The 144,179-nt window shown below is 37.2% G+C and overlaps 1 long non-coding RNA gene and 1 pseudogene across 1 annotated transcript; one reads left to right on the forward strand and one right to left on the reverse strand.

Moving 5' to 3' along the window:
- Window positions 1–7,955: 7,955 nt before the first annotated feature.
- LOC149159884 (uncharacterized) lies at window positions 7,956–100,842 on the reverse strand. Its single transcript, XR_016261166.1, has 2 exons — window positions 100,567–100,842; window positions 7,956–8,070 (listed from the first exon to the last, which is right to left on the reverse strand). It is a non-coding gene; the product is annotated as an uncharacterized LOC149159884 (long non-coding RNA).
- On the forward strand, window positions 54,591–76,029 carry LOC149159885 (putative beta-D-xylosidase 7; annotated as a pseudogene).
- Window positions 100,843–144,179: the final 43,337 nt, after the last annotated feature.

Raw genomic sequence — 144,179 nt, forward strand, 5'->3', positions numbered from 1 at the left:
CGAAGGAAAAAAGGCGGGAGTAAGCGGAGATGGTTCAGAGGATAGCAGAGATGGTTGCTGATGGACGGTGGCAAGGGAGAGAGCTCGACTCTCTCCTACAAGGATGTGGTTTCCAACAAAGGCAAAACAATGGAAGGTAACAACAAAGGTGTGGCTTGGGAAAAAAACAGAGATAATGCTAAGGGGACAGAGGGGACTAAGACCAAGGCAAATAGCAACATAAAGGATAAGGAGGAAGAAGACAAAAATCTTGGTTCACGAGAACACAGGCAAAGGGGACCTTGAAAGCCTAAAGCGACAATCACTCCCAGAGTAATATTAAATGACCATGCTCTGCAAGCGCACAGAGAACACATGGGGAACTACGCCATTATTTGTAAATTCATGGGAATATGGCCCAGTGAAAAAGCTTTGCAAACGTGGATCAAGTATCACTAGAAGCCCAAAGGAAGCATTGACCTACATCTTCGGTCAAAGGGATTCTTCACAGTGGTTTTCTCAAACATTGAAGACAAAGACAGAATATTCGAAGGAGGACCCTACTTCTATGCAGCAGTTGGTCTCTATATGAGGCCTTGGAGGATGAACTTTGTCCCAGAGTGGGAGACCTTCACCTCGGTTCCAATATGGGTAAGACTATATTCTCTACCTCTTGATTATTGGAAAACGGAATCGCTAGAAGCAATTGGTAATAAACTAGGACGTTTTGTCAAAGTTTCTAAAGCCACAAAAAGAAGGAAATATACTTCCTTTGCAAGAATATGTGTGGAAATGGATCTATCAGAAGCTCTTTCGGATGAAATTATTCTAGAAGTTTATGATGAGGAATGGGTGCAGATCGTGGACTATGAGCATATCCCATTCAGATGTTGTAGGTTCCATGAACATGGACATCTTTTCAGAGATTTCCCTCTTGGTAAAGCAAACAACAAAGAATACCTCAATACCTTGAAGGATATAGAAAGCTTTTAGAAAGTGGCAGGTAGAAGTAAGGGGGGAAAGGGGGAATGAAGCAACAATAGAACGAAATGTAGAAGTTCAGTCAGAATAGGTTTCAAATGCTGGATGAGAATAGGATAAAACAAAGGATGATCAATCCCAGGAGAAAGATCCCAATGAAAAAGAGACAGAAGAAAAAAGAAAACAATCTCAAGATATGGTTCTTCAAAATGAGACTGTTATGAGTGAGACATAAATGGAGATAGACCAGGAAATGACCCAAAGAGAACTAGATCTGGAAGATCATGAATTACAGGAAATTTTAGACAAGGAAAACTTGGATTTGGAAGGATTCTTGAGGCAAGGATCCAAGGAAGGAATAGAATCAATACCTCTAGAAGAATGCTCTAGAATACATCGGTTATTTTTATGGAAAACCCAGGAAAGAGGATTGGATAAAGGTAAAAGTATTCACAAGAAAGAACACATAGGGGTGAAAACTATGAAATCAACTCTAGTGTTAGCAACTAGAAATCCAGGAAAGAAGAGGGGCAGGAAAAAGAAAAATGAACTCTTGATGGAGTGTGGAAAGATAATGATAGATTCGGGTAAGATGAAAGACCTAACCAGTTACTCTTTCACCAATATTTAATTATGAAGATCATTTCCTGGAATATTAGAGGTCTAGGCAGTAAAAGAAAACAAAGAATGTTAAGTCACAGAATGAAGCTAGCAACACCAGATATCATCTTTATTCGGGAAACAAAATGTTCCATTCAAAAGTTAAAGAAAATCTATAGCAAATGGATGAAAAGTTTTGAGTTTCTTGAAGTGAAAGCGTAAAACATAGCGGGAGGCATCGTCACTCTATGGAACCCCCAAAGAGTTAGTATTTTGGATGTGGAGGCATCAAGAAATTAGCTATCTGTAATTATTCAACCAGTGGGAGTTGTGGACACTTTCCTTGCCACAAATGTCTATGGGCCACAAAGAATAGATGAAAAACTAAAACCATTAAACTCCTTGGCACATCTCAAGAGTAGACATGAAGGATTACCTCAGGTCTTCAGAGGAGATTTTAATATTATTAAATCACTTTAGAAAAAAAAGGAGGCACCAGATTGCATGAATCTGGTTGACTCGGCAATGCAGAATGGCCTTTATACTTGGAGCAACAAAAGAGGAGGAGAGGCTCATGCACCTCCAAGTTAGATAGATTTTTTATCTCAGAGGAGCTTATGCTAGCAAATAGAGAGATAACAGCTAAGGTTCTTCCCTTTGGAGGTTCTGATCACTGGCCGATACAAATAGAACTCGAGGGGTTTGATTCTCCCAAGAACAGGCCCTTCAGGTTTGAGAATATCTGGCTCTCCCACCAATATTTCATTAACAACATTGAAAATTGGTGGACAGAAGACCTGCAGATCCACGACACAAATATGTTCATCCTACACAAAATACTTCAACACATTAAATTCAGACTCAAAGAATGCAATAAGAAGGTTTTTGGCAACATTTTTGTGGAGAAAGAGGCATTGGAAGATAAACTACAGGAACTCAATCAAGCATTGATTACAGTGGGTTTTGATAAAGACACAAGTCAACAAACTGATAAACACCATCAAGAATGGGAGAATTTATGCAAAGAAGAGGAAATATTTTGGAGACAAAAGTATCTTATTCAATGGCTCAAAGAAGGGGATCGTAATACAAAATTTTTTCATAGATGCACCATAGCCAATAGGGCTCACAACAAAATCTCTCCGATTTTGAATGACAAAGGGCAGCTCCAGAAATCTCACAAGAATATCAAAGAAGTGTTGATTCAACATTTCAGAAGTATCACTAAGGAAAATAATCCAAACAGGGAGCAATGCATCAGAGAAATTGCAAAGAACATTCCTAAGCTGGTCACTAGAGAGGATAATTTCAACCTGAAAAAACTAGTCACTGAAGAGGAAATTAGTGAGGTTATCCAAGACATGCAGAATGGCAAAGCTCCAAGTCCAGATGGTTTCAATGCGGATTTTTTAAGGCCTACTGGAACATTTTCAAGCAAGACATCCTTAATGTTGTGGATGATTCCAAAAGAAACGGGACACTTCTGAAAGCCCTCAACACCTCCTTCATCTCTCTAATCCCCAAGCATGATTCAGCCCTGACTACTGATAATTTGAGACCCATTGCCTTATGTAATGTGGTTAACAAGATTATATCCAAGGTATTGGCTAGCAGACTTAAACCTCTTCTTCCTTCTTTAATCTCAGGTGAACAATTTGGTTATGTGGAAGGCAGACAAATTCTTAATAATATCATTCTAGCACATGAGACAGTCCACACGCTAACCAGTAAAAAGTAGGTCGGTATGATCATGCAATTAGATATTTCCAAATCTTATGACAAAGTCAACTGGAGCTATATCAAGAGGATGCTTGTTGCTTTTGGGTTTGATCATAACTAGATCAGATGGGTTATGGCTCTCGTAACTTCTTACAGCTTTTCTATTCTGGTGAATGGATCTCCCTCAGCGATATTCACTCCTTCTACAGGTCTAAGGCAGGGCGACCCACTCTCTCCCTTTCTTTTTATCCTCATGATGGAAGGATTAGGAAGAGCCATTACGCAGGCTAAAAACTTGGGTAAAATTAAAGGACTTCAATTAACCGAGAATGGCCAAACAATGACTCATCAACAATTTGTGGATGACACAATGTTGCATGGAATTCCTACTGTCAAAGAAGCTTCAGAGTACAAACAAATTCTGAATAATTTTTCCTTGGCCACAGGTATCGAAGTAAATCTCTCCAAAACAATTTTTTTTCCCGTAAATACTAACATTGCAATTCAGAGAAATATCTCAAGAATTCTGGGCTTCCAAAGGGATTCCCTTCAAAGTATTTAGGAATTCTCCTTACAGAAAAACCCCTGCACAAGAGCATTTGGGAACTGGTACTGAATAAAATGCAAGACAAAGTTTAAAAATGGACCATCAGATCTTTGAACCCGGCTGGCAGGCTAATTCTGACAAAGGTTGTCCTACAGTCAATCCCAATGTTCTTTTTATCAGCTCTCCCAGCCCCAAAAGGGGTCTTACAGCAATTCTGGAATATCCAGAGAGACTTCCTCTAGGGCAAGGAAGAGACAAGGAAGAAATGGGCACTTGTTTTGTGGGACGAAATTTGCAAACTAAAGAGTCATGGGGGACTAGGTTTAGATGATTAGGAAATCTTAAGTAATGTACTAGGAGCTAAACTCTGGTGGAGATGGGTCAAAGAACCAGAAGCTCAATGGGCTAAAACCTGGAAAGAAAAATATGCAAGCTCTTGGCAAACTAATGATCTTATTAGAATCTCTAAAACATAAAGGGCTCTTACATCTGGAATAAAGCGTCAGAAAATAGATGCCTAGTAGAGGACCACAGTTTCTGGGAAATCAAAGCAGGGGATCTTGCTCTCTTTTGGTAGGACAAATGGCAACAAGAACCAATGCTGCTAAAAGATGACTATAAAGATCTCAAGTAGGAAACAGATTCCCAGGGACTTACTAGAGTCAAAGATTTCTGGAATCCTCCTTACAACCTGGAAAAATGGAGAAATTGGAGAAGCATATACTGTAGTTATGACAGTCCCCTAAAAATAAAATCTGAGGAAATTATGAGCACACTAAAACAAAGGAAAATCTTGGTAATAGAGGGGTAAGATCAGTTAAGATGGAGCCTCAATAAAGAAGGCTCCTTTAATCTTAAAGAAGCTAAGAAGATTCTCCTGAACGTGGATTCCAGCGCTGCAACAAATTCTTGGAAACAACTCTTGAGCCAACAAGGGTGGATTAAGATCAAGTTGTTCATGTGGTTAGTGCACCATAAGAAAATCTTAACTTGGGACAACATTAGGAAAAAAGGGATTATTGGGCCCTCTAGATGTCAGCTATGTGAAGCTCAAGAGGAAACAATGGAGCATATTCTTAACAGTTGCACCTTTACCACCTGGGTGTGGGACTCTTTTGCAGACATTTTTCAACAGACAGATCGAGACAAAGAAAGCATCACAAATACCCTGATCAAGTGGAGAAGGAACTTTTCAGAAAATGAGATTCTTAATCTGGCATGGGCCTTTACACCTAGCTTCATCATCTGGAATGTTTGGAAAGAAAGGAACAAAATAATTTTCAAGGATGAAAAATCCAGTCCTCTTCGCCTGTTGGATTTGATCTTGAAACAAATTAGAGAGATAGTTGGTAGAACTGGTCGCAATTGTCGCAAAAACTCGCCCACTATAAATGAGATGAGAACTCTCAGGCAACTGGGATTGCAAGAGACCATTATCAATGGACTCAGAAGAAAAGAAGGAATTTTGGGAAAGGAAAAGGATTTCTGGAAGCCTCCGCCAAAAGGCTACCTGAAATGCAATATAGATGGGGCTTCGAAAGGCAACCCTGGAATGGCTGGTTATGGTGGAGTGTTAAGAGATGAAGATGGAATCATAAGCTTCATTTTCCACTGCCACTTAGGTAAAGCCACAAATAACATGGTTGAATTAATGGCCTTGGAACAATGCCTGGAACTACTGAATCTAAATAATATCTCAAATGTCATCATAGAGGCAGACTCAGAAATATTTGTAAAAGTTGTGAGAAGAATCAGTTGTGGAGCAGCGCCGGAGAAGGTCTCAAAACATTGGAGACTAATACAAGTGTATCAAAGAATACAAGAACATCTCCTAAGTCTAAGAACTATTAGTTTCAGACATGTTAGATGAGAAGCCAACAGACTAGCAAATACTATTGCCAATCAAGGAGTGTTTAATACAGAAAACAGGTTTGAGATGAAATTGAAGGAAATGTCTCTAGGAAGAGTAAATTCTCTTTGTGAGGAACAAACGGCTGAGGATAGAGAACTTTTCAAACATTGGACCCGAAGAAAAGTACATGTATGATGATGTCTAATCAAGTTTGATCTTAGTTCTCAGGGAGACTATCGGTAGACGGACAGGTTCGAAGTTGTCTTGTTTCTCCCTGGTGGAAAGGGTCCAGGCCCCTTCCTCTTCAGATTGCTTAACAGGTTCTATCCACAGTCAATGGAGGTCTTTGTGGCTTGTTCTATTTCCCGGCGATGATGATTCCCCTTCTTTCCTCTTCCCGGTCGGAAAACTAGGATAAAGCGGTTTATGGGTGATCGCGCTGATTTGGGATGGTAAGTGGTTTAGTTTTTTGGGAGCAATACTAGTAGACTTCCGCCACATGGCCAGAGTGAGGTGATGATACCACCCTCAATCGCGAGTTAAGTTTCGCACATGTTAGGTGGTGCGATATTTCAGGGTGCCATCCGATTTCATGGGGTTGTATTAACCGTCAAATCTGTTGGTGCTTTTTGGTGGGGCCATGAGTCTTGACGGGCTTATCGCATGAGTGACGTGGATGTTTGTTTGTCATAGATCAAGCTTTTGTTTTGTATGGTTCATCCTAAAGTTTGGAATGAGAAATTTTGTTGTCTGTTGTAGCAGGGTGATGCTTTACGTTGGCATCATGCCCTTGGTTTCCCTGTCGCCTCTTGGAGTTCAGGGTTTTTGTATATTCTGTAAATTTATTCTCGAGGTAATGAAATAGAAGGATCTACTCTTGCTTAAGCAAAAAAAAAATTGAAATAATTCAAAATTATAAATTAGTTCATTATACATAAAAATAAATAAATTTATAATCATAATTAACAATTTTAAAACAAATTACAAATATTACAACTATAATGAATTATAATATTAACATACTTGTAGGTTGTCTTTCATTTCATTCCCATCCATACTCTAGCCTCATTTATCACTTGATGAGGTTCTGAATTCTTTTTTCGTGGATCTATTCATGATGATGAACCACGGAAGTTGGTTCGAGACCTCAATTTTAACAAAGATGAATGCTATGACTCTAGAAAATAACACCTCACAAGAAGAAAATGTTCTCTTTTAATATAATTTAACCTTTAGAATAATTGTACGTGAATCAATGACTGATATAGCAATTTTATTTTGCCCAACAAAAATACATTGTTAACCAAATTTACAGTTCGATTACACAATGAAGATAAGGAAAAATTAAATGACTCATTTTATGTAAGGCTGCATGGATGATTGGTCATTTTTACATGAACGGAGAGATTTAAAATAAACGTTGTATTAAGAAAAATAAGAGCAATTAGTGAGACTTTCTATTTGTTGCTTTTTCCATAAATGACAATTGAAATAATAGATACTTAAATATAATGAATTTCATGCTCTTATTAACGTTCAGTAAATTTTTGCATTTACATACGATAATGCCAATACATCTAATAATATGAACAATCAGAAATGTAAGAAATACACAAACAATCCTTTTACGGAAGACCTTTTGCTAAAAAAATATATATATATTCTTTACGTAAGCAATATTGTTATTGCCCAAAGTAATATAAGCATGACCTCTCGCTAAAAAAATATTCAAAAAAAATTATGAAGCCTATTTTTCTCACTAATACTCAAACACACTTCTTTTAACACACTATTATTCTAACATACTTCTTTCATACAGTAAAATGTAAAACACATGGGTTTTATTAGAAAAAATTAATTTAATGTAATACTGAAGTACTGAAATAGAAAGTATATATTTATAGAAAACGTTATCCAATCAAGTAATTCACATATATCGCAAATTCAAGAATTTCATATTGGCAAAGCATTATTACATGCTTTTGTTTATTTCACGTCTGTTATCATGTGCACCAGATAAGCAACTTGGTAGACGTGTGTTAAGACACTAGTCCCTATTATATATAATTAGTATTAGTAAATTTATTACGAACATAGGAATTATCTACCAACGATTTTTTAATTCCAACGTTGATTTCTTAACCATAGAAATGGCGATAACTCTGCTATTTGGGTAATCAGTATCACGCGACATAGCACATGGAGTCCACTCCGGAGACCAAAAAGAATAGATTTTCGGCCACACGATTTTCAAAATCTGACTACTTGCATGAAATATTAAAGATTACAATGTCTATCCACTGCGAACATTTGCTGTCTCGATGTCCACATGATACATTGGATTGGCAGAAGCGATTGGACCCATGAAGCGCATTGCAATAAATGGGTTTGTCTGCTATCCAGTAGAGGGAGTCAGTCGTTTAAACAATATATCTTCATAATTATCCAACAAAATATTATTTACCAATTTTGAGCCCTCACAATACAATATACATCTATCCATAGCTGTTCATTTGTTTTTCCTTCACAAAATCCATTGGTTTCTCAGGGTTATCTCTGCTTTTTCTCTCATATTCATTGTACATTCAAAGACACAATGCACGTGGTTTAGATGGAAACTTCGATTTCGAAATAATAAGAGAGAAGGATAACATGGTGGGACTACTGCAAATCATTCCAAACACTAAAACTCCTTACTACTACTTTCTTATTACACAAACAACAATTAAACTTAAACTTCAATGTTAAGTAACTAACGGTGAATTTGATTTTGTGCCATTATGGTTACGTTCTTAAGCTTCAACGTCAAGTAATTAACAGTGATCTTGATTTTGGGTCATTATTGTTAGGTTGATATGCATGTGTATTTTGGATAGTAAGTATTTAAGATATACTGAAGATTTTACAATATTCATAATAGTTGTTTTTTTCAATGGAAAACTAACAATATTGTTTTTTGTCATCAAAAGATCACATGCATATATTATAAGATATACAAATGTTTTGCTAACTTTGGTTAAAAACAAAGTTTCATCATCAGGTTCATAAGTTTTGAAATTGAGTTTCAAAAGATGCTCAGTTAACTTCTCCTACCAGGCTCGTGGTCCTTACTTGAGACCATAAAATGATTTTACAAGCTTGCATAGTTTAATTTCTAGACCCTTGACAACAAATACTTTTGTTTGGGACATAAAAACATTTTCTTTCAGATATATCCATTCAGAAAAGAAGTTTTTAAATCCATTTGATGGACTTTCCAACAGTTTTGAGCTATGAAGGCAAAGAGTGTTGGGATGGTATCCCATTTTGCTATGTGGGCATAAGTATCCTCATAGTTGACACCTTCTTTCTGTGCAAAACCTTTTTCCACAAGTTCGCTTTGTGCTTTTGGGTGAACCGTCTGCTTTATGCTTGTTTTTGAAGACCCACTTGTAGCCTATTACTTTGGTTCCCAATGGAGGATCAACAAGCTTCCACGTGTCATTATTTCTCAAAGAATCATATTATTTATACATCACTTCTTTCCATTCATCATGGGAAGTGAATTCTTTGAATCGAGTTGGCTCAAAATTTGTAGACAAATTCAGTTCACAGTAATAAAAAAATCCATATCAACTAGTGAATAATGATTGTCTACATCACCTCCATTATGTATAGTTGAGCTTCTTGTTCTTGCTTTTCCAACCTCATTAGGATGAAAAATTTCAAGTGTCTTTGTCATCCATTTTGGAGGACCTTTTTGAGAGGGCCCAAGTTTCTTAGTTGGCTGAGATTGGGCTAAATCAATATTTAGTCTCCCAATTTTGTCAATCACATCAGTCAAAGTGGCATCAATGGTTGGAGCTTCATGCGAGGGAGAGACTGCCTTAGAAGGCGATTCAATAGATTGATCCAGTATAGTAACACCCCATTCAATATGTGGAATCTCATTATCAAACTATTGGAAAGACTTTTCATGTCTAAATCTATCCAAGTGATCAAGCTACTACTCAACAACATTGTTAGTCTTGGAAGATTCAAGAAACATCACATATATAGATATTACAAAAATGATATTCACCTCATCATAGAGATGGTATTCTTTGGAGGTATTCGAGTACCCCAAGAAGATACACTTGCGACTCCTTGCACCAAGTTAGTTTCTCGTTTCCTTAGGTATCAAGGCATACCAACTGGAATGAAAAAACCTGGGATGCCTCACCGAAGGAATGTGGTCATACCACATTTCATACAGAGTATTTTTTTTATAGCATTAGATGGAGAGCTATTCTTTATATACACAACACATAGAACTGCATCATCCCAAAACATCAGTTTAAATTCTTGAAAATCATCATGGAACATACCATGTTTAAGTTTGTCTTGTTCATTCTTTCAACTACTCTATTTTGTTGGGGATTATAAGGCATGGTTATTTGATGTTTGATCCAATGTTGGCGAAGATAGTTTTCAAATTCATTTGATGTATATTCTTTTCCATTATTGGTACAAATATATACAATATGATATTGTGCATCATTTTCAATTCAATGTTTCAAAAGCTTCAGATTTGTTCTTTAATAAATAGACCCAAGACATTCTTGTGTAGTCATCAATAAATGTCATCATATATTTATTACCATTTGCAGAAGGAACAAGCATTGGGCCGCACAAATCAAAATGAATGAGTTAAATATTTCTATGTGCTTTGGAATGTGAATCATAAAAAATTTGTTTGTTGTGCCCTCCTAAGATACAAGCATCAGATTACTTAAGTTTCCTAATTTAAAAACCCTTACTTTCACTAGATATTATAGGTATCCATTTTTTAATTGGCATTTTTATACTCCTTTATATTTTTACATTAAATTTGAGCTCCATTTTTCATACATGTTAATATAAAAACCCTTTACCCCCAAATATATGTGCAATATATTATGTGATTTTTTCCTCAATAGATATCCTCCAATATGAATGCATATGGTATGGTATTTTCCCCCTAGTGAAGCCCCTGTTTGGAAATGTACCTTCATCATAAAGATACCTATATGAAAATTTATGTGCACGAGTAGAGGTTCCTTGCAGCTTCAGAAGTATTTCTTCTTCCATAACCATCATGACAAGTGAGTGATCTGATGCTATTCTGACCTTGGCACTGCAACAAAAAATGTCATTGGTGAGGATCATGCCTGTGACAGACCTGTAAGGTCCGTCACCAATGTTGCATATGGTGACGGTCCTTCAAAAAGCATTGTTGTAAGTGCATATAATGATGGTCCTTTAAGGCTTGTCACCAAAGCCATTTTCAATGACACTTTTGGTGAGAGTTGTTAAAGGCCTATCACTAATTCTCTCTTTGGTGACACTTCTAGTGATGATCTTTTATTGAGCACCACCAATGCTCCTTTTGGTTACTTTTGGTGATGGACAAAAAATGTTGGTCGTCATTGATCATTCTAATGAGTTTTTTATGATGCTATGTGCATGTTACTATATTTTTTTGTCAAAAGATAACGATTTAATACCGTTGTTGTGGAGTCTTTTTCATTATGTGTCTAATTCCATAGTGGTTATAGTTATTCAATTTGTTAAGAATTAATTAATTTGTATCATTTCCCTCAGGTAACGAGAATATAGTTTTCCTGCAAGTCAATACATGATTCATATTTATTAGGTCTATTATCTAATAAATTCCCTTTAGATAAAGTTCCACTAGTGTGTGTAGGAACTATATTATTTAATACATAATCGATCTCTATCAATTCTATTAATGAGAGAGACGTAATACTCCTCAACACTCTTGGCACACTGTAGCATGCTTTGGCACACACTAACATTCCTTGGAACCTTGCGTCACTTGGAACATCTTTATACATAGAACATCTTTCCATGACTAGGACACCCAAGAACATGTTGGTAGGTGCTAGCATAGAATAGAACTCTCCTAACAGGTGTTGGCATGCCTTGTAGTCCCTAGCATTCCCTGGAACACTTTGGCATGCATCATCATATATTATCACTTGGCACACCTTGGCACTTGGCATGTATTGGAACCTATTATTAGTGTTCCTAGCATTCCACTTTTGAAAAAGATAAATTCATGGCTTATTAACCCTCTTGAGTGTTCATTTCCATGCCTTTTAGCTTGGTTCTTCCACTTGTTTCCTTGCAACTCCTTGACACATATTGGCATACGCTGACACCTTACACATACTAGCATGCCTTAGCATCTGGCATGCCTTGGCACTATTTGGCACATGTTAACACACACTAGAACTCCTTAGAACACTCTTGCGCTTCTTGGCATGCCCTAGTATTCCCTATCATGCCTTACCAATGCTTAACATAACTTGTCACTCCCTCCTTGGCATGTTAGCTAACATTAGATGACACTCCATGGCACACACTCATATTCATTCACTTCCATGCATTTTTACCTCATGCTCCCTTGTGTTTCCCTAGTACTCTATAACACTCCTAACATGCATTAGCACTCTTTGGAATACCTTAACACTCTTTGACATGATTTTCCACTTCATAATATGTGTATCAGTCCCTAACACACATTGTCACTTGGCATGTGTTGGTGCTTGGCAAGTCTTAGCATGTCTAGGATTCATTGAGATGCCTTGGTATCCTTTGGCATGGTTTAATATTAAATTATTTGAGATCAATTATTGGAAAGTAGATGAGAAGTAACAAAGGAATATTTGGCACTTGGCACCTATTGGTACCTAGTTTTGGTGTGCCTAGCATGTCCATCTTGGAAAAGGTAAATTTATGACTTGTTAACTCTCTTATGTGTTCATTTCCTTTTAGTTTTACGTTTTTCTCCTTTTTGTTTCCTTGATGGTCGCTGGCACGTATTGTCACACCTATTCACATCTTGGCATGCCTTAGCACTTGACACATATTAACATATTTGACATGCCTTCGAACTATTTGGCACATGTTACCATTCCCTAGTATGCCTTGGCGCTCATGCCCTCACAACTAGCCCTACAATTTTTTAGGACTTGGGAACATAATCAATTCCTTAGCTATTGCAATTAATGTGATGTTGACCTACTTGAGCCACAATAACTTGACCAATTGTACCTACTACAAGTATATTGTGCCTTGTTCACCTAAGAACTACCTATAACTCATCTTAGGCCACTCATGTCCAAGCTCAACTTGTCCCACTTAAGAAATTACCAAGACAAGGATCACATCTAGCCATGTCCATAAAACAACTAAGAAACATAGCTTACACAAGCAATATTTCACATGTATGTCTAGTTCATGTAAATAGTAGAGAATTAACCAAGTGTTTTCAAGAACTACAAGATTCACAAGAAACACAAGATATAAGTTAGCACAAGTCGAGTGCCCCAAAACATATACACACCAATGTACAATATGCAATTGTCTAAAATAGTTTGAAACATGAGAATTTTGCCAAAGTGTGCCACATGTCATATAAAAATAACAAATAAAGGAAAAATAGTGTTGTACCCAACACAAAGTATCCCTTTATCTAAAAATTCTCTATCAAGCCCCTTATCGCGATGCTAGGCTTGCCTTCTACAATCCTATTATGAACTTCTTCTAACACACTTCATCCTTCGAACACTTGAGTTCACTGACACTCCCTGACACACACTCTTATCTGTTCATTTCCATGAATTTTGACCTAGTTCTCCCTTGTGATGCCTCAACACTTCCTAACACTCCTCATCATGCATTGAAATTGTCTAGCATGTGTTAGCATGCCTTTTCATTCCTTGGCATGCCTTGAACCTCCATGGCTATCAGGCCCTCACAACTACCCTTACTTGATTTGCAACTTCGGAACCTAACCAAGTCATCTCTTGACTATAAGAGCTTGACTAAGTTACAGTTACCACAACTAGACTATGTTGTTGAATGGTGTAGCTTAGGAGGTACTCCACAAGCCTAGTGAGATTGGTCTTTCATTTTGGTCAGGAAAGGATTTGTGGTCAAAGAACCCAAGTGAAGGGGTTTTGGACCCAAGATGGGGTTTAAAATATAAAAGAGAATTAAAAAGGAAAATTAATATTTCCTAAGGGATAAGTGGATAAAACGCATAAGTTCTAGAGGGTTCCTAAGAGGCTTATCTAGGAAAATATATTTAAGGAGGCGTTAGTATGAAGGAAATAATATCATGTGAGAAGGACCTCATTTTATCAAGGAGGCGAGAACAAATGTAGTCCTAAAGTAGGTCGAGTTAGAGGGATGAGTAAGGGTTGCTAAAGGGAGGCCATGATCATCCACCAAGAGCAAGATCATCATGTTAGGGTTCACAAGAATGTCACATACCTTAATGGTTTCAGGCGAGGAAGTAGGAAGGCATATTGTTGGTTGTTGTTTGGCAGATCAAGCTCAAGAGGAGTGGCTCATGAGTGTTTTGGCATGTGATTTCAATGATGATTTCGTATGAAGGTGAAATAGAAGAGGGGGTTGAGACCCTGATTGGTGGTGGCTAGTAGGGCACAAGTTCTATGATATATACCAACACAAATGGAGGAGGGCCTACACTATAATTTAGGGCTAGAACGGAAGTAGACACAGGTGTAATCTTGAGTAAGGTAATCATATTTTAAGGGTCATAGAGATCAAAAATTCATGTCAAGATTCAGTAAAACAAATTCCCAGAATCTATGGATCCATATGAGCTAGGTTGAGTCTCTTATGGAGGTAAGAGTTGTTGTTTTTTCTATGGTGGATAGGGTTTGTTCTACAACAATTAGAACACAAGTATAATGCCCTAGTTAGGGTGGTTTCCTAGCATGTTTAGTCCATAAGGTATGCCCTTAAGACTCTGACAAATCTGCGTATATGAAGAGGGCTTGTGAACCTTAGAGCAAGGTTTATCTTTGCAATATAGAACACATATCTGGAAGATGGTTTGCGGAAATATGTGTGGAGATAACAGACCCAAAGTAGGGTGGAACCTTAGTAGAAGATTTAACAAAATAAATGTGCTATATGAGGAATGGAATAACATGAAGAGGAGTTCATTTTAGTGCACTTTCCGTAGAGTTTTGGACAGATATCTGAAGAAACCTATAAATAGTTAGTCATTGGACTATAAGTGGATGATTTGTGACCCTAGTTGATTCATCTACATATTTTTAGAAGGATTATAAGAGGAGAAGTTTATATTTTTCATAGATTGGACAAAAAATAAATTTATACACTAATAGTGATTTTTAGAGGACTCAAATCAGTATTAGGTGGCATATTTGAAGAGCCCTAGATGAGGGTAGTCTTGTGGGCCCTAGATTAGAAACATAATTGGCTGTGGTTGGAAAAATTGATGGAAGTCCAAGTACAGTTGAAGGTTTTCTAGGTGAATGTCAAAGAAGAGCACTAAGTCCTGTACATTTCAAGGACAATAATACTAGAGGAAGGTTAGGTGTATTGGGCCTAAGGACATGTAGACTTTGAAGGACTAAAGTAGCAGTCAATTGGGCTAGAAAACTAGCCCTAGTTTAGTGTATTGTAGAGGATTGAGTTAGTGAGAAGAATGGAAACCTCCATAACCCTAGACTTGTCATCTTGGAGAAATCATATGGAAAAAGTGGGTAGACCAAAGACTTTTTCACAAATGGAGTTGTGAATAGATGAGAAAAGACCCTAAGTGTTGCATACCTAGAAAAAGGAGGTAGCTAGAGGGTAAATTTTGTTGAACCGAGTTCAATAACCTAAAGGATTTGAGTTCATTGATAGAGGTAGACCAAGGAATTATAGAATGGGAGGCAATAGGACCTGCCAAATGTGTTCAAGACATGTGAACTGAAAGGGTTATGTGTGAACACCATTAGCAAGTAGGTAAAGTGTTGTCTTTTTTAAGGTAGATTGGTTGTCAAAGGACTAACACCAAGTCATAGTTGTATTCCTTGTATCAGTGTGATTGTAAAGGGACATGATCCCTGGTATGGGATCTCTAGTTTATTCTATTACAGTTTGTACTATAATAAAGAAGGATTTGAAGAAGTTAAAATTTATCATGTGCACTAGTTGATTCCCTATGTGTGTAGATTTTTTCTACAAAGTAGATGTGTTGTGGAACTTGAGTGTTTTCACATCAAAGGTTTTATGACCAAACCCAAATTCTTGTGTGTCATGGAAATTCGACATATGCCTTTTTCACTTAATAACTACTTGTAACTCATCTTAGGCTACTCATATCCAATCTCAACTCATCCCACTTAACAAGTTACCAAAGGAAGGCTCATCACATCCAACTGTGGTCATAAAACAACTAAGCAAGACAGTTTACATATTGACATGCCATAACACCTAACATGTCTTAGAATTCCTTGGCACTATGTGGCATGTGTTAACATCCCCTACATTCCTTGGCATTCTTTGACACTCCCTAGCACATTATAGCACTTCTTGACATGCCTTGCTAGTTTAGCGTACCTTGGTACTACCTAGCATATAACCTTGTCACTTCCTCCTTAACATAGCTAGAACTCTTTGAAACTCCCTATCACACACTCTTATTTGTACATTTCTATGCATTTTGACCAAGTAATTCCTTATGTTTCCCTCACACTCCCTTATAACACTCTCTACAATGCATTGGCACACCGTGGCACCTGGCACAACTTGGCCTTCCGCCCTAAAACTCTAGCATTCATTGGCACTCTCTAGCATACCTTATCACTCTCTCCTTTGCACACCTAGAGCTCATTGACACTCCCAATGAAAAAATCTTATTCATTCATTTCCATGCATTTTCACCTAGTTCTCCCTTGTGTTTCCATAGCACTCCTTAGCACTCCTTGTTACATGTTGGTACACCCTAGCACCTATGACATCTTGGCATGTCAACCTAGCCTCTAGCATGCTTTAACACTTCCTAGCATACCTTATCACTCCCTCCTTAGCACACATGGAACTCACTGACACTTCTAATAAAAAACTCTTATTTGTTCATTTCCATGTACTTTGACGTAGTGATCCCTTGTGTTTCCCTGGCACTGCCAACTAACGCTTCCTTGCACACATTGGCACATCTTGGTTGCATGTGGCACTAACACTCTAACATTCCTTAACATTGCCAAGAATTCCTTGTCACTCCTCCTTAGAACACTTGGAACTCATTGAAACTCCCTGTCACACACTCTTATTCATTCATTTCCATGCATTATGACCTAGTGCTCCCTTACATTTCCTTAGCACTCACTGACACTCCTTAGAATACAATGTCACACCCTGGAACTTGGTAGATCTTAGCATGTTTTCCTAGAACTCTTTCATGCCTTGGAACTGCCTAACATACCTTGTCACTCCTTCCTTAACACACCTATAACTTGTTAACACTCCCTATCACACACTCTTATTCATTCATTTCCATGCAATTGAAACTAGTCGTCCATTGTGTTTCCTTGGAAATCCCTAGCATGCATTGGCACCACATCCTATAACCTAGAACATTTTGGCATGCCTAACATGCCCTCAAACTTTCTAGCATGTGTTATAACTTCCTATGATTCCATGCACACCTTGGAATTCCCTAGTTTTCATGCCCTCATAGATAGCCTTACTTTTTTTGCGACTCAGGAACCCAACCAAGTCATTGAAAAAATAGTGTTATGCCTAGCCCAAAGTCTCCCTTTGTCTAAAACTATATTTTCCATCCCCTTATCGCAATTGTATGCTTTCCTCCTACAAGTCCTATTCTTAAATTCTCTTAACACACTTTTTCCATGGGGCACCTGGAATTCCCTGACACTCCCAAACACTCCTCGAAGTGCATTCACATTATTGGCATGTGTTAGCATGACTTTTCATTCCTTGACATGCCCTAACACTCCTTAGATTTCATGCCCTCATAACTACCCTTATTTTTTTTAAACTTGAGAACCCAACCAAGTCCTGCCTCGACTACAAATACTTGACCAAGTTACATTTACTATAGCTAAACTAAGCCTTGTTCACCTAGGAATGGACTATAACTCATCTTAGGCTTATCATGTCCAATTTTAACGCATCCCACTTAACAATTTACCAGTTCATGTCTCACATCCAACCGTGCCCATAAAACAACTAAGCAACATAGTTTACATCTTGACATGCCATAACACCTGGCATATCTAACAATACATTGGAAATACATGGCACGTATTAGCATCCCCTGCATTCGTTGCCATTCTTTGGCACTCCCTAGCACACCCTAGCACTCCCTGACATGCCCTGGGACTCTAGCATGCCTTGGCACTTCCTAGCATATAACCTAGACACGCCCTCCTTAATACAATTGGAACTCGTTGACACTCCCTATCACACACTCTTATCCATTCATTTCCATGCAATTTGAACTAGTTCTCCCTTATGTTCCTGTAGCACTCCCGAACACTCTGATAAATATCGACACACCTTGGGGATTGGCACATATTAGCATGTCACCTTGAAAATCTATCATTCCTTGGCACTACCTAGCATACCTTGTAACTCCCTTCTTAGCACACCTAGAACTCATTGGAAATCCCTATAACAAAATCTTATTCACTGTTTTCCATGCATTTAAGACTATTTCTCCCTTGTTTTTCCTTGGAACTACATAACTCTCACTAGCATCCATTGGAACAACCTATCACCTGACACATCTTGACATGTTTTCCTGGCCTCTACCATGCTTTAGCACTGCCTAGCATACCTTGGATCACTCCCTCCTTAGAACACTTAGAACTCGCTGACACTTCCTATCACAAACTCTTAATCATTCATTTTCATGCATTATTGTCACCTATTCTCCCTTGTGTTTCCCTAGAACTCCCTAACACTTCCTAACACATGTTGGCACACACTAGCACCTAGAACATCTTTGCTGCATGCTACTCTAGTATGCTAGCATGACTTATCGCTGCTTAGAATACAATGTTACTCCACCCTTACCATACCTGGAACTCATTGTCACTCCCTGTCACACACTCTTATTCATTCATTTCCATGGATTTTGACGGCCTAGTGCTCCCTTCTGTTTCCCTGACACCTAGCCCTTCTGGGTAGGCCTTAGCACTTGGAATCCATAACATGCCTTGTAACTATCTAGCATGTGTTAATATTTCCTAGCATTACATGGCACACCATGGCACTTGTGGTGAAGTAAAATTATAAATGCGGACACAAACAATTCCTCTAGAACGATAGGGGATCTAGCCACTAACAAGACATTCTATGGAAGATTTCCTTAGGTTAGAAACAATTAAGAGGGCCTACCTCTTAGTACGCTTATCCTGTTTGATGATGACCTTGCTTGCTTGCTCCAACTATCTCCCATTTCCTTCTTCTAGCAACTGAAACTAGTAAACATCAACAAACAACAACTATGGTAATAAAAAAATTGTAATTCAACCTACTTAACAAGTCAAGAAGAATTAAGCCATAAACATGTGATATTACACATTATGTAGGAAACCAATTGATAGCTGCAAGAGATTACAACCGTGGTCTTGACGTTGTTTTTCTCCTCCAACAAAATCAGGTTCCCACACACTTCAGTTAGCATTCCATGATGGTCTTAACAATGATTGTTTTAAGGCTCTTCCCTTTAGGATTTACACTAAACCAAATTCACACTTCTCCCTCACACACAACTAGAGAGCCACAACTAAGAATAACTTGTTGTTCACTCCAAACTTAATTAGCACTAACACACCAACATTAACACTAGCTTGTGCCTGGGAAAAATGGAGGTTTATATAGAATGAATGGATGGGAGATGGTTCCTGTTCTCATGGGAGAATGTATTATCTCTTGAGGTAGTTCCATCCTTATAGGGGAAAGGAGCCCAAACTAACATCCTCGACTCCATCTGGCTCAACCATTTACCAGACTTCCATTACCACACTTCTAGAGCTGGAAGATTCGACTCCTTATTTAAAAAACCTTCCCAAAGAGGATCGACATGACTGAACCAAATCTCAGCCGCTCTGGTCAGTGCTAGGGATAGTATTAATCCATACATATTAGTGCAAGGAGGACAAGGGTCATTAGCACCGGTCTTGTAAACTGGGAAAAACATAAGATTTTTGGGAAATGGTGCAAAAGGGAATTGTTTTACTCATGAAGAGGGACAAAATGGGAGTTTCTTCATGAAGCGAAAGCATGCAGGGTTCACTATAGGGGTTCTCCAGGATCAAGGAATGGGGAGTACAATGATAGTGACAAAATGTTGTGTAACAAATGCCCCCTAAATCGTGGAGGCCAAACTAGAGTGAGGGATGAAATGATTTATGAATCAGTGCGGGGAACCAGAGTCTGTCATCAGAAAACCTGCAAGCAAGTACAAATACATATACATAAGTAAAAACTCTGTCAAATGATACATGAATTTTCATATGGATGCAGCCTTTCATAGAATGATCATGTAAATGGATCCAGGCATGGGCACAACCATCCGATAAAGAGGATCATAATGAAACCAAGGTATGGTCGCAGCCATCCAATAATGAGAAGGATCACATATGATAACTCACGGTATGGTCACAACCATCCATTTGAGAGAGACATGTATACCATCATGATCATGTCACACCGCCTTGCTACCTGGACTTTTGTAATCTGAGCCCAGGGTCTTGCGCTCCAACACAACCGGATCAAAGTACAAATTCTAGCATGTCAATAGATGTGTTGACGTCGAACATGCTAGAAAATCGGTTGATTACCATCCAATGATGTAAACTATTAATAAGCATAAGAGAAACCACTAATAATGACAATGGTCCTCAAGGTACTATCAACACAATTCATGGAATGTGAATAAATGAACTAAAGTATAACACCTGTGAAATCACCCGATCAAAAGCCAATGCTGTGAACTTGTTATCAAGTATGAATAACTTGCCATTAGGGCATGCAAGCTCTAAGGTATTGGAAGGGAGTCTCTCGGTCAACTTCCCCGATAATGAGCTAAAGTTGACAAGAAGCAACCGTGTTGAAGGAGGGACATAATGTATCCCACATCATTGACATGAGATAAAGGGATGCAAAATGATTTTGGATGATACAGAGAATCAAGGATAAGTGTAACTTTAGAAGGACAACTCTTGAACATATCGGTGACACGACTAGAAGTTTGGCAGCTTTTTGATCCATAGGATCAATGGTCATGATGACGTGGCAGAGATCAAATGGAAGGAAAAAATTGAATGGCCCAACCCAGGAAGGTCAACGATAAAAGGTGTCATGTTAAAGAGTGAGTTTTTGACATGACTGATTAGATTTCCAAATTTTCCCCCACCATTCTTGGTAGGTACCCCAATTATTTTTAAATTGCAAGCTTGAAGGGGATAGCATACGCTTTCACTATAAGTTCATCCTTCGGAGGAATATGACCTAATAAGTTTAATGAGCCCTAAGAAGGAGAAGCTCATGTTCATCATGGTGATGAATCCAATGTTTTTTAATATTTTAACGAGTTTGTCAAAGGTGTAACTCAGTATCATTTTCATGTTTAGAGAATTTGAAAAAGGCATGGAAAGGAAAACTCCACATTGTCCCTTTTCGTAAATTTGTGTCTCTCGAGCCCGAAAAGGTAGAAAATGATACTTGAGAGAACCGCTTGACCGTTTCAATCAAGGAGTACCTTTTTTGTAAATAGTGCATCCCAGCTCACGAAAGGGGTAAATGTATAATGGGAGCACGACATTTCGCATTTGTTAACAAGTTCGAAATGACAAGGGCTCGACAATCTTTTCGTGTTTAAAGGGTCAGAAAAGAGCTTGAAAGTAGAACCTGTTATAGACATTTTTGTGCCTTACAACATTGGGCATGAAATGTCAATAATCCAAGGGATCCAAAGTCCCTAGATAAGTTGTTCCTACCCCTAAAGGAACAAGGTCAACCAATGACAGCTTCTCCCAGAAGTTCTCCACCAAAAACCACTCAGAAATGGTCAAATCAGGATCAATTCAGGAGCTCCACTAGCTGTCTGCGCTGAAATGCAAAGTCTGCACTGGCTACCTGCACTACAACGCAGGTAGGAGCACTACCAGGGTGCGCTGAGCAGGAATTTACAAATGGCAAGTTCATTCAACGAGGTGGAAAGACCCTGGAAGCTTCCAGAATCTTCCTCAATGACACTTGCCTCAATGAATTCGACTAGTGATGAGTAAGTGGTTCTCAACCTCCAAGTGGAAACAAGAACTGACAGTGAGAAGCCATAAGTCAAAACATGAGCTGACTCATCCTCTCTGCTCACATTTATATATGGATCTCTCACCCAGAGGTTCAGGAGGCTGGAATTTTGTATTTGCAGAGAATTGCCGTTGGTTTGAGATTGAGATTAGTACATTGGGTGATTTATGCTTTGTTGGAGGAGAGGAAGGGATTCTTTTGCTGGGAGGTAGATGCTGGATCGGGACTCACTTGGTTGTATCTCCTCTTGAACCTTATTTATCATATCAATAAAGCTACTTGAATTTCTCCTATATGCTTGCATTTCAATGATGTTTTGTTGTATTTGCATATTTAGTTTATATCTGATCCTAAACTAGTTATGAATGTGAATCTATATCTTTCGTGTAGTCTTCTGCTCTTGTGATCTTGCAGGAACCATGTGAAGCTGGACCAGTGAAAGAGCAGGCAGCGGGAAGCAAACGAGAGAGAGAGAGAGATTGGATCGACAAACTAGCGGAAGACATCGGTTAGTTACATCCTTCTTTCTCTATTTGCATCTCATAAAGAAGAATACTCAGATAGCTTTCCTTGTTTGTTGCTAAGGCACTATCACCTCTTAGAGTGGGATAGGGACATTCCGAATTGGATACTTTTCCCAACAACAAATTGGCGACTCCACTGGGGAGAGTATCTTGTTGGTTTACTTGTGTTTCTATTGCTATTCATTCCATAAACTCAAGAGTGCCGAACCGAACTGCATTTGCTATTTACAAATGCAAAGTAGAGATCAGCTACTCGAGCCCTCTCACTGGGCCTGTTTATGATCTAAGAAGCTGATCCACAAGTGCTATAACAACCCTTTGTGATAGATCTTAGTCCTCCTATAAATCATCCTCCTAATTGTACCTAATTGATAGCTTTTATTCGGCCAAAAACTGTAGAAAAAACTGCAAACTGTAACCCAGAACCCAGAAACAACTCTCGTTTCTGCTTCAGCGCAGACTCTGTGAAGAGGTTCTGCATTTCAACGCAGGTCCCGTGAAGGCTACCTGCGCTGAATGTCAAAACCTCTGTGTTAGGAGTGCGCTGATCAGTCATTGCCCTGTGCAGCTGTGGTTCCCTGCTTCCTTTTGCTCAGTTTTATCTCTGTTTTTGCAGCCTGTTATCAGTCAGTGTGCCTATCTGAAACCCCTTTTCTTTGCCTCAATTCCGCCTCAGTTGTATAAAGAAACTGTATTTGTTCTTTGTGTATTTGTTACATCATTTGCAGTTTCCCATTACAAAAGTAAACTAGTCATACTGTCGCCCTTAGATCTAGACCTGTCGTAAGTGTCATTTTGATCTTAGGAGTGAGTTTGTTTGCTGTTCACAGTTGATTTAGCTTTTACTTTTGTCTTTTGGTTTGAATTTATGCATTTCTAGTGTCGAAACAAGTAAATCATAAAGTGTCGTAATCGTCTTTTTGATTTTGAAAAAGGAACTTGTTTATGTTTTCACTTGAAATCGAATTCAAATTTGTACAACAGCTTTCTTTTTAGGCATCAATATTAAGAAAGCGAAAAGAAATACATGCATTTGTGCATTTGCATTTTGATAGTTTGCATGTTGATTTAGGAAAAGTGCATTACAGTGTGCTATATGCTCTTTGAGAAAAGATGGTGTCTTTCTTTTCCCCTTGTAGCTAGGATTTTCATTGTTGAAAAGATATAAAAGCTTGCTTATCATCTTTAGACTGCATTTAGGAATTGTATCATACATCTCGTGGTGATCCAAAAAGGCAAACTTCTAAGAAAGATCAACCTAAAATAAATTGAATGAACTTAACAACGCTTTGTAACTTAACGCACAACATAGAGGTCTAGGCTAGAGACGTGTTCCGGCGTCGTAAAGCCTGGTGACTGTCGATCTCGCTGATGGTGGGTGATTCCTCCTGAGAGACGATAGCGCCAGTACGGATTGTGCTCCCACGTACCGTCGAGTATATATTGGGAGACCCCTATAGGGATAAAACCTTTATCCGTAGGAAGCCGTGTTGGCCGCCCTACTGATCGCAATGCACTGAACACAGCATTCAGGAAGATTGACCGCCCGTACCTTAAAAAGTATTCTGCGGTTTTGCGAAAAGTTTGGCACACCCTCTACCTAGAACTCCAGAGCAGTTCCTTTTGGCCTTTTTCAAACTCTATAACGGAAAAAGTCCATCCGAGCATTTGTCACTTCGGGCTCGTTAAAACATCGAAGGAGACTAGAGTCATCTTTAGCTTTTTCTCGACTCTTTAAAACTGAAAAAGCAAGTTGTGTCTAAAGCGTCTAAAATTCATTTAATTCGGAAACACATTTTCCCCCTTTTGTATTTTGGTTGATCGAGTAATCTGCAATCGTGGAAGAAAGTCAATTGAAACCCCGTCGTTCGCGGAGGCTTACGAGTCAACCGTCTTTGTCTCCGGAATCGAAAACAGTACGGACAAAGCGAACTCGTTTAACCGGTTCGAAATCTCCTATCAAAGTTAGAACACATGTTCCAACAACGTCTGAGATTCCGGTTACTCCAAACATTTATGGAAACCTTGCCTCTACAGAAGAAGTTCAACAGCCACAGAGGGACAGTGATACTGATCCTAGTCTGAGAGCAAACACTTGTGTTACTAAGCCAGTTCCATCTGTAACCGGTTCAGAGAGTCTTGTTCCTCAAACATCTGTCGCTGTTGATTCAACCCCTTCTTCGGCACCAGAAATATTTTACAGACCTAACGGTCTTCCCCTTCCACCTGGTTTGATTGCAATAGAGGAAATTGTAGAAGATCCGCAAGCAAGTACTCCAACACATTTTGGAGTCGGGGTCACTCTATTTCCTTCGACATCAGAAGTTAGTCTACCACCAGTGGAAGTTCCTGTAGAATCGCTAGGCAATTTATTGGATAGACTCAAAATGTCTGAACAACCGTCAACATCTAGGACTGTGTCGAATGACACAGCGACAGCAGAACTCCCTGCCGTCACTCCGACAATGTTTGCCGGCGTACCATCTGTCCCGACTAGCTCACAACCGCTAGAAGGAGTCCATCCAGGGACTATTTCGACAGTGTGGTCCGTTCCTGTTTGTTCCTCCGGAATAATATCCGGCAACTCTTATGTTGAGACTCGACAAATTGATCCATTTGGAGGTCAATTTGGGCCATCCAGTCCCCAAGGGCAATCAATCCCCTTGAGTTCCGGATTACCACCGTATGGGGGGCAGTATGCCCTTTCATTACCCCCTCCGGGAGGATATCCATACGGGAGTTCTCAACAGTATTCAGGTTATACTGGAGTTACGACAAGTGGTTGGGTACCTATGCTACCCCAACAACCAAGAGTTGTGTATTCTATGCAACAATGTGTACCTATGTCGAACATCCCGACAACACCAGCTATTGTAACAGTGTCACAAGTTCAAACGATGCCTATTGTATGTCAACCTCAGATTTCTCAGGTTGTAATGCAACAGCCCTTTGACCCTGTGACTCAACCACAATCGCCAACTGGTGGGGCGACACAGGTCCAAACGGGTACAATTACCCCACATCTTGGTCTGACGGTTAGTATAGCACAACAGAACATGGCTTCACAACCGTGGCTGGTGCAATACCAACAACCACAATTCCAACAAGTGTACCAAGGTTCTGAGCAGCAGATCTTTGCGAACAGTGGACAACCGTACATTCAAAACGGTCAAAATCAACCACTTTACAATGGTCAAGTCCACCAACCGTATCAGTCATACCAGCATCAATTACATTATGCTGGTATGCAAAGGCCAACTGCTCAGGCAATTCCATCGTACCCCGGGTATGCTTCGCCTAACCTGAATCAACAGTTACCATTCGTGGCAACTTTAGAGTTACCCAATTTACACCGGTTAACAAACGATCCAATTTCTTACGCCCCTTGGTGGCCAACGATTCCTCACAAACTTCCATCGGACATTCCTAAATTTAATGGAAATCCAGGTGAAGACCCATCGAATCACGTGATGACATTTCATCTGTGGTGTTCATCAAACACCCTAAACGATGATTCGATAAGGCTTCACCTTTTTCAGAGGACGTTAACGGGTCCAGCGGCAAAATGGTATATTGAATTACCTAGAGCTTCGTTCGACAATTTCAGCACCTTAGCCACGACTTTCTTAACCCATTTTCAATTACCAATAAGGTATGAAATGGGAATGGAAATCTTAACCAACTTCAAACAGACAACGGCCACTCACATATCTGATCATATACATGAGTGGCGACGTCGTCGTAGGATGGTAAAAACGTACGTTCCCGATCAGCTATTAGCCGAATGGTTTATCAAGTCGTTACTTCCTGCCATAACGGAAGATGTGGCGAAGGGGGGGGGGGGTCGTAACGGAAGAGCAAGTTATCGCTCATGCTCAATATCTAGACTTGGTCTATACTCAGTCTAGCACGCTCTACGACAAAATACCTGACGCCCCTAGACCGAAATTCTCAATTCCTCCTCCTCCTAAATCAAATAATGACTCTCATGCCGGCGATGGCATGATTGGCACGACAAACGCGAAATCGACAAAGGCTTTGTCCAAGAAAGCCTGTAAGATTTCAGATCAAAATGCAAAAGATGAAATTCTTGCTTCGGAAGTAAATGTCGTATCAGCAGATAAGGGCAAAGAAAACAAACAACCAGGAAGCAAGAAGAAACAAAACAAAGGGAAGAAGAAGAAACAAGGAGAGTCATCTCCTGAAAAAACTTCTTCAAACCCTCCTGGAGATAGGAAACCCCCTTTTGGGTGTCAGATATGTGATGAGAATCACTGGACAAGAGAATGTCCATACAAAGTTGAGCTTAAGAAATTCTTTAAGAGTTCGCAAACCTCAGCTGTGTTAACTGATCCGTTTCCAAATCCAGGCGCAAATCTGGTTGATAGTGGAAATGCTTCCCCGTCGCAAGTGCTAATGTTGTCGATTTCCAAGCAACAAAATGATGCTTTGATTTCGACAAGGAACAAAGATTACGGGAATCCGCAGCTGTCGAACGACAAAGGTAAAGATCAACCAAGTAGTTCGACAACAACTTCGATAGAAGTTGTACCACCCATCATTCCTGAATTAACAATAAAACCGCCTAAGGGAGTAGTACACAAGTCGACATTTAATCCTCGCGCCAGAGCAGCGCAGCATTATAACATAGTGGAAGATTTGGCACAATCGCCATCCGCTATGTCGACTCTTGAAGTACTACAAAATTGTCCATCCCAAAGGCAGGCTTTGTTATCAGCCATTGGTGGGGTTGATCCTAAGGATTCCAATCTTGTATCCTTCGACCACAAAGGATACGATCCTCAGTTACCAGCTCAACTAGCTTTCCTTATTCAAGTGAAAGTCCTCAACAAAACTGTTCACTGAACAATTATTGATGAAGGGGCATCTACATGTATCATGTCGATGAGTTGCTGGAAAACTTTAGGATCTCCAACCTTGTCGCGATCTTCGACGACATTAAAAGCATTCGACGGAAGGACATATACCCCATATGGTATCCTAAATAACTTGAAGGTTGAACTAGGGGGAAAAACAATAGAAATAGATGTTGAAGTCATCGATGGGAATCTTGATTACAACATCCTACTAGGAAGACCGTGGATATATGCCATGGCAGCTGTTGTGTCGACCTATTTCAGAAAGATCGCATTCCCTTTTCAAGGAGGGATTACGATCGTCGACCAACAAAACTTCCTCCCCAATGGTTCACAAGTTACAGGAAGCATTCCCATGATCCATGGAAGCCCCCATTCGCTTCAAAATATCGGAGTAGGCCTACTTAAAGATCCTATATTAATGGGAACTTTCGCTCTTCCACCTCCAATTGATTTGGCAGAAGTAGCGTCGATAGGTACCTGCAATATGATATCTTCCACGAAGATCTCAGAAGACGATATCGACATGGATCATGCAGTGGTTTTGCCCCCAAGCCCAATAGAAGTATTGTAGCAATCAATGTTTCTAGCATGGGAGGCAAACCAAAATCAACGCTCATCAAGCGTTTGGGTAGATAGGTCTAGAGAATATGGTACCCCTTTAGATCCTTGGTCGAGAGTGCATGGAACCGACGAAGGAATTCTACAATCAATGTTGATTGAGGGGGCACCATGGAATGATTGCCACCATCGTTCCCTTCTTCGAGATTATGAAGAAGATACTCAAGATGACCTTTATCACCCTTCAGTCTTTGAATTCCTATCAAATACTGTAAATACGCTGGATTCCGAGCGAAACTTATCCAATATTGAAGAGACTATAGCCATAAATATCTCGACTAAAACAAATGTTGTAGAGAATATTTATGTCGAAAAGGTTGTTCTCCTTCAGAACTGGAAATATATAACGCTCTTTTTCGCGAGTTCAGAGATGTCTTTGCTTGGTCATATGATGAAATGCCAGGCATTGACTTGAGTATCGTTGAACACGAAATTAAGATGTATCCAGATGTCAAACCGGTAAGACAGCGGCTCAGGCAGGTGCACCCCAAGAAAGCTGCTGCCATTAAGGCAGAAGTTGAAAAACTTCTCCATGCTAGTTTCATCTACCTGGTTCCTCTAACCGATTGGGTATCGAATATTGTCCCTGTTATGAAGAAACAAGGGACAATTAGAGTGTGTGTCGATTATAGGGATGTAAACCAAGCTTGTCCAAAAGACAACTACCCTACACCCTTCATCGACCAGATAATTGATGAATGCGCCGGATGTGAAATCTTTTCATTCATGGATGGATTTTCCGGGTATAATCAAATAAATATCCTCCCACAGGACCAGTCAAAGACTGCATTCATTTGTTCGTGGGGCACATTCGTATATCGAAAATTACCCTTTGGTTTAAAGAACGTAGGGGCGACGTTTCAAAGGGCAATGAATTATGCCTTCCATGACATCAAGAACATCGTTCAACCATACCTCGACGACCTTCCGGCTCATTCGCGAAAGCAGACTGATCATCCGCAGCATTTAAGAGCGATATTTCTACGTTGCCGACACTACAAGATACGACTCAATCCGCACAAATGTGTATTTTGCGACAGTTCTGGTCATTTACTCGGCTTTGTAGTCTCCAAGGATGGGATTCATCTCAACCCTTGCAAGGTCCAGGCAATCATCAATTTGCCTCCACCTTCAAGTTTGCTTCAGATACAGAAACTCTAAGGGAAAGCAAACTTTCTGAGGAGGTTCATTCCAAATTACGCAAAACTTGCTAAAGGTTATACTCGTCTTTTGAAAAAGGAGGTACCCTTCGTTTGGGATCAGGTTGCGCAAGCTTCCTTTGATGCTTTAAAGGATTCCTTAATAAAAGCATCATTAATGTACGCCCCCGATTATCAAAGAGATTTTAACCTGTATCTGGCTGCAGCAGATACGACCATCGCAATGGTTTTAGTTCAAGAAGTCGACGGAATTGAACATCCTATATATTATTTAAGTAGAAACTTAAATGATACAGAAAGCAAATATTCTTATGTTGAAAAACTAGCGCTTGCAGCTGTTCAAGCGATGCAAAGGTTTCGACATTATGTCCTCTTTAGGAAAACTACCATTCTGTCAGATTGCAACCCCATGGCTTATATATTGTCGCGACAGCTGCTGGGGGGCAAATATTCAAAATGGATAGTGATCCTACAAGAGTTTGATCTAGAATTTGTAAAATCCAAATCAAAGAAAGCTCTAGTTTTCGCAGAATTATTGCGCGATCTCCCATCGTCGTCCAACGATGAAACATCCGAAGAATCAATCGTGGATGAGAATTTGTTTCTGATATCTACAAGCAATGAGTGGTATGGAGATATAATAATTTATCTCCAAACCCAAAAGTTTAGGCCTAACACCTCACACTCTGAACAAAAACGTATACGATACCAAGCAAAAGACTACATGATCGTCGGTGATACGCTTTACCGTCGTGGTATCGATACAGTTCTGAGGAGGTGCCTCACCCATGAGGAGGCCGAAAAAGCCCTGAATGAGTGTCATTCAGGCGCGTGTGGGGGGCATCAATCTGGATATGCAACAGCACAAAAAATCTTACGAGCAGGATACTTCTGGCCAACCATGTTCAAATATTGCATAACCGCAGTCAGAAGTTGCCATGCTTGTCAAATTTTTGATAGCAAAACCAGAAGACCACCCGCACCTTTACAGCCAATAGTTGCTGTTGGGCCTTTCGCCAAATGGGGCATCGATTTCATTACATGTAACCCCACCTCGACCGGGGGGCATGGGTATATTATAGTCGCCGTTGACTATTTTACCAAATGGGCCGAGGCGATGCCTACATTAGATAACACTGGTGAAACAGCTGCCCTTTTCTTTTTCAATCATGTAGTCGCCAGATTCGGCGTACCACAGGCTATAGTTACGGATCATGGATCGCATTTTCGCAATCACATGATGGTTGAATTAGCTGCCAAGCTAGGGCTATCCCACGACAGCTCTACCCCGTATTATCCGCAAGCCAACGGACAAGTTGAAGCAATCAACAAGGTCCTGAAGCGTATGTTGCAAAGGATGATCGGAGTTCACAAAAGAAGGTGGCACCTAATCCTGTACTCAGCCTTGTGGGCTTACCGAACATCGGTAAGGAATGCGACCGGGTTCACACCCTTCCAACTGGTGTATGGCCTGGAAGCAGTCTTACCAATCCAGTGTGAAATCTCGTCTCTTAAACTCGCAATCGATCTCCTCCCCGGAACTTCTGAAGAAGAGGCCCGTTTCTTGGAATTAATCCAATTGGATGAAACCCGTCGTGATGCCGCTTTGGCTAACGAAGCCCATAAGAAACGAGTCAAGGCGCAGTTCGACAAAAATGTCAAACCCCGTGTCTTCTCAGAAGGTGACTTGGTCTTGCTTTACGACCAAGAATCTGATAAATTGGGAGCAGGTAAATTTAATTCTTTATGGATGGGCCCCTATATTGTTAAACGAGTGTTAGCAAAGGGAGCCTACGAGTTAATGGATTACGACGGAATTCCACTGGCGCAACCCCGTAATGGGTTGTACCTCAAGGGTTACTATGCTTAAATAGTAACCAGTATGCTTTTGTTGTATTTTGTTTTCGTTAAAGTGGTTGTTTTGGTCGAGTAATCCACCCTTTTTACATTTATTGCAGATGTTGAACCCTTTGGAGACATGTGTGGGATACGCCGACGGAGCAAGTCGTAGTTCGCGGAACATGTCCTCCGTGGCCTCGGCCATTTTTGATCCAAGTGGCGAGTTAGTAAGTTTCAGAGGTGTATGTATTGGTCAATCAACGAATAACATCGCTGAATATAGCGCGTTGATAGAACTGCTCTCTGATGCCATCACCCATGGTATACGCCGACTAATTGTCAGGCTAGACTCACAACTCGTAATACTACAACTCAATGGTATATATTCCGTCCGCAACCCAGCTATTTATCGCATGTTCCTAAGGGTTAAGATTTTGGAAAGACAATTTGATTTAATTCAATACCAACATATTTCCAGAAACTTGAACACATTAACCGACTCATTAGCAAACTATGTGTTAGATAGACATTTGCGACATTTATAAAAAGAAACACATCATCAATGTTGTACATATGGATCATATAACTCAACCAGAATAGAACCCCGAAAATCAAAATATATATATATAAGCTGTTTATGGTTTACATATAATGTTCTGTAACCAAGACAAAATCGGTTGGATGACCCAAAAACTCAAAAATGCTAGGGGGCACCCTAGTCTAGTGATGCTCATGATAGCACGTCACGGCCTGTGCAATCATGCGTAAGAGACGAGTCCATCGTCTAGGCACACCAGTAGTATGCCGCTGCAACTGTAAAGGTAACTCGTCGATCCTCACATCAGGAATGCCGAGAGTAAGGCTCTCAACCTGCTCCTGCACGGCTGTGAGGGTCTCGGCCACATCAAGGTCACGAAGAATAACCCTCCCGGCAGTCTCCCCTGCTGGAGCAGCGGCTGACGCTCTCGGGCGAACTGCTGGACGAACAGGACCAACATCTGCATGCACACATGAGTTTGATTAAAGTCTTGATAGAATAAAGCACAAGGACATTATGAATAAAAACAGTAAACAGTGATATGGTCGAAGATTTTACCAATAGCACCCCACTGCTCGCCGTCCGGCAGTACCAAATCCAGATCACCCCGGAAGTCCATGCCAACATATGGATACTCGGAATAGACCATCTCCTGACGCTCGAACCACCTGAAGAAGGTATCAGAGAAAGAAATCTGAGATTGACCGGCATGCCTAGACATGTGATCAACCCATCTCTGCATGCGTGGTTCAGTAGGAGAAGGCAAGTCGAGTGCAATGTACTGTGGCTGCATCAGTGGTATCTTCTCCAAAGCAAAGGCGGTCAAAATAGAACCAAACCCAAAGTTCTTCAACTTCCCGTCCTTTACCTTGGTCAACTGACTTTTCATCTGAAGAAGCACTGCATCACACCAGTTGAATATTTTCGGTTGGAGGCACTCCAAGGCGTGCTGCACATAGGATCTGTTGGCCACATGAAGAGATGCACTATCGGCCATCCTACCAATAGTATACAGAATGGACCTGAGGGACCTGTCAGCAACCTCACAGATAATGATCTTGCCGTCTTTACTTGGCTGAGATCCTTCCCTGCAATACTGACGGACATAATCTCTCACGGAGTCGCTCCCTCGGGCTGAACCTGACAAAGAAATGGGAGCACCCCACCTTGACAACCCAGTCAAGAAGTAAATGTCTACTGTGGTCAAAGGGATAGACTTGCCCCTAATCTGGAATACTTGGTTGATAGGATCCCAAGCGTCGAGCATATACTGCAGTAGGGAGATCTGTTGTCTCATACTAGAGATACGAAAGAACTTCAGCAGGCCACAGTTCCGCAGCGCGTTCACCGTGACAGGATCATGTAGGGCAATCATGTCCTCTTCTTCATGTTCTCGTTCTCACCATGTAAGGGTCATTTTGCTCCAATAATCTCTGAAAAACAAACATGAGATGAGTTAGATCCTGGATTTGATGAGAAACTGGCAAAATTTTCATCAAAAACTGTGCAACAAAACTCTTTTTCTGCGCCCAGCGCACCTAGCCAGTGTTCCACCTGCGTTGAAGGTCAAACTGCCTTCATACAGCTTGACATTCAGCGCAGGTTTCGAGTGAACCAGGTGCGCTGATGGCAGAGCGACCCAATCAAACCCTAGTGGCTCAGAAAGATAAGAAAACAAGCACAGAATGCAGAAAGGGAACCATGAAATGAAAGAGCTCAAGTTTAGCTCCTACCTGGTCCAGACGGCGCCGAGAATCGTCCACAGAATCTCCCGGAATCAGCTGATGAAAATCAAGGGGGAAGAGACACCTCCAAAGCTCCAACAAACCAAGTTCAAATGAAATGGTAAAATGAGAGGTAAAAACACTTTTTAATTGCTTTTTACATAGTTCAAAGCGAAATATTAGGGTTTTAGTCTCATTTTCAAGCAAATGTTATCCATTTCTAACTAGTTTGATGCAGCAATTGAGGATACAGTACTATTTTTGAAAAGGGCAAAGCTAGTTATGGTAAAAAATCAAAAGTAGACCATGTTATCGAGCAGTTTTAGCACATAGTTCATGCTTGTTAAAAAATAAACATAAGATTGAGCAGTTTTAGCACATAGTTCATGCTCATTAAAAAATAAACATAAGATCGAACAAGTGTTTCGATTTGCGTTTAAGCTCATTAAAAAATGAACTACCCGGTAAATAACCACTGCGAAAGTAAATTATCAGCCGTTAAAGCCTTGGTCGTGTTTGCACCATCACCTCCACTTTTCCATTGGCCGATCATTCACCTCCATTTGATTGTTTACCCATTTTGAGGAACAGCTGCGAAGAGTGATCTCACTTAGCCATCCTTGTGACACTGCCGTGATTGGAAAATTCCAACCGTTACCTGGAATCAACTGCTACCCGTTTTATCACTCGTTCCTCAAAAGACGAGTCTTCTTTAAGCTCTTTTCATCTGACTCGTAAAATATGAAAAGATTGCCGAGTTTTGGCCTTCCAGCTCGTTAAAGCGACCGGAAGTGTTATCCCTCCTCTAGATTTTAATCTTTTTGGACCTGAGGGATTATTGCACAAAAAGATCGAGCGCTTGGGTTGTTCGGCTCGTTAAAACTATCGAAAACCCATCCCTTCTGTATTGTTTTATCTTTGGAGTTATCTTTGGAGTTATCTTTACGTACCTTTTTAGACTCTCTAAAAATGAAAAGGGACCGAGTTATCTTTGTCGTTAAACTCGTTAGAAAAAAAACATTAATAGCGACAAACTTGTCTTTAGACGAGAACGAGTTTCACTATCGCTAGGCTCGTTAAAACATAGCGATGGGTTTGCCCAAAGGGAAAATTATAGAATAAGCATATGTTATCCTCCTCAAGCTTGACAAAAATAAAGAGGTACTGGTCAGAAATGACTGGGGAAAAATTGGGAGAAACTCAAAGAACTGTTATTAGTAGCAAGTCGCTCTTGAACATGACACTTCCACTCCGTGCCTGAGTCGGGTTGGGTTGTTTCATTCACCGGTCACATCGCCATGGTCTCCCCATACCATCCATCATTGGGGTAAATGCTACCAATCCATCACACAAGTGTCGCCGATATGTTCAAGAGAAGTCATCCAGAGAAGTCAACCGTATCCCATCCACTACCATACATTGTCCTTCATCCTTTCATGACCGCCACCCTGAACCATATATCATCAGATCGTTTTCACCTCCATCAAAATCATTTGCTCCATTCCGTGTCACTGATGTGGGATACATTAAGGCCCTCCTTTGACAGATCACTTCTTGTCGACATCAGCTCATAATCCAAGAAGTTGATCTAGGAACAACCCCTTCAGTACTTTGAAGCTTGCATGCCTCAATGGCAAGTTTCTCACTTCCGGCGACAGGTATACATCAATGACCTTCGACCGAAAGATTTTGCGTGGTGTTCGACGCCAAGTCCTTTATTCACACCACGTGAATTGTACTGCAGTACCTTGAGGGTCATTATCATTATCGGTGATTCCTCTCGCACTTGTTAACAGTTTACATCATTGACTGGTAATCAAGCGATGTCTTTCCATGTTCGACTTCAGAGCATTTCTCACATGGATCGACTTGTACTTAGAGTGAAGATCGAACGAGATTGAAGACCCCGGATCTAGTTTCATCCATCCAGGCTGCGATATATATTCAGGAAAAATAAAGACATTGACATGTACAACATTACAGCAGATAATCCTCCTACCGAAAGGATGATGATTTCATCAAAATCATCAGTCTACCATCAGACGATTGTCTGTTCTATGTACAGAAAAATGAATTTATAAAGCTGAGCATGGGAATGCCCGCCTCAGCTAGATTATGAAAGCAGTATGAAAAATAATGTATTGTATTGTATCTTGTTACAGGTCTCCTCCCAGCATTAGAAGAACTTCGGATCCTCCTAATAAAGCATTTCACCCGATAAACGGCCTCATACTTTCGGGGGCAACTGTTATCGACATTTTTGTGCCTTACAGCATTAGGCATGAAATGTCAATAATCCAAGGGATCCAAAGTCCCTAAATAAGTTGTTCCTACCCCTAAAGGAACAAGGTCAACCAATGACAGCTTCTCCCAGAAGTTCTCCACCAAAAACCACTCAGAAATGGTCAAATCAGGATCAATTCAGGAGCTCCACTAGTTGTCTGCGCTGAAATGCAAAGTCTGCACTAGCTACCTGCATTGCAACGCAGGTAGGAGCACTACCAGGGTGCGCTGAGCGGGAATTGACAAATGGCAAGTTCATTCAACGAGGTGGAAAGACCCTCGAAGCTTCTAGAATCTTCCTCAATGACACTTGCCTCAATGAATTCGACTAGTGATGAGTAAGAGGTTCTCAACCTCCAAGTGGAAAGAAGAACTGACAGTGAGAAGCCACAAGTCAAAACATGAGCTGACTCATCCTCTCTGCTCACATCTTTATATGGATCTCTCACCCAGAGGTTCAGGAGGCTGGAATTTTGTATTTGCAGAGAATTGCTATTGGTTTGAGATTGAGATTAGTACATTAGGTGATTTATGCTTTGTTGGAGGAGAGGAAGGGATTCTTTTGCTGGGAGGTAGATGCTGGATCGGGACTCACTTGGTTGTATCTCCTCTTGAACCTTGTTTATCATATCAATAAAGCTACTTGAGTTTCTCCTATATGCTTGCATTTCAATGATGTTTTGTTGTATTTGCATATTTAGTTTATATATGATCCTAAACTAGTTATGAATGTGAATCTATATCTTTCGTGTAGTCTTCTGCTCTTGTGATCTTGCAGGAACCGTGTGAAGCTGGACCAGTGAAAGAGCAGGCAGCGGGAAGCGAACGAAAGAGAGAGAGAGATTGGATCGACAAACTAGTGGAAGACATCGGTTAGTTACATCCTTCTTTCTCTATTTGCATCTCATAAAGAAGAATACTCAGATAGCTTTCCTTGTTTGTTGCTAAGGCACTATCACCTCTTAGAGTGGGATAGGGACATTCCGAATTGGATACTTTTCCCAACAACAGAACCCCCATTTTATTCTCTTTTACAATTCAAAAGGGAAAAATACTCGGAAATATTTTCATTTGAGTTTCACGAGTCGAGAAAAGAGATGAAATGTGACTCAAAATCATTGTCGAGCATCCATCACCTGTTGTTGCGCAAAAAGGGTAAATTGCATTATCCAATTCTTGAGGCAAAATAGGTCAAAATACTTAAAAAACCCTAATATTTCATGAAAAACTGAATAAAAGGAGGAGAAAGTAAATAATTTTTACCATTTACCATTTTACATTATTGTCAAAAACTTTCCACCCACTTTTTCCCTAATTTTTCCGAAGCAAATTGTGGGAGATCCAGGAGGTCATTCATCGAGCCGCTAATAGCAGGTAAGAGCCAAGTCCCTAAGCTCCATTTCTATAATTTTTGTTCCTATTTTCATCCATTTTTTGGATTTCTGAGGGAGGTTTTGGAAAAAAAAATTCCCTCAGTCGACACGAGTTCTGGGCATGGAATCACATCAACCGAGGGTAATTAAAATGCCCAATCATGTCACTGGTGCAATTGTTTTTAAAATAGGTACGTCGACACCATGAATAAGGAAAAAAACCATTTTCCTCTCAAAGTCACAGTTTGAATACAAATTTTACTTGCCAAAATTGATTATTGACTTGAATACATGGTTTTTGTAGGAAAGAATCATCGAAAATGGTAGACTAGAAAGAATGTGAGCATGAAGATGTGGACACTTGAGCATTGAATGATCCAAATTTGCTGAATGCTTTAAGGAACTGTGGGCTCCTCAAGTTCTTCCTCACGCCGGGGATGCACGATCAACCTAAGCTACTTCAATACGTGATTAGTCTCTGGGACATAAATCGGGAAATATTCATCATCAGTGACTAGGAGCTAGAGTTAGAAACTTTAGACATATATTTCATCATAGGACTATCCCAGAGAGTGGAACCAATCAACCTATATGGGTCACCACCGATTGGGGCAAGCATATCCATGCTAGTAGCCAAACATTGGCCTGAAGCCCTCAAATCCAAGAATGGAAAGATTGAGATTGCCATTGTGTGAGATATGACACTGAGAGTGCTACTATTGACTATCAACAAAGTGGTGAGGTCCCAAGCAGTGCACGAGACTAACAACTTAAATTTTTTATATGTTATCGATTGTACAACACCGATGATTTTCAATTGGGCGGAAGCTACGAATATCAACATAAAACGCCAATTGACAAAATCTAAGGTGGGGAATTTGAAGCAATTTTTCTTCAAATCCATACTAGTGACATTTTTCTTAGAACGAGTGTCATTGTTCCAGTACCAGTTGACTGAGGTAGATCCACCAACACCACGATACCCACAGATGGCCCATTAAAGTCATTTTATGGCTAGGATCACTCGGGTACAACATATGTCCTACAGGCCCACCTTATTTTCATCGCTACAATGACAACAAATCATAGGGGAGAACTAGCCATATAGCGGTGCCAACTTCCGTGGAGACCCGGACATGCCACTGTCATATGGGGAGAATTTTGACAACGAAGGTAAAAAAAATAAATTAATTTTGTGATTTTTTAATTGTTTTTGATATATATGTTTTTATAACATTTTTTTTATCAATAGAGATGTTGGACTAGAGTGTCCCGCTGGGATGTCCCCGATAGCCAGGTAGGTTGCTTTCTAGTTCGATGTCGCTCCTTATCAAAAGGGGAGCGACAACGAGGAGGAAATCACGAGGAACCTTGAGTGGTTGACTCGCGGTATCCCAGAGTATGCCCGGGTAGGAGACATCTCGCGCCAGTACTAGAGGCATACAGTGGGAGTATCAGACCGAATCCGCCGATTGCTAACTCATGTTGCATGAGCAGTTTCATGCTATCACGATCACCATCCTGATTAGTTCCTAGGTCCAAGATTTACATTTTTGAGTCCAGTGTGCCACAAATATATGAGGCCTACGAGCCGCCAATGTTATTTGAACACACATTATTTTTTGGGGTTTTGATGTATCAAACATTATCACCATATATATATATATATATGCTCTATTTTATTTCTTACTATGGTACAAATGATTTGCTTTGGCTTTTCACATGTTTCGTAAATTTCTATCCAACACATAATTAGCTAATGCATCTATCAATATATTCATGCGTCTAGGAATATGATGATATCTAATGTAATAAAAATTCCTTTCTAGTAGACAAATACATAGATACATTCTCAATATCTGAGGGTTTATGACAGAATATTGCACGTTGAGTTGAAGGACAACATGCTGTGAATCCAGATTGACAACCAATGCTCGAATGTTAAGAGAAATGGCTTCTCACAACAATTCGATGAATGCATTGTATTCGGCAATATTATTAGTTGTGTGACCTAAAAAAATACCTTGAAGATCAATCAACTCACCATGGGGGTCATAAATGGCCCATGCCACAAAGGATAGATTCCGGGTACTACAACTAGCACCATCAGCGAAACCGATGTGAGGAGTCACAAACATCTAGAAAGGAGGAAAAAACATAGTAAATAGGAAAGTTATTTGAAAACTAACACACCAAACCACACTACACAAAAATGAATGACACACTAATGTACACAAGTAACCATGCAAGATGACTTAAGCATAGTACTTTCTAAGATAAAGCCCATTTCGGGGCTTGTCTAAAGGATTTCCTTCATAATCAATTAGCTCATAGGCCCGTTTTTGCAAAATGCATTTAACAATGTAGGGCCCATCCCACATGGGTTCAAACTTTCCTACCCCCAGCTTATCATTAGCTTGATCATATAATAAAACCATGTCACCCTCAAAAAATGCATGAGGGGAAACTGACCGATAGAAATGGGAATTGACTCGCTTCTTTTGTGTTTCGATGAACAAAGCAACGAGACAACGAGTCTCATCCAACCATTCTAAATATAAAAGGCACTCTTCCTGAGGTGATGTTTCGGGGATAAGTTTTACAACTAGCTTGAGTGAAGGAATTTCACATTCAATTGGTAACATTACTTCCAGATCATACACAAGCTAGAATGGTGTGAAACCATTTGCATCCTTGGTCAAGGTTTGATAAGCCCATAGAGCTGAAACGAGCATGAGATGCCAATTTTATTTGTGCATCCCAATAGTACGATGAAGCATTATAACCAAAACTTTGTTCACAACTTCAACTTGATCATTAGCCTGAGGGTAATAAGGGGTTGAGCGATCGTGGTGCAGACCCAATCTAGAGGTCAGCTCAACCATCATGTAATCTCGAAAATCGGAGCCATGGTCTGTGACAATGGCTTGAGGTAGCTGAACCTAGAAATAATGTGATTGAAAATAAATTGAGCTGTCGTTTTACATTCTACAGAGTATGTAGGCATCAGTTCGGCCCATTTGGTGAAATAATCATAGCAACGATAATATAACAATGCCCCCCAATCGAATGAGGGTCACATGTCATATAGTCAATGCCCCATTTGGAAAAAGGACCAATGGTAATAACCAAGTTTAGGTGAGAGGGCGGGGCATGCATATTGCGTTGGTAAATTTGGCATTCATGGCACTTGCGAACAACAAGGATGCAGTCCTTGAAAATGGATGGCCAGAAATAACCAACGTGGACGATTTTTTGTGTGGCAGCCTTGCCAGACATATGACCGCCACATGCCATAGAGTGGTAGTCATTGTGAACTCTTTCAGCCTCCTCGAGAGTAAGACATCAACGAAGAATTGAATTAACATCGACATAGTATAAAGTATCGCTAATAATATGGTAGGGTTGGGAGTGATGCCGAATCCATCAGTGATCATCCTTAATGTGGACCGGAACGTGCACATCTGGACATACACGATGATATCAACATACCACAGGTCAAGGGTGCTGATCAGGAAAAGAGTCTCATCCGAAAGTTGTTCATCTGCACTAGTGGGTAGAGACATAGAAGGAAGGGAGCAAATCAACTCAACAAAAACTAGTGACCTATTAGATTTGGAAGTGGTAAACACCAAATTGAATTCTTGCAGGATGACAAACCATTTAGAATACTTTCCCCCCAGCAACTGACAAGTTAAGATGTAGGTCATGGGGTTGCATTCAAAAATCACAGTAGTAGTGCTTAAGAGGATGTAGTGCCGAAAGAACTGAACAGCCTATACGGAAACCAAAGCCAACTTCTTGACATGGGCATAACACGTGCCAGTGTTGAGGAGATTACAAATAAGGTAGTAGATGACATGTTCATTTCCTTCATCATCATCTTGTTCCAATACCATAGCAATGGTGATAGGGGCTACAACTAAGTAAAGGAAGTAATTGCGATGATAATCTGGGGGATGCAACAAAGGAGCATTTACGAGGACAGCCTTGAGGTCATCGAAAGACTTTTGGACAACATCATCCCAGACAAAGGGAATTCCTTGCTTGGGTGACTAGGTAAATCCTGAAGCTAGCCCAACATAATTGGGTATGAAATGATGGAGGAAATTTTGTTTTCCCTACAGGCTCTAGAGTTGGTACAATCAAGATGGAGGGTGTAAATTGACAATGTTCCAGACTTTAAGAGGATCAAGGTGAGTACCATCCTTGGAAATGATAAATCCGAGGAGTCGTTTGGGTTAAACGTAGAAAACACATTTATGCGGGTTAAACCGAATGTTGTAGTGTCTACAGCAAAGAAAAATCTCCCGAAGATGGTCAGGGTGATCTTGGTGCTTACGAGAATGAGCAGGAAGGTCATCCAAGTAAGGTTGAACGATGTTGCAAATATTGTGAAACGCATAGGAAAACACCTGCTGAAATGTAGCCCCAACATTTTTGAGGCTGAAAGGGGGTTTTTTGTATGCGAAAATACCCCACGGACCTGTAAAAGTTGTCTTTTCCTGATCGACCAACGCAATGTTAATTTGGTTGTAACCAGAAAAACCATCCATAAAGGAAAAAATTTCGCTCCTAACAAATTCATCAATAATATGATAAATGAAGGGAGTAGGATAGTTATGCTTAGGACAGGCACGATTGAGATCACAGCAATCAATGCAAACACAGATCGTGCCTTGTTTCTTTGTCACTGATACAATAGTTGACACCCAATCTATAAGAGGGATCCGATAAATGAATCCAGCTTTGAGAAGTTTTTCAACTTCACCCTTGATAGTGGCCACTTTCCTAGGGTGCAATGGGTGAAGCTATTGGAAAACGGGCTTCACGTGAGGATAAGTTGATATTTCATGCACAACAATGCTAGGATCAATGCCAAGCATTTCTTCATATGACCACGCAAACACATCATGGAATTCTTGAAACAAACGAGTATAGGTGTTGATCTCATCCGGAGAACAAGTTACCCCGATATGGACATGTTCAACGATACCAGGTTTGACAGAAAATGCTAATTAGCATCATTTGGGTGATATTACTCAAATTTCCTTCTGACCATAATTCATGAGTCATGGTCGGTGTTGAAAGCAAGAGGGAAGGAAACTAAGAAGAGAACGCCTCGAGACTAGTAGACATGACTGTCGGGTGGGGCGGGAACAAGGAACGATGATGAGTATCGTTCCAAGGTGGTTCCTCGAGAGAAATTACTTCGATGATACTTTTGTTAGCAAGAAAAGTCTCGGCCAAGGGATCAGGAGATTCCAAAGCACCAAGCCATGGGGATTGGGTATATGTATCGAGAGAAGTCCTCGAAATAAGAGAATTTGAGGATACGGAACTTGGGGCTGAAACAATTTACATGTAATTGATTTCAGTAGCACTAAGTGGCATAACCTCGCCCCAGGTATCAACAAGATCTGGTGAAGGTATGACCCAAGGATCAGATTTGACTGAGATCATTTTGACAAAGGAAACATGAGGAGACAGCAGTGAAAAAATTCCCATCAAGGAAGAATATTTAAAAAGACCTGCCCCCACACTCTAATAAGGAGGACCAGTGTACTTGATATACGGAACATTTCCATCTGAGGAGGAAGAGGCAAAGAAGGACAACTGGTTGACAATGATGATCTCCCCTTGATGGGGAAAATGAATCACGTGGAATAGGGAGGAGGCTACAGTATGCATGGGATGGGTCTAGCTCCATCCGAGTAGAAGATTATAATTGAGATTAGCGTCAACAATCTCTACCTCGACTTGCACTGTCTTGTCCTCAAAAGTAATGGCAAGGTTGGTTAAGGCACTAAGGGTCACGAATCGCGCCCGTCGAAAGCTTCCAAAGTGTTAGGGCATTGGTTCAAAGTAGGAGAACCAATTGCCTTCCAGCAAGAGACCGACATGATGCAGGTAGAAGCACCTTCATCAATGATAGTCCTATGAATGGTTTTCTCGTTCATGATTACCTGAATGAGAAAGGCAATCTAATGAGGTAGGCAAATCACATGGTTCTCTAGATCAAAACATATCAAACTGGAATCGGTAGGATCAATATCCCCAATAGCTAACAACATATATTTCCATTGAGGCAGACAACTTTGGAGTACCTCGAGAGTTGACATAGCTGATGGCACCTCAGCCAAATCCTTAAAAATATTATAGTGCTGAGTGGCTCGAGCATTGGGATTGTGCCAGGATTTCGTTAGCACAGCTCAAGAGGGTGGTTGAATCTTAGCACGCCTCGAGAGGGTGGTTGAATACTAGAATCAAGGTTAGTGCGCTAGATATGAAGAGGGAAAGAACCCAGGGCAAAAAAAGAAGGGGTGGCCTGTTTCTATTTCCTAGATGTCGAAGTAGGGGTTTGGTAATCTTTTGATCTAGTAGCCACACTAATAGGCATACTCATCATGAACACTTCAGATGCTGAGGAAGTAGATGATTGAGATTGGTCTATCATTTGAGTCTACTGAGACAGAAAAGGATATTTCAGGACAGCTAAGGTCCCTTTGAGAAAACAACTAACTTTGGATCGTTAGGGACAATCCTTAGTATAGTGATCCTCCTTGCAAATGGGGCACGTATACTTAGGCTTACATTGTGGAGAATCACCAACAGATGACTTTGGAGGACCCTGTTTTGGGGCATCGGCTTAACCCTTCCCTTTGCCTTTCTTCATACCTTTCGATGATTTGTCCGCTATGGTAGACTAAATAGCGTGGACCTCTGAGGTTTTACCAGGGCCAGGTGGATTCTCAGAGGAACTGTTGGAAGCAGTGTTCGAGACCGACTTTTGTTTGGAAAAAGATTTGGCAGGGGTTTGGGACGTTAAACCAATTTCTCCATCAACAGGAGGTGTAGCTTGTGACTTCAATGTTGTGGGATCAAATGATGGCCGTGGAGCATTAGGTAATAACTCATAAAAAGTGCCAGACTAAGAATAAATGAGGTCTAAGTACTGCGCATGAGCAATGGCTTGCTCTTCGGTAACGCACCCACCCAGAGTTATATTGCAAGAAATTGGAGCGACGAATGACTTGGTAAACCATTCAATGAGCAACTGATCAACAATATTGAATTTGATCAGGTAATGGCTACATCTCCATTCATGGATGTGATCAGAGATGTGTGTCACAGTATCTTGCTTAAGCGATGTGAGAAAATAGGTGCCAGTTTCATAACTAACTAACAACTGGAAATGCATGAGAAAGGCCATGGCTAAAGATTTGATGTCATGGTAAGTACTTCGAGGAAGCTTAATGTACCACTTGGTTGTAGCACCTGTGAGGGTTCATGGGAAAATATGGAGACGAATAGAATCATCAACGTATGAATTTGAAGAGCATTAGAGGTGATATGTCATCACATGGGCTTGAGGATCTTCCTTTTCTTTCCCATCGAACTTAGGACAATCACTCAGGATCTTGAACGGAACCGAAGGCTATTATGGAAAATGAAGAATTGGATAATTCATGAGTCAAGACACATCTGGCAACTCTAGCATGGCCAAGAATGGCAATTGAGTATTAAAATACATTGGAGGTCGATAAGCTTGTCCAATTGGAGGAGCCCATCTTTGCTGGTAAGAGTTTTGGCCAAATAGTGGAGTGTTTTTGCCATATGGCATTTGATTATGCCCCCACTGTAGGTTACCTTTGATGTAGGGATGATGTTGACCTTGAACACCTTGGAATTTTCTACTCATAGGTTGTTGATAAGCAACATACGGGTTAAGTGGTTGTTGAGCCTGTTGACCTTGGACATATGGATATTGCACCTGTTGTCCCTGAACATATGGGTTTTGAACCTATTTCCCTGAACAAGAGGATTTTGGATCTGCTGTCCTTGGACATAAGGATTGTACACTTGTTGCCCTTGGAAATAGGGATTGTAGACATGCCGCCCTTGGACAAAAGAATTTTGGGCCTGTTGCCATAGGACATTAGGATTTGGGGCCTGTTGTTGCAGGACTTGACCCTGGCCTTGTCCTTGCAAGAGTTAACCCTGTTGATATGTATATAAGGGTTTTTGTTGCCTAGGTTGGTTCTATTGCTGCAAGGGTTGACCTTGCAGCTGCAAAAGTTGTCCCTGTGGCTGCAGAGGTTGGCCTTGCGAAGACATAAGTTAGGAGGTTTACAAAGCATACTGCATCTACTGCTGCATGGTTTTTTGTAATTGTTGCGAGGGTGTCCCCTGCAATTGTTTCATTTTTCCTTGATGCGGTATCACCTGCCCTTGTTGTTGCATGGACAGACCTTGCTGCAACAAGGGTTTCCCTTGTTACTGCAGAGGATTTCCTTGCTCTTGCAAGGGTACTTTAACAGTTCCTGGAAAATTTTCGAACTGAATCTTGCCATAGATACCCTAAAAAATGGATGGGCCAGGCTGAACGTACTACCTAGACTGAAAGACATAAGGTGGATTGACCATTCCTTGAGAACCATATGGAATTTAAGGAGTTTGGTACTAAACCTGAGCCTCATAAGGCTACTAATACTGGAAATCGCTTGACCCAGACATACCAACAAGATTTTGAACTTGTTGGTATTGGACATTGCTTGATCCAGTAGGACGAGTAGGCTGGTTCATGCCAACCACGTGAGTTTATGAACTACTCACATTGGTGGTGCCTGATACAATAGAAACACTTAGATTTTTCTCCCCAGGTGGTGGCATAGGCTGGCCACTTACTGGAGGGATCGAAGAACTGATAATAACATTCTTCAAGGCTATCAGTTGAACTGGATGGGTGACTAGGATGGATGAGACAAGAGAGTTTGAAATGGTGGCTTGCACTTGGACTAAGGTAATCGCTTGTTCGGAGGTCGGGTTTTCAATGAACAAACCTGTAGTTGGCATGGTAATAGATGCGCAAATGAGGTTATGATAAAGTGATGAGGCATTAGGTGTACCTAAGACCAATTGTGCCGAAGTCACATAATTAGGTGGTAAATCCCAATACACACTGATGGGAATGCTCTTTGTGTAGGGGTAACCTTCAGGAGGAAATTGATGTTCTTCTTCTTCAACAGTGTGTGGACTAGAAAATTTTGATTCATCCGGAGAGGTAACTGGAGCATCGCCTTCGGGTTCCATAGATGGGAACAAATGATGACGAATGACTGAAGATGTACGAGGGGATAATTTGAGAGTAACACTCGACTGGTCGTACAGAATGTACAGATGCTGCGATGATATCACAATAGTGTCGAAAAAAGGATTCAGGGGATATATAACCAGTCTAGGCTGACCATCAGTGGTCGAAAAACTTTGAGGAGTTTGGACGGGATTATCCAGAGATTCCAGGCCAATATCAGCAGGTGACCTAGTATTAAAAGTAGGCAGAGGATGAGATGACAAAGGTTGAATGCTCAGAATGATTCTGAGTTCAATGCCTTGGTCCTTGAGTGACTCTAGTAATTTAGGAAAAGGCTCCTTGGACAATCTTTCAGATGGAGGAGAGGAAGAGGAACTAGGTGAACCAAATGGTTCAGCCACGATGACCTTGTCTTAGTTAACAGGAAAAGAGAGATAAACTTCAAGGTTTTAAAATGTTCTTTAGGGAAAAATCATGATTTGTTTTAGAAAATACTAACAGCATGTTATAATAACTTGGGTAATAGTTTTTTAAAGACGCATAAATAAACTTGTACTCTTTCATGTTTTAAGAGTCGAGAAAGAAACAAAGATGACTCTATCACTTTGAATGGAAACGAGCTCGAAAGGACAAGAGCTCAAATGATATTTTAAGTTTAATGAGTCAAACATATCAAATGACTATGCTGGATGATATATTTAAAAAGGATTACTAGGAAAACTGCAAAATACCTCTCGGCGAACCGAGAAGTACAAGCACCTAATCTCCCCGAATGTTGTGTTTGGCATATCATGTTTGCATTTTGGAAGACTGAGCTTTCTATGGATAAAGGATTATAGGATAGAGGGGTCTCCCATTATATACTCGACGATATGGGGAGCACAAATCCAAACTAGCACTGTCTAGTGCCGAAGCTAACGACACCTGCTAGGTTTAAAGACGCTGAAACACATCTCTAGCCTAGACCTTCTAGATGTGATTGTTAGGTTTCAAATGCACCTTAGGTTAATTGAGTTCATTTTAAAGATTATCTTGAATTATGTCTTAGTTTTCAAGCCTTAGCGATGTGACTCAAAAAGCCCTAAATGAGGCTAAATGAGACAAGACCCTTTCAACTAGATGAATTGTCTACACTAGAGAGGGTAGAAAACAAAATCAAATGCAAACAACCAAGCAACCAAAATAAAAATGAATTTTCACTACTTCAATTTTCGAGAAAATAGACTAATGAAAAATACATTCCAATTCCTAATTTCATAACAAGTACACTCGAACAATCCTTTCAAAAGCAAAGATAATTCTTTTTCATTCAAATGCCTATGAAATCCTAGCCTTCAATGATGCTAACTACCATAAAATATTGATGCAACAAACTAGAATTTTGTACTTTTCATGAAATGACAAAATGAATTTCTCATAAAGCACTTGAATGAAAAAGTTTCGAGGAAATTGATTCTCAAGCAAATGAAAAACACGAAAAGAGAATCTATTTCAAACTAATGACACAATGACTTTACCAAAAATAAGACGACCAATGTGATCTATGCCGGAAAAGAGATATTTAGACAAGAAAACGAAAACTTTTGAAACTTGTGTAATGGAGCTAAAAGCCATAGAAGGACCATAAACAAAATGCAAGGAATAAATCCACCAACAACTTGACTCATTGAGTTCACAATCAGTTGAATGGATGACAATCTAGATGTCCTATTGCCACTAACCATCCAATGACAAAAGAAATCAAGCGAAAAGATGGAAAATAAACAAGCAAACAAACCAAATGAAAAGCAACTTTCCAATTATGGAGAAGATGGTCTAAACAACTTACAGGGTAAAAATCATGAGAGAAAAACACACTGGCCAAGATATGGGGTGAACCCTAATCTTCACTTACAGGCATCAACACGACTTCCTAACTAACAACAAGCGATAGAAGGGGGTCGACGCAACTTTTCCTTATCATATCATGCTAACCAGCGTGGATGTTAGTAAATTAAGTGCGCTGAGCAAGGATGAAAAGAAAAAATAATAAATTTCCAAATTTGGGACCAAACTTGCTACTGTGAATTTCAAACACGGAGCGGTAGGCATAGGAAAGCAAACAAAACTAAAGGGAAATGGTGAAACTAGAAAATCTCACACAAAACCATGAAATTCCAAGAGAACAAATAGAAGGATTGGATCCCCAGTGGAGTCACCAATTTGTGGTGAGGTAAAATTACAAGTGTGGACACAAACAATTCCTCTAGCTTGATAGCAGGTCTGGCCACTAACAAGACATTCTATGGAATATTTCCTAAGGTTAGAACCAATTAAGAGGGCCTGCCTTTTAGTATGCTTATCTTGTTTGATGATGACCTTGCTTGCTTGATCCATTTATCTCTTGTTTCCTTCTTCAAACACCTGAAACAAGTAAACAATAGAAAGAAACAACCATGATAATAAAAAAAATTGTAATTCAACCTACTTAACAAGTCAAAAAGCATTAATCCATAAACATGTGAGATGAAACATTATGTAGGAAATTAATCTATAGTTGCATATATATTAAATCAAGAAGAGATTACAACCATTGTCTTGATGTTGTTGTTCTCCTCCGACAAAACTAGGTTCCCACACACTTCGGTTAGCATTCCATGATGGCCTCAACAAACATAGTTTTAAGGCTCTTCCCTTTATGCTTTACAGTAAACGAAATTCACACTTCTACCTCACACATAACTAGAGAGCTACAACTATGAATAGCTTGTTGTTTACTCCAAACTTAATTAGCACTAGCACACCAACATTAACACTAGCTTGTGCTTAGGAGAAATGGAGGTTTATATAGCATGAATGGATGGGAGATGGTTCCTCTTCTCATGGGAGAAGGTCTTATCTATTTAGGTATTTCTATCCTTATAGGGAAAAGGAGCCCAAACTAACATCCTCAACTCCATCTGGCTCAACCATTGACCAAAAATCCATTACCAAGCTTCTAGAGCTGGAAGCTTCGACTCCTTATTTAAAATACTTTCCAAAATGGGATCGGTGTGACTAAACCAAAGCTCAGTCTCTTCATTCAGCACTAGGGACAGTGTTAATCCCTGCATATTGGCATGAGGAGGACAAGGGTCATTAGCGTCGGTCTCGTAAACTAGGAAAAATAGAAGATTTTTGGGAAATGGTGCAAAAGGGAATTGTTCGGGTCATGAAGAGGGACATAATGGGAGTTTCTTCATGAGGGGAAAGCATGTAGGGTTCACTGTAGTGGTTCTATAGGATCGAGGAATGGGGAGTACAGGGACAATGACAAAATGCTGTGTAACAACAATCTGCAACCGTCATGCCCTCATAGATAACCTTACTTTTTTTGTGGCTTGGGAATGCAACAAAGGCATTGGAAAAACAATATTGTACCCAAGCCAAAGTCTCCCTTTGTTTGAAACTAATTTCGCGAGCCCCTTATCACAACTAAAGTTTCCTCATGAAATTCATATTATGAACATCTCCTAGCACACTTCATCCTTGGGACGCCTAGAATTCGCTGACACTCCTTGGCACACACTCTTATTTGTTCATTTCCATGCATTTTGACCTAGTTCTCATTTGTGATCCCTGACACTCCCTAACATTCCTTAGTATGCATTGAAATTGACTAGCATGTGTTAACATTCCTTGGCATGCCCTGACACTCCTTAGTTATCATGCCCCTTACATTTTTGGGGACTTGGGAACCCAACCAATTCCTTCCTTGACTACAACAACTTGACCAAGTTACAATTACTAAAACTATATTATTCCTTGTTCACATAAGAACTGACTATAACTCATCTTAGAATACTCATGTACAACTTCAACTTATCCCACTTAAAAAGTTACAAGTTTCGAAGTCAACGATCATGTCCAACTGTGGCCATAAAATAACTAACTATAGTTTACATCTTGACATCCCATAACACCTTGCGTGCATAAAAATAACTTTGAACTATGTGGCATGTGTTAACACCCTTTGCATTCCATGGCATGATTTGGCACTCCCTAACACACCCTACCACTCCTTGACATGCCCTAACAAGCACGATCCCTCGTCTCCCAAATCGAAGAGAAATATTTTGTCCCAATGGTGACGACTCCTCCCATCCTTTCTGAAACTATCTCGATTGCCCCTACTATCTTGACGACTCCGGCTCCAGACCTCACTATGATTTTTTCTATGATCATTGATGGGGCTTCCATAGATTATAGATATAATCAACCACAACTCCAGTTAACCACTACTCGATGATGCCACCCTCAGTTACTCTCTCTTCACTTGTTTCTTTATCTTCTATTGTTAGTTGTATTTTGGATTTGGGGAAGGACTGGAATACAACAGAATATGCACTCCATGTATATATGTTGTTAAAATCAATTATAAGTTTGTGTCACTAGGGTCACGTGGTAGATATCAAATTCTTCAATGAGTTCTAGAAGTCACATCCCTTGGGTAGGTGACTTCAAGAACAAATAGAGTCTACTTTCCATTGTAGCTAATAATTGGTCATGGTTAGCTTGATAGGAAAATGGGTATTGTAGGAAAGTATTATGCATTTTTTATAGAATTATTATATCCATAGATCAAATTTCATTTGAACATGTTGATGTAAAACATTAATGGTGATGAGAAAAATGCTTTGAAGTCAAAACTTAAAAAGTGTATTGAGCTTAGTTAACTCAATATGCGAGTGCCATAATTTTGCTAAAATGCATGATTCTAACAAATAAAAGACAACATATGAATATCCAAGATGAATGTTGAATCCATAATTTGAAGATGTATATGAAGACACCAAGTATATTCATCAATCTGAAAATAAGATTGCTGAAGTTACAATTCTAAATGGATTGTAGCATAACCATTTTTTAGATTAAATATTGCATTCATAAGCAGTGAAATCACCATAAATTTCCCCAGGAATGCCAATATTTTCCACAGTATCTACTGAAGCTTCTTATCAATCTTGAATGTTAGATAATGATGGTCTCTCTTTCTCTTTAGCTCCAAAATGCACTATTGTTCACTTTTTATAGTTAGGTTGATGTCAGAACCTATAGTACAATAAGTTCCTGATTATTTTGTCTCGTCCCAATTTTTCGCCAAAATGTTTGATTGGTCTCCAATTCGTATGTTATATGAGTTGAAAATCCTATAAGTAAATCATAATGGAGGAGCATGTGTGAATAATTTTTTGTAGAGACGCTAGAATGTTTCTACAATGAATAACTAGTGGTTGGTTATTATAGTGGTGAAAGATAAATTGAAGCAATATTCTTTTACACCCAGTGCTAATTGTAGATATTTCTTAGTTGGAATGATGAGTTTTCAACATGGCGGACATAATGATGTTGTATACCTAATAGATATTCTTTGGAATTTCATCCAAAAGCATGGTAAAAATATTCCTTGTGGTAGCAATGGAGATTGGTTGGAGTTGGATAATGAAGGTACAAATTTTATTATATTGAATCAAACCCAAGACCATGTGGAAATATGAATCACATCTTATATTTGGAAGAAGTCTAACATGTTTTCTCCAGATTATGTATATTGTTCATTGATGTTTTTGAGCTTGATCTTAGCTAGAGTTGGTACTTAGGAGGAGTATTGTAATAACATGTGACATTATCAAAGCTTGTACATATTCATGCATGATATGGAGCATGTAAATAGTATGTAACCATATCTATCGATGTATTATATAAAGAGAATATCATTGTATGACTCTTGTAATAAGGTATACCCATTATCCACATGTCCCCGATGATCGAGATAAATTGTTTAATATAGTGTAAAACCTTTGATACAGTATGAGCCATGTGTCAGTTGAATTCTCTATGAGTGGATTATGTTGGTTATAAACTCTATGGGGTGTGATAGGTCTAAAAACATGAAGTTTCCTATACATTTAGGTGGATTTCATTGAGCATATGAATGAACCATGTACCCAAAGTAGTTCTTAGTGGGTTGGCAGTTGCAATGGCTAGGTACCCATGTATTTTGGTGGATTGCTACTACCGCCAGGAATTGTGGTCCTATAAATTATCTGGCAAGCATTGCATTTTAATTTTGAAGCATTGTATTTATTTACTCCCCAAGAGTATGATTGTACCACACAAGCTTGCATTAATGTGGGATGGAAATAAGATAATAATGAGAATAGTTAGAGGTTGTAGGATATAATGTCTTTTAAATTTATTGTAAAACTATATAGATGGAGAATATATAATGTTGTTGTTGTATTAATACAATTCAAGTGCCTGAGAAATATATCAGTTGGAAACGGTGAGGTAATAATGACGTTTCAAATCTCTTAAATCGTTTTGTGTGAAGGAGAAAAGGTACCCACTCACTCGTGTCTCCAAACACATGCCTCTGAACTATTTATATTGATTTCAATAGTCGTTTGTAGATTTAAGTGGTGTGGTTTTTGTGATTCTAGATTAAGATATTCCACAGTCTTCATTTTGTAATTTTGGATTTGGATATTTGAATATTCATTTCTTCTATGATTTATCAGATCAGTAAAGTTATAAAGTACTACCTTAACAGAACACTTACTGCATATACTAATCCAAGATATTTTCATTTTGTTCTTCAACTTTTGTCATGGAAGTAAATCTGGTAGCAAAGAATTTTTGGGGCGATTGAACTCTGTGCAGTTGAAATGTCGTGACAAATGACACATATCCATGGGTTTTGATAGATTGGAATGAGAAGAAAGTCATAAGAATGATTTTTAAGAGTTAGATTATGAGAAAGCACAATAAATAACTGAGGTGTATTCAAAAATAAGCATGATATGAGCTTGAAAGTGCTCTCTATGCTGTCATCACAAGATGGACGTGTATGCACCTCTCCACACGGCTCTGCAAACAATGACTCTTGGCTTCATCTACAGGCTTCATTATGTTTTCAAGAAGTGTTGGGGTTCTCTCATTTCCCATTATCTAGGTTGGTTTCTACTTCCTTGGATGAAATTTAAAATTAATTTGTTTTCATTGCTTCCACTTTTAGAAAATGCGAGGGCTGAGTGAAGTTCAAAATTTGCTAAAACTATTATCCCCACCTAACTATGTCTTATTGCTGATTGTGCCTTCAAACTAGTGGTAGTCTAACCTAAAACTTATTGACATCCTACTCTGCACTTTAGTAACAAACAATTTGCAATAATATTCATTTTACAAGTTATACATTGATGTATATGATAAGAGGTTAAGTATATTCAAAAGTGCAATGTTAATGTAAGTCTTCAATGTTGTCAACAATGGATCTTGTAAGATAAGTGGCGGGGTTGGTGATATTTTCCCACCAAGGTTGGAATCCCCTCACACATATTTTACCTTCGTAGATTGCATCACTGTGGTAGTGGGTCCTCTTAAGAGTTTGCAGACATAGGCGTAAATCCTTGGTAACTTTGGAAGAATTGATACCCTCATTCAAGGTTGACCGTTTAGCAGTCACCAATGTTGGTCATGATTTAGTTGTAGAAATAAGAGGGGAAACAATGTTTAATTTGATAGGTGATGTTGTCTCTGCAGCAATGTGAATTGCACTATTCTCCATATGTGATGTTGGTTTTCTCCATACTTATTTACCACCAATTTCACTTTCAGGCTATTGTATTAGAATTTATAAACATATAAACACATAATATGAATTTATAAGGACATTTTGATGGTCAAAGGAAATTCCAAACTTCTACAATAAGTTTTCAGCATGATATTCTCCTCTCTCCCATGGTTCAAATCCCCTAAGGACATATTTCACCCCTTGTGGGCTGCCTCATTGTCTTGTTTGTGGTGGAGGCCATCTCAAGGCATTAGGGACATGTGCAAGCCTTTGGTTACTTTGGCTAAGTATAGAGCTCCATCCATTCCTGAAATTTGGTGGGTATCGTAGCTTTACCTGGTCTAAGACATGAGATTCCACAAATGTTTTAAATGGTGTTCTTATCATGTCACTTATTTTATTGTGTCACATTTTCTTCTTTTCCACAAGCCAATTTTAAGGATATGGTAATTTATATGGTGGTTAATATTGACTTAATGCTACATTAATGTCATTTATAGGTGATTATTTAGTTTAATATGTTGGTGGTTATTTTTAGTGCTATGAAAATTTCCAACCCTAGGTGATTAATGTCATTATGATCTCAAGAAAACACATATGTTAACTTAGGAAAAAAATAAAGAACTCTCACAAAAAGATTAATCAATGAAAGTTGAGATGAAAAAATAGTTGAAAGAGAGTTTCCACATTGAGGAGGTTAGAGAAGGTTGAAACTTACCAATTTAGGTAAAATGTTTAATGATTGGCATGAAAAATAAAAAACTTCGTCAAATAAAGAGAGGGAACTATAATGAAGAGCATGAAAAATTGAAAACTTTGTCAAATAAAGATAGGGAAGAATAATGAAGAGTATGAAAAATAGAAAAACTTCATCAAATTTTCATTTGACAGGCAAAGGGAATTTCAACTTCTACGCTTGGTCAGAAGCTATGCATGAAGTTTCTCATTGGGGTGGCACCATTCAATTCAATGGACCCATTCATACAGCTACCCATTTTCCTCAATTCATACTAACCATTGCATCCTTTGATGTCAAACTCTAGTATCACATTACCCAGGTTTGGATCTTGCCATTTTATTTCTATAATGTAATGAGTGCCTATATCTCATCTCAGTTGGTTTGAATCTTTCCATTTTATTTCTATAATGTAATGAGTGCCTATATCTCATCTCAGTTACCAGTAAAGGAAGAAAACTTTTCCATTTCCATTGTATTCTATAATGCTATGAATACCTATAACTCATCTCACTTAAAGAAGGACACCTGCTTTATGGTTTTGCGGGTTAATTGCATTGAAGCTAGAGAGATATACAATGTAGGGTAGGCATCAAGGCTTACGTTCTAGGTGCCCAATATCAATATATTCAGAGATCCTCGATGGGGCCAGGGTCAAGAAACTCTGGGAGAAGATCTTCAGCTATCTAGTAGGCACTCTGTTGTTGAAATTAGGGGATTACAAGGCTATCCCCTTTCTTCCTCTTCTAACACAATTTTCCGCTCTTCTACACATTTGAGAACTTTTTCTTACTGTAATAATTTCATAGCTTACGACATGGATAACTGGGAGGGCCATGCCCACTTCTCTTTCGATGCTCTAGTAAGACTCTATTACCAACTCTACATTTCCATATTTGTTCCGATTTTCATGTGAGGAGGTCGTAGTGTTAGGGTCCAACCCTAACCACCTTATTTATGTAATAGGGTCGAGTCATAGTTATAGTTAGTTAAAGAGTCAATAAATCCCATATTAATAATTGTAAGTGGCTGACCCACATTTAAAGAAAGGGACCACAGTTAGTTGCAAATGGGCCATGGTATTAGATAGATGGTATTAATAGAACCATGGCACTGACCCATGGTATTGCATGTATGAATCCTATATAAAGGATAGAGACTCCCCATTGAGGAGTGTCAGGTCTTATTCTGTAATCGAGCCCTACTCTATTGGAGGTTGCCCCCTCGAAGAGGCAAGTGAACATTGCTTTCATATTTGAATAATAAAATAAGTGATGTTATTTCTCATTTTGTTTTGTGTTCTGGGTTGAATTTATTAACATATTTGGTATTCTGGCATCTTCTTGTAGGTCAAGAGCATAAAAAGTGGTATCGGAGCACTTTCTAGGGCTGGTGGTATCTCCATTTGTAGCAGAATTTTTTTTTGGCTAGAGACATGTTTTGGCATCTTTAAACCATGGGATCTATCATTAAGAACATAAACCTGTGTATTTGGGGAGGCAGGCACGCAGGAAATACAAGAGGTGATCAAGCTTGTTGGACTCCCTTGTAACCCCTGTGGGTACCCCTTTGAGTAGTAGCCCATTAGACAGAACCGCGCATAGACAGTCTTCCACATACCCTCTAGGTATATCGGAAACCCCCTAGGCTCACCTAAAACCTCGCCATAGATAAACTATTGGTCGTCTTGCTGCTATAGTTCACCAAGAACAACACTCGTGGAGATTACTCGCACGTACGATAGGGTAGTCAGGTAGTACAACTAAGGGTATGGTTGATCCTCCATAGTTAGTGCCCTGAAAGATTGGATTGACTATTACTTTTTGAGACTTATGTATATTGCAATTTGTAGCACCTGACACTCTTTAAGACCATAGTTCCCTTTTCTCTCTGAAGATCACCCATCATCTTCTTTGCTAGATCAGATCTAACAGGTTGGGTTTTGCACCGTTGCAACAATAAGATCCACTAGGATACCATTCCGATCTAGCAGCTGGGGTTCAGTTGTTGTCGCATTCCTAGTCACACTATGCAGTTGGGGGTTTCGTAGACAGATCTGACCATTTTTGCAGGGAGGCTTGTGGCTCCTATACCTTGGGCTGATTCTCACAGGACATTTGGAAGGATTATCTTTTTAGCCTCAATTTTTGGGTGGTCCCAAAGTTTTTCATAGTGACGGCAAGTGAACCGAATCGTTGTATGGTAGAAGCTAGAGCTCAGGCTATGGCCAATGAGAAGATGGAATCCCTTGAAAAAATGTTGGAGGAATTATCGAAGTAGATCCAAACATTGCAGGACACATTCACAAAGGGAAAGTTGGTGTTACAATTGGAGGCATATGCTTCTAATGAATACCATGAAGGAGAATCTAGCCATTCTCTTCACTTCCATGGAAACCACCAACATTCCCACCCTCGACCACACAAGCTAGACATGTAGAAATTTGATGGCTCTAATCCTATAATATGGCTATCACAAATGGACCAATATTTCATGCTGAATCACATCAGAGATGATGAGACTAAGCTACGTGTGGGGGTCCTTTACTTGGACCAAGAAAGATGGAAATGGTGGCAGTGGCATAAAAAATGCTATGCAAGGCCAATTACTTGGCAGGCGTTCTCAAAATCCCTTTGTGACTACTTTGAATGTGAATCTAATTTTTTAGGTCGTCTTACTAAGTTTAGACAGAAAGGCACAGTAAATGATTATATTACAGGATTTGAGGCATTAGCCTTCTACACAAGAGGTCTCACAAATGACTTCTACTTGGAATGTTTTATTAGTGGTCTCAAAGACACCATCCAAGATCACGTCCGGATGCACCACCCGCCCACATGGTTGGAAGCTTGCACAATGGGTCATGAAGTGGAACGTGCTTTAGCAACCTAGTCACCTCGTCTAAATTTCATAGCCAAGGGACGCCACACCTAGACTCTGGGAACTACCCAAACACTTAAGGTTCAAAAGGTGTCACCAGCCGAAATGGTGGAAAGAAGAAAGAAAGGATTGTGTTACTATTGCGATGACAAATACTCGTTGAGGCATAAATGCAAGGAACCCAAATTCTTTCAAATTGATGCTACTAATCACAGTTCATCTAAGGAAGCCCCATCCTTTGAGGGACCAAAGAAGGATGATGAGGACAACCAGCAGGACAATGAGCTCCCAGCTACACCAGAAGAAATAGTTATCTCACTCCATGATTTGGCAGGTATTTCTTCTTGTACGTTTTAACCCCGTACAGAAATTACTGCATACGAATTCTAAAACATAGAAAATAAATAATGCGAGAGCAGAACACATAAAACACATATACACAAATATTTTCCCCTAGATCCCAAAACCTGGACTACCAGCTTGATTTTTCATTATGCTCCTTTCAATGTTATAATACATATTTATACATGCTGAAGCATCTAATACCATGGACCGAAAACTATCACGTCCAATACCATGGACCGAAAACCATCGTGTCCAAAAAACATGTCCAAAAATCATGCACAAAACCATAGGTGGGTCCGCCCAACCTAACATTGAGTCCAAAACAAAAATCTTCCGGGATGCTGCCCCGGACCCCATAAAGTGGGGTTACGGGTACCCCTCAAACCCCCCTGTTAACTACTTGCAAAGAATATAACACAACCCAACATTCTCCCACTTGTTGTTTTCTTTCCACAGGGGGCCACAAGAGAGCTTAGTCATTTTTCCAGCCCTAAAATGCCCATTGTCTCTCTACACCAAGAGAACTTCTCAGAGCTCACAGATTTTGTCAATGCATCTGCAATATTCTTCAAAGTGTCTACCTTTACTAGCAACACCTTTTTGTCTTCTATCATATCCCTCACAAAGTGATACTAAACATCAATGTGCTTTTTCTTTGAATGATATTCGGGGTTCTTTGCCAAGAAAATTGCACTTTGTCTATCACAATCTATCCTTATAGCTTCCTCTACTAACCCCATACTTGAACACAATATCTACAACCAAACTGTTTCCTTGCTTGCATGAGTGGCTGCCATATATTCTTCCTCAATATTTGACAGTGCCACTACAGATTGTTTCTTACTCATCCAACTGACTGCACCTCAAAATAGGTTAAACACATACCCACTTGTAGATCTTCTCTGATCCAGATCTCCAGCCCAGTCTGCATCAACAAAGCCATGAATATCCAACACTCTGTCCAATCCTGGTCTTCCTTGGTAGTACAAACCATAATCGCTAGTGCCACACAAATACCTGAAAACCCGCTTCATTGCTGTCCAATGCCGCTTCCCTAGTTTTGACATAAGCCTGCTCAATACTCCCACTGCATGTGCAATGTCTAGTCTAGTACAAACCATTGCATACATCAGGCTACTGACTACACTTGCATATGGAACATGAGACATGTCCTCTTCCTCTTCTTGTGTCTTGGGACACTATTAAGTAGATAACCTCACACCTACAGGAATAGGAACCTTCACCGGTTTACTATCCTGCATATTAAACCTCTGCAATATTATCTCGACACACTTCCTCTGGTTTAGCCAAAACTTCCTCTTTGCCCAATCTCTTTTAATTTCCACGCCCAAAATATAGTTTGTAGCACCAACATATTTCATGTCGAATTTGGAGGACAATTGGGTCTTCAAATCCTGGATAACTTTTTTGTCATTTCCAACCAACAAAATATCATCCACATACAAGACTAGATAAATAACACGGTGACCAATTAATTTAAAATACACACAGTGATCTGCTTTGCTTCTGGTGAAGCCAAGTCCCCATATAAATGTGTCAAAATTTCTTATACCACATCCTTGGTGACTGTTTTAACCCATATAAAGACTTCTTTAACTTACATACCAGTTCTTTCTTACCCTTCACCGCAAAGCCTTTAGGTTGCTTCATGTAGATCTCCTCTTCCAGATCCCCGTGAAGAAATGTTGTCGTCACATCCATCTGTTCTACCTCAAAATCAAAAGCAATAGCAATAGATAAAAGAAATCTAATAGAAGTTACCTTGACAACAGGAGAAAAAATATCACCAAAATCAATTCCCGGCACATGGGAATAACCTTTTGCTACCAACCAAGCTTTGTATTTCTCCACTTTTCCTTCTACATTTGTCTTCTTTTTGAACACCCATTTGCTGCCAATGGGTTTCTTTCCAACTGGCAACTCCACCAGATCCCAAGCCTCATTTTTGTGCAAAGGTGCCATTTCATCAACCATGGCCTCTTTCCAGAGTTTTCCATCCTCTGAATCCACTGCTTCCTTCATAGTTCTGGGATCATCATCAGTAACAAACAAAGAAAAAATTGAACAGAAAGTAGATGGACTATACCTTTCTGGCTGCCTTCTTTCTCGAACTGATCTTCTCACAACTAGAGTTTGTGGCTCTTCATCTCCTGATTCCTCCTCTGCTGTAGAGTCTGATTCTTCCTCCTTTAGCTCAAACTCTATCTTCTCGGGTTCCTTTGGTTGGACTTCATGTTTAATAACATCTTTCACCTCTCCGAACACCACATCTCGGTTGTACATAACCTTCCTTGTTACTAGATTCCAACGCTTATAACCCTTTAAACCATCATTATACCTAATAAAGATGCACTTTTTAGATTTACTATCCAACTTTGTTCTTTTCTCCTTTAGAACATGTAGATATGCATCACATCCAAATACCCTCAGACGTGAAAGAGAGAGTTTCTTACTAGTCCATACCTCTTCTGGAGTCTTATCCTCCAATGCTGATGAAGGTGACCTGTTGACCAAGTAACATGCAGTATCCACTGCCTCTGTCCAGAATTCCTATCCTAACCCGGCACCACTGAGCATGCTTCTTGCCCTTTCCATCAATGTCTTGTTCATTCTTTATGCAACTCTAGTTTGCTGAGGTGTATGTGGAGTAGTCTTCTATCGTGCTATACCACACTTCTTGTAGAATTCTTCAAATTCCTTACTACAAAACTCTCCACCATTATTTGTCCTTAGCACCTTTATCTTCTTCTCTGTCTCGTTTTCCACTATAGCCTTAAATTCTTTAAACTTATCAGAGACTTCAGATTTCTTCTTAAGGAAATATATCCAGGTATTCCTTGGGAAGTAATTTATAAATGATACATAGTACACAAACTTACCCAGTGATGGAACCTTCACAGGTCCAAACACATCACTCTTCACAAGCTCTAATATATGTTTCGCCCTCTTACCACCAGACGGGAAACTCACCCGATTCTGCTTCCCGTATACACAATTTTCACAGAAATCAAGATCCAGAGAGCTATTACTCATACCTTCTACCATACCTTTACCATGAAGTATTCGAAGGCTGCCATAGCATGGTCTTTTCTCCAGAGACCACTAGATTTTCTGCTCCACTTTCAGGAACCACAGAACTGTTGCACCCATCAACAACAATGCTACCTTGCATCTTGTACAGAGTTCCAATTCGAACTCCCCGCATCAATACTAGTGCTCCCCAAACCATCTTGCAGGTATCCTTCTCGAACACTGTTTTTACACCTACATCATCTAGCTTACTAACAGAATTTAGATTTAATGTAGGAATATGTAGAACACCCAGAAGTGTTCTAACCCTACCACCTTGCAGCTTCAACCTTACTTTTCCACGACCAACGATTCTAGCCTTCCTGTTATCCCCCAAGAAGACATCACAACCATCATATTTCTCATACTCAAAAAACCACTCTCTATGGGGAGTGAAGTGAAAGGATGCACCTGAGTTAATCAACCATGCCTCATGATCTACATGTGTAGTTGAAGAAGCCAAGTACACATCCCCACCTTCATCTGAGGTGGTTTTCACCTCTGCAGAAGGTGCCTCATCAGATCCACTTCCTTTGTCTGTAGCTTTAGATTTATAGTTCCTTTTGATGTGACCTTCCTTTCTGCATTTCCAGCACACCACCTTTATAGGTTTTCCTGGAGATTTAGATCTCCCTCTAGATTTAGATCTCCCACTCAATGAATTATTTTTGTTTCTGTTCATGGTACCGTCCTCATACAGACAAGACATCACCATTTTGGTTCTCCATATTTTTCTATCTCATCTCCTCCGTCAGCAAGGCTGAGACTATTTCATCAAATTGCAAGGTAGTTGCATTGCTACCTATTGTAATAACCAGACTATCCCACGAATCTGGTAGAGAACACAACAAACTGATGCATTTATCTTCATTTGAAATTTTAATATCAACATATACTAATTGACTTACCACAGTATTAAATGCGTTCAGATGCTCTGTCACCAAGTCTCCATCTTTCATCCTTAGATTATACAACTTTTTCAGCAGGAACAGTTTATTCACAAGAGACTTAGATTGGTACAAAGTCCCTAACTTGTCCCACAAAGCCTTTTCTGTATCTTCCCTTGATACATTCAGCAATACTGAATCTGAGACACACAATTGTATTATGCTCTTTGCCTTCCAATCCAACTTCTTCCATTCTTCATCAGACACTCCTATTAGTTTAGTACCCGGATCTACTGCGATCCACTGATCTTTATCCACCAACAGATCCTTCATCTAGAGTTTCCACAACTCAAAAATCTGACCATTAAATTTCTCGATCTTTATCTTTCCACTGCTTGCGATCTTCTTTCACCACCAGAATCAATCTCATAGATCTCCCACTGAACAGGGCCTACCACAAGCCCGAGCAAAACCCCTCAACAATAAAGGCGTCCCCCTGAAGCCAAATCTGCTCTGATACCAACTGTAGGTTTTAACCCCGTACTAAAATTACCTGCATGCGAATTGTAAAACATGGAAAATAAATAATGTGAGAGCAGAACACATAAAACACATATACACAGAGATTTTCCCCTAGATTCCAAAACTAGGACTACCAGCTTGATTTTTCATTATGTTCCTTTCAATGTTATAATACATATTTATACATGCCAAAGCATCTAATACCATGGAATGAAAACCACCATGTCCAAAAAACATATGCGAAAATCATGCACAAAATCATAGGTGGGTCCGCCCAACCTAACATAGGGTCCAAAACCAAAATTTTCCGGGGTGCTACCTCGGACACCATAAAGTGGGGTTACAGGTGCCCCTCAAACCCCCCTGTTAACTACGTGGAAAGAATATAACACAACCCAACTCTTCTCCCCAAATTCTCAAAATTAGAGGTTTTATTAAACATCACCCTGTAGTAGTCTTGATTGATAGTGGCAGCACACATAACTTTATCCATCAGAGAATCACAGAAGCTGTGCATTGTTTTGTCAGAGAAGTCTCTAATTTCCAGCTACAGATTGCTGATGGGGGGACAATGAAATGTGATGGCCACTGTGAAAATATAAAACTTTAGATCGGAGATTACCACCTAAAGACCCACATATTTTCCATCAACGTAGGTGGGTGTGACATTGTCTTAGGTGTTGAATGGCTCCGCACACTCAGCCCAATGACAATGGATTTCTAGGAGTTATATATGAGCTTTAAGCAGAACGACCACACGCATACCCTTTGCGGACTCCAAGCAAGTACTCCTCCTGTAATTAGCTCGCATCAGATGGAAAGGTTGTTAAAAAAGGGCCACCATGGAGTTATCACCCAATTTAATGCCATCCAGGCCTTCGTGCCCACTACTCTTCATATTCATCCTGAGATGCAACAGTTCTTAAACAACCATCTATAGGTCTTTGACAAACCTCATGAGCTTCCACCATCGAGAGGGGAACATGGTCATAGCATTACTTTGGTCCCAAGGGCACAACCATCGAATGTGTGCCCATACGAATACCCTTTCACCCAATAGAATGAAATTGAAAAAATCATCAAGGAACTCATGGTGGAAGCCGATGTCATTCATCCTAGTTCTAGTCCTTATCCATCACCTATGGTCATGGTGCTCAAGAAATATGGGGAATGGCATATGTGGCCAGACTTCAGGGCCCTCAACAAGCTAACAGTTGAAGATAAATTCCCCATCCTGGTTGTTGATGATTTGCTGGATGAACTAAATGGGGCTCAATTCTTTAATAAGCTAGACCTTCACTCGAGTTATCACCAAATTCGCATGAAAGAAGTAGACATTCTGAAGACTTCTTTCAAAACTAACAAATGCCAGTATGAATTCCTGGTCATCCCGTTTAGTCTCTGTAATGCCCCATCCACTTTTAAGAGCCTCATGAATCACCTGCTCAAACCATATCTTAGAAAATTGTCCTTGTTTTCTTTGATGAAATTCTCATCTACAGTCTCACCTGGGAAAAACATCTTCAGCATGTAGACCTGCTCTTGCAACTCCTCGGGAAGCATAAATTATTTGCTAAATTGTCCAAGTGCTCTTCTGGAATTAAAGAAGTCGAGTATTTAGGCCACATTGTGGGGCGTGAAGGTATCAGGGTGGATCCCAAAAAGATCCATGCAATGCAAGATTGGCCCCAACCAAAGACCTTGAAGAGTTTGAGAGGATTCTTGGGTCTCATCAGCTATTATTGCAAGTTTGTCCACAATTATGGCCGCATTGCTAGACCCCTCACTCACCTTCTCAAGAAAAATTCATTCCTCTGGAATGATGAATCACAACAGGCCTTTATAGTTCTCAAACACGCCATGTGTTCCAATCCCATATTTTCACTACTCGACTGTTGGCATTATGATACAAGTGTTGTCCTTGATGGAAACTCACTCAGAGAAATGTACAGGTGATGGCAACTTAATCAGAGGACAGATCTTAGTGCAGCAAAGAATTGATGATCAGACTACAAGTATGAAGAGAAAATATATACACGCTGGTTCACTATATACCAAGTCGCGTGTACACGCAGGTTGGCTTCAGTAAAAGAGCGTGTATGTGGAAAACTTATCTTTGGTCCATGGCAGTTATTCCTTGGAAGTTGTGCCTATGGTTTTGGACCATGGTGTCTCGATGGACGTGTTGATTCCTAGTTTTGAAGTTGATGGTATTGTGTTGCTATGGTTTTGGCCCGTGGTATTGTGAAGGGCCTAAGGCTATATAAGGAGAAGATCATTAGGCAAAGAGGTATGCATTGTGTATCTGACGGAGGGAGAAGATCTGGTATTGCTGGTTATCTGTTCGGGACACTTGGCAAGGGTCAGATCTGATAGCGAAGGTATAAGTAATTATTTCTAGATCTGCACGCGGGTTGCCTTTGGAGAAAACGCGTATACACGCGGTTTTGGTACAGTGAAGTAGCATATGCATAATAAGATTTGATATTTCAGGTTGCTGTTGATTCTGGTGGTTGTTGCAGAGTTCTGGGCTCTAGTTTGGGTTCTGTGTTCTTGATGACAGGGTTTCAGTGATTCAGTATTGGGTTGTTTAATGAATTATGATGCAAGTATAAGTTGATGATTGTATTGCAGTAATGTTTGTTTTGTACTCTTGGATCCAGTATGACAATGTATGAAACGTGGTCCTGGGTAGATCGTAGGCCGGCACCTACGTACTGGTAAACATATCAGCCAGTACAAGAGCCAGGGGGTTGTAGCTCCCTTCGAGTAGCAGCTGGAAAACGAGTAAAGGTTGGAGCATTCTGTAGGTAGGCACCTACGTACTAGTAAATGGATCGGTTAGTACAAGAGCTAAGAGGGTTGTAGCCCTCTGCAGCTTGTAGCCTGCGTGCTGGTAAAGGACTGCACCAGTACATTGTAAAAGAAGTTTCTTATTAAAGGAAGATAGAAACAAATTGCAGCAGGTGGTTTTCACCCACATTGGGTTTCCACCTTATATCATGGTGTTCATGTGTGTGGCTTTTGTGTGATGATCTGTTCTGTTATACTGCACCTGTTTACTGTTAATATGGTTAATAATGTTCTGATGCATTTACTGAAGATAAGCTAACTGAATCATAAGATCTCTAGATATACGCTAGTTGCTTTAGACACAGTAGCGTGTACACGCGGGTTCACTTAACTGAAGTAGCGTATATGTTTCTGAGTATGAAATTGAAAAGTTTTATCTGATCTGATAATACTGATTCACCCCCCCCCCCCCCCTCAGTATTATTTCCAACAATTGGTATTAGAGCAGGTCCTTCAGAGAAGCTTGATCGCTTGAAGGAGATTCGTAGAACAATGGGGAAGAAAGCATGTCAGAAGAAGAAGATAGCTCAAAGGAACAATGACAACCTGTCGTTGAGTGGAAGCAAGAATTCAGATCCTGAATCACCTCAGATTGAAGATGGACAAGCAAATGAAGCATCAGATCAAATCATAGATCAGCAAGATCTACCTAGCAAAAGGGAGAATGCCCTCAAAGAAGAAATCATCATATTAAAAGATCAGTTGGAATGTGCATCCAAAATTCGACAAATGCTGCTAGCGCTGAATAAAGAGCAAGAGAATGAGATCCTTGAACTAAGGCATCAGTTGGATGAAGGAAGGAAAGCTGAAGAGACCTTGAAGAAGCAATGTCTGGAAAAAGAAGAACAACATCAAGTTGAGGTAAATATCTTGAAAAGTAAATTAGAAGAAAAAGATAAACTATTACGATTTCAAGATAGTACTAAGATCTTGGATGATATTCTTAGTAGTCAAAGGTCCCCTGCTATCAAAACTGGTCTTGGTTTTCATGAGTCTATTGAAGGTGAATCTAGTTCACAAAGTAAGACAAGAATCTCTAATGCAAAATCTGAAAGGCTCTACAAGGAGATGAAAGGACAACCCCATCAACAATCAAGGAAAGAGACTCCTCAAAGAAAATCTTTTACTCCTCCCATGAATAATGTTGAATGTTATGTATGTCATAATCTTGGACATGTTGCAGCCATATGTAGAAGAATAAGGTTTCAAGACCATCATGCAGAAAGATCTTCACATTCAAGGTACTTTAATGGATATTGCTTTTCTTGCAATATGTTTGGCCACAAAGCTGCTGATTGCTATAGGAGGAATATGAAACATGTAAGATGCTATGCATGTAATAAGTTTGGACATAGAGCAAAGGATTGCAAGAACAAAGCTCATGATAAGAAGAAATCATCAACATGCCTGAAGATATGGAAGAAGAAGGAAGTTCAGTCAGAAAGATGTGGCACAGCACAGGGTACTCAGCACAGCACAGACATAACAGACTCAGGGGGAGCTGAAGGCATAGAACTTCAGTGTTCTAATTCTCATACGCAAGTTTAATGAAGGGAAGTCGCGTATATACGCGAGTTTAACACTGCAAAATCACGTATATGTCAGTCTGAAGAAATGCAGTGGGGATAGGCTCAGAAAAGGGGTCTGATATGATTCAGTCCAATATCTGCTCTCTTGATTAACGATTACAGTCTGCTGAGGATGTTTGGAAATGTTTTGATACTTGTAAGATGTTAGAAGTGTTTAATCCTAACTTGATGATGATGAGATCTTGATGCTTATTACTGATGTATGCATGATCAGATCTAACTACAGATGGCACAGGCTCAGGGGGAGCATATACTTCAAATAATGCATTGTTGGCATTATGGTTAGAAGTTGTTGATAAAGTCTATGAAGCTAAATGATACATCTTGTTGTTTGATCAAAGGAATGGTATTGCAGGCTGATGGTACAGATCATATATGATGAATGATAGTCATGGTCTTGAATGAATTGCTGGTCTTAGAACTTGCATCTACTCAGGGGGAGCATGGATGGATTGGTATAACTTGGAGCCAAATCAGAAACTTCAGCATGTACTCAGGGAGAGTATGGACAGCAATATGGACAGCAATATGGACAGCAGAAGGTATACCAAAGAAGAAAATATCTTGGTCCGCCCTTTGCCCTTGATGTCAAAGGGGGAGAGTGACTTGGTGTGGTGGTTGCCATCAAGTCCAAAGGGGGAGATTGTTGGCATTATGATACAAGTGTTGTCCTTGATGGAAACTCACTCAGAGAAAGGTACAGGTGATGGCAACTTAATCAGAGGACAGATCTTAGTGCAGCAAAGAATTGATGATCAGACTACAAGTATGAAGAGAAAATATATATACGCTGGTTCACTATATACCAAGTCGCGTGTACACGCAGGTTGGCTTCAGTAAAAGAGCATGTATGTGGAAAACTTATCTTTGGTCCGTGGCAGTTATTCCTTGGAAGTTGTGCCTATGGTTTTGGACCATGGTGTCTCGACGGACGTGTTGATTCCTAGTTTTGAAGTTGATGGTATTGTGTTGCTATGGTTTTGGCCCGTGGTATTGTGAAGGGCCTAAGGCTATATAAGGAGAAGATCATTAGGAAAAGAGGTATGCATTGTGTATCTGACAGAGGGAGAAGATCTGGTATTGCTGGTTATCTGTTCGGGACGCTTGGCAAGGGTCGGATCTGACAGCGAAGGTATAAGTAATTATTTCTAGATCTGCACGCGGGTTGCCTTTGGAGAAAATGCGTATACACGCGGTTTTGGTGCAGTGAAGTAGCGTATGCATAATAAGATTTGATATTTCAGGTTGCTATTGATTCTGGTGGTTGTTGCAGAGTTTTGGGCTCTGGTTTGGGTTCTGTGTTCTTGATGACAGGGTTTCAGTGATTCAGTATTGGGTTGTTTAATGAATTATGATGCAAGTATAAGTTGATGATTGTATTGTAGTAATGTTTGTTTTGTACTCTTGGATCCAGTATGAAAATGTATGAAACATGGTCCTGGGTAGATCGTAGGCCGGCACCTATGTACTGGTAAACATATCAGCCAGTACAAGAGCCAGGGGGTTGTAGCTCCCTTCCAGTAGCAGCTGGAAAACGAGTAAAGGTTGGAGCATTCTGTAGGTAGGCACCTACGTACTAGTAAATGGATCGGCTAGTACAATAGCTAAGAGGGTTGTAGCCCTCTGCAGCTTGTAGCCTGCGTGCTGGTAAAGGACTGCACCAGTACATTGTAAAAGAAGTTTCTTATTAAAGGAAGATAGAAACAAATTGCAGCAGGTGGTTTTCACCCACATTGGGTTTCCACCTTATATCATGGTGTTCATGTGTGTGGCTTTTGTGTGATGATCTGTTCTGTTATACTGCACCTGTTTACTGTTAATATGGTTAATAATGTTCTGATGCATTTACTGAAGATAAGCTAACTGAATCATAAGATCTCTGGATATACGCTAGTTGCTTTAGACACAGTAGCGTGTACATGCGGGTTCACTTAACTGAAGTAGCGTATATGTTTCTGAGTATGAAATTGAAAAGTTTTATCTAATCTGATAATACTGATTCACCCCCCCCTCTCAGTATTATTTCCAACATCGACTTCACCAAATCTTTCGTGATTGAATGTGATGCTTCAGGTATGGGCATTGGGGCTGTCTTAATGTAGGAAGGTCGACCCTTGGCCTTCACTAGCCAACAACTAAATGGGAAACATCTAGGACAATCTACCTATGAGAAGGAGATGATGACCATCTTACATGCAGTGGATACCTAGCAACCATACTCATTGGGGCCACATTTCCAAATCCACACAGACCATTAAAGCCTTAAATATTTTTTGGAGCAATGCCAATCCTTGCCACAACAAAATAAATGGCTAGCCAAAATGTTGGGATATGATTATGAGATAATTTACAAGAAAGGGAAAAAAATGTTGTAGAAGATGCTTTATCATACTAATTTGAGGAGGACAACACCCCGCTAGCAATCTCTCTTCCCATTCCAAAGTGGATTGAAGAATCTTGCAAGGAATTGTTTTCACATCCTTCGCTCTCCCAACTCATTAATAGCTTCCAAGAAGGTCCAAATTCCGCAATGGGCTACTATTGGAAGGATGAAGTTCTTCGCTACAAGGACAAAGTAGTGATATCACTGAAATCCACCCTCAAAAGGCACATTTTAGTATAGTTTCACTCATCTCCCATTTTAGGCTATTCATGCTTTCATAAGACTTATGCTTCCACTCATCGTTCCTTCTTTTGGACAGGCATGAAAAAGGACATTCTTACTTTTCTGTCATTGAATGTGATGTGTGTCAGCGCCACAAAGGAGAAACAGTCAAGTCCTTAGGCACTTTACAACCATTTCCCATACCTGCCTCAATCTAGATGGATGGTTCTATGGATTTCATTACTGGTCTTCCGATGTCAGACAACAAGTCAGTCATCATGGTGGTTGTGGACAAACTTTCTAAGTATGCTCATTTTTGTGCCCTACTCCACCCTTTTATGCCCACTTTGGTGGCTCAATCTTTCATGGAGCAAATCTTCAAATTGCATGGCATGCCCACTTCCATTGTGTCTGAGCATGACCCGATCTTCACTAGTACCTTTTGGCAAGAACTTCTCAAGCTACAAGGCACCCAACTCCAACTCAGTACTTCCTATCATCCCCAAACTGATGGACAAACTGAAGAAGCCAACAAATGTCTAGAGACCTACCTTAGGTGCTTAACTTTAGAAAAGAAATATCTATGGGCACAATGGTTACCTCTAGCCGAATGGTGGTATAATACTAACTATCATGCCGCCACCAAGATGACTCCATATGAAGCAGTTTATGGTCAACTCCCCCCTTCACCTACTACTTATATCTCTGGATGCTCTAAGGTACAAGTAGTGGATTAACTCCTACAGAACCATGCAATAATTGTCGCCCACCTCAAAGATAATCTCCGTCAAGCTCATAATCGCATGAAGCAATAGGCAGACCAATGTCATTCAGCGCGCACATTTCAAGAAGGGGATCCGGTATTCTTTAGGATGCAACCATACAAGAAAACATCACTCAAAGACAAGGGTCGTCAGAAATTATCTCCAAAATTCTACCGACGATATCAAATACTTCAATGCATTGGAGAAGTAGCCTATAAGATAGCCCTGCTACCCACTGCAAAAATCCATTCCATCTTCCATGTCTCATGCCTCAAGAAAGTGGTAGGGAACAATTACAGAATTCAAACTAGTCTACTGGAATTGGATGAAGAACATTCAATCTAGATCCAACCTGAAAAGGTTCTTGACATGCGAGAACGGCACCTGCGAGACCGCACGATCAAGGGAGTCCTCATCAAATGGAAAGACACCTCTCCAAAAGATGCAACCTAGGAACCACACATTATTCTTTAGCAGTTTTTGCTGCTTCAGCCTTGAGGAAAAGGTTGTTTTTATGGGGGAGAGCATGTTAGGGTCCAACCCTAACCCCCTTATTTATGTAATAGGGTCAAGTCATAGTTATAGTTAGTTAAAGAGTCAATAAATCCCATATTAATAATTGTAAGTGGTTGACCAACATTTAAAGAAAGGGACCACAGTTAGTTGCAAATGGGCCATCATACTAGATAGATGGTATAAATATAACCATGGTACTGACCCATGGTATTGCATGTATGAATATTATATAAAGGATAGAGACTCCCCTTTGAGGAGGGACAGTTCTTATTCTGTAATCGAGCCTTGCTCTATTGTAGGTTTCCCCCTCGAAGAGGCAAGTGAACATTGCTTTCATCTCTAAATAATAAAATACATGTTGTTATTTCTCATTTTATTCTATGTTCTGGGTTGTATTTCATTGCATATTTGGTATTCTGGTATTTTGTCGCAGGTCAACAGCATAACAAGTAGCCTTTAGGGCGAGGATAGATATAGTCTCCGATAGCCTCCAAGATTTAGGGTCTTATGTCGATCAGTACACCTGGTGTGCACCATTACCCACTTAGGTTAGTCGTATTGTGATCAGGCATTATAGTCCTCCACATGTAGGCATACATCTCTCTCACTGTGGACTACACCTCCATTGTTTACATGTCCGCATGTTTAGTGGTATGGAGGACTATATTTATCCTCCTTAAAATTTTACCAACATAATGGTTTATTTGTTATAGTTTTCAAATTTAGTGTTCCCTCTAAATTTAGCATCTATTAAGGAGCTAATGACCTTGTTTGCTAGCCTTGGATCTACAACAATCAAAACCATTTACAGTATCCTTACGAGATGATTTTATATAGTCCACTGGAATTGTTTTTACCACTATAAAATCCTCCTATTAAGTGACGGTGGGGATTAAAATATAGATTGCAAACTACAATGTTTAGCTTTACCCAGTGTTGAAAATCTCCCCAAATACTTGCTTCTCTATACGCAACCAGGTTTAATGGTAAAGTTCCACTATGCATATCTTGGTTCACACAAATTGCTAAGGTTAGCAACTGGAAGTTGGATTTGAATGGGTTTGTGATAATTCAAGAGAGTTTTTTAATTTAATGTTTTTGAGAAGGTGAGCAAACAAGACTTGTTGGATACATATCAATTGTCATTCAAGAGTTCTGTGGAGCAAGGGCATGCCAGTGGTATCATGTGCTCTTTCAACAGCCTTAATGGAGTCCCAACGTGTGGTGATTCCAACCTTCTCACTAGCACTGTGAGACGTGACTGGGGATTTCAAGGGTAATGTTTCCTCAGATGTGTTAGATGCAGAGTATAATTTTTTGGGGTGAATGCCACTTCTTTGATATGAATTTTGTCTTTCAGTTACATCATAGTAGACTCTGACGTTGTTGCCAGTATTTACACTTCTCATCGGTATACACCGACTGCAGAAGATGTTGTAGCGGACGTTCTGAAAGAAGGTAACTACCCATATAAACGTTGAAGCATACAAATGCATATAAACTAATAGACTCGTTTTTATTCTGAAAGCAGGAAAATACATACAAGTTAATTTAATAGACACCCATCTTATATTCTGAAAGCAGGAAAATACATACAAGTTAGTTTAATAGACACCCATCTTATATTATGAAAGCATCAAGACAGATATATCTTAACTTAGGAGTCATATTTGATATACACTTGGAGATTCTGAAGTTAGAGGTTGCATATTGTCAATCCCAATCTACGACCACTCTGTTTTAAAGAGTTGTTTGTGTAACTCAAGGTATGCACCCTTGAGCTTCACAGCCTCCAGCAATATACATAAATATACCAAAAACAAGTAAGTGCATATACATCAGGATGGACCCATTTTAACTCAGGTTTGATATACACTTCGAGGTTGTGAAGCTAAAGCTTGCATATATACAACCCCATGGGCCACACTGATTTAATAAAATTTTTTGTCAACTCAAGATACGCATCTTCGAGCTTCCAAACCTCATGCTACATATCGCACTTGGGTTTATGTGGTGGCTATATTTCAATACACCCAATAAACATTTAAAACAATGCACCTTTATAAAGCCCAAAAAATAGTGGTAAAGAACCTATCTCTAGTTGCAATCATCCATCAATTTTATTTTAGAAAGCCTTGTCTTCAGTTGATTTTTTTTCTCTATACTAGCAGTACCATACGGTTATTGATAAGATGGCGATTACTTCTTCTGATAGTAGTATTACCACATGTTTTTTTTTAGGAATGGATGTTGATTGTGGAAGTTATTTGTGAAAATACACAATGTTAGCAATAGCGAAAGGAAAAGTGAATGAATCAAATATCGACAAATCCCTTCGCAATTTGTTCTCTATGCGCATGCATCTTGGGATTTTTGATGGTGATATCAACCATCAATTGGAGGGAAAACTTAAAATGCAGGTTGTGTGCTCTGTTGAACATCAAATATTGGCATTGCAAGCTACAAGACAGGGTATTGTGCTTCTCAAGAACAACAAAAAACATCTGCCCTTGTCAAAAACATGGACCAAGTAATTGGTTGTCATTGGGCCTAATGCCAACAATGAAACTACTCTCCTAGGAAAATACTATGGTCAGTCTCCCTAGATAAAAAATCATTCATAAATACTTGTTTCATTCTACAATCTACACACGTGAATCATTCATAAATAACTATTTCATTTTGCAATCTACACACGTGTGACCATATGTATAGGTAGTGAAAAGTAGTTATCCTCTCTCCTAATGCTTGTGAATGTCCATGTCTTCCATGTCACACCATAACACCACTTCAAGGCCTGTAGAGATATGTTAGGGACACTCTGTATTACTCCGAGTGTGAGGACCTGGCATGCATTTCTAACAATTTGTTCGGTGAAGCTGTAGAGACTACAAAGAAAGTGGATGAAGTGGTTGTAGTTGTTGGCTTAGACCAAACCCAAGAAAAGGAGGAACGAGACCGAATAAAATTGACTCTACCAGGCCAACAAGAGAAATTAGTGTATCAAGTTTCTCGTGCTGCCAAAAGACCTATGGTGCTTGTCATCCTCTCTGGCAGGCTAGTGGATGTGTCATTTGCAATAAATGATCCTCAGATCTCTAGCATTATTTGGGCAGGCTAGCCTAGTGAGGAACTTGCAGAGATTATTTTTGGTGACTACAATCCAGGTATTTCATCATCACATCCATTTATTGTTGTTTCAAATCATAGTATTGCGATTTTATACTTTAGCACTATTTATTTTCCCATCATTCACATGGTTTAGCTATTATTTTCTATTATATCTTTGGTTTGATAAGTGAGATTTGTTATGAGAGACATCATCATACATAAATAGAGAAGGCTATCAAAAAAATGAAAATGTTCGATTTTCATTTATATACTAAAGGTAGCTCTCCAAAGGGTCTCTAACTTCTTAAATTTAGTCCTCCCCATTTGTTGCGGTTTTAATTAGAGTGGTTTTCAGATTTGTTTGCTAAGGGATGTTATTTTTATGAAACAATTCTACATGTACTCATAGGATTCTTCCAGTGGAAATTAGACTTCTCTTAAAAATAGGGGAAACATAATATTTTTGTAAACCCATCTATTCACGCATGATATTCCAATTTTCTAAATAGTAGCCATCCCCTTTACCACAAGCAATCCAAGTTTTCCATAAAATTTGATGAGACTATAACCTTCTATTAAATTGTTCAAATTTCTTGGCAAGAAGAGTTGATAAAATTTAAAATCATAGATTTAGGCTCTCGCGGGATTTTTTACAATAGCCATTATATTATATTTTCCTATGGTCTTACTGGCCAAACCTTGTTCTTTTTCTGAAATTTAAACAAAAAGAGAACAAAAATTCTAGGGGTATCCTGCCATGGTTAACAACTACAACAAAAAATTCTGATTCAATATGCTACAATTGGCATTAGGGAAGAGTAATGTAACAAAAATTTCTGACCCAATATCCTTAAATTGGTATTTCAATTCACTTGATCATGGACTGCTTCTTCTGGTGCTTGGTGCTCTTCTTCCATAGGAGCAAGGCTTGACCAGATCTTCCAACAAAAAGACTGAGCTATTGGTTCCATTTGACCTACACATTGGCGATGGTTGCATTGTTTCTGAAGATTCAATTCAGATTGATTATGAGTTGTTCCTTAATTTTGGTAAACATCATTCCAGAATCCATCAAGTCTTTTGGGAGTTAACCAACAATTATGCTTTGGCCTTTTGGCCATCCAGAGATTGATGCTGGAATTGGAAGGCTCTCGAAGGATAGAATTTTATTCATTCTGTCCTTGTCCTTGATCAATTTCTGGTACCACCTTTCTCCTTGTGGAGTTTCTCGTTTGAATTTCTCCAGTTATAACCTGGCTTGGAATGTCTCTAAGGTAGGTCATTTCATGTAGGATTTTCGTTCTTGACATGTTGTTTTCTTCTATTTAGTAGTGCTTATCGAATTTTGGTTTAAAATTATAGTGTGATTTATTCTACGCAGTTTACAATGAATGCAAATGATTATAATTCGTTTACAAGAAATTTTAGTGATTTTTTTTCTTAGCTTATAGGCAATGTTAGTGATTTTTTTATTGATTTTGAGAATTGTTTAGTTCATGTAAGTAGCAATTTCCATTTATATTAGAATTTGTTTGGTTTCCTTCTGAATAAAATATATGGAGAAGGTTGACTACTCAAACATTTAAAGAAATTAATTCGATATTAATTCTAAATTTAGAGTCAAATGAATCTTTTGCAACAAAATTATAAGCTGTTGTAACAACTGAAAGAAGTTTACACTAGGATAGTTTAGTGTTATTGCAACAGTCTGTAAGGAAATATCTAGAATTTTTTTTTGAATAATAACTATTTTCTATATCTCTAATGTCCTTGAAATCCAGGGACACCTCATGACTACACATCTCCTTGTTGGCATGTTGATTTATTTTTAATCAATTTTTTTTGTGGATTATTCTTTAGTTCCAAAGCCAAGTAAAGAAAAAATTGGAGTAAAATGAAATATACCACCAATGGTAATATGGAACAAAGCATCAGAATTCTCTTTCCCCTTTGGAACTAACCTATATTTTTGTTGTTATCTTTTTACGAATTTGGGATTTGTATACTATCAGTTTCTTTTGATGAAAGGAAAAACATACTGCAGAAAAATTGAAGTACTTGGATGAGATGTGTATGTTTGTACTATTTAGGTGACATATTTCCTATGACATGGTACCCTCAAGGCTTCGTGAAGATACCAATGACGGACATGAACATGCATCCAAATCATCATACAGGCTATCTCGGCCTTACATACAGATTTTACACAGGGAAGAAAGTGTTTGAATTTGGTCAAGGATTGAGTTACTCAGCATACTCATATGAGTTCTCTTCCACAACCATCAAGAAGATTGATTTGAATGTGACAATGGAGCATGTTGAAGCCCTTGGTGACACAGGAAAAGCTCATGTCAGAGTGGAGAACACCCCTTGCAGTAAGTTAAAATTCAGATCCTCCATACTTGTGTGGAACCATGATAACATGGATGGGAGGCATGTAGTGTTGTTGTATTCCAAGTCCCCTGCAACCCACAAAGGAGCCCCACAAAAGCAGCTAATTGGATTTCGTAGTGTTCATGTCCCGAGTAAACAGGTAGCTAAAATTATATTTGTGATTAAACCTTATGATCACTTCAGTACTATTGAAGAGAATGGGCAAATACTTTTGGCCATTGGTTCCCATTCCCTAATTGTTGGTGATACCCAGTATCCAGTTTCACTTGTTACCAAACACTTGAACAAAAATCCATAGTACTACCACCTATAATGATAATCTGATTATCTTCAGGACAATACTCGCATTGTCTTTCATCTCTGGGAACTAAAATGGCTACATGAAAATATTCTCATTGTCGTCTGGGATGTAAAATAACAATGTCATTTATGGTTTTGAGTAGGTTGGATCCTTGTGTAATATTGAAACATTTGCAGGATGTGTAACTGTTATTTTTGTGCAATTTTCTCCACTCTTGGGACTTGCGCACCCTTTGCATAAATGTTATAAATAGGAAGCCGAATATACTTGACCACACTAACTAACATGTCCTCCAGTCTGTACATGTCTAATATTCAAAAAAGGCATTGAATCGGGTAGTCTTTCCATGATCTCATTCTTGAACATAGAAAATTGGTAAACAACTAATAGCCAACACTTGTTGATTTCATCAAACTTATTGAGGAAGTTTCTTGTCTTATCATTGTCACTATACTCCTCAGTGGGTATTTCTTCCATAAGTATATCTCAATTACTTTTTTTTTCCTTGATCCGTTTTTTTATGAAAAGGTTGGAAGGATCGAGGCTAAACCAAACGCCAAATTGATATGGAAAACAAGTAGAGTATACTAGAGAGAACACTTATTTCAAGAGGAAATAAAAATAGACATTGTCATAGCCTTTTGTCCAAAATAGGTCTTGAAGCTGTCTATAGACCACCCCAGAAGATACCTTTTACATTTTCTATAAGGATTTATCTAGGAATTTCATATATATCATCAAAATTGTATCTTGGAATCTTAGACATACATGTCCCTAAGTATGATGACTACCCTATTCAAGACATAAACAAAAATTTTATCATCTTTTTTAAAAATTAAAAAAGGGATTTTCTGATTCTGAGAGTTGGTCTGCCTTTGTATCACTCCTTGTAAATGTTGGTAAACAAAATTGCTTGAGAATTTATTTTTATACATAAGACTTTGATCATGACTGTATTCAGTACTAGATTTGTTATCATTGTATGTCCATTGGCCCAATCAAACAAAAATTTTGGATTCCCCAAAATTTGCATTGTTCCATCCCCTGTTTATACAACTTCTCTCAGTAATAGCCACAACACATACAACTCATTTATGTGGTCAGTCCCTTTCCTAGATACAATTTTTATAGGAAAATAATGAGTTATTTAAAAACAAAAGACATCCAGAGCCACACTTACTTGAGGGTTTCTTAACATGCACCGTCAAAGTAACCCTAGGATGTAGAATTACCTATGTTGGATCTTTCAGAACTCTCTGAGCCTTTGGAGATTTTGGCTTCCAGCATCCCCCATAGCCAGTTCTTATTTAATGAGCCACCAATATTGGATGATGTTCTTTACCTTTAAATAATGCATTGTCTTTAGCTAACCACAACCCCCCACAAAACAAAGTATGGAAATATCTATAAATGGAAATATTTTTATCAAGATGTCAATGCTCAAAATAGCTCACTAATGAGTGTTTGTCCTAGTTGTTCTTTCTATTTGTTATTTGCAAAATTTATTTCCACACCAACTTTGAGAAAGGACAAATGAGTGATTCACTGACTCACTTTATGCCTTATATAAAACATACCATCTGGTCCATTGGAAAAAAAAATACCCTATTTTCCCATGTAAGAATTTTGTTTTCCAATGCTAAATAAATAATTTTTCTTGTTTTAAGTGGATTTTCAAGTTTCCAAACTACCTTCCACCACTGTAGTCTTCAAGCATTCTTGCCTCATTGGCAAATTTTAATGTGTAAAAAGGATGCTTTATTTTCTGACCACTTAAGCCCATCTTCCTGATCTGACAGAGTTATGGTGATGTGATTTAGACAATTGACAAACTGATTCAATTCAACAACCTTTTCCCTTGTATGTGTAGCTCCTCTTTTGTCTTCCAACTTTGAAACAATCCTTCTGCCGAATTTGAAGCTATATCCCTAATCTTGAATACCCTTAAGTCATAAAGATCTGATAGAAAAGGGTCTAACAGCTTGAAATCACCATTGTACCCTTTCCATGGATCCTTCCCAACTCTTACTTTATTTCCTTTACCTATTTTTCATGCAATCCATGTTTCATCTTAAGGAAAATATTTAACTAATGTTTTGCAAACAATTAATGCTCTGTAACAAATTTTTTGTGTACCCTTATTCATTCTTCAGTGGACCCTTCCTTTGTGTATATCCACTTCATGACTTTGCCTCCCAGTCCTTCATTAGAGAACAACCTCCAAAGGCTCTTTGCTACCAAGGCTTGGCTAAAAACATAGATTTCTTGAGACCCCATCCCTCTTTGTTCTTTTAAGTTAGCTATCTTTGACCACTTCATCAGTGGATTCCCTTCAGTTTCCCGCTTTTCAATCCACTGAAAGCTGAAACATATTTTATTGTTCTTGTCTACATGAGAATAGAATATTTTTTCAACACAAATAATGGTGTAATTTCGACGATAACTTATCCATATGCATAGGTCATAGAAGCTCAGGTCAGACAGATCTTGAGAAGTGAAGTTGTTGATGATGTTGCTTCTGAAAGAAATCCAAATCAACAAAGAACAAAAGACCAACAATGGGTATATTATGCATTATTTGTTGTAACTAATGAGAATAAGATCACATGGAGGGTGAGGATGAAGTTGTTACATGATATGGTTCTTCCTTAGAGAAGAAAACACAAAATTATGTTGTGTTGTATAGGCAAGATATGAAGGATATTGTTTTAGTGAACAAACCAAGTCCTATGTGCATGGTAGAAAGGATAAATTTTGAACTAGCAGTGGCTCTTATATGTCTAGTGAGTCAGTGGTAAGATAGAGGGATGGTGATGTGATGTGTACCTTTTCATCTTTGTTGGATACAGTGGAGTTCCAATGGTTTTTTGAAGATCTTATTTTGGAGTGTATTGCAAACATCTAACTTGTCTAAAGGTTTTATTTTTTTAGTGTTTGAACAAACATGTAACACGAACATTATGGCAGCGTTATTTATAATGGTCATTATTAGAACTTAGACCTTTTAATTGAAACTTGGGCCTAATAAAGGCTTCCTAAGTAGCAAGGTCATCACCATCAAATAGTGCTAAACCAACAGAAATTGACTTTGTCATAGAGTAAAGTTTTTCATGAAATACTTCATCATGGGTTTGGTCGAGCGTGCCTTCTTGACCAACTTCAAAGCTCACTTGTTGATATTGAATACTAGTGTAGTCATATTTAGATATCTGTTCCTTGCCCTCTTCTAGGAAAACATGACCATCATCATAGTTTTGAATAACTTCAAGGTTCTCTTTTAAATTTGGCATACTTTTATCTTCAAGATGTGCTAAAACTTCTGAAAATGCATCATCTTCTTTAGTGGAAACTTCATCATCTTCTAAAAGGCCTTGAAGAACTTTGTCTTGCAAAGTTGTTAATAGATCTTCATAAGTGTCTTCAAAACTGTGAAATCTTAGACCAAAATTGTTGATAAATTTTGGAATGAAACCTTGAGAGAGGATATGCATTTTGGATTGTAGGAGTACTTGACCTAGTCCATTTTCTTTTTCCCTGAAGAGTATCAAAATAATATTAGTAAGATATTTTCACCCTCTCTAAAATATTCTAAAAAAAAAATATTTTACCCCACTATGGAAATTGCATACGAAAGTTGAGTAACCCAGTAACCACCTCCAGTTAGATAAGAGGGTGTGTTACAAATGACTTCAACTCATTCACAACCCTTCCTATATCTTTCTCGAAAAAATTCTCTACAAACGATGACACATAGAAGTTTTGTCAATGAAGAAGGCTAGGTACACTTTGCGGGAAGAATCATCTAATCCCTTTAGACAATTGAGCATAAAAGCTGAAGTGGCACACTATGAAAGTGGGTGCCTGCAAAATTTTCTCTCAAAATAGTCAGACATACCATGCGAGTCTTGATTTTTTCTCTTCATGCATGATATGTTTGCAATTGGAAAACAATTCCCTTAATTACATGGATATGGATTGTTTGCATGATCTCCAGGATAGTATTCCCCTAATTGACAGAACAATCCATAATGTCATCCCTTCCCCTTCCTATCTAGTACATAAATACATAAAATATTAGTTAAATTGGAATACTTTCCTATATTTGTTCTGGTATATACATAAGCTTCCATGGAATAAGTTCAATGTAGGAATTGTTATGTTCCAGAAGGTTATCATGTCCTTAATAATATAAGAATGTATTGGTCTCATTGTCTTTGTTTTTTAGGCCAAAGAATGTATTGGGGCAATGGAATGGAAACATTTTCTCCCCAAAAGGTCTAATTATGAACATTTATTGTCATTTTCTAGAATTACCAGGTCTTGGGTATTCCTTCTTGGACCCTCACACTACTATTACACTCGAAGGTCTATTGTCTCAAAGGTTATAGTCTACAAGATGCTTCTAGGAGACCTACCAATTGACTTAGAAGGTAAGAAAAATAATCTTCCACCACTCATTTTACAATGCACAAATATGTTTTACCCTAGCTCAAGGGCATTTCCCAACAATTATCTAAAAGACATCAGGTTCTTTGAGCTCAGCCTACATTTCAGGAATTATTTACAGACTTGCACAGTGATATTCTCATTGAACTATTTGGAAAGGGAATCTTCTAATTTGTGACCATGGAAAGTACTTCTATTTTTTTTTATTCCTTTCATGTTTAAATAAGGAAATTAGGAAAAAAAAACCATGAAACCAACCAAATGTAGTTCACTATGACTTCACTACATACTGCTAACAACTAAAATGTATGATGCGTTTTTGTACATTCTTACAAGATACAGATAGAGGCCAATCATCCTGATAATGTGGACAATCATTATCATGATTGTAGCGCATTCCAAGTTGAGATGAGTCATGCACAAATTGATGAACTTTATAATTAATGAAGAAGCCACCATCAGGGGTTGATATTATCTAGTACAACTTTGCTCTGATATTCTTTGATGTCAGATAAAACTCATCAACTTGGAAATCAAATGTATCAAAATATGGATTGAAGCCACTACTTATGTACCAGTTTCCACTAAAATCTACTTCCAATGAACCATGCTTTAATTGCCAACAAAAAGAGCAACCTTCGAAATCTTAAGTGGTTATTTTGAGCATCATATCAAAAATATGTAAGTGGTTAATACCAGACTGTTGTCAAGCAATGACCTAAGCAATTAGTGTTGTCAGCTCTGTTAATGAAAATAAACAGTCCACTTGGTGTTTGAATGTGCAATAAAAAATTCCAAATTGCACATATATAAGTTATAATACACTGTGGGTTTAAAGTGCATATGCATCACTCTACTTTTTTGTGGAAGCACATGGAAAAATTTGTAATTTTTCAAATCCATACATCTTTTTCATAATCCTAGTGGATAAGATGCATGATGCTTTTTCTTTCCTCCTTAGCAAAACCAAAATTTCCACTTTAGCCTCCAAAATGTGAACAATGGAATAACTCTGAGGCAATTCCAAATCCTTGAGAGGGCCAAGAGCACAAGATACTAGGAATTTCCAAAGTTTGTAGTATCCAATGCACCTTTTCTTTGATGGAAACTTAGTGTTGATCCTCAATGTCATGCTAGTAGTCTCTTGCAGACAAGTAGTCCAAAAATATGTGTTTAACTTGTCTCCAGTTTAATCACAAATTTTGAAATGCTCATTTGTCAACATGATATTAGCAAGATAGGTCTTGGATGGCCTCAGATGGTTGATGACTAACCATGCAAGGACCTAGAGCCAAAAACTATGAAGCTTTTGAATCCAATTATCCTCAAGATTCAAGGGTTGAGAATAATTCAGAATCCACTCAAACCTAAATCAACTCACAAAATCACAACATAAAAGTGAAAATGACCCCATAAATGATAATAAATAAGGAACCACTAAATAATCCCCCTAATGGTTTCCAAAAATGCGTAGTTATATTGTAGAAGTATGGTAGAACTGACCAATGAGAAAGATAGGATTCTTATAGTAGTACTTTGCAACACACTGGGTAGTCAACTTTGATGCCTTGTTTGAAAATACTCCAAGGTATCTTAATTTTTGTGAAGTTTTTAACCCACATGTCAGCATTCGTTTTAATTATCTGAGACCTTGCTTCCCAGGGAGACATTCTTATACCCAATTGCAACCAATCGTTGAATGAATGGCAATTTTTTTATTAACTGTGGTCCCACGCCTCATCATCACTAAATTATGGCTTCTTTTGTCTCTATAATTGATCATAATATTTAAATGTAATTATATTTCAAACATATCTAAATAAAAGTAGTTACCATAGATTCCAAATAAACATTTCTTTTCAGTTTTCTAAGCATGTGGATAATTGATTATTCTGCATGGTAGGTTGTGAGAGGTTTGCCAAAAGTAAAAATCCTAGTTTGTTTATGTTAGAACTTAGAACCTAGAAATTTCATGGAACAATTAGATGCCTAACAATGTTCTTAGGGAACTTTGTATTATACCTGAAAATAAACATAAAAATTCTATTACTTATGTTTCACAGTGATAACTAGACTCTAGGGGCACACTAATTTTGAGTTAGAAAAGAAGAGTGTAGAGGTCACATCGATCAAATTAGTTGCTTGAGAACCACATGTAACATTAGTAAATTTATTCCATTCTTTAAGAGGAAGGAGCCAAGTATGAAATATTCTAACAACATATATTAAAGTACTTTCGTAAATTATTCCTTAGTTCAAATAAAAATGACTATTTGTATTCCAAATCTGTAGTGATTAATAAATGTCTTATTATATTGCATGACCTATGTAATGGAACTAAGAAAAACTAGGGATATATGATGTAAAGATTTATCAACCTATGGTTAGCGTGGAAATGGATTTATAAGAGAGGTAATATATTTTTGGTTTGACATAGTCAAACATTTTGATCTAGAGATTTAAATAATATTTTACTAAAAATGTATTGTAATTTATAGTTTCGGAACTACTGAACAAAGTGGTGATATTATTTGGAGGACTAACTTTTCTCCAATTTTTCTAAGGTTAATGATATCAAATTTATATATTCTAATGAATTTGAAAGAAATGTGATTGAAATTTAGAACGAGATCTCTGCTTTTATTCTTTAGTTAAATGTTGTGTTGTTTCACAACACTCACATTTCTGGCATTTGTTTCTTGAAGATATCGTCTCTCTTCTGAGTTTCATAAATTATAGTTACATATTTTTATCTATTTATTTCTCTCAATTAAACAATGAAGCACATTCTATTCCTTTTCTTTTGTTATTCTTTATAGAATTCACATCAACCATGGATGTTTTGAGGCTTTTTTTAGATAAACATGAGAGCAGATATATGACTGTTTGGAAGGGAGTAGCATTGACGTTTTTGAAGATATGACGACATTGGTCATACAAGTAAGTGCGTATAAGGCTATGACATTGCATGATAAAAGATAGGGTTGACAGACAATGGGCACACATAAATTGTGGTTAGAGCAAATATACAAAAACTTGTGGCATGGCATGATTGATGTAAATACAGGAAAAGTGATGTCGCCACAACTGTGGCCAAAAGCAGGCACATTGAAGGATACACAAAATTGTGGACCAAATGAAGCACATGGAAATCAAATGGAACATTAATGTAGAACAAGTATTACTACAAAGTTGGTGTCATTCAGAATATTTACTAGGTGGGAAAAGAGAAGTATGCATTCAATTTTTGTTGCACATGAATTTTGGAAAATCTTAAGCATGTGTTGGTTTTGGTTACAAGTTTTATTAAGTCTTTACTATGAAATTGAGCTTGACAACAAGTCCAAGTTTTTCTGGTGAGAATGGCGGTCTCATCACTAGGAAATGAATACACCCTCTTGTTCGGTTGACATTTTTCATCTTGTATGTCATATTGTAGACTGAGTTACAGGGATCTATATGGAAAGTAAATTAGAACCCATGGTTGGTGGTTAGGGGTAATCTAGTCTAAAACCCATCATAGTTGATTTCGGGCAATGCAATTCAAAAACCTATGCTAGAAATTTAATGTGATTAATGGTTTAAATGCTTTACTAGATCTCGTGTGATGAGGGATATTAGAGGTGCAAACAAAAAGCTTCAATTTACTGACAATAGTAATGCAGTATTTATTAAGGTGAGCATGTAATCTATAACTAATATAACATAACGTTAAATTTGATAATAATTACTATTAAGACTAATTAAGTTAAAGTATTAAATTTCAAACCATGTTAAGCAAATTCTGGATTTAGACATAATATAACCTATGCCTAGGTGGATGAAAACAAAATTTTGATCATGACAACAAATTTGAGAATTTACAAACTTCAAACTCATATTGTCAGATTTTATGAACAAAAGCACATGAATCAAAACTGCTCAAAATTGCATTTGTATTCTATTTGCAAACTATAAAGAAGAAATGTATAATGCACAAGGCCTAAATACAATCTCAACAACCAACACAATGGTGCACCCTAGGTTTCCTTCATAGAATGAGGAAGACAAAGAAGTACAATTCATTTAGACAACCATTTATGTGCCCTAGAAATAACATCAAAACACTAACCCTAAACTCGTATGGTAGTGCCCCTTCATGCATGGAGACTGCTACCAAGGATAACATGCACAATTGAAGGTGAGAAATCTAGTGCGTGCATGCATTAAACCCTTAAACTAATGATCAATTGTGGCATCGTTTTCTTGGGACCTATTTTCTAGACCCCATAGCCAGTAGGATTAAAGAATGTAGCTCATTATTAATAATTGCATCATAATATTCACTATTTTTTCACTTTTTGGCATGCAAATCAGTTTTTTAGAGAGATTTTTATGCTATCACAATAGATTTGCATGATTCAGAAGGTGAGAAGTTAATCTCTGTTGCAATTAAAAATTTTAGGTTCGATAATTATAGGTCATTTATAAGCTATAAATGTCTTCAAAGTTTCACTTCATATTGAGTATTCAACTGAACATATTGAGTATTTTATATATAAATATTTTTCCTTCCACCCACTTTTCATAATTTCCATAACCATTAGGTAGATACCCGTAGTTTCGATGTTATTTCAGTTATTTAGTATAATATTACCAGGCTTTAAAAAGTTTTATAGTTTATTGAAAGTTGTAGAATTTATAATTTAGAAACTTTAAGGTCTAATTTTCTAAATTTAATTCTTTAAAGGGTGCTAGCTCAATGGAAGAGCAGTTGCTTTACGAGGAGAAGATTGGTGGTTTGATTCCATCATCCCCTGATATTGATAGGAAATGACGGCAATTAGTTTTTCATGACAAAATCTCTTTTAGCCATCACAAGTGAGCTTATGGTGACATTTTTTGACCCTCACCAAAATATGAAATGGTGACGGTTAAGGAATTTCATGATACATATGAATCAATAGTGACAACCATGAAAAGTCCATCACTATAAATCATTGTTGTTCATATGAAATGGTGAGGGTCAGTTTTTGTCATTATAATCATTATTCGTGATGAATTTTGAATGTTACTACAACACCTATACTTTTGGTGACACCACCTATGGTGACGTTCAATTTTTTGGTGATGGAGGTCAAGGTCCGTCACCATTGCTCATATGAAATGGTGACGGTCACTATCCATCATTATAAATCATTATTGGTGATGGACGTTGAATGTCACCACAACACCTAGACTTTTGGTGATTTTACCTTTGGCGACATTCAATTTTTGGTGACAAAAGCTCTTTTGACTATTACTAATGAGCTTATGGTGACATTTTTCGACCCTCACCAATGTCCCTTTTTGTTGTAGTGTGGCCTTTCCATCAAATGTATGAATGGAGTTTCATTTTTGGTGGATGTGAACCAAAGATAGCAATTTTATCCTCATCTCTAGGAGGTACAGAACATCATGCAAAAGAAATTCTAGAAGACTAGGCAATTTAAGCCTAATGGTGCCAAGCCCTAATGGCTTGAGTTTTGACTTGTATGCCAAGTATATTACTACATCAACATTATCAGTGAATTATTCAAATAAATATCTCCTGAAATTGATGTGGCAAGTTTCTCCTAAATAAAACAACCAAGCATCTTTCCATGAAGCAAGTGAAGCATTAAATAACTCTTCATTTACTCCAATGTTGCAATGTGTCGCAACATAATGAGTGCACCCAGGTGCTTTTCCTTTCCTTTTCAGGAATTTTACCTTTTCCTTCATTTCTTTCCTGCCCAATTTTGTCCTAAGGAAACTTACATGTGGAAGCATCACGTCCATCTCTATTGCATTGTATGCAATGAAGATTATACCTTTCTCCTTGGAAATGTTTGCCCCCCTACCTCTTAAATTATTCCTTCCACTTTCCCTTCGGCCACCTCTTCCTCTAGAAGAATCTTGTGCAAGATTCTTCTGTTTTGGTGCAAGACAGGCAACTTCTTTAGAAGACAAAGGGTTTGTCTTTTTTGCAAAAAGCCTCCCCTCTTTTAGCAAACTTCTTCTCATGGAAGTAAAAAGTAATCTCTTTAAGGTTTCCACTTGCTTGCAATGACCGAAGATAATGTAAATATGTGGGATATATTACCTTGAAATAAGCTATAAGAAGAATATCTATTTCAACACCACTAGCTTTTATCTCATGAAGATCTTACTTCTGATGTTAAAGCAAGAGGGTCATCCTTTTTCAATTCAAGACTAAACGACTTAATCATTAATTAAACAACTTCACTTTCAAAGCATGAGCCATACAATTCCTTCAACTTTTTTAAGACTTCAAAGGAATTTAAAAATGGAAAAATATTTTACTTGCTTCTTCATTTAATGGCGCTGCAATCAGGGCATCGACCTTGTTGTCCTTGTTTTCCCAAATGGCAAGCTCTTTGTCTGAAGTGGGCTTTTCAATTGCATTGCCTTCCTTCTGCTTCACAAATCCCTTTCTACGGTTCATTGAAAATAAGGACGTTTTTTATCTTCCAGAACCACTCATAATAATTCCCTTTACTAGATAAAACTACTCCCACAACGGAGATAAGTAAATGCATCATCTAAACTCAAAATAATTATATTAATTACAATTACTTCTAATAAAAATAGTCTGATATATTCAAAAAAAATCTTCAACTAAAAATGTAACTTCTCAATATACCTTCCTAGCATATTACATAATGCTCACATATCATACCACATATGATGTTTATAAAATAAAAGGGCGCTCACATATCATACCACATATGATCTTTATAAAATAAAAGGGCGCATGAATTGTCGTATGGTCAATATATATTATATATATACCATAGTGTTTATAAAAACACATTAAAGAACTCCATATATTATAATATACCCCTCACAACACTTGAAAAAAAAACTCAAACGTATTCGCTTTCTATATATCCATGCACAGTTCATGTTATGAACCGTCCATGCTATACCCAAATATAAAATGGATGCGTAATTCATATATTATATGTCCATTATATAAAATATTTCAAACGATTTGGAATGAAGTCTTAGCTCAACCCATGCACCATGGATACCATAAGTGTTTCTGAGCCAACGCATTCATATTTAAAATCCAAGGTACCAAATAAACGAATTCAAAGCATGCATACACGGTTTTAAAATATATATTTAACTCAGTATTGAAAAAATGTTTAACGCACAAGAAGCATATACTGTATACAGATTCCACTCTCAACACACCTGCGTAGCATGACCAACAACGCCAGCTCTCGTGTTAAACTGGAAAGGTCTCAAGCCCGTTGCCTTTCTCACGGAATCTGATATCTGACAGTGTAAATCTCGCTACAGCCCAGCCTATGGGTATGTACGATTTGAACCCCTTCAAAGCTTTTTCGGCGTGCCTTACCTCTGCTTCAGGTCGAGTAATCAATCACTGGAATGCTATCACCGCGAGCGAAGTTGTTGGCAACATCCTCAGACCGATGATTCCTTGAACATAGATAGGGCATATACAAGCATGGAGCATACCACACAGAGCGCAGAGAATTGTTCACGTCGAGCTCACTAGTACGGTTCCATCACTCCAACAATATCGATGCAGAGGGACAGAGAGTAAAGCAACAGAGAATATGACAGAAAATGGCAGGAGTTACAAAGCAGAATGCTAATTTGTGACCTGTGCTCTGATACTACGTTAAGACAAGAGGGTAATTTCACAAATTATTTTCTTTATTCTATTATTCGATTTTTGGGATTCCAATTCCAAAATTTCTTGATATTCTCTATGCATAACTAAAACTATTTATGTCAACACATAATCATCAAACAAATAAATGTAGTCTCTGAGCACGCCATCATCATCTTTGTTATGGTAAACTTAAGTAATAAAGATTTTTTTTAGAGTGATCTATTTGACTAATACAAAATTTTATTAATAAAAAGCACACATTTTTAAATGGAGTGATCTATTTGACTAATGCGAAATTTTATTAATAAAAGTACACATCTATCATCATTAGTGGAGAGTATCAAGCAAACAAATGTACTCTCTGAGCACGCAATCATCATCTTTGTTATGGTAAACTTAAATAATAAAGAAATTTTAAAAGGAGTGATCTATGTGACTAATGCGAAATTTTATTAATAAAAAGCACACATCTATCATCGTTAGTGGAGAGTATCAAAGGGAACGCCAATATCATTTTCCTATAAAGATAAAACTATATCTGTGATCACATAAGTTTTTTAACAAATATTATCATTAGATAATGTATTTATGCTACATTATATATAGTAATTATTATATTGGAATTATTTTTATTAAAATATTTTTATATTCAAAATAATTTTATACATTTTCCAATTATATGGCTAATTTTATAATTGAAAGATAACCATGATATAGATATGTAACATATTTTAAAACACTTCATTTATCAACCCATGAAATCGTGCAACACAAGAAATGGACAATACAACTCATACCTCATTTATCCTCCCACAATTTACATGAAATGATACAAGAAGTGGACAATACAACTCATTTTAGTGAAGATTAATATGAAAATAACCTTCCCATTACTTCAATAGGACGTGTTATTAAATGAGTGGGTATCAAATGTATATTTAAAATATATTAAAAATTCATAATTGTTAAAAATTTATTTACTTCACTAAATGCGTTTCTTGTTATATAAAAAAATGCATAAACAAATAAAGATGTTGTTTATCAAATAGATTAAACTAAATACATTTAGATTTAAATTCTCGTGTTTCATATGCCCTTGAAGGTTTGTGTAGTTGAGATTTAATACAAAGATTGCACTCTTTAATACACATAATATATAATGAAGAGTTGGGAAATTTTAAATTAGTTTTTCATTTTTTATTTACATGTGTGCTCCACAATACAATTACAAGTGCAGATGCATTGAAAATAATTTCATTTTTATTCTGAAGCATAAGCATAGATAAAAGAAGATAAGTTGGAGGATTTTTATTCTGAAGCATAAGCATAGATAAAACAATATATGTTGTGGGAGGATTAATATATTATGGATCTCCTAAATGATTTTGAGATGGTAACCAAGAAAATTTTGGTTATGGTAACGATATTTTTCTTTTTAAATTGGTGAGTTAGAAGATGTATAGTTTTTTTAGAAATTCTTTCTGTAAAGAAGTCATGAAATAAGTTGAGTCTCATAAATCTTGTAGAATTTTTCAATGATATATAAATTTCAATTTCGATTTTTTTTCCATTAATTGTCATTATATCAATAAGCGTCCTTCTATTGCAATTGCGCATTTTAATGCTTTTCTGATTTTTTTCTTTTTTGAGCCGGTGTAAACTTCACATTGTTAATATATTCTGGTGGTTACCTCTACTCTACAACGAATGTCTTTCCTTCCTTAGGCCTCCAAAGGTCCTTCCCCTCTTTTTAGCGTGCTCCTTATTCCCCTGCTTACCTTAATGTCACCTCTCTAAATTATCTAAATCCTACGTTAAAACTTTACTTAAATTATTCTTTTACAAAATATAATTAAAAATTTACTGTAACGTTATTTATCATCTCTATGAAATATAGAGATATAAAATTAAAAATAAAATGGTTAAAACTTGCATTATTAATATGTGGCTACATTAAAACTTTAGATTATTATTATGTTTCAAAAATATTAAACGTCCAAATATACGTGATCTATTCATTAGGCTTCAAGGATTAAGGTTTCATCAAACTCCAAAAATATTAGCACAGTTTTATAGCAGAAATTCATTACTTTAAGTTATAATAATCCTTTTAGATTTTAATATAATTTATAATTTTAGTTTTTAAAGTTTAATATAGTTTATATAATATCAAGTTTCAGTTTTCTTAAGATACTATATAATGTAATATCACATTTTAATATTAAATTTGATATAAACGATTGGTTTTCTAGTTTTTAGGTATTAAATTTTAATATAGTTTATATAATATAAGATTTTAGTTTTGTTTAAATAATATATAATATAATATTATATTTTAATATTAAATTTAATATAAAATATTAATTTTAATATTTAATATATTAATGTGATTCTAATAACAAATTTTAATATTTTAAATGTCTCATTTATTTTTAATCACAACTTTTTGCCTCTTCAAAATTTGTTATATGCTTCTCTTCTTTAAGGATGTTTTGAAACGATTAATTTGATTAAAAATTAATAAGATTATATATATATATATATATATATATAAAATCATTATGTAATTTTTTAATAAAAGATGCGTGATTGGATTATGATTTTTTATTTTTTTAATTCAAATAATGTAATGCTCTTTTGCTCATTCATTTAAGCATTGAATTTATTTTTGAAAATGTAGGAGGATGTGCATTGTACAATCAATAATATTGGGAAATTTTAAAGAAAAAATTAAACAATTCCATATTAGATTAGATTGACAAATTGTTTTAAAATTCCCCTGATTTACTATACGATTTGCCAAATTTACTGTGATCAACAAAAATATTGAAACTTGGACATCAATGTTCATGATGAATCTGGCAATTTTAACAACACATGAAACAAACAAATTGAAGTTTAAAACATTCATGCATAAAGCATTAATTAGAAAGCTATGCATAAAACAAATGGAACATACCTTTACCAACTAGAAAATGAATATGTTATACCACCATATTTGTTTGGCATTAAACTTGTTTCAATAAAAAATATTCTAGTTTTTATTAATATTATAATAATAAATATTAAGATTTAATAATAGTTTTTTAATTTTACTTTTAATATTAGTTTTTAATATTAATATAATTGTCTATAGTTAAGTTTCATCAATATAGTTGTCCATGGATATTGATGAAATGCTTCAACCCTCATATTCTTTATTTATATAATAAGAATTGAAATTTTTTAAACATAGAAAAAGTTAAATATCCGATAATAATAAACAAATTATTTTTTATAATTTAATAAATGATAAAAACATATGCATAAAGCAAAGGAAGTGATATAAAAAAAATTAGCGAGCTCCCAAACAAATATAATTAAGTTTATAATAATATAATATTAGTTTTTAATATTAATTTTTAAGTTTTAGATTTTAGTTTTAATATTATGTTTAACAATATTTTATTTTACTTTAACATTTCATATAAAATTTTAATAAATATATTATTTATTTTAATCTTTTAATTAAAATGAGCTTTATATTACTTAATATACTTTTATATAATAATTTAATGTTTATATTAAGTAAAAATTATTAATATTAATATGAGATATTTTTAATGTTTATTTTATACATTAATATTACTATTAGTTATTAAAAATATTCATATAAATATATATTATTAATAATAGCATATTAACATTGAATTTTTCTTTATTAATAACATCATTAATATAATGTTTAGAAAAAAACTATTGAGAAAAATATTGAAGTAATAATAATAATTATTATTATATATTATTGTTGATAATCTATAATATTAATATTAGTTATTAAAATACAAATACAAATATATATGATTAATAATAACCAATTAATATTGGAAACAATATCATAGTTATTTCATTAATATAATATTAATAATGAAATCTGGTTGAATATGCTCAATGATATTAACTACCATTTTCGTCATAATATTAAGTTTAAGTTTAGGTATTATAATATTGGATTTAAGATTAGTGTTTATAATATTCGGTTCAGTATTAAGATTTATAATATTGGGTTTAATACTAGAGTTTTTAAAATTGGGTTTAATATTGGGTATATAATTTTAGCTTTTAAAATATTGAGTTCAATACTAGGCTTTATAATATTTGGTTTAATACATGATTTCTAAAATTGGCTTTAATATTATGGTTAATAATATTGAATTTAATATTTTGTTTATAATGTTTGATTTAGTGTTAGATTTTATAATATTAGCTTTCTATATAAATTTATTGATTTAAAGGTCAATCGTGATCAGTGATAATTGTGAACCATGGTCAACCATGGTAAAATTTGGTTAAATATGTCCATCATCAATGGCTAACCATTATCATCAACCATATTGGTGAAGCTTTATGGTCATAAAATTAGATTTATAATATTAAGGTTTGTAATATTGGGCATTTACTATAAGACTTTATAATAATAGCCTTATAATATTTGGTTTATCATATTGGGTTTATATATATATATATATACAGAGGTTTATTAGTGAATTAGTGTCTACGAAGGTTAATCATAGTCAATCATGATGAACCAATCTAGTTAGAATGATCAACTATGGTTAGTCATAATATTAAACCATGGTTAGCCATATTAGTCAATCATGTTGATCGAGCATTATGGTCGTAACATTAAAATTTATAGTATATGGTATGCTCAACCATGTTGGTGAATTTTATTGGATGAGCATTATGATCAACGATTATGGTCAAAACATCAGGGCTTATAGTATATGGTATAATATAAGGGCTTACAATATTGGGTTTAATATGGTTATGGTCAACCATTATGGTCATAATATTAGGGTTTGTGGTATATGATATGATATTAAGGTTTATAGTATTGGGTTTAATATTAGGCTTTATAATGTAAGGGTTCAAAAGATTATAAAATGTTTATAATATTAGGATTGAAGAATAATCTCTAAGGTTTATTAATCTCTTTAGTTTATAATATTAATAACTTGAGTTTATTTTGTAATCTCCCCGAATAATAATAAAAATAATATAACATTAAAAAATAAGTAAATAAATGATAAACAATAAACAAAACATAATAGTGGTAAATAAATATAAAAAATTAAAGAAAAAATAACAATAATAAATAATGAACACAATATAATAATAAAAAATAAATAAAATAGTAAATAATAATACTAGAGTTCTAAATAAATATATAAGTAAACTATAAAAATAGTAAAAATAAGTAAATTAACCAAAAAAAAATTAAAACAACTATGAAAATAAGAAAAATAAGTAAAGTTTTAAGAAAAAATGAGTAAAATAAAAAAGAATTAAATTATGAGAAATATTAAATTAAGTAAAACTTAAAATAAAGAGATAAAAGTTGCATGTTAACACATAGAATGTGCGCATACGAACATCTTTTCATTGTTTGGTCTATTTAATGGACAATGCGGAAGATGAAATTCATCATTCCTTAATCAATTTCCTTGGAGAAAAATGTTGTGAAACAAAGGATTTTCTCGCAGTAGTACATTGATTGAGGGCTTAGGGATGGCCAGTTGTAGAAATATTATGTGCACCTAAGCGTACTGTTCAGTGGAGAGTCGTCCCCAAAACTTTGTTGCAGTTAGCATGATTCAAATAGCCTCCAACTCTAAAATCACAAGTAAGGAATTTTATCACCACATGTAAGTCATTTCTACTAGTATTTCAAAAAATTCTATATTAATTATAGGAATAGTTATTTGTTGATTATTAATCACATGGTTGATCTAATTAATTGCCTACTTTAATTTTGTGGTTGTTACATATAGTAACAAGAAAGATTTGAAACTTTGTAAAAACTTTGAATTATTGTCTTCATGATTAATTAGAATCACTTTTTAGATGATTCATGTTTGATTAAAATTTTAATTAATATTTCTTTTGATATATATATAATTTAATAAATAATTATATATATTGAATATTATATATATATATGCATATATATTTTTCTAATTTAATTCAAAAATAATAGTAAAATTTTACTTTAATTTAATTTATATATTTAAAAGGAGAGAGATTACTAATCGCTATGAATGTTAAAGCTGAGTGATCCAAAAGAAAGATTTGTTCATCATCTTAAAATCAAAATTTCTCTACTTTAATATTTTTGAAGAGTAAATATACCGCCAAATAAAATGGATGGGATGCAATAATCTAAGTAATCAATGTTATGTTTTAGTTTAGGACAGTCTCAATTCCGATATAGCCAAACCGCTGTAGAGATAAGAAAGAAAATAAAATTTATTAATATCAATGGGGGTAAATACCCAATATTGATTGAATTGGTAACCCCGCAATGTAAGTAGTTACAGTGTTTCTTGGAAAATCGGTCCAACTAAGTAACCTTGAGTAAAGATTTGTTGAGTGACCTTAGCGTACATGTAGGTGATGTCAATATGGGCCAAAATTGCATAACGGCCTTCGTGAGAAGTCTGATATGATAATATGGCATCTTTATGAGAATACGAATCCACTTCAACAATAATATTTATGGAACAGCGACCTCCTAGAGGGCGGTTGCCCACTCCACCAAAGAACTCCTTCCTGGACAGAAGAGAAACGGATGAGAGGGAAAACATAATGCAATGATAAATCATACCAGATTTGAAGGGACGATGGGCAGTGGAAGAACATATGCAGGTTTGTTTCCGAAGCTTTCAGGCACATGGAACATCGGCTGGGTCCCTGCCAGCATCTCCTTTGCAATGACTCCCATGTGAGGTTCTTATTCCAGAATACCAACCAGGAAAAGATAACCATCTTCATCGGGCAAGCTGCTTTCCAGAAGCAGGTAGGAAAGAGAGGATGTGAATTCTCTGTAGCAAAGGAAAACAAGTCTTCATAAATGTTCTTAACGCTGACCAGCTTATGAATGGACCAAACCAGGCAATCATGGTCGCCTGTCCTGGAGACCCCCAAGCTAATGAGCCGCTCCTTTGTCGACCGCCATAAGGGAAGCATCTGACGAGATAGATGAAGGTCTTCACCTTCCTTCCAGATCGGAGAGGCAGCTGTCCACCCCTTAATCAATTTGTCCCATGTAAAGATCCCCAGCCTGTGAAATTCGTGCAGCAGCGGATGTGGAAAAGAGAACCCCTTGCCTGATAAGATGGAATCGAAGGCAACAAGAATGTTGGATCCAGAATATAGGGTCCAGCAGAATTTGGACATGAAGAGGGGTTGAACCTTGCGGAAACTGTTCCATATCAGCGAGCCTTTTCTGATTCCCAAGGATTGCTTTCTATACCAGAATTCAACAGGTTTTCCTTTGAGGTATTTTGTCCTTAAGAGATTACTCCACGGCCCGTCCCCAAATACGCCTCTGTGAAGAGTTTTACAGAGCAAAGCGTTTCCAAAGGCGCGAATGTTCTTCAGGCCCCATCCACCCATAAATTTTGGGGCAGCAATGGAAGCAATTTTGACAAGATGGATTTTTGTCTGATTTGCATGGCCTCCCCAAAGGAAGTTTGCAATCAGCCTGTTCATCTGATTAACAATACTGCTTGGAAGATAATAAATATGTGCCCAGAAGACAGACAGTTGACAAAGGACTGACTGTACTAAAATAAGCCTGCCCGCAAGAGAGAGAAATTTGTATTCCCATTGCGCAATTCTCTTGTAGAATCGGTCCAGTAGCCATTGCCAGTCCCTGATTGAATGTCCTTTAGCCTTTAGAGGAAAACCCAGATATTTGAATCCGAGCTGCAGCGAGTTTGTGGCAATACCCAACAGGTCCGAAATCCATTTTACAGTATCTAACATCCCATCATTATGGAGAAGGAAAGATTTTTCCTTGTTGATGATCAGGCCAGTGGCTCTCTGAAATCTTAGGAGAATGTCGTTTATGCAGGTCCAGGAAGCCCTACAGAGCATAGCAAGGATGAGAATGTCATCAACGAACAGACTATGAGAGATGGAAATGTTCTTGCAGATTTTTACTGGAAGGCATCTCTTCTCCGCAACAGCTTTGTTGATCTGACTGCTAAGGGAGTTCATCACCAGAATGAATAGCAGAGGAGAGAGGGGACATCCCTGGCGGAGACCCCTCTCAGCTTGAAAGAAAATGGAAGGAATGCCATTCACAATCACCGAATACTTAACATTTTCTACACATGACATGACCCAATTGACCCCTTGGGAATTTAGACCAATTTTTGCTAACAGGATTCTCAAAAAGCCCCAATCGACACAATCATAAGCCTTTTGCAAGTCGATTTTGAGAATAGCAGCATCCATATTCTGCGATATTATTTTGTAGAGGCTTTCTTGAGTCATGGCAACCGCGTCCAAGATTATTCTGCCCTTTAAAAAAGCGTGCTGTTCTCTGGAAATATAGGAGGATAGGATGGGCTTCATACGTTCTGCAACAATTTTAGAGATAATTTTGAAAGTGATGTTACATAATGATATTGGCCGGAAGTCCTGAAAGGTTTCAGCGCTATGTTTTTTTGGGATAAGCGCTATAAATGTAGATGTTGTTGCAGAGTGTATATTCCCAGCCATCCGGGAAGCGTCCACCATACCCAAAAATCCCGTTTGAAGAGATCAAAATAGTGTAGGAAGAATTCTATTGGCTAGCCGTCAGGCCCCGGGCTTTTATCCTTCTTGAAGGATTTCATGGCCTTTAAAAGTTCATCCTCAGAGATGGGCCTTGTGAAATCTTCATTTGCATCATTGTTGAACATTTCTGGCACATTCTCAATACTCCATAAGGCGTCCTGGATATCAATCTCCCTTCTTTTATACTGGTTTTGGAAGAAACGAACAGCCTCCGCCGAGATTTGATCCTGTGAGAGTAGATTGTTTCCCTGATCATCTCTGATCCTCCAGATAGAGTTTTTTTCTCTTCTCGCATTGGCAAACTTGTGGAAAAATTTTGTGTTCCTGTCACCTGCTTTGAGCCAGATGGCTCTGCTTTTGAGGCGCCATGATTCCTCCTCTTCTAGGAGCAGCTTATTTTTCCTTTTTTCCAACTTTCTAATCTTGTTTTTCATGTCGAAAGAGAGATGATTTGGGTCAGCATGCTCCCAAAGGCTATCCAGTTCCCTGCGGATGCATATGAGTTCATCTTTGTCCAATCTGTTCTTCTTTTTTTGCCAGCTTTTCGAAACTTTTTTCAGCCTCTTTAGTTTTTCTCGGAAAGGCATGAGAGGGGCCAGATCAGAGTCTTGAATGCGCTTCCAATTCTCTGAGATAATATCATTGAAGGATTGATCCTCCAATATTTGCCTGTTAAATTTGAAAGAGTATCCCACTCTGAAATTGCTCCCTTGCCAGGTTAGGGAGATGGGCCTGTGATCCGAAGAGTGATCTTTCCCGACTGTTACAACAGGCATACCCATGAAACCAATTACACTAGCATGAATGATAACTCTGTCAATCCTTTTAGCTGCATATGCTTGACCAGTTCTACAATTGTCCCAGGTCGGAAACATTCTGTCAGGAGCAATATCCGATAAGTTCCTGTAGAGAAGCTCCTTTTTTATTCTCTCTGCCAGAGGGTCGAAATTCCTGCAGCTCCCCCAGCACTCATTAGAATTGAGAGTCAAGTTAAAATCACCGGCTATTAGCAGCGAATCGATCTCAAGAATGTGAGAGTCAAAAAGTTTTTCCCAAAAGGCCAATCTGTTTTTGTATGGGGCATAGATGTTCAACATGTTAAGAGAGCGAGATTGTCCTCTGATAGAAGCCTGAATTAGGATTCCTGCAAAGCATTTAAATGCTTTAGCCTTTACCCAAACCGGGTCCCACAGGACCGCCAGGCCACCCGAAAGACCGTTAGCTTCCGTGGCCGCCATATGCCACGCAGGGAACATTCTTCTAAAATAAGCTATGGAAGCAAAACTGGGATGCATGGTCTCCTGGATGAAAATAATTTTCGGGTGGGACAAGTAAAAAACATCCTTTAGCGCATTGAATTTTGGGGCTGCGCCCAATCCCCTTATGTTCATTGAGATGAGGAAAGTCATTTTGATGCTTGCCCAGCCTCGTATGCTCTAAGGGGCCGAAAATCAGGTGAATCAAGAACCGGGATTTCCACCAGAGAAAAATTTCTCACATCTTGATCGGAGGCAACAGTCCTCCCTCTAAAATGGCGAGTACCCCCCTTGGTTTTCTTCCTGACAGTGATGTTTTTGGCGGATTGAGGGCTGATGGACACATTGGGCGAGTTCGGCGGCTTATGAATGGTAAGCGGTTCAAGCAACAGTGAATTCTTGTTAAGGATACCTTCTATATCACTGTCAAACATGTTTTCCAAAGAGGCAGGGGATGCAAAACCCGGGGAGCGGTCAAGATGAGGGTCGGTATCATGGAGCCGGATAGGATCTTTTCCTTTCAAATCATCTCGACGAGGATTTAACGGAGACGGGGAAGAGGAAGAGATTTGTATAGGGAGAGAGCCTATAACGAGATCAGATTTATTCATTTCAGGCGGAGGAGGAACTGGAGTGTCCTCGCGGGGTTCAGGAATAAGAGAGTTTATAGGTGGCGAGGAAACAGAATCTGTGCGGACCTGTGAATCTCTATATGAATAGAGGGGATCAGGTTCAGGAGGAGGGTCCAAAGACTGAGATATTTTCCCCTTGTTTTGCGGCTGTTGTTGCATTCCAGAGGTCCATGTACCAGCTTCCTGGGAGAAATCAGATTCAGAAAGTCTGGCCTGTCTGATATTCGATTTTCTGTTCTTATGGAGTAGGCGATGGCTACAGTTCCTGATCAAGTGGCCCGTCTTATGGCAAAAGGAGCATCTAAAGGGGATGCCCCAAAAATCTAGCCTTTGAAGGATTTTGCTGTCTCCCCATGCAATTTCTAAGAGATCTGGATAACCGCCTTTGTAAGGTTTTTCGATAAGAACCCAGGCGACTCTCTTATCAGACTCGCCTCTGCACCAGGGATCTACATAGACAAACCTGCCTATCGAGTTCCCTATTTTTGAAAGTGTTTCTTCCGTCCAAAGCTCCAGCGGCAGATTTGGGAGCTTCACCCAGATCAAGCAGTTAGAGGGAGTGTTTTTTAAGGGGTCAAAACCTGCATACCAGCGTGATAATGCTAGAAAGCTTCTTCCGTAAACCCAGGGATTTTTGAAGATAATCTCCACATCAGACTCTTTCAGAAAATGGAAGGAATACCAATCCTTCATCAGGCGGGAAATGATTGGGGTATACCCGATCAGGGGAGCCCATTTAACCGATAGCCATTTTCGCATGTCCTGATCCTCCATCTCGGGAAATTGCCATTTCCCGACCAGCGACAGTTTCCTTAGGCTATCAATTCTTTCTGTGAGGGTGAGTCCATCAACACAAATGGCTTTTGGAGACGGGTCGGTCTTGACAGGATTCCTATCCCTTGAATGGAAGGTGGCAGGGGAACCGACATTTATGGAAGAAACCTTATTAGACTTAAGTGGTCCTCTAACAGCAGGCTTTATGATCATATCCTCCACGGTGGCATGCCAGCCTGGAGTAATGGGGTGATTGGACCGGATCTCTTCAGCTTGAATTGCTGCCTGGATCAGCTCTCGCGTGGCTGGAGAGTCCGAGTCATCCATTGGCAGTAATGTCACTGTCAGCCACTAGAACCATAAACAGCGACCAACCACCGAGAACCACCTTCCTTAAAATTACCTCTTATATTGAAAAGACCTGGATGAGGTGGCCGATGCAGAAAGGACTGATCTAATAAAGAAGAGTGAGAGAAAACCTGCCCGAAGTAAGCGCTTAAAATTTGAATGCCAGGGCAGTACAGAAACAAAGATTATAATTCTGACAGGAGGATTTCTCGGAATGTGGAAGAATAAAGGAATGAGAGAGAAAAGGATATTAGACCAGTACAGAGGAAGACTCCAGAGATAGGTGGAACTAGCGGAAATCAGTTTAAGAGGACTACTCTATCCCCAAGACAGCTAAGTCTTTAAATGGAAGAGATCCTACGTACCGGATGGAGTGTGAGAATAATAAAGGCTGAAAGGACCCTAGAGAAAATCAAGAGTTTCAGGTGGCCGGAGAGATGAGAAAGAACCAGGAACATACCCTGGTTTTCAGGCGACTCTTGAAACTACCTTTCAGGTGGAGGAAGGCGGATTTGAAGAGAATAGGTCATGGCAGTCCACACAGCAGCAAACGAACTGAAATACGCACCACCATCTCCCAAATCTGATACGAATATCAGTACACGGACTATAGAAGACAAGAGAATTCTTTATCTTATGGAAAATGGATTTGAGCATTTTATAACCATTTCAAGAACTGTCACCTTGTCTACATAGAAATCAGAACCTTAAACATATAAAAGACTGACTGGTAATCATCTTCAGAGATAATACCCTGATAAACTAAGAAGCAAATAAGGGAAATAGATTGAAAGAAACTAACCTTTATCATGCGATGCCGGAACATGCGGAAGAGAGAGCATCTTTTGTGAAAACCATCTTTGTCATAACATCATAGCGCATCAAGAACAGATCAGCATGAAACTTTAAACAGCAGCTTCTCAGAATAGCAAGCAAACAGAGAGTGTGACAATTCAACTTCTATGAATTACGCAGTCTAGACCCCATAAAAAAACATTCGCCTGTTAAGGAAGATATGGCCACCAACTCTGAACAGAGAGAGTTGTCTTTTTATAACAGACTTAGGACCCTTAGCGGATAAAAGAAGGAAACTACAGCTCGACTGTCTGAGAGATATTTATAACTAAATACAGTGAAGACAGGAATAGACCCAGATGGCTTTCTGCATGGAGAGAACGTTCCGTCTGCACAACGTGTCGAGGAGAAAGATTGCATGCGGAAAACCACTCTTCCAGCGAGGTGTCACTGTAGAAAGCGACAATCCTGTGGAGAACCAATGAGAGATAGACTCCCTGTCTTCCTAAGGTGAGGACCCATTTCCTTAAGGAGTGAGAGCACACGCTGTCTGTCTGCGGAAATGGCGGGTGGCTGTAGTCTGCTGGACTCTATCAGCGCCTGTTATGACTCCGCTTCTCTCCCGTGTTCCGGCATCGCCCTCCCATGATTAAAATTTCTTTCCGTAGGTGATGTCAATATGGGTCAAAATTGCATAACGGCCTCCGTGAGAAGTCTGATATGATAATATGGCATCTTTATGAGAATACGAATCCACTTCAACAATAATATTTATGGAACAAAAATGCAAAGAGACCAAAATGCAACGAAAGGCCTTGACTATTTTTATTTGGTTGTAACTTTATCTATTAGATACAGTGGCGATGTATCTTATTATTTAAAATCTATATGTTAAAACGAATAGACTTAAATATTTTTAACATGCAATATTTTTAACAAGCGTGTTATTTTAGAAATTGTGCATTAAGGGATTATTAACTATAGAAATTAATAAATATATAAGGAAATTAATAATCATATAAAGAAATTAATAAATATATAAAATATGGAGTTTTATATTGTATTTGATCATTTAATAATTGATATTTATTTTTCCTATTGTGTTTTCGATTAATTATATAATTAGGTTTAATATTATTAGATATTTTTATTATAATTCTTTTGAAGCGACCATGTTTTTAAAATGGACGTTATGTTTTTAATATTTTATGGGAGATATTTTTATTTAACCATTTTTTTTTATTTTTCATTTTTGGATAATTTTGTGAATAAATCAAATAAATTGTAATAAGTAAATTTTGTTATAGGATTTCGTTTATTTAAGTGAAATATAGTGATTAGGTTATGGAAGAATGAAGGGATGATAAAACATTTTATGTTATTTCATATTACATGTTTTGTGGTATGATGAGTATTGAATGATTGATGAGATGTGAAAATGGCATTTAGCAATAAATATATGATCTAAAGAGGGTAATTTAGTATTGATGTTAATGATATATGGTTGAAGAAGTTATCTAAAAAGGAATGACAAAGGAGAAATTTTCAAATTTCATATTAATGATAATGAATCGTAGTCATAGTGACTATGATCAACACATAATGAGCAAATGAATTAAAATGAATAATAGATAGATACTTTAGGTAAGTGAGTTGGAATTTCATAAATAAGTCAACCATAAGCGACAACTACCGTAGAAAATGACTGGAGATTTGGACTTATGAATAATCATGATGAAATATTTGAGTTTAGATAGATACTTTTGTGGAGCATCTAAATCATATCCTATTGTTATTTATACATCTAGATCATACACTATGATTTTAGTTATGGTTTTAGTTAAGTGTTATGCTGACATAGAATTGTTCGGTAGAATATGGGGATGAGGTATTACGATATGATGGTATGAGGATAATGATGTAAAAGTGGTTCTTAATTAGTTATTTGTTATGATAATGATGTTGAATCTTCATGATGGATATGATATGCATAGGGATCACGATGCTATGATATGATGTATATTGACATGTGGTTAATTTATTATGTGATGTCATGAAATATCTCAATACAAATATGTTGATGTTATAACTTATGAGGGTATTTTATGATGTGAAGCATGTGGTAATCACATGAAGTTCTTACCACATGCAAGAGCATGCAATTCTTTACTATTTGTGATAACAATGATGTTATATTATCAAGATGACATGCAAGAATTGGCATATGGATTATTTTATATGATATTATGATTATAACTAATGCATTGGTTGCATGTTGAGATGTGGTGATTGATAGGAAATCCACAAATGGGTCGGGAGGGTCGGTTATTTGATGATCTCGTAGGAGACGATACCTACGAGGGAGAATATATAACACCATATGGGTCGGGGAAAAAATCAATCAACACTAGATATGCGAGTGGTTCCTTTATCTTGTATAGCTCTTGAAGGGCTATGGGATCATCTTAAGGAGGTCAAGTGCCTAATATTGTAGGCCAGGTGCTTGATATTGGATTGGGATGTCAAAGTTTGGTGGGATTGTAATGAATTCAATGCTTGGGGCTATGCACCTTAGTGAGTGTGGAGGGAGTGAGCCAAAATTTCGAGATGCTTGGAGTGCTACTACATAAAGTATTGAGTCAGGTGCCTACTGTGGGGTAGATGAGGCATGTGGTAGGTATGGGCCTTGGGCTATGGTACAAACTGATGAAGCTTATGCCTGTTTCCTAAAGTGAGAAAAAGGAAAAATATTCCTTGAAATTTTAACGGTGTTGTGTAAACTTTCGATGCCTATTGGTTATACTAGCTCAATAGAGGATGTAGGGAAAACACGAATTAATGAATAACTTAATTTCAGGAAGAAGTTCCTTAAAGAGGGGGAGTATGTAATGTCCCATAATAATAATAGAAATAATAATAATAATAAATAAAATAATATAATATTAAAAAATAAGTAAATAAATGATAAACAGTAAAAAAAATATAATAATGGTAAATAAATAATAAAAAATTAAAGAAAATATAATCATAATAAATAATGAAGAGAATATTATAATAATAAATAAATAAAATAGTAAATAATAATACTAGAGTTCTAGTTAAATATATATAAAAGTAAACTGTAAAAATAGTAAAAAACAAGTAAAGTTAACAAAAAGTGAAAATGAATAAAATAAGGAAGAATTAAATTAAGAGAAATATGAAATTAAGTAAAACTTAAAATACAGAAACAAAAATTACATGTTGGCACATGGAATGTGTGCATGAGAACTCCTTTCCATTGTTTGGTCTATTCAATGGATAATGAAGAAGATGAGATTCATGATTCCTTCATCCATTCTCTTGGAAGAAAAGTGTTGTGAGACAAATGATTCTCTAGCAATAATACATTGATTGAGGGCTTTGGGGTGGCCAACTGTACAAAGATTATGTGCAATTGAGCATATGATTTGGTGGAGATTCGTCCCCAAAAAATTGTTGCAGTTAGCAACATTCAAATAATGTTTAATTCTGAAATTACAAGTAAAGAATGTTATCGTCACAAGTAAGTCATCTCTACTCGTGTTTTAGAAAATTCTATGTTAATTAGAGGAATAGTTATGTGCTGATTATTAATCACATGATTGATCTAATTAGTTGCCTATTTTAATTTTGTGGTTGTTACATATGGTATAAGAGCAAGGTTTCATACTTTGTAGGACCTTTGGATTATTTTTTTCATGATTAATTAGAATCACCTTTAGATTTGTGATTGATTAAAATTTTAACTAATATTACTTTTATATATATATATATATATATATGATTGAATATCATATGTAGGTCAATGTATTTTTTTTAATTTAATTTGAAAATAATAATAATAATAATATATTTTAATTTTTATTTTAATTAATATATATAAAAGGACAGAAAGAATACTAGTGCTTATGGATATTAAGGCTGAGTGTTCCAAAAGAAAATTTATTCATCATCTTAAAATCAAATTTTCCATAATTTAATTAAGATTTATTTATTGAAAAAATAAAGAGAGAGCAGAGCAATTACACACAACACAATCTCACTTAATATTTTTACTGACTTCAACACAACCAGATCATCATTACAAATCACACATTGGAAACAAGAACTTCTAGACTAACCCCTCGTAACTCCTAATGACAACTACACATGACATGGAAGCATTAATTCCAACATCCTCCCTTAATGCTTACATGGATAACAAGAAAAACACATATTACAACAATCAATAAATCTTTATCAGACTGGTCTTCATTAGCACCCACATCCACTCTAGAATCTCACAAACTCCACTCTTGCACCACCACATCTTCGATCTGTCAGTGGACCTCCATTTAAAACATAACAGCCTCTGACCATTGTTGATGAACTTTGCAGGATCAACAATATTGACAACTCTGCTCATCTATCTGTCACTTGATAGGATCGAGGTCTCGATAGTGAATGTGTTCAAAAGTTGATCAAACAAATTGACCTTACAAGAATTGGTGTTTCGAACACCGGGGCTTCTAGTTTAAAAACTGCTAACCCAATTTATAACCAATAAAGGCACACAAGAATTGATGCCTAAAGCTTCTAGTTTAAGAACCACAAACTCTTTTTTAAAAACCAGAACACTAAAACATCTCTCCCAATTTTTTTTTAACAAATAAGCCACAAGATTATCCTTACATAGATGGCCACATTAGGAGACTATTAGACTGCTAATTACCCTTTACATACATAGCGACACAATGTCAAACAATGTTGCCAAATCCAGCCATTAAAATTAAATTATTCCTTACCCCTGACATAACGTGAATCCAACGGGATGCAGCTCAAATTCAAGATCCAAGGCCCCGCTCATCACCATTGTGGTATTCTGAACAATGCTTCCTGTGCCTACAAATGTATGCAGTGAATCCGCCATGCAAAGCCCTCTAGATGAGAATGACTCCTGCACCATCTATAAATCAAATCAATGCCAAAAAAGTTATGAAACTCGTGGTGCTGGGGTTCACAGCCTCCTCTCTGACGTCCGAAAATATGACAACGCATAATCCTTCGAACCTGAAGCTGCAATCTTCCACCGCTTAGACCTTGATGGCGATGGATGACAAACAAAACGGGAAAATTAGGAACGAAATGAAGAACAATGATCAACTGACTCGTGGCTAACAATGGCACCTAGGGAAGTCAGATCAGTTCTTAATTAATCGGTGAATACGGAGCCTCTAGCTCTCTCACACGAACTGGAAATCATCTCTGCGTAGATCTTCTTCCAACAACAACAATGACAATGTCACGCCCCTCTTCCTGCAAATTGAGTGATCCAGATGCAGTTAGCAATCATCCTATTTCCTCCAGAAAATCGATTGGATGATTGGAGCAGCTAAATCACAATAGCGATTCCTCTGATAGCGTACAAGCAACTTCACTCCCGAAAGTTGAGCTACAACTCTCTTCAATTGCAAAAAAGGGGTTCTAATCAAACAAGGGTTTGGACACAACACACACTAAGATCACTCACACAGTACACAATCTCCTATCTTAAATTATTTACAGTGGGTCAATAATGCTCAAGTCTATCTCATATCTTCATGGCCTTCTAGTGAAGGATTTAAGTTCAAGTCTATCTCACATCTTCATGGCCTTCTAGTGAAGGATTTAAGTTGGTAACGCCTCTGATACCATATTAGAAAAAATAAAGAGAGATCAGTCATTACACTCTCCGGTAAAGGATTTAAGTCGGTAACACCTCTGATATCATATTAGAAAAATAAAGAGAGATCAGTCATTACACGCAACACAATCTCACTTAATGTTTTTACTAACTTTGACACAACCAGATCATCTTTACAACTCACACATTGGAAACAAGAACTTCTACACTGACTCCTCATAATTCCTAATAACAATTACACACGACATGAAAGTATTGCTTTAATCCATGTTAGATTTTAATTTAAAATAGTGTCAATTCCTATATAGCCAAAGAGTTGTAGAGATAAGAAAGAAAATAAAATTTATTAATGTCAATGGCATAAATACCCAATGATGATGGAACTGGTAACCCCGCAATGGAACTAGTTACAATTTTTCTTGGAAAGCCGGTCAAAATTAAGCAACCTCGGGCAAAGATTTGTTGAGTGACAGTGATGTCAATATGGGTCAAAATTTTCTTGGAAAGTCGGTCAAAGTAAGCAACCTCGGGCAAAGATTTGTTGAGTGACGGTGATGTCAATATGGGTCAAAATTGTGTGACGACCTCCATGAACAGTCCCGGGCAAAGATTTGTTGAGTGACGGTGATGCCAATATGGGTCAAAATTGTGTGACGGCCTCCATGAACAGTCTTGTATGTATAATATGGCATCTTCATGGGAATATGAATCCACTTCAACAATAATATTTATGAAACAATAACATTCTCAAAGAGTCCAAAATGCGGCTAAAGACCTTGAGCCCTTTTATTTGGTTACAACTTTATCTATTAGATAGAGTGGAGTTACATCTTATTATTAAAAGTATATTTAAAATCTATATGTTAAAACTTATATTTTTAACCTGAAACATTTTAACAAGCGTGCTATCTTACAAATTGTGCATTCGTGGGTTATTAAGTATGGAAATTAATAAATATAGAAAATATGGAGTTTTATATTGTGTTTTATCATTTAATGATTGATATTTATTTTACCTATTAAGTTTTACTTTAATTATATAATTACGTTTAATGTTATTGGATATTATTATAATAATTCTTCTGAAGGGATCATGTTTTTAAAATGGAGGATATGTTCTAGTTATCAGTTCGTTAAGTCCTACGTCAGTCTTGGAAGGTAAATGAAGGCCATTATGAATTTACACAGTATCATGATAGATGACAATTTGAAAAATATAACAGAAAACAAAATTTCTCCCCATGCTTTGTATATTAAACTGAAATCGCTACAATGAGAAAAAAGTTACATTAGTTCGGATACCGCCTACAAAATCCTACCTAGCCATAGATTGCAAATGAAACTTAAATGGAAATGTTAGCTCATTTCTTAGAATGTTTCCATTTACGCAATAATTATAGTTATCGTCGATTTCGTCAAGTATAATACAATAAGTCCGTGACAGAATTATTGGATTGTTTCATCACATATCATGGTAGCTTTAGCTTTGAGCCTTTTTGGTACGGATTATCTGACCAGTTTTTTTTCTTGGTTTTACTAATTTCTAGTTTTTTTCTTGGTTTTACTAATTCGTGACGATGAACCACACTGGTTCGTTCGAAACGCGTCGACAATGATTTTCTGAATGTGATTTACGCCAAATATTTCTTCTTATAATTTCTAGTTATTCAATTTTTTGGAAACACGCAAATATAATTTTTGTTGTCTCATAATTTCTTTATTATTTAATACATACTTTTCAAAATAGGAAGAAATTTAACATTATGAAAAATGTTAATTTTATAAATTATGTTTTCTAAACTTAATATTTATAAAAAAATCCTTGGATTTTAGACAAGATTAATTCAAAAAAAATAATTAAAAATAAAACGTAAAATATGTATACGATAAGTTTAGAAAAAATATTTCTTTTAATGTTGAAAGATCTTACATTGATAGTCAATCATACTTTCTAAAAATGCCATGCCCTTGGAGGTTATAACTTCAACCAAGGGTAGCGAACAGACACCATAATTGTTAATGAAAATTAGGAACGAAAACCTGATCGTGACAAAGACAAAGTTACCCTTGTATTTGTGCATTGGTGCCTTGAATGTTTTACATAATTTAAAGAGAATCATATAAAAACTAGAGAAGGATAAAACGAGACCTACTAATGTTATGCTAACAGGGAAATAACATCTAAATTGTATCCAAAAAAAGAAAAGAATGAAGTGAGTCACAAGGTGCCATGCCGAACTACGTCTGGATACAAAAAATAAGAAATGAACTATGTGCCATAGTGCTATGTTGAGAATCCACTGTGACGACTAGTGCAAAGCCATGAAATATCCAACAATTAAGATGAGTGCTTGAGGCGACGTAGACCATTTGTCAGAAATGATGACTAGAGAGGGGAGAGAGGAGCCTTCCTAAGGAGAGTTGTGAGCAGGAGCATTAATAACCATCGGCGCTTCATGCAGCTCATCAGAGTCAGTACCTGAATTGGATACTACAAACTACTCAACCCTTGTTAGTCTTTCCACGATGTCATCCAAGTTGTAGTGAACGTCCTGTAGAATTCTCTTAAGATCCTCCTTACCCACAAATAGTTTGTAGTTTTCTACCTACTTGTAATGAATAACCATATGTAGCAAAGCTTCTAGTTGTCTATATAGAGAGAGAGAATGGAGAAAGTGAAGCCTACACTTCCTGAATTTCCTTGGATCAAGAAACCACCTGAGGACGATCCTTGCAATCTCAAAATCAGAAAATTATATATAGTCACCAAACTCTTTCCCTTCGAGATGGAAAATTTCATTCCTTACTTCTCGAGGAACGAATTCAAAGTGGTTTGCCATTGACTCCCATCCAAACAAGCATCACCGATGAGATGAAGATGAACCAAGTGTGCCACAACAATCACTGGGAAGCCTTCACCACAAAGCCATAATTAGATAGGAAATGGGGCAAAGGGGTGAAAGACATGAAACGAAAGGTGAGCAACTAAGGAGCTTTACAGTTGTGTATGGAACAAGCACCTAAAGGAGGACAACATAATCAATTATGCGAAGATCATAGGAGTGGAGAAATGAAGAAATTCAACTAGATTTTAATAGGAGCACAAACCCTACCTCCTAGTAAACCACAATCTGTGGGGTGGAAGATACTCAAGAACCGACAACCTTGAACCATTTGTGAGACTAGAGGAGAAAATGACAATGTCAAAAGAAAATGGAAAATGTGTCGGGGTAGCGAATTTCACAAACAAATACTGGAAAGTTGAAAGAAATTCTGGCAGTATGAGAGACTTGAGATGATGAAAACGGTATACCGGCCACTAGTTCAAAAGAAGGAACGGTACTTGTATTATGGAGAAAAAGTATGAAAATAATTGAATAACTTTTAAATTCACAAAACTATAGAGGGGATACCATAACTCTTTAAGCTTAAATATTGAACAAAACTGACAATAGGAAGGATAATAGTGAAGATATGAACCTCCTAGTAGCCTAGAGGAAACCCACCAATAAGCCATCAAACAGAACCAAGAACAACATGACTATTTGAGACCCTCCTCAAGGATGGCAATAACATATCTATGCCACGATCATAAGAAATTCCTCATGTATTTATAATGAGGCATGAATCTAATAGGATTGAGTCGCTAAACGAAGAAATCAAAGTATATGAAATCGATGGAGAGACAAGTGTACGCTCGGGAACATTTTTTAACAAGAATATAGTACCCTTAAATCTTAGGCTCATGAATGAACTCTGTGAACAATATGTCAAGATCCCCTTCGATAACCACCAATCCACCATGAGGGAGTGTTACCATTGCAACTACTAAGGTATGTCACTTGATAACAAAGAGAATTTCATACTCCACGACACATGCAACCACCTTCTCGCATTTAGGCCCACAGGACTGGGGTAGGTAAGCCCTAAACCGTGAAACAACTAGGTGCCATATAGGGACGAGGAGATGAATAGTGGAGAGTATGGCTCACAATCTGAGGGCTGCCAACTTGTGCTCCATTCCACTATTGGGCATGTTAATCATGCTCCCTGATGAGAGTGTGACAATGAAAACCACCCCCATAGGGGAAAAAACATAAAATAATTTAACCATTCCTTGTATTCTATATTCTCTAAGACCAAGAACATAAATCTAATAAATGGTAGTCTCACATTCTTTAAATGATCAAAACATTTAGTTCATCATACATTTTAAGTTGCTAAAATTAAAAAATAAAAAATAAAAAAAAAAAAAAAAAAAAAAAAAAAAAAAATAAAAAAATTCAATTGTGACTTTGTTTTAAATTATTTTGTTTTTATTATTAGTTATAAAATGAATTAATATGTAATTTAAATATATTTACATTTTTTAAATCATGTAACAATTTTGGTAATCATAGAGACTCACCTAGATAAAATGTGAACAGAATTGAAAAGAAAGAGATGTAGCTCTCAGGTGTGGCCTGCACCTGGAGACTACACTCACAAAACAGAGAGATCACTTTCGTACATTCTACTTTCATCAATGAAAGATTACATCATTAAATTCAATACTAGGAATTAGGAAGTTGCACCCAAACCCCTAAACTTTAGGAACTAATCCTAAACTAGGGAGAACGTTACAACAATGTAACCATTTTCTCCATTAATACAAAATAATATTAATTATTTTTAACTCCCCCTTTAATGGAGAAAGGGTTCTCCTGGACTCCTAGCATCCTTCTAAACAATTCAAATTTCACTCGTGCAAGAGGCTTTGTAAAAATATCAACCACATTGTCACAAGTTTTACAATATTCAACAGCAATTTTTTTTGACTGTATTTTCTCTCTAACAAAATGGAACTGAGTGTCTATATGTTTGGCGTTTTTGTGAAACACTAGATTGTATGCTAATTTAATGGTGCTCTGGTTGTCGCTTTTGATGGAAGTGGGATTCTTCTGTTCTTTTCTGCATCTTTGAGAAGCCTTCTCAACCAAATTTCTTCACACGTTGCTGCACACAATGCTTGATACTCAGCTTCACACGATGACAAGGCTACAGTATTCTGCTTCTCGTTGCTCCATGCTATGACCCTGGATCCTATGTTGAATGCGTAACCTGTGATGGACCTCCGATCATCCAAGTTACCTGCCCAGTCTGAGTCTGAAAAACCTGCTAGAGTAACATCAGATACATCAATGTATAAAATACCATAATTAACAGTACCACAAAGATACCTCAACACGCTCGTTGCTGCTACCCAGTGACTTTCAAGCGGTTTCAACATGAATTGGCTCAACACACTAATAGAGTATGCCAAGTCAGTTCTGGTTGTTGTAAGATATATCAAGCTGCCAACCAGCTGTCTGTACATTGTGGCATCAACCTCTTTAGTGCCATCGTCACTGTTCAATTTTAGATTCTGCTGCAAAGGTGTCGTTGCTGATCTACACTGATCCATACCAAACTTTTCCAACAGATTTCTGGCATACTTCCTTTGGGTAAGAAAAGTTTGCCCAGTATCTCTGCATACTTTTAATCCCAGACAGTAGTGAAGGCTTCCAAGATCTTTCATCTCGAAAATTTGTGCCATAAGCCTTTTAATTGCTCTGATTAAATTATTTGCATTTCCTGTTATAATCATGTTATCCACATACAAAGAAATCAAAATAATCTGCCCCTGATTATTGTACTTGGTATACAAATTTGGGTCATTTAAACTTCTATGGAAGCCATGCTCTATAAAGAGAGAATCAACCTTTTCGTACCAAGACCTGGGTGCTTGCATTAAACCATATAAAGCCTTTTTCAAGCTGCAAACAAGATGTTCCTGCCCGTGCTTTACAAATCCTTCTAGCTGTACTAAGTAAATTTCCTCTTTTAAATCACCATTTAAAAATGCAGATTTAACATCATGCTGGTGTAATTCCCAATTACATTTAGTAGCTAAAGCAATAAGCATTCTGATTGTATTTAACTTTGCTACAAGTGCAAAAGTATCATCAAAATCTATACCTTCCTACCGGGAATATCCTTTTCCAACCAGCCTAGCTTTTAATTTCTCTATACTTCCGTCTGCATTCATTTTTTGTTTAAATAGCCATTTACATCCTATGGGTGTTTTATTCTTAGGCAGCTCAACTAAATCCCAAGTATCATTTCTAAGAATTGATTCCATCTCTTCATACATTGCAGCTCTCCATTCCTTAAATTGACTAGCTTCTTTGTAATTAGAGGGTTCTACAATGTTCAAAACCTTTGACATCAAAGCATAGTTTCTCAATTTTAATGGTAATTGAGTCTTCCTACCTGATATCCTTGGTAGGGGACTTACCTCAAATTTGTTTTCTTCTGCTACAACTGGGCTTGCATTATCACCTTCTTGTTGTTCTTCTTTTTTCTCTTCTTTCTGCTCCTTCTCTCTTTCATCCTCGCTGCTTTCCTCCAACAACAATGGAATGTGCCAATCATCGCCAACGTCATCTTTCCCTTCCTGTACCTGTTCATGAAACACTACATCCCTGCTTGCAAATGTCTTACGAGACTCAGGATTGAATAATTTATATGCTTTAAATTCTGTGCCATAACCAACAAAGATGCATTTAACTGCTTCAGGGTCTAATTTCTTCCTATCAACTTTGGGTATATGGGCAAATGCTTTTGACCCAAATACTCTTAGATGGTTTATTGCTGGTTTAAATCCATATAGAGCTTCAAAATGGGTTTTGAAGCCAAGATACCTGGTAGGACTTCTATTCTTCAAATATACAGCAGTGTTGATAGCCTCTACCCAAAAACTATTAGACAAACCCTTACCTTGTAGCATACTCCTTGCGCACTCCACCAAGGTTCAGTTTTTGCGCTCTGCAACTCCATTCTGCTGTGGTGTGTGTGGCACTGTATACTGGTAAACAATCCCGTGAGATTTGTAGAATTTCATGAATTCCTTTAGCTTGTATTCTCCCCCTTGATCAGATCGGAGAATTTTTATACTCTTACCAAACTGTTTTTCCACCAAGGTTTTAAATTCTATAAAGCAATGGAAAGTCTGACTTTTATTGTTCAAAAAATAAACCCATGAATATCTAGTGCAGTCATCAGTAAATAACAGAAATAATATGCTCCTCCTAGCGACCTTGTCTGCATAGGTCTGCATACATCACTGTGCACTAGTTCTAAAATGTCTGTTTCCTTCCTCCTATCATGCACAGGAAACTGTTCTCTATGCATTTTTCCTAAGGCACAACCATCACAATTTAACTGAATATTACGAAAGATAGGGAGTCCCTCAACCATACCTTTCTTCTGTAATAACATGAGGTCCTGCAAATTCAAATGACCGAACCTCTGATGCCAGAGTTGTTCGGCTGTCGATCCTCCTGCAACCATGGTTGCTTTGGTATACTTTTTGCATCCAGTCTGTGTAGGCTTCCAACTCGCATGCCTGTTGCAACTATTTCATTCCTGCAATCCTTTATCACACAATGAGTCTTGAAGAACTCGACTTGCATATCTAGATCAGCCATCATGGATACAGATATCAAATTTTTCTTGATTCCAGGTACATACAAAACATTTGTAAGGTGACTAATTTTTCCATTTGGTAACTTAACTGAAATCACCCCATAACCTTTAATCTCATATCCACTATCATCTCCTAGGTATATTTTTGATCCATTTATATTTTCTTCAAGACTATCAAAAAATTCCTTTTTACCTGTCATGTGAGAGGATGCTCCGGAATCGACATACCAAATATCGTCATCATTAGATGCTGAAAGGGCACAGTCGACTCTGAACAGTCGAAATTCATGACTGAAGTCTTCTTCTTCAGCAAAGTATCCTCTGTGCTTTGCATTTGCCTGCCTCCTCTTCGCATCATCAGCTTACTTCTTATAACATTCACTCTGTATATGACCCTTCTTTCGACAATAATAACATTTCTTTTTAGAATGATTTGCAAGCATACCTTTATGAGAATGTGAATTCTTATGTGATGTTCCTCCTTTCTACTTTGATTGCTATTGTGACTGCTTTCCTTTGAATGATCGTCGTTTCGCCATCAACACAAGATCATCACTCTGGGGGTTCAAGTTCTGCCGCCGCTCCTCCTCTTGCTGCAAGATCCCTATGAGATCATCAAATGTGGGCGCTTTCTCCCTTGCTGACAATCCAGTGATGAACGTTTGAAAATCATCTCGCATCCCGTTCATTGTGATTGCAACAAGATCTTCATCAGACATTGTCACTCCAATGGCCCCCAATTCGTCTTTCACATCTTTAATTCACACAACAAATGCAGTAGCAGTCTCCCTTTCGTCCATCCTCATTGAAAATAGCTTGCTTTTAAGTGCCAAGACTTGGCTTGTATTCTGGGTCTCATACAAATTTTTTATTTCCATTCAGATGTCCGCAGACATTTTACAGTCTCTGATGTGTGCAATAACATTGTCCTTCACAGACATCTTCAACAAGACTTTGGCTTTGTTCTCTCGTTTTTCCCAATCTTGCTCCTGTGGCCCTGCGTTTGGCTTCTGCTCATCGCCTATAACTATGGACCAAGCATTCGCACCCTCGAGCAAGGTCTAGATCTTAAAATTCCAATTCGTGAAGTTAGATCCATTAAGTTTACCAGACTCGTTAAGGTAAGATTTCATCATATTACTCATTCTGACCAGATCTACAAAATGAATCTACCCAACAACAAAAAACAATACCTGTCAGATCGATCTGTCACCTCTGCCACCGATCTACAGTGTCTGGCAATCCTGCTCCAATGAGCAAATTTGGCGTTTTCAATACAGCCGAAGAATTGATCTGATCAAAATTGATCTGATCTGCCTCTCTCGGATATATCTGCAACTTCGACGATCTGCACCCCTTGCAAACTGCCAAACGAAGTTAAGGCTTCCTGTAGATCCCCTTGAAGGAAGATTGGCGCATCCCCGTGTGTATCGACACTTTCCCGAGCGAAAAATCCATGCCAATTAAAAATCGCTTAGAGTAATTTTGCTGGCACGATTAATCTGTAAAATTCCGCGCCAATCAGGTGTTCTGGTGCTCTGGTGTGATTAATCCGTAAACAATCGCGCCAATTCCCCCTCCTAGCACTACTGTCAGCGTGAAAATCACGCCAATCTCCTTTCTACTCAGAAAAAAAATATCCGAGTCCAAGCCAGGTGTTCTGCAATCCACCTGCTCAATTGAGCACAGAGCTCTTGTGTACACGCGGCCACAAAAGTGCTTCAAGCCACACAGGCAATTCTACCACACAGGTAAGCTAGCTAAAAAAGCACTTCAGCCACAAAGGTGACAAAAGATCAGGCTCACCCAATTGAGCTCTGATACCAAGATAAAATGTGAACAGAATTGAAAAGAAAAGATGTAGCTCTCAGGTGTGGCCTGCACCTAGAGACTACACTCACAAAACAGAGATATCACTCTCGTACACTCTATTTTCATCAATGAAAGATTACATCATTAAATACAATACTAAGAATTAGGAAGTTGCACCCAAACCCCTAAACTTTAGGAACTAATCCTAAACTAGGGAGAATGTTACAACAATGTAACCATTTTCTCCATTAATACAAAATAATATTAATTATTTTTAACTCACCCCACTTTATTACAATATTATGGGTCAATAGTATTTCTTATTAATACCACATGTCCAACAAACCATAACTCATTTGATATGATAGTTATTGTTTTAATATTTTTAAATTAATAACTTTAATTAACCAGAATAATTAAATAAAATAATTAATTCTGATATAAAATTTATGAATTTTACTGGAAAAAAATAAATAAATAAAATTTACCTATATCAATAATTCAATTAAAATTATGATAACCTATCTCAAAATAAACCGACCTACTGACATACTTATTATTAGAGATTTATAGCTTTAGTCCTTCCTACTCAAATCTCTATGCCCACCTTTGCTCCAAGTACCTTTGCCTTTGTATTATTTACTACTACTCTATAAAATAATCAAGGATATCTTTCTACATTAGCTCTTAGTGACTGATGGCTTAGCGTTTTAGCTCCACGTGAGGTGACTAATATATCAACATGCCAAAGCCCCTAACATGAAGAGATGCATCTTGGGAGCTTGTGAAATAACTTTGTTAACATCTCTATCACAATTACATGCCTATCTTGGAAGACATGCCGAGATTCGAGATCATTGTGGGATGCGGCTCAGTCAAGTGATCAGTGTTCTCCAGATGCTCTAATCGTTTTAGCTACCAGTAAATCGTATATCGAACATGTCAAATACCCAGCCATATAGAGATGCACCTAGAAGTTTGTCCAATAATGTTGTTAATATCTCCATCACCCATAAAAGTAAGTGTTATATGACAGAACGATAAAAGACATGATTGCTAGCTCTGACAATTCTATGAATAAAGTAAATGTGACCAGTGAAAGCCCAACAACTACTGAGTATTGATGCTAAATCACACATGCAGGAAAAATGTATGTACATATCAGACATATCCCTCTCACGACTTGTTTTAGCATAGAAAATGCCGAAGCCACTCCACAAAAAGGTTCTTAAGGATTGAGACTACACTCCCTTTCACATCACAATTAGCTATACATGATTTTCATAGTAGGCAAAGTGTGCCATAGAATTCTTTATGGCTCCACCATTAAGATTGATACAAAATTCTTTATGGCTCCACCAATTAAGATTGATACAGATATTACAAGTGAGAGAGTTTCCCCATACACACATATTCGTGTGCAACAGCTTCTACCGCGAGACAGAAGAAGAGCTTTATATGGAGCGTGGTTTCATAAGAATATTTCTACTTAGAAACAAAGCAAAAATCATTTGATTTTAGCATGAACCAATTCTTTTATATATTTTTCAGCTAGAGAAATTTATAAACGAAAAGATCTCTGCCTACTTATAACCGATCTGCATTGTTTGCATTGTAATTGTTTATTAATTTTAACAAGGTAAAAAGGAGATGTCGTATTTGTATTTTTATATTTTAACCTGAGAAATTTATAAATGAAAATATATCTTGTCACTTATTAACTATGTGCGTTGTTTGACTTATAGTTTTTTAATAATTTTGCATCATTGTCATTACCTCGAATTTAAAAATTTCCAATCAATTGGGATTTATGATCTTGGAAGGTGATCTAGTCACTTTCTTTTCCTCATGGTTGCATAAACATGTTTGGGGTGGAAGATGACTTTCACTTTGTATATAGAATATTCCTCATGGTTAGAATTGAAAAAAGAATTTTTATAAATATTTTCTTAGTTTTAATATATATAATTCTTTTAATATATATATAATTCTATTTACGTTTTTGGTTTATGTAATGCTTTTGCTACATTCATGCGTGTGATGAATGATGCGTTGAAGCCATTTCTTGATGAGTTTGTTATAGTCTACTTAGATGACATCTTAAAATGATGCGTTGAAGCCATTTCTTGATGAGTTTGTTATAGTCTACTTAGATGACATCTTAATTTTCGGTAAATCTCGTGATGAACATGTCATGCATGTGGTAAAAGTACTTGATGTCTTAAAGAAAGAACAATTGTATTTAAAGATGTCAAGGTGTTTGTTTCGAAAAACTTCTTTAGCCTACTTGGGTCATATTGTTGGAGGAGGTGAGTTGAAAAGAGATTCCTCCAAGGTTAATGCCATTCTTAATTGGGCAAGGCCCAAGACAGTTACTGAGGTAAGAAGTTTTTTGGGAGAAACCCAATATTGGAGGAAATTCATTGCTAAATTTTCTTCTATAACAACTCCTTTGCACACATTGACAAGTGTGAAAAAGGTCTTTCAGTTGGGAGGCAAACACTAAAAGGCCTTTGATGCATTGAAGAAAAATATCAGTTCAGCTCCAGTACTCGCACTTCCAAACTTGAGATAGTCATTTGATATTCAGACTGATGTCAGTGACTACACCATGGGTGTAGTCCTCATGCAACATGGTAAGCCTATCTGTTTTCATTTGGAAAATTTCAATAGTGCAGTAATTAACTATCCTACATATGGCAAGGAATTGTATGCATTGGGGCAAAGTGTGAAAACGATGAAACACTACTTGATGGGTAAGGAAAAAATTATTCACATTGATTATCAACCCTTGCAATACTTGCAATCTTAATCAAAGTTGCAGCAATCAAGGCACTTCCGATCGATGGGTTTTCTTCCACAATGACACTTGGTAATTAGGAATAAGGAAGATATCTACAATAAAGTTGTTGATATGCTTTCTAGGCCTTTTATTAGCGCAATTAATTTACTCAATCGTAATTATGTTTTGCATGAAATTTATATTGAGAAATATGCATTAGACAATGAATTTCAAGATGTTTATGCAAGCTTGAGTCAATGTAACCAAGTAGAGGAATTGGATTATCATTTTCATGATAACTTGTTGTGCCATCTTGGCAAGCTTTGTATTCCACAGGGAGAAAGAGTCAACATTATAAGAGAGGCACATGCTTCTCTTATTGCTATTCATTTTGGTATATGTAAGATAGTGGCACATCTATAGAGGTATTGTTATTGGTTTCATATAGTTGAAAGTGTGTCATGTTTTATTAAAGGATGTTCATTATGTGTAGTCAGTAAGCCTAACAATAGGAAGTTAGGATTGTACACACCACATCTAGTTCCTTAGCGACTGTAGGAGAATGTTTCTATGGATTGTGTAGGAGGTCTTCCATTGTAAAAAATAGGTCATGATTATTTGTATGTAGTTGTGGATAGGTTTAGGAAAATGTCTATTTTGATACCATGTAAAAAACAAGCTACAACTAAATAAAATGTTGAGTTATTCTTTCAGAATGTATGGGTGCATTTTGGATTTCCCACATCCATTATTACTGATCGAGATTCTCACTTTGTTGGGAACTTTTGATCAAGATTGTGGGATCCATGGACACCAAATTGAAAAAGAGTACAACATTTCATCCGCAAACACATGGTCAAACAGAGGTGGTGAACATGACAGTCATACATATTCTTTGTGGGTATTGCAGCAAGCATCCTAAGTTGTGGGATGAACATTTTCACTATATTCAACATACTTACAACTAGGCCAATCACTCTTACACTCAAACATCATCATTTGAGGCATGTTTGGGATACCTGCCTAAGTCTCCTTTGGATTTCATTTTTGGGAAAGATGTTTCTATTGATGGTCATAGTGACATAGACAAAGAAAGAAGTTTCATTGAAAAAATCCAATTGCTACACCAAAGAGTTCAAGAACAACTTGAAAGGAGCCAAAGAAAGTACAAAGAAAGACACAACAAGAAACATGTAGATCACAAGTTCCAAGTCAGTGATGAAGTTTGGCTTGACATTACCAAAGAGAGACTCTAAGGAGAAGGTAAACCACTAAAACCCATTAGAGATGGTCCATTCAGAAATTTGGAAAAGATTGGTAAGCCTTCATTTATGTTGTTGACAATGTTGAGAACTTAAGGTTGTATGAACCTCCGTTGATTGAAGATCAAGGAGAAAATGTCCAAATTCCTTCCATAGAGGATTTTTCTCTTGAATACCTTGATGAACTATGACAAGACACCATTCTTGATAGAAGAACAAGGTCTTCAAAATGAGGCAATGTGGATTACATTTAGATGGGGCTCAAGGGAAAAAATCCTTCAAAGGTCTAATGGATCGATATTGTAAAGGTGAGGGAAATGTATCCGTGCTTGTTGGACAACTAAAAGTGATCTTTTGGTGTCCAAAAGTCTTCCTATGGGTACGAATGATCATATGCTAAAAAAATAGCAAAAAAATCAAAGTTGTCGGATTGGTGTGGAACCTAGATGACCCTATAGTTTTGGTCATCCTGAATCTGGGGCAACTTGTTTCGCCTAAAACAGACTTTTTATGACCCCAGAAATGAGTTCTGTTCACTTTCTCAAACACACAAATTAAAAAAAAAAAAACATCCTAGTCAGTAGTTCGTACTGCTCATGTGGTGCTGATTGGGTAGGTCATCATGTGTTGTTGTGATATTGTTTATGGTGATGTTTATGTCTATCATTTTTTTTTGTTCAGTCATTTGTTTATGTTAATTTGCTCATAAAAAAATTACGTAAAACACTCAAAAATCCATGTTTAAACTTGCAAACAATCACACATTTCCTTAAGCATATTTAATATAATATGAAAAAGAATTCTAGCATAGCAAAACTAATTTTCTTAATCAGATCATAGGAGGGTGGTGTCTTTATTTCTAACTATGGTGCAAAATGTTTCTTGTGTTCAGCAACTTGTCGTATTTATCAAAAGTACTCTAATCGTGATCCATATCGAGTTAATATTAGTCTAGTTGTTGGCTTAAGTGGGCAGCTTTCTTATGCCAAGAACTTAGATAACAAGTTACAAGAGTCTTAGGAGGTTGTAAGGCATGCACAAACAATGCCTATTTATATGCATCATGATAAAGTGGATGATGTCTTGATTTAACAACATGGGGAAGAGTCCATTCAAGTTTTTCATTCTACAATTCCTGAAGAAATGGAGGATGCTTTTCGATACTCTCATCAAAGATGATAATATTCACTGGTAGATAAATACTCTAGTCAAAGACGATTATATATATATATATATATATATATATATATATATATATATATATATATATATATATATATATATATATATATATATAAACTAGAGTAGATACATCTTAACTCCAAATTTACCAAGTACCAATAGGGATAAAATCTCTCAAGGTGCAAGCATTTCTTGAAATTTTATACTAACAAAAAAATATTTGCACATTGAGAGATGTGATCCCTCCCAATGCTTGATACATTCAGAGGTAAGATGAATCTACCAGAGTTTATAAAGCAATTGTTTTTATCATAATCAATTTGTCAAATTAGTAATGGAGGTAGTCATTGTTAGTTGTTATCTACAAATATAAGGTGACTCATCACTGTTATTAAAAAAAACACTTTTTGGAATAGTCATTATTAGTTGTTATCTGCAAAAGTAGGTTGACTCATCATTGTTATTCAAGCAAAATCATACTAGTTGGAATAACTGGTTAGTGCAATTAAAAGAAGCAGGCTTCCACTCCTACTAGATGTCTTTAAGTCTTGTAATGTTAACTGATTTCCTTAAGTACAAGGAAAATTGACTCTTAACCAAATAAAAACACTTCTAAATCATATTCCATAACGTTCATAAATCAATTACCTTTACCTTCCACAAAAACCATTATAAATTGATTACCTTTACCTTCCATCAAAACCATTAACATTGAGGAAATTTTTCTCATGACATGAGATTAATTCTTAGAGCATTTTATTATCCAAATAGTTAGTAGAATATCTACATTAGTTAATTTAGAGAGAGAAAAATGGTCGTTTACTTGAAAATGTGATTAACTATTACAATATTTTTATGCCGATAGGCGTGGTCTATATTGGAATTGGTCGTGAGGAATTTCAATTCTTTAAATTATGGATGGTGGAGATTTCATAATCTGGTAATATTCTTTTTCATCTTAAAAATGATCCGATGGACAATATGAAAGGTGTGCCAATATTTTTTTAGTTTCAAAAGCAAGAATAATCAATAGACAGTCACCAAACTCTGTCACTTCAAGATGATGAATTTCATTCCTTATAGATGAATGAATTCAAAGTGGTTCGCCATTAACTCCCATCCAAACAAGCATAGCCGACGAGATGAAGATGAACCAGGTGTGCCACCATGGTGTCTGGGTAGTCTTTCCCAGAGAGCCATAATGGGGTGAATGAATTGAAACGAAAGGCTAACAATTTGGGAGATTTATTTTTTTGTATGGAGAAAACACCCAAAGGAGGACAACATCATTAGTTATGGGAACAACATAAGATTGGAGAAATAAATAAATTCGACAAGATTTTAACAGGAGCACAAACTCTAACTCCTAGTAAACCATAATTTGTGGGGTGCAAAGGCACTCATGGCCTGACAACCTTGAACCAACTGTAAGATTAGACATGAAAATAACAATACCAAAAGTAAATGGAAAAGGTGTCAAGGTAGCAAACTCCACAAACCAATACTGAAAAGTTGAAAGAAATTCTGGAACTAATTTGAAAGAAGGAACAGTACCCGTTTTGTGGAGAAAAAGTGCGAAAAAATTGAACAACTTGTAAATTCACAAAACTATAGAGGGGATACCAAATGGCTTTAAGCATAAATCATGAAAAAAACCACCAATATGAAGGATAATAGTGAAGAGAAGAACCTCTTTGTAGCCTAGAGGAGACCCGTGAAGAAAGCCTCCAATAGAACCCAAAACAACATGATGGTCTGAGACCCTCCTCAATGATACCAATAACATATATATGATACCACCCTAACAAATTCCTCATGTATTTATAATGAGACATGAACTTGATAGGATTGAGACGCTAAACGGAGAAGCCAAAGTATGTGAAAATCATGGAGAGAGAAGTGGATGCTCAAGCACATTGTCTACCAAGCATAAAGGACCCTAAATCATATGAACATGAATGAGCTCTATGAACAGTGTGTCAGGATCCCCTCCAAGAATCATCAATCCACCATGGGAGAGCATTACCATTGCAACAAATAAGGTATGCAGCTTCATAACAAAGATATCTTCATACTCCAAAACATATGCAATCACCTTCTCGCATTTAAGCCAACAGGACCGGGGTAGGTAAGCCCTAAACCATGAAACAATAAGGTGCCACACAAGAACTTGGAGATGAAAAGTGGACAGTATGACTCTCAATGCCAACGTCGCCAACTTGTGCTCCATTCCACTGTTGGGAATGTTAATCATTCTCTCTAACGAGGTCGTGATAATGAAAACCACCCCCATTGGGGGAAAGATAAAAAAATAATTTAATCATTCTTTATATTCTACATTCTACAAGATCAGGGATGTAAATCAAATAACTAGTAGTCTCACATTATTTAAATGATCAAAACATTTAGTTCATGATACATTTTAAATAGCTATAATTTAATATATATATATATATATATATATATATATATATATATATATTTCATTTGTAAGTTTGTTTTAAATTATTTTATTTTTATTATTAATTATAAAATGAATTAATATGTAATTTAAATATATTTACAAATTTAAAATCATGTAAATTTTTTGTAATCATAGAGACTCACCCCACTTTATTACAATATTATCTGTCCATAGTATTACTTATTAATACCACATTTCCAACACACCATAACTCATTTCATATGAAAATTATTATTTTAATATTTTTAAACTAATAAATTTAATTAACTAGAATATTTAATGAAAATAAATAATTTTGTTACGAAATTCAAAAATATATGAATTTTGCTATAATTTTTTTTTTCCAATTATTAATTAAAATTAAAATTATGAAAACCTATCTCAACATAAACCTAATTACTGACATACTTATTATTAGAAATTTATAGCTTTACTTCTTCCTACTCAGATCTCTATGCTCACCTTTGCTCCAGGTACCTCTGCCTTTGTATTATTTACTACTACTCAGTAAAATCATCAAGGATCTCTTCCCACATTAGCTCTTAGCGACTGATGGCTTAGCGCTTTAGCTCCTCTTCAGGTGACTAATATATCAACATGTAGAATCCCCTAACATGAAGATATGCATCTGGGAGCTTGTGAAATAACTTTGATAACATAACTATCACGGTTACAAGCCTATCTTGGAAGACATACTGAGATTCGAGATCATTGTGTGATGCGGCTCGGTAGAGTGATCAGTGTTTTCCCTGATGTTACCTCTTAACTCGGATGGTTTTAGCTCCTAGTGAATCGTATATTGAGCATGTCAAAGACTCTAGCATTCAGAGATGCACCGGGCAGTTTGTACAGTAATGTTGTTAATATCTCCATCACCCATAGAAGTTCATGTTAGATGACACAACGATAAAAGTCATGACTGTTAGCTCTGACAATTCTATGAATAAAGTAAATGTGACCAGTGGAAGCCAAACACCTGCTGAGTATTGATGTTGAATCGCACATAAATGTCTGTACATATCAGACATATCCCTCTCATGACTTGTTTTAGCCCAGAATATGTCGAACCCATTCCACAAAAAAGATCCTAGGGATAGAGAGTCGAGACTACAATCACTTTCACCTCACAATTAGCTATACACCATTTTCATAGCAGGTAAAGTGTGCCATAGAATTCTTTATGACTCCACCAATTAAGATTGATACAGATATTACAAATGAGACAGTTTCCCCATACACGCATATTGGTGTGACGCAGCTTCTACCGCGGACAGAGGAAGAGCTTTATACGGCGCGTGGTTTCATAAGAATCTTTCTACTTAGAAACAAAGAAAAATCATTTGATCTTATAGGATGAACCATTTGTTTTTTATATTTTTAAGCTAGAGAAATTTATAAACGAAAAGATCTCTGCCTCCTTATAAAGGATCTGCATTGTTTGTGTTGTAATTGTTTATTAACTTTAACAAGGTAAAAAGGAGATGTGGTATTTGTATTTTTATATTTTAAGCTGAGAAATTTATAAATGAAAATATATCTGGTCACTTATTAACTATGTGCATTGTTTGAATTATAGTTGTTTAAAAATTTTGCGTCACTGTCATTCCTTCGAAGTTAAAAATTTCACAATCAATTAGGATTTATGATTTTGGAAGGCGATCTAGTCACCTTATTTTCCTCATTGTTTCATAAACATGTTTAGGGTGGGAAATGACTTTCACTTTGTATATAGAATATTCCTGAATGATGGAATTGGAAAAAATAATTTTTATAAATCTTTGTTTTTTCTTAGTTTAATTAAAATAAATATTAGTTTTAATATATATAATTCTTTTAATATATTTCATATATATGTAATGATAGTTACGCTTTCTGTTTTGTGTAATTCTCCTACATGCATGCATGTGATGAATGATGCGTTGAGGCCATTTGTTGATGAGTTTGTTATAGTCTATTTAGATGACATCTTAATTTTCAGTAAATCCTGTGATGAACATGTCATGCATGTGATAAAAGTACTTGATGTCTTAAAGGAAGAACAATTGTATTTAAAGATGTCAAAGTGTGAGTTTGGAAAACTTCTTTAGTTTACATGGGTCATATTGTTGGAGTAGGTGAGTTGAAAATAGATTCCTCCAAAGTTAATGTCATTTTGAATTGGCAAAGGCCCAAGACAATTACTGAGGTAAGAAGTTTTTTGGGAGCAGCCCAATATTGAAGGAAATTCATTGCTAGATTTTCGTCTATAGCAGCTCCTTTGCATGCATTGACAAGTGTGAAAATGGTTTTTCAGTGGGGAGGAAAATAACAAAAGGCCTTTGATTCATGGAAGGAAAATATCAGTTCAGCTCCAGTATTTACAGTTCTAGACTTGAGACAATCATTTGAGATTCAGATTGATGCTAGTGACTATGCCATGGGTGTAGCCCTCATGCAACATGGTAAGCCTATCTGGTTTCATTTAGAAACTTTCAATGGTGCAATGATTAACTATCCTAATGTGTGAAAAAGTGTAAACAATATTTGATGGGTAAGGAAACAATTATTCACATTGATCATCAGCCCTTGCAATACTTACAATCTCAATCAAAGTTGCAACAATCAAGGCACTTCCAATGGATGGGTTTCCATCAACAATTCCACTTTGCTATCATATATAACAAAGGTATCTATAATAGAGTTGTTGATATGCTTTCTAGGCCTATCATTAGTGCAGCTACTTTACTCAAGCATAATTTTTTTTGCATGAAATTTATATTGAGCAATCTGCATTAGACAATGCCTTTCAAGATGTTTATGCAAGCTTGAGCCAAGGTAGTCAAGTAGAGGAATTGGATTATCATTTTCATGATAACTTGTTGTACCATCTTGGATAGCGTTGTATTCCACGGCGAGAAAGAGTCAACATCATAAGAGAGGCACATTCTTCTCTTATTGTTGGTCCATTTTTGTGTAAGTAAGACAGTGGCACATCTATAGAGGTATTGTTATTGGTCTCGTATGCTTGAAAGTGTGTCATGTTTTATTAAAGGATGTTTATCATATGTAGTTAGTAAGCCAAGAAATAGGAAGTTAGGGTTGTACACACCACTTCTGGTTCATTTGCAACTGTGGGAGAGTGTTTCTATGGATTTTGTAGGAGGTCTCCCATTGCAAAAAAGAGGTCATGATTATTTGTATGTATTTGTGGATAGGTTAAGGAAAATGTGTATTTTGATGCCATGTAAAAAACAAGCTACAACTGAATAAATTGTTGAGTTATGCTTTCAGAATGTATGGTTGCATTTTGGATTTCCCACATCCATTGTTAGCAATCAAGATTCTCACTTTGTTGGGAATTTTTGGTCAAGATTGTGGGGATTCATGGACAAAAAATTGAAAAAGAGTACAACATTTCATCCACAAACACATGGTCAAATAGAGGTGGTGAATAGGACAATGATACATATTCTTTGTGGGTATTAAAGCAAGCATCCTAAGTTGTGGGAAGAATTTTTTCACTATATTCAACATTCTTACAACCGAGCCAAGCACTCTTCAACTCAAACATCGTCATTTGAGGCAAGTTTGGGATACTTGCCTAAGTCTCCTTTGGATTTGATTTTTGACAAAGATGTTTCTATTCATGGTCATATTGACATAGAAAAAGAAGGAAGGTTCATTGAGCAAATCCAATTGGTACACCAAAGAGTTCAAAAACATCTTGAAAAGAGCCAAGGCAAGTACAAAACAAGACACAACAAGCATCATGTAGAACACAAGTTCCAAGTCAGAGATGAAGTTTGGCATGACATTAGCAAAGAGAGGCTCCAAGGAGAAGGTAAAATGCTAAAACCCATTAGATATGGTCCATTCAGAAATTTGGAAAAGATTGGTAATAATGTCTTCACGTTGGACTTTCCTTCACATATGTAAATTTATGTTCTTATTAATGTTGAGAAATTATGGTTGTATGAGCCTCCGTTGATTGAAGATCAAGGAGAAAATGTCCAAATTCCTTCCATACAGAGATTTTCTCTTGAATAACTTGATCAACTACAACAAGACACCATTGTTGACAGAAAAACAAGATCTTCAAAATGAGGGAATATGGATTACATTTGTATAGGGCTCAAGGGAAAAAATCCTTCAAAGGTTTAATGGATCGAGATTGGAAAGGTGAGGGAAATGTACCCTCACTTTCTAGACAATTGAAAGTGATATTTTGGGGTCCAAAAGCCTTCAAGTGGTCATGAATGATTAGATGCTCAAAAAATAGCTCAACCTAGATGACCACATAGTGTAGGTCATCCCAAATCTAGTGCAACTTGTTTCACACAAAATAGACTCCATATGACTCCATAAACGAGTTTTGTTCATTTTCTCAAACACATAAATTTTCAAAAAAAATGCAGGCTAGTTAGCGGTTCGTACTGCTCACGTGGCACTGACTGGGCAGGGTATATGGATGTTGACTTCGTCAACAGGATCCTTGACAAATCACCAGGTGACAAGTGGCTTCGTTTCATTGGTTGGATTTTTGTGGTTTTGATTGGTTGAAGGAGTGGCCAACCACAAGCTCACACATGGCCCAGCCAGACGCCGCCATGTGGTAGCCTGGGAAGCCACCAAAAGTTTTTCTATAGTCCGGGCAGAGATAGCGAGGGTCGAGCTAGTGACCTCCCAAACATATTCCAGAGTATCTGCCATTGCACTGTCAATGTGGGTCTTAACCATATTGGATACGTGTTCTTTATAAAGTTTATTGCCGCACTATATGGAGTTTGGTTCAGCTCGCGTGGGGCCAGCCACGGTTACATAACCTCCCAAATCATCACCATGGTGGTGGAGTGGGGGCTCGACCGGCAAGTTCAAACCGTCGGCCTTAACCCCCAGGCACATGGCCCCCAACGTGGCCTAAAGTTTCGGAAATTAAGCTTTAGTGGTCATTTTAACTGTCCAAAAATTTCGCCTTGTTTTCAATGAAATTGTCACTTAGTTAGCATGCTTGGTGGGCAAAATTATAGGATGATGCCAGATTTTGGGGAATTTACAGTGCGATTAGCAGAATATTGGAAAAGACCATAACATCTTTAGTTTTTGACCAAATTAGGAGAAAAAAGAGGCTACACAGACATTTTTGGGCATTCTGAAGCCATTGGAACATGTTTTAGAGCATTCTGATCATTGTAAACTAATGTATTCACATTTTTGAGCATAATAGAGAGGGCCAAACCATTGGAAGATGGACTAAGAAGACGTAGCCGAAGAGGGGTGAAATCCTTCATCATGTGTTGTTGTGATACTATTTATGGTGATGTTTATGTCTATCATTTTTTGTTGTTTCGTCATTTGTTTATGTTAATTTATCATAAAAAAATTACATAAAACACTTGAAAACCCATGTTTAAACTTGCAAACAATCACACATTTCCATAAGCATATTTAATGTAATATGAAGGAGAATTTTAGCACAGCAAAACTGATTTTCTTAATCAGATCATAGGAGAGTGGTGTCTTTATTGCTAACTGTGGTGCAAAAATTTTCTTGTATTCAACAACTTGTTGTATTTATCAAAAGTACTCTATCATGATCCATATCCAGTTAATATTAGTGTAGTTTTTGGCTTAAGTGTGCAGCTTCCTTATGCCAAGAACTTACGTAACAAGTTACCAGAGTCTTACGAAGTCGTATAGCATGCACAAACAATGCCTATTTTTATGCATCATGATAAAGTGGATGATGTCATCATTTAACAACATCGGAAAAAGTTTGTTGAAGTTTTTGATTCTACAATTCCTCAAGAAATGGAGGATGTTTTTCAATACTCTTGTCAAAGGTGATAATATTCACTGGTAGGCAAGTACTCTAGTCAAAGCCAATTATATATATAAACTAGAGTAGATAGATCTTAACTTGAAATTTACAAAGTACAATAGGGATAAAATCTCTCAAGGTGCAAACCTTTCTTCAAATTTTATACGAACAAAAAAATATTTTCACATTGAGAGATTTGATCCCTCTTGATGCTTGATACATTGAGAGGTAGGATGAATCTACCCAAGTTTATAAAGTAATTTTTTTTATCGTAGTCAAGTTGTCAAATTGGTAATAAGGTAGTCATTGTTAGTTGTTATCTGCAAATATAGGGTGACTCATCACTGTTATTAAAAAAAAACCACACTAGTTGGAATAGCAATTATTAGTTGTTATCTGCAAAAGTAGGTTGACTCATCACTGTTATTCAAGCAAAATCATACTAGTTGGAATAATTGGTTAGTTCTCTTAAAAGAAGCAAGCTTCCACTCCTACTATATGCCTTTAAGTCTTGTAATCTTAACTGATTTCCTTAAGTACAAGGAAAATTGACTCTTAACCAAATAAAAACACTTTTAAATCATATTCCATAACCTTTATAAATCAATTACCTTTACCTTCCGTCAAAAGCATTATAAATTGATTACCTTATATTACATCAAAACCATTAACATTGAGGAAATTTTTCTCATGACATTAGATTAATTCTTAGAGCATTTTATTATCCAAATAGTTAGTAGAATTTCTACATTAGTTAATTTAGATTGAGAGAAATGGTTGTTTACATGAAAATGCAATTAATTATTATAATATATTTACGCTGATACACATGGCCTATATTGGAATTGGGCATGAGAATTTCAATTCTTTAAATTATGGATGGTGGAGATTTCATAATGGGAGTTTTCCTTTTTCATCTTGTACATTATCCAACGGACAATATGAATGGTGTGCCAATGTTTTTTTTTAGTTTCAAAAGCAAGAATAGTCAATAGAGAGCCACCAAATTCCTTCACTTCAAGATGGTGAATTTCATTCCTTACTTATTGATGAACAAACTGAAAGTGGTTTGCCATTGACTCCCATCCAAACAACCACCGTCGATGAGATGAAGATGAACTAAGTGTGCCACCATGCTGTCTGGGCAGTCTTTACTGGAGAGCCATAAGTACATAGGAAATGGGGTAGTGGGGTGAATGAATTGAAACTAAAGGCTAAAAATTTAGGAGATTTACTCTTGTATATGGAGCAAACACCCAAGGTAGGACAAAATCATCAGTAATGAAAACAATATAGGAGTTAAGAAATAAATAAATTCGACAAGATTTTAATAGGAGTGCAAACCCTACCTCCCATTAAACCACAATCTGTGGGGTGCAAAGACACTCAAGGCCTCACAACCTTGAACCAATTGTAAGACTAGACATGAAAATGAAAATATCAAAACTAAATGGAAAATGTGTCGGGGTAACAAATTCCATAAACCAATATTGTAAAGTCGAATAAAATTCCAGCACTAGTTCGAAAGAAGGAACGATACTCGTTTTATGGACAAAAAGTATGAAAACAATTGAACAACCTGTCAATTCACAAAATTATGGAGGGGATACCAAAAGGATTTAAGCATAAATCATGAAGAAAACCACCAATAGGAAGGACAACAATGAAGAGAAGATCCTCTTGGTATCCTAGAGGAGACCTGCCAACAAAGCCGACAAAAAAACCTAAAACAACATGAAGGTCTAAGACACTCCTCAACGATACCAATAACATATCTATGATGCCACCCTAAGAAATTCCTCATGTATTTATAATGAGACATGAACTTGATAGGATTGAGATGCTAAAAGGAGAAACCAAAGTATGTGAAACTCATGGAGGGACAAGTTGATGCTCACGCACATTGTCTACTAAGCATAGAGTACCCATAAATCATAAGCCCATGAATGAGCTCTATGAACAGTGTGTTAGTATCCCCTCCAAGAACCCTCAATCCACCATGAGAGAGCATTACAATTGCAACTACTAAGGTATGTGGCTTGATAACATAGAGAATTTCATAATCCACAATATATGCAACCACCTTCTCACATTTAAGCCAACGGGAGTAGAGTAGGTAAGCCCTAAACCATGAAACAATAGGGTTCCACGCAAGGACGAGGAGATGAAAAGTGGAGAGTATGACTCTCAATCCCAAGGACGCCAACTTGTGCTCCATTCAAATGTTGGGCATGTTAATCATTCTCCCTCACGAGGTCGTGACAATGAAAACCACCCCCATTGGGGGAAAAACAAAAAACAACTTAATCATTCTTTTTATTCTATATTATACAAGATCAGGGATATAAATCTAATAATTGGTAGTCTCACATTATTTAAATGATCAAAACATTTAGTTTATGATATATTTTAAATTGTTAAAATTAGAAAAAAAGAAATAAAAATTATTTCAATTGTAACTTCGTTTTCAATTTTTTTTTTTATTATTAATTATAAAATGAATTAATATGTAATTTTAATATATTTACATTTTTAAAATCATGTAACAATTTTGGTAATCATAGACACTCACCCCACTTGATTAAAATATTTTAGGTGAATAGTATTACTTATTAATACCACATTTCCAACAAACCATAACTCATTTCATATGATAATTATTATTTTAATATTTTTAAATTAATAAATTTAATTAACTAGAATAATTAATGAAAATAAATAATTTTGATATTAAATTCAAACATATGAATTTTACTAATTTTTTTGTTACCATATTAGTAATTAAAATAAAATTAAAAAAACCAATCTCAAGATAAACCGACCTACTGACATACTTATTACTAGAAATTTATAGCTTTACTCTTTCCTACTCAGATCTCTATGCCCACCTTTGCTCCGGGTACCTGTGCCTTTGTATTATTTACTACTACTCAGTAAAATAATCAAGTATCTCTTCCTACATTAGCTCTTAGTGACTGATGGCTTAGCGCTTCACCTCCCCTTGAGGTGACTAATATATCAACATGTCAAAGCCCCTAACATGAAGATATACATCTCAGAGCTTGTGAGCTAACTTTGTTAACATCTCTATCACGATTAAAGCATATCTTGGAAGACATACCAAGATTTGAGATCATTGTGGGATGCTGCTAGGTAAACTGGTCAGTGTTCTCTCCGATACTACGTCTCCACTCTCATAGTTTTAGCTCCCAGCGAATCGTATATCGGACATTTCAAAGACCCTAGCATTCGGAGATGCACCTGGCAGTTTGTCCAATAATGTTGTTAATATGTCCATCACCCATACAAGTTCGTGTTAGATGACACAACGATAAAAGACATGACTGTTAGCTTTGAAAATTGTATGAATAAAGTAAATGTGACCAGTTGAAGCCCAACAACTACTGTGTATTGACGTTGAATCGCACATGGAGGAAAAATATCTGTACATATCAGACATATCCTCTCACGACTTGTTTTAGCCCAAAAATGTCGAACCCACTCCACAAAAAGGATCGTAAGGATTGAGACTGCAATTGATTTCACCTCACAATTAGCTATACACCATTTTCATAGAAGGCAAAGTGTGCCATAGAATTCTTTATGGCTCCACCAATTAAGATTGGTACAGATATTACAAGTGATACAGTTTTCCCATACACGCATATTCGTCTGCCACAGCTTCTACCGCGGGCCAGAAGAAGAGCTTTATACAAAGCGTGGTTTCATAAGAATCCTTCTACTTAGATACAAAGTAAAAATCATTTGATCTTAGGATGAACCATTTGTTTTTTATATTTTTAAGCTAGAGAAATTTATAAACGAAAAGATCTCTGCCCACCTATAAAGGATCTGCATTGTTTGCGTTGTAATTGTTTATTAATTTTAACAAGGTAAAAAGAAGATGTGGTATTTGTACTTTTATATTTTAAGCTGACATATTTATAAATGAAAATATATCTCGTCACTTATTAACTATGTGCATTGTTTGAGTTATAGTTGTTTAATAATTTTGCATCACTGTCATTCCTTCGAAGTTAAAAAATCACAGTCAATTGGGATTTCTGATTTTGGAAGGTGATCTAGTCACTTTATTTTCCTCATTGTTTCATAAACATGTTTATGGTGGAAAATGACTTTCACTTTGTATATAAAATATTGTTAATCGTTAGAATTGAAAAAAGAAAATTAGTTATAAATATTTATTTTGTCTTAGTTTAATTAAAATAAATATTAGTTTTAATGTATATAATTTTTTTAATATATATATATATATATATATATATATATATATATATATATAATATGCTAGTTACGCCCTTTTGTTTATGTAATGTCCATGTAATGTCTCTGCTACATTCATGCGTGTGGTGAATGATGCGTTGAGGTCATTTTTTTATGAGTTTGTTATAGTCTACTTAGATGACACCTTAATTTTCAATAAATCTCATGATGAACTTGTCATGCATGTCATAAAGTACCTAATGCCTTAAAGAAAGAACAATTATATTTAAAGATGTCAAAGTATGAGTTTGGAAAAACTTCTTTATTTTACTTGGGTCATATTGTTGGAGGAGGTGAGTTGAAAATAGATTCCTCTAAGGTTAATGTCATTTTGAATTCACGGAGGCCCAAGACACTTACTGAGGTAAGAATTTTTTTGGGAGCAACCTAATATTTGAAGACATTCTTTGCTAAGTTTTTTCTATAGTGGCTTGTTTGCATGCATTGACATGTGTGAAAAAGGTTTTTCAGTGGGGAGGCAAACAACAAAAGGCCTTTGATACATTGAAGTAAAATATCAGTTCAACTCCAGTACTTGCACTTCCAGACTTGAGACAGACATTTGAGATTCACACTCATGCGAGTGACTAGGCCATGAGTGTAGTCCTCATGCAACATGGTAAGCCTATCTTTTTTCATTTGGAAACATTCAATGGTATAGTGATTAACTATCCTACAGATGACAAGGAATTGTATGCATTGGGGAAAGTGTGAAAAAGTGGAAACACTACTTGATGGGTAAGGAAACAATTATGCAGACTAATAATCAACCCTTGCAATAATCACAATCTCAATCAAAGTTGCAACAATGAAGGCACCTCCGATGGATGGGTTTTCTTCAACAGTTCCACATGGTAATCAGTTATAGGAAAGGTATCTACAATAAAGTTGTTGATATGCTTTCTAGGCCTATTATTAGTGCAACTAATTTACTCAAGAATAATTATGTTTTGCATGAAATTTATATTGAACAATATGCATTACACAATGACTTTCAAGATGTTTATGCAAGCTTGAGTCAAGGTAGCCAAGTAGAGGAATTGGATTATCATTTCAATGATAACTTGTTGTACCATCTTGTTAAGCTTTGTATTCCATAGGGAGAAAGAGTAAACATCATAAGAGAGGCACATACTTCTCTTATTGTTGGTCATTTTAGTGTAAATAAGACGATGACAGATCTATAGAGGTATTGTTATTGGTCTCGTATGCTTGAAAGTGTGTTATGTTTTATTAAAGGATGTTCATTATATGCAGTCATAAAGCCTAGCATTAGGAAGTTATGATTGTACACACCACTTTCGGTTCCTTTGCAACCATGGGAGAGTGTTTCTATGGATTTTGTAGGAGGCCTTCCGTTGTCAAAGAAGAGGTCTTGATTATTTGTATGTAGCTGTGGAAATGTTCAGGAAAATGTGTATTTCGATGCCATGAAAAAGCAAGCTACGACTGAAGAAACTAATGAGTTATTCTTTTGGAATGTATGGGTGAATTTTGGATGGTCCACATCCATTGTTAGTGATTGAGATTCTCACTTTCTTGGGAATTTTTGGTCAAGATATTGGGGATTCATAGTCACTAAATTGAAAAAGAGTACAACATTTCATCCGCAAACACATGGTAAAATAGAGGTGGTGAACTAGAAGGTGATACATCTTCTTCGTGGGTATTGCATCAAGCATCCTAAGTTGTAGGATGAACATTTTCACTATATTCAACATGTTTACAATCGGGCCAAGCACTCTTCAACTCAAACATTGTCATTTGAGGCATGTTTGGGATACTTGACTAACTCTCCATTGGATTTGATTTTTGGGAAAGATGTTGCTATTGATGGTCATAATGACATAGACAATGAAATAAGGTTCATTGAACAAATCCAATTTGTACACCAAAGAGTTCAAGAACAGCTTAAAAAGGGCCAAGGCAAGTACAAAGCAAGACACAACAAGCATCATGTAGATCACAAGTTCGAAGTCGATGATGAATTTTTGCTTCACATTAGCAAAGAGAGGCTCCAAGGAGAGGTTAAAAAGCTAAAACCCATTAGATATGGTCCATTTAGAATTTTGGAAACATTGGTAATAATGCCTTCAGGTTGGATTTTCCTTCATATATGAAAATTTATGATGTTGTTAATGTTGAGAACTTAAGGTTGTATGAGCCTCCGCTAATTGAAGATCAAGGAGAAAATGTCAAATTTCCTTCCATACAGGTTTTTTCTCTTGAATACCTTGATGAACTACAGCAAGACACCATTCTTGACAAAAGAACAAGGTCTTCAAGATGAGGGAATGTGGATTACATTCGAATGGGGCTCAAGGGAAAAATTCCTTGAAAGGTCAAATGGATTGTGATTGGAAAAGTGAGGGAAATGTACGCTCACTGCTGGACAACTGAAAGTGATCTTTTGGGGTCCAAAAGGCTTCTAGTGGGGAGGAATGATCAGATGCTCAAAAAATAGCTCAAAATTAAAAGTTGTCGGATTAGTGTGGAGCCTAGACGACTGCGTAGTGATGGTCATCCTAAATCTGGCGCAACTTAGTTCACGCAAAACAGACTCCGTATGACTCCAGAAACAAGTTTTGTTCAGTTTCTCAAACACACAAATTTAAAAAAAAAAGACAGCCTAGTTAGCAGTAGGTACTGCTCACGTGGTGCTGACTAGGCAGGTTATATGGATCTTGACTTGGTCAATGGGATCCTTGACGAATTAAAAGGTGACAAGTGGCTTTGTTTCATTGGTTGGATTTTTGTGGTTTTGGTTGGTTGATGTAGTGGCCAACCACAGGCTGACGTGTGGCGCAGCCGGAGGCCGCCACGTGGTAGCACGAGAGGCCACCAAAAATTTTGCTACAGTCCAGGTGGAGATAGCAGGGGTCGAACCCACAAGCTCCCAACCATATTCCAGAGTCTCTACCATTGCACTGTCAACGTGGGTCTTAACCATATTGGATGCACATTCTTTATAAAGTTTATTGTTGCACTATATTGAGGTTGGGTCAACTCAGGTGGGGCCAGCCATGGTTACATAACCTCCCAAGTGATCATCACGGTGGTGGAGTAGGGGCTTGATTGGTGGGGACAGGCCATTGGCCTTAGCTCCCAGGCACATGACCCCCCACATGGCCTAAATTTTCAGAAATTAAGCTTTAGCGGTCTTTTTAATTGTACGACAATTTCACCCGATTTTCAGTGAAATTATTGCTCAGTTACCATGCTTGGTGGGCAAAATTCTAGGATGATGCTAGATTTTGCGGAATTTGCAGTGCGATTAGCAAAAGATTGGGAAAGGCCATAACTTCTTTAGTTTTTTACCAAATTAGGAGTAGAAACACGCTACATGGACATTTTTAGGCATTCTCGAGCCATTGGAACATGTTTTAGAGCATTTGGATCATTGTAAACTAATGTATTCAGATTTTTTAGCATAATAGAGAGGGCCAAACCATTGGAAGCTAGACCAAGGAGATGTAGCCCAGGAGGAGTGAACTCCTTCATGTGTTCTTGTGATACTATTTATGGTGATGTTTATGTCTATCATTTGTTGTTGTTCAATCATTTTTTTATGTTAATTTTCTCAAAAAAAAAATTATAAAACACTCAGAAACCCATGTTTAAACTTACAAACAATCACACATTTCCTTAAGCATATTCAATGATGATGATGATGATGATGGTGGTGGTGGTTAACATCCATTGAGACCAAATTGTTCTATCAGACCTATAATTTTCTTAGTTTCTAATTGTCTGGCTCCTCGTCTTTCTTGGCAAGATTGGTGATGCAACTTTCCTTTTCTTCACTATGGTCTTCCAACTTTCTTTATCTTGCATCCCCTTCATCTCTTCTGGTTCTTGGGACATTGGTGTCTTAGCTTCACGATCTATTGTGTTCGTCATTTTGGAGATAGTCAAAGAAGAAGTTTGGTCTAGGAGATCTATTTTGTTGTTAAATGAAGATTTATTTTGCACAATATTCGAAACCTCATAACTATTGATGCTTGAGGGGTTGTTGTGTTCACTTTTTTGTTGTTGGATGGAGCTTTTCCCCTGCTTGTCTTGAGAGTTGTTTCTTTCTTGCATGCTTTCTTGTAATTCAGAGTTTTCTCAAGAGTATTATTCTTTAATGACAGTGTAGTGTTCTTTTTGTGTTCCTTCCCACCATGTAGATCTATGGTGATTTTTTCTAGCAGAATTTTTCTCAGAGGCTTTTGGGCAATTTTTGGCTAGGTGGTCTGTCTCAAAGCAGGATCGACATCTGAAGAGGACACTTTCGTAATCGAGTTTTCGGTTCCACACACAGTCTTTACTTGTTAGGTTTATTTCAGCTGGGAATCCGTCGCTGAAGTCCATTTCCACACAGATGCGTGCATAGTTGGTTCTAGCATATTCCTCTGTTTTTGGGCACCTGTAGTAAAATTTCCCAATTGCATTTCCAATGTCTTCTAGCAAAGAGAAATTCTAGAGATGCAAGGGTAGGTTTGGCAATCTCACCCAAATTGGTGTTGAGGTTATGACTGTTGTTGAGGGATCGAATGATGGGTTCCATGGCCTCATGAATAGGCCTGATTTATCACAAAACCAAGGGCCATACTCTAGAATACATTGTCTTCTTTCATGGTTTTCAAAATCTACTATAAAGAAACCCTTAGGATAGGGGTAGATATTAATTGCATCAGGAATTAGACGCTTCCATACCTCTAAGATCCAACTGTGGAGCGTTGTTAGCCGCAGCCAAAATCCATTGAATCGATAGATTAGGGCACCTTTAGAGAGCTTCAAAGGCTCATTGAGTGAGGCCTGGACCACCTGGACAGTGGGAGTTGGGGCTTCACTGACGATATGGGTAGGAGCTTGCCCTCGAGAGGCGTACGGAACTGAGCCAACAACTATTTTCGCAAAGCTGGGAGCAATCTGGAGAATGTTCTCCTACTGAGTATAAAATATTGCCAAAGAGAAAGCCACAGAAGATTGCCAAAGAGAAGAGAAAAGAAAAAAAAAAGAGAAAAGTCGTAGATATATAAAGAGTTGCAGATCTATAAACCGCAAAAGACCCAATTAATGAGAAGAGATTGAGCTCAAGGAAGGGAGCCGAAATTTGGGCTCTGAGATAGCCATAGAAGAAGCTTCAGGATGGTCGAAAGTGGTCTCCAAAAGAGAATTTTAGCACAACAAAATTAATTTTCTTAATCAAGTGATAGGAGGGTGGTGTCTTTATTGCTAATTGTGGTGCAAAATTTTTCTTGTATTCAACAACTTGTTCTATTTATCAAAAGTACTCTAATTGTGATCCATATCTAGTTAATATTAGTGTAGTTGTTGGCTTAAGTGGGCAACTTCCTTATGCCAAGAACTTACAGAACAAGTTGTGAGAGTCTTAGGAGGTTGTAAAGCATGCACAAATGATGCCTATTTTTATGCGTCATGATAAAGTGGATGATGTTGTCATTTAAAAACATGGAGAAAAGTCTGTTCAAGTTTTTCATTCTACAATTCCTGAAGAAATGGAGGACGTTTTTTAATACTCTCATCAAATCCGATAATATTCACCGGTAGATAAATACTCTGGTCAAAGCCGATTATATATATATATATATATATATATATATATATATATATATATATATATATATATATATATATATATATAAACTAGAGTAGATAGATCCTAACTCGAAATTTACCAAGTATCAATAGGGATGAAATCTCGCAAGGTGAAAACCTTTCTTCAAATTTTATACTAAAAAAAATATTTGCACATGGAGAGATTTGATCTCTCTTGATGCTTCATACATTCAGATGTAAGATGAATCTACCCGAGTTTATAACGTAATTTTTTTAATCATAATCAAGTTGTCAAATTAGTAATGGAGGTAGTCATTGCTAGTTGTTATCTACAAATATAGGGTGACTCATCACAATTATTAAAAACAACCACACTAGTTGGAATAGTCATTATTAGTTGTTATCTGCAAAAATAGGTTGACTAATCACTGTTATTCAAGAAAAATCATACTAGTTAGAAATATTGGTTAGTTCTCTTAAAAGAAGCATGCTTCCACTCCTACTAGATGCCTTTAAGTCTTGCAATGTTAATTGATTTCCTTAAGTACAAGGAAACATGAATCTTAACCAAATAAAAACACTTCTAAATCATATTCCGTAACATTTATAAATAAATTACCTTTACCTTCCATCAAAACCATTATAAGTTTATTACCTTTACCTTCCATCAAAACCATTAACATTGAGGAAATTTTTCTCATGACATTAGATTAACTCTTAGAGCATTTTATTATCCAAATAATTAGTAGATTGTCTAAATTATTTAATTTAGAGAAAGAAAAATGGTTGTTTACCTGAAAATGTAATTAACTATTATATTATATTTATGCCGATAGGCATGCTCTATATTGGAATTGAGCATGAGGAATTTCAATTCTTTAAATTATGGATGGTGGAGATTTCATAATCTGAGAATATTCTCCTTCATCTTATACATGATTCAATGGACAATATGAAAGGTGTGCCAATATTTTTTTAGTTTCAAAAGCAAGAATAATCTATAGACAGTCACCAAACTCCTTCACTTCAAGATGGTGAATTTCATTCCTTACCTATATACGAATGAAGCCAAAGTGGCTCACCATTGACTCCCATCCAAACAAGCACCATTGACGAGATGAAGATGAACAAGGTGTGCCACCATGGTGTCTGGGAAGTCTTTACTGGAGAGCCATAAGTACATAGGAAATGGGGTAATGGGGTGAGTGACTTGAAATGAAAGGCTAACAATTTAGGAGATTCACTCTCGTGTATGGAGCAAACACCCAAAGGAGAAAAACATCATCAATTATGGGAATAGCATAGGAGTGGAGAAATAAAGAAATTTGACAATGTTTTAACAAGAGCATAAACCCTACCTCCTATTAAACCACAATCTATGGGGTGCAAAGACACTCAGGGCTTGACAACCTTGAACCAACTGTAAGAATACAAATGAAAATGTAAATATCATAACTAAATGGAAAAGATGTCGAGGTAACAAATTCCAAAAACCAATATTGGAAAGTTGAAAGAAATTTCAGCACCAGTTCGAAAGAAGGAACGATACCCGTTTTATGGAGTAAAAGTACGAAAAAAAATTGAACATCTTGTAAATTCACAAAACTGTAGAGGGGATACCAAACGTATTTAAGCATAAGTAATGAAGAAACCCACCAATAGGAAGGATAATAGTGAAGAGAAGAACCTCCTGGTAGGCTAGAGGAGACCTGCCAACAAAGCCTCTAACAAAACCCAAAAGAGCATGATGGTCTCAGACTCTCCTTAACGATACCAATAACATATCTATGATACCACCCTAAGAAATTCCTGATGTATTTATCATGAGACATGAACTTGATACGATTGAAACGCTAAACAGAGAAACCAAAGTATGTGAAATTCATGGAGGGACAAGTGGATGCTCGGGCACATTATCTACCAAGCATAGAGTACCCATAAATGATATGCTCATGAATGAGCTCTATGAACAGCGTGTGAGGATCAGCTCCAAGAACCATCAATAGACCATGAGAGAGCATTACCATTGCAACTACTAAGGTATGCAGCTTGATAACAAAGAGAATTTCATACTCCACAACATATGCAACCACCTACTCACATTTAAGAAAACGAGACTGGTGTAGGTAATCCATAAACCATGAAACAATAAGGTGCCACCCAAGGACGACGAGATGAAAAGTGGAGATTACAAATATCAATCCCAAGGCCACCAACTTGTGCTCCATTCCACTGTTGGGCATGTTAATCATTCTCCCTGATGAGGCCGTGACAATGAAAACCACCCCCATTGGGGAAAAATGAAAAATAATTTAATCATTCTTCGTATTCTATATTCTGCAAGATGAAGGATATAAATCTAATAATTAGTAGTCTCACATTATTTAAATGGTGAAAACATTTACTTCATGATACATTTTAAATTGCTAAAATTTAACAAAAAATATAAAAATTATTTCAATTGTAACTTTGTTTTAAATTATTTTATTTTTATTATTAATTATAATATGAATTAATATGTAATTTAAATATACTTACATTTTTAAAATCATGTAACAATTTTGGTAATCATAGAGACTCACCCCACTTTATTACAATATTATGGTTCAATAGTATTACTTATTAATACCACATTTCCAACAAATCATAACTCATTTCGTATGAAAATTATTATTTTAATATTTTTAAATTAATGAATTTAATTAACTAGAATAATTAATGAAAATAAATAATTTTGATATGAAATTCAAACATATATGAATTTTACTAATTTTTTTTTACCATATTAAAAATTAAATTAAAATTATGAAAATCTATCTCAAGATAAACCTACATACTAACATACTTATTATTAGAAATTTATAGCTTTACTCTTTTCTACTCAAATCTCTATGCCCACCTTTGCTCTGGGTACCTCTTCCTTTGTATTATTTACTATTACTCAGTAAAATAATCAAGGATCTCTTCCTACATTAGCTCTTAGCGACTGATGGCTTAACGCTTTAGTGTAGGTTTTAACACAGTACAGAAATTACTTGCATACGAATTCTAAAACACATAAAATAAACAATGTGAGAGCATAACACATAAAACACATATATATAGAGATTTCCCTTGGATCCCAAAACTGGGACTACCAGCTTGATTTTTCATTATGTTCCTTTTAATGTTACAATACATATTTATACATGCCGAAGCATCCAATACCATGGACTGAAAACCATCGTGTCCAAAACCATGGACAAAAAAACCATCACGTCCAAAAACATGTGTGAAAATCATGCACAAAACCATAGGTGGGTCCGCCCAACCCAACAAAACCAAGGACCAAAAAACCATCGCGTCCAAAAGCATGTGCGAAAATCATGCGCAAAACCATAGGTGGGTCCGCCCAACCTAACATAGGGTCCAAAACCAAAATTTTCCAGGGCGCTACCCTAGACCCCATAAAGTGGGGTTACGGGTACGCCTAAAGTCCCCAGTGACCCCCCCCCGCTAAACAATTGGTGCAACGAAGGGGGGTCCACCCCCACTCTAACCCCGTGGTTAACCACGTGGGCTAGTCGTGGAAAGAATATAACATAACCCAACATTCTCCTACTTGTTATTTTCTTTCCATAGGGGGCCATAAGAGAGCTTAGTCATTTTTATAGCCCTACAATGCCCATTGTTTCTCTACACCAAGAGAACTTCTCAGAGCTCACAGATTTTGTTAATGCATCTGCAATATTTGTTGGGTTGTGTTATATTCTTTCCACGTAGTTAATAGGGGGTTTGAATGGCACCCGTAACCCCACTTTATGGGGTCCGGGGCAGCGCCCCGGAAAATTTTGGTTTTGGACCATATGTTAGGTTGGGTGGACCAACCTATGGTTTTGTGCATGATTTTCGCACATGTTTTTTGGACGCGATGGTTTTCGGTCCATGGTATTGGACGCGATGGTTTTCGGTCCATGGTATTGGATGCTTCGGCATGTATAAATATGTATTGTAACATTGAAAGGAACATAATGAAAAATCAAGCTGGTAGTCCCGGTTTTGGGATCCAGGGAAAAATCTTTGTGCATATTGTTTTATGGGTTATGCTCTCGCATTGTTTATTTTCTTTGTTTAAGAACTCGTATGCAAGTAATTTCTGTACAGGGTTAAAACCTACATTTGGTATCGGAGCTATTTTGGCTTCAAGGGGATGCCTTTGCTACTGAGGGGTTTCGCTCGGGCCTGTGGTAAGACCCTGTTCAGTGGGAGATCTACGAGATCGATTCTGGTGGTGAAAGAAGATGGAGAGCAGTGGAAAGATAGAGATTGAGAAGTTCAATGGTCAGAATTTTGAGTTATGGAAACTCAAGATGGAGGATCTGTTGGTGGATAATGATCAGTGGATTGCGGTAGATCCGGGTACTAAACCATCGGGAGTGACCGATGAAGAATGGAAGAAGTTGGATCGGAAGGCAAAGAGCACAATATGATTGTGTGTCTCAGATTCAGTATTGCTGAATGTATCAGGGGAAGCTACGACAAAGGCTTTGTGGGTCAAGTTAGGGACTTTGTACCAATCTAAGTCTCTGGTGAATAAACTGTTCCTGTGGAAAAAGCTGTATAACCTGAGGATGAAAGATGGAGACTCGGTGACAGAGCATCTGAATGCATTTAATACTGTGGTAAGTCAGTTATTATCTGTTGATATTAAAATTTCAGATGAAGATATGTGCATCAGTCTGTTGTGTTCTCTACCAGATTCGTGGGATAGTCTGGTTATTGCAATAGGTAGCAATTCAACTGCTTTGCAGTTTGATGAAATAGTCTCAGCCTTACTGACGGAGGAGATGAGACGGAAAAATATGGACAACCAGAATGGTCATGCCTTGTCTATACGAGGATGGTCCCAGAACAGAAACAAAAATAAGTCATCGAGTGGGAGATCTAAATCTAGAGGGAGATCTAAATTTCCAGGACAACCTACAAAGGTGGTGTGCTGGAAATGCGGAAAGGAAGGGCACTTCAGAAGGGATTGTAAATCTAAAGCTCCTGACAAAGGAAAGGGATCTGATGATGCTCCTTCTGTAGAGGCAAAAAGCACCTCAAATGAAGGTGGGGATGTGTACTTGGCTTCTTCAAGTACACATGTAGATCATGAGACATGGTTGATTGACTCAGGTGCATCCTTTCACTTCACTCCCCATAGAGAGTGGTTCTGCGAGTATGAGAGATACGATGGTGGTGATGTCTTCTTATGAGATGATAGGAAGGATAGAATCATTGGTCGGGGAAAAGTAAAGTTGA

This window comes from Pinus tabuliformis, chromosome 5_2 (assembly GCF_031772625.1).
Source record: "Pinus tabuliformis cultivar Carrire ecotype Pingquan chromosome 5_2, CPIR1, whole genome shotgun sequence".
NCBI classification, from domain to species: domain Eukaryota; kingdom Viridiplantae; phylum Streptophyta; class Pinopsida; order Pinales; family Pinaceae; genus Pinus; species Pinus tabuliformis.